This window comes from Telopea speciosissima, chromosome 6 (genome assembly GCF_018873765.1).
Source record: "Telopea speciosissima isolate NSW1024214 ecotype Mountain lineage chromosome 6, Tspe_v1, whole genome shotgun sequence".
Classification (NCBI taxonomy): Eukaryota; Viridiplantae; Streptophyta; class Magnoliopsida; order Proteales; family Proteaceae; genus Telopea; species Telopea speciosissima.
The window spans coordinates 13,431,165-13,575,343 of NC_057921.1; the positions used below are offsets into that span (position 1 = coordinate 13,431,165).

Here is a 144,179-nt window from a genome sequence, read left to right on the forward strand (position 1 = left end):
AATCTAGGCCTTGGAGGTAGGGCTTCTCTCTTCCTCCTCCTTCTCTTTTCTTCTTCTTCTCTTTCTCTTTTCTTTCTTCTCCTTTCTTCTCCTTCCCTCCTCGGTTTCAACAGTGCTAAGGGCTCTAAATGAACCCAAGGCACCCCTATTTATAGCCCAGCCATTGACTAGGGCCTGTTTGGCTGCTAAGGCCTGTTTTGAGAATGCATTTTTTACTGCATTCACAGCCATTCTGGGCACTTAGGTGGGGTCCACAGTGATCCAAGGGTATGAGGTGGTCCCTCAGACTCCCCTCAACCTATGGAGGGTACCCATGTCCAATATGGGTGGTCCCCCCAAATCAAAACCTTAAAATAATCAATTTTTCCACTCTGGGCGATGCGTTTGGGTGATGTCTGCATCGCCCAGTGCATCGCCCAGAGATTTCAGCAAGGCTGATTCTCCGAGGGCTTGCACAGGGGTTTGACCCTGGGTCAAGGCCTTGTACCCACATGTCACTCAGGGTCTTTTGCACTCATTTCCAGGGGTGGGACCCACATTTATGGAGAGGAGAGAGAATACCTGGAGTCCAAGCAGTACATTATGCTGTGGGCCATGCAACTGCAAGGATCTGCAATCCATCTTCTAACAGGTATGTAGGAAGACATCCTCAGGGTTTCTTCATCAAATTCAATCACTGGAGTGATACTCCACAGTGGGCTTAGATGCCATGTCAGGGGTTCCTGTCTTTCAGTCAAGATTCCAGTCAGTCAGGAGCAGGGTTTGACATGTAATGTACCCAATTTTCCGTTTGCTCCTTTGTGAAAGCCTCACAAAGTGTGACCAGTCCAAATAATTAGTGCCATCAAGTTTCACAAAGGAGATCTATGTAGGTACACTGTCATAAACAACTAGAGGAGCTGTGGGGAGAGGCTGTGAGGTAGCTGAACCAAGCTCAGATGCAGCTGTATCAACCATAGTGTATGGGAGAACACTTGACCATAAACAGATAACAAACAGCAAGGAGAAGTGCACACTCAACCCAAATAAAGGATCCTAACAAAACAGAGATTCCAGCAAGACAAAGCTTCACTCTCACACTCTTCAAGGAGTAAAAACAGCTTACACAAGCTCCAAGATTTCTAATACAAGTATTCATAATCACCTCTCTACCAAACAAGAAGCCCAATGTACCCTAAATGCAAGAACAAGGGAAAGACAGCATTATCGGGTTTACCTAGGCAGAAAAAAAAGTCACCACGAAACTGAGTAATGCTCAAAGAAGGGTCTCATCCATCAATGGAGAACACAAAAGGCAGAAGTAGGACCCTTGTACGATCCTAGTTGGCTGCTCCAACAACCAAACCCATGCTGAAATGGAACTAAGCCATGGACTCAACCTGCAACTGGCGAAAATCTAGGTAGAAGAACAGACCCAACGAAAATGAGCTATGCTCAAACAGTACCTTCATTCATCAAGGAGGTACATTTGGAGCATAAATAGAACCCTTGTATGATTCTATTGAGCTATTCCAAGCTCTAAAAACATGCCGAGAAATAGAGAGACATGGCCTGCAATCTTGAGCTGGTGAAAACCTTAGCTGCAGCTTGGTTTGCTTCAAAACAAGTTCAATGGAGCTTCAAAGTGGCTCAAAGACCATCTTCAAACACCTAAATAGGTTGTAGAGAACCTATTTCATGTCTCTTCAGCAAAAGGTTTACATAGGAACCTCTTCCTTGAAATCCTTTGAGTTCTAGGATTTCAAAGAGAGGGAAAGAATGGGGAAAGGAGTGATGATACCACTCTCAAATCTAAAGCTCTGATACCAAGTTGGATTTTAGGTTAAGGATGTAGGTAAGAAAAGAGGAAGAAGATGGAGGAGAGGAAGAGAGGAAGAGAGGAAGGAGAGAACAAGAGAATGGAAGAGTGATATTTCGGTCGTAATGCTTGTGTGTTGGAGAGACTTCTCCACACTCTATATTACTTGAATAGAAGTAATAGACGTATTATATCCATCTCCCTAGGGAGATAAAAGGTTAAAAGAGACAAACAAGATAAAATACATGCAACTAGTCCACAGTCTAGTTCCCAAACTACCTTTGTTACATATTTACTAACAACTCTAACACCTAATCCAAAAAAAATGGTTGCACATGCATCACTTCAATGCATGGCTTTCATATGTTCCATTGTACTTCCGCCTACCATTGACTCTTCCTATTATTCAGGTCACACGGTAGCGGAAAGACTATCCCTTCATTGAAATATTCCACAGCCCAGAACAAGTAGGTTTTGCATTTCTTCAACTAAATTTTCATTTTTTGGTACTCTGAGGGTTATTGCTTTAGTTATTTCTCTTTCCATTATTTAATCCTTCAGTTTATTAACAATAAATTTAGGGTGGCGGTGGTGTTGCTGCTAATGCAGTGCTCCAGTCTCACAGTTACAAAAGAAGGCATACTTTCACTATAAATGGCCCTCCCTTTTTGTATAAACTTGTATTGTGAACCCCAAGGGGTTAGCTCAGTTGGCAAGAACCACGTCTCACAACTACAGAGCCTACCTATCAAAAAACAACAACAAAAAGGAACACGTGAAAATTAATTTGGTGCTGCAGAATGACACAAGTTGGTTTCCTTATCCAGAAATCCAGTACTTATCATTGTAGGTTGGGAAGGGGGGGGGATAGCCAGGAGTTGTATTCACCGGCTGCTGGCTCCCTGGCTAGTGGTCCCTGTGGTGTCAAGACACGGCAGATGGCAGTTTACTCCCTGACGAATATGAATAGTTGAAGGGTAGTGCTGATTGCTTGAAACTGGCCTTAGGCCTCAGGCCTCTACTTTCAAATGTTGATCACTTCCCCAAGAATTTTTCTCAGAATCATTTTGAACTTTCTTATGGAAAATGGATGCAGAGTTCAAGGTCTTTAGCTTTGTTCTAGCTGTAGATTCCTTAGTTATTAAAAGACCTTTGTTCTAGCTGTAGATTCCTTAGTTATAGCAGCAACATTCTGGTTGCCAAGATTTTGTCTTATTGACATTTAGTCTTATAAATCATTGCTTCTGATTCTTTATCAAAACTAACCTCTTTCATAACAAATATCTTTGTTATAGGCTGTGAACCAAGGAAGGGTTGTGGATCCTAATATAACAAGGTACTCGGTCAAGGTCTTGCCTGTAAGTTCTAAAATTCATTTGCAATTCTATCTATTAAATCTCATCAGGTGCCTTGGTTTGGCGATGGACCAAATTTTTAGATAGCCCTTTTGTATATTTCTAATATAATGAGCTCTGCAACCCCAACCCACCCCCCTCCCCCCCCCCCCCCCCACAAAAAAAATCTTCAGAGCAATTTAAATTTGTTGATTGTTCTGAATCTAATTATGTACATATTTTTGGGCTTATGTCATATATAACTTTATAGTGATTATGTAACACGTCGAATGCAGGTCATGAATATTTTATTATTATATTAGGTATCCTAGAATATTCTAATGATTTTATGAATATTTTAATAGTATTTGAATAATTGAGAGTATTTTATTGCTTGATATTCTGTTTTAGTATTATATTAGTAGATTGTATAATGTTTTATATTATTATAATGTGAAGAGAATTATTTCATTAATTTTAGTATAAGTTATAAAAATTATGTGAGTTTTATATTATGTAATACACTAGGGGTGTCAATACCCAACCCGAAACGGTGAAACCAGCCCGAACCAGCCCGAACCAGCCCGGACCACACCGGACCGAACTCTTAATGGTTTGGTTCGGTTTGTGGATCCATAAAGGCAAACAGTTTGGTTTGGTTTGGGCTAGCCCGACGGTGCACCGGTAGCCCGAACCGTTAGGCCCGAACCGACCTAACCCGATAAATGAGTAAATCACTAAATGCCTAATGCCCCATTGCCCCCTAAATGTGTTGTGATAGTTTCTCACTTTATCTCATAGCCTTTGTTAGTGATTACCCAACCAATTATATCCATAGGCCATAGGACATAGGATACAAAGATGCATTGTATTTGAAATATTTTACGTATTTAAAAGAGAAATAGAAGAAAAATTAGCACTAACCGGACCATACTAGTTATATAAAACCGGTACCAAACTGAATCCAAACCGATATCAACCCGTTATCATAAATCGAAACCGACACGAAACCAAACCGCACCGAAACCGAATATTTCTTAATGGTTTGGTTTCGGTTTCTATAAAAGTCACATCGAAACCGAAAAGCCCGAACCGAAACCGGCCCGAACCGGCCCGTTGACACCCCTATAATACACTATGGTGTATGTATGGTTCATATAACATATAATTTGTAATTGTATAATACACTAAGTGAATAGTGAAGTAGATGTGAATAGTCAAGTAGGAGGTGGTCTGGTCTGGTCTGGTTTGGTTTGGTTTGGCTTGGCTTGGCTTGGCTTGGCTCAGATGAACCATTGGTCCAACCATGGGTTCGAATGAACCCAAGGGATGAGGATGGATTGAGTTGGGCTTGGATTGCTGCCAAGTAACAAGGAGGAGGTGTATTAGACTATTAGTAGAAGTAGGAGGTGGCTGTCTGGCTGATAAAGTTGCCTAAGTTAAGCTGCTGGTGGCTAGGAACTTTGACTATGAGGATGTCTAAGTGAAGTTGGTGGTGAAAAAGTTACAAGCTGGAGGTGGTTGATTGATTGACTAAGGAAAGAATAGGGAATAGGGAATAGGGAGTTCTACGTTAGAGCTGGGAGAGTTATTTTGGTTGCCTATGTTGTTGTGGAGCTAAGGAAAAGAAGAAAAAGGAATCGGTTAGCACACTGCAAAGTTTCAGACTTGGAAGAAAAAGAAGAGGAAAAATAAGAAGAAAGGAAGATGATGAGAAGCTGAAGTTCAGAGGTGTTGCTAGAGTTGTTGGAACTAAGAAAGAAGAAAAGGAAGAAGAAGGAAGTAGAGGAAGCTCGAGTTCAGATTTTAAAGGGGTTTGTTGTTGGAACCTAAATTGAAAGGAGGACTGGGCTTTATGTTGCTAGAGTTTTGATTTGAAAGAAGGGATTGAAAGAAAAGAAGAAGGGAAGCTGGGTTATTATTTATTACTATGGTTTTGGTTAAATTGATGTTAATATATAAATAGATGAGTAAGGATTAAGGCTTAAGAAGGTCTTGGCATACACAATCGAAACTGAGAAGACAAAGAAGAAGAAAAGAAAAGGATGAGAAGTTGACGTACAGAGGTTTTGCCGGAGGTTCTAAGAATTCTGGACTTAAAAAGAAGAAGAAGGTGGAAGAAGAGAATCAAATGGGAAATGTAAATTGAAAGAGGAATGGAGTGGTTGTGTGCAATTGGTGCTGGAATTGTTAATCTTAAAGTAAAACCAAGTACAAAAATGATAGGAATTGAAAAAGAAATTGCAAAAGAAGGAAGAATAGAAGAAGTATAGCTGGTTCATCAAGAATTGAAAAAGGAAATCAGATTGGGTTTGAAGCTAATCTACAAAGGATATTAAAATTAAAGGTGAGTTAGAGCGTTAAAGATGCTGGAGATAAAAGATGTTGGAGATACTTTAGTGAAGTTGGATTCATAAAGAGAATAAAAGAAGAAGCAGCAACAAGGTCTAGGTTCTTCAATAATATATGAAATGTTTAACATGACTGTTGCGTGTGGAAACCTCCGATGCCCGGTTCGCCCACGGATGAGCCTGCAAAAAACCGAGTGAGCGCAAGAGAGCCGGTGATGCTCCGGCCTAGGAATCTCCAACGCTCAAGTCAGGTCTCCAATGTGACAGCGTAACAGCTAGTAAAAGTGAGATGAGCAATAGAGCTTCATACCTGAGTATTTATAGAGCGAGGATGAGGTGAGGCGGTTGGGAGAGTCCTAGTATGGTAGGAGTCCTTTTGGAAGGTTCTATTGCGCAGAGCGGTGTGGAGAGTCATTTTTGGGGTCGGACTATTGTTAAGGTAAGAGTCCATACTTGGCGTGATTCGGTATCTCGTTGGGATTGTGGCTCGATGCTTATCCCGTGATTCTCGGGACGTGCTGACATGGCTCCGCGATTCTCGGCTGACCGTTATGAGGACTTTGGTGGAGGGTTCGGCCTAGGAGGTCGGCCAGTGAGGTCGGCATGGGAGGTCGACCTTGGCAGTCACCTCGGCTTAGGCCGCCCTGTGTATGCTCGGCCAGAGTTTTAAGGTTGACTTGGGTAATGTGTCGCGGGCTCGGCCCAGCCATGCGACCTGACGGAGATTGGGTCGGCCCAATTTCTGATTTAGCTCGATTCGGTTCTTGGGGTGACCTCGGCTCAGCCACGTGGCAGCTTCTGATTGGTGAGGTGATTTTATGCTTTATCGCCCTCCCACTCATCAGGGGTCGGCTCGGCACTGATGAGTGCAGTTTCTTGGTCTGTTTGCGGCCGAACCGAGCTCCCTTTGTCAGTGATTTGATATTGTACGGTCTGACAGTTGGGGCGTCAGTGCCTTGTCAGCTGGAGTCATTATGGCAGGCTCGGGAATTTGAATCGTCCTTTGATCTGGACCATTGATTCTCGCTGGACTCTCCTCGGCCGTTGGATCAGTTCAGCCCAAGAGTTATAAATAGGCGACTCCTCCCTGTTCATTCTTCACTGCTTCAAGTTATTGACCGCTCAGCTAGCTTGGATTTCTCAGCTCTCCAGTGCTCGACGCTTTCTAGTTCGTGCTCAGCTCGTCTTCAGCTCTTCTTCAACCAGTAAGTCTTTTCCGACCAGTATGTCAATTGGTAGTAGTCATGTGGGCGAGGTGTTCACCTGGGCGGCAGAGGGCGCGAGTCCGAGCCGAGAGCTCCCAGTTTGTTCTCCCACGATAGACCTGTTGGGCTCGACCTCAGACGAGCCCTCTGTAGCGGAGCCACGTCAAGCCGACGTCGCCGAGCTTCCCCTACCCATGGAGTCCAGCCTTGAGGCCCAGCCGATTCCTGAAGACTGAGCTGAGGGCTCGGGATCGTCTTCTACAGATGAGGAGGAGTCAGACGAGGGAGGTTCTTCCTGAGGTGGGGTCGGTTCAGTCAGCTCATCTGCTGGCGCTCCTGAGCCTGAAGAGGGAAGTGTTGGAACCATCCCGAGTACAATTACTGACGCCGACCTCCACCGCCTCAGGGCAACCTATGCCATCTCCGAGGACATCAAACTCTGAGCTCCTTGTCTTGGGGAGATGGCCTGCTTCATCCGGCTCGACGAGTTGGTTTTGTACGAGATCCCATTCAAATACGCCTTCAGGCTTCCCGTGCTCTGCCTGGTGGATCAAATCTTGGACCACTTCCACCTCTCCCCAGGTCAGCTGGTGCCGAACTCATGGCTAGTCTTATACGGCTTCCACGTCCTCTTCTGCGAGATGGGCCGAGCTGTGAGCGTGGCCCTCTTCTCTCGGCTCTACTTTCTGCAGAGGTCGTCGGAGAAGGGGTGGTACTATTTCACCCGCCGAACTGGGAAGAGTGCAGCCCTGAGCGGCCATAAGTTTCTGGTCGGGACATCAAGCTATAACAAACACTGGAAGCCTCAGTTTTTCTTCGCTTCCATCCCAAACTGCCCTTTCCAAACCGAGTGGAAGGACATCCACCTGAACTACGTCAATAGGACTCTGCCTCTGAATAAGAACGAGCTGACATCGCTCGATCTGGTTCGTCAGCACCCGCCTTTCAATGTCCTCCAGCTTCAAGAAGAAGGGTTTCTCCAAAGGTGGAACCTGACTCTGGGTAGGGTATCCGAGCTGAGCCGGTTTCTGTCCCCTGAGCTAACCCATTTACTTGGTCTTTTTTCTTTTTGGTATGCTTCTAACGTTCTGTCTTTCTTGCAGTGGTCGGCCACATTCCCCCAATGGATTCAGCTCGGCTTAGGGCTGAGACCATTATGGACAGAAGGAGGAAGAACGCCGAGAAAAAATCTTGGGGCGAGTCTTCCAAGGCGAAGGGCAAGGGGACGCTGTCGAGCCCAGCTGACATGGTGGTCGGCCTCGAGGCCAAGAAGGATAGAGCCCCGCTGAGCCCCTCCCAAAGAGGGAAGGGTTGAAAGGGCAAGCTGAGCCCGCCGAGGGACATCAAACGCCAGAAGCTCTCAGCTCGGCACTGTCGTCGGCCGCTCATGCCAAGGAGTGGCTTGATACAAGTCGGCTCCCCAAGGACAAGGAAATGCTAGAGAAGTTGTCCGATCCCGAGCTCCTCTCCTCCCTGTTCCAGGACTTCAACATGGTAAGCTTTCTGCTCGGTTCTTATGAATGGATCCGACCTATGGAGTCTGATCTGACATTTGGTCGGATCTTTTCTGGTAGGGCTTCGCCAAGGCGGTGGAGACCATGCTTCATTTTGAGCAGCTTCTAACCGCGAATGATTCTCTCGAGGTCCAGGTCGAGCAAGCCAATAATGTGGCTCGCGAGGCTGTCGTGGCACGCCGCGAGACTGTCTTGAAGCTTGCCGAGGCAGTGGAGAATGTCGAGGGTCTAAAGGAGAAGGCGGCGGAGCAGAAGGAGGAGGTCCAGACCTTGAGGGCTCAGCTCGGCCAAGCCAAGAAGAAGGCCAAGGACGACCTGGCCCGGGCTGGAGCAAAAGCCGTTAGCGACTACCTCATGTCAGCGGAATACACCAAGGTGTGTCATGAGATAAGGAAGCCACCGTACGGAGAGGGCTATGACGCGGGCCGAGCCGACCTCCTGAAGGAGATAAAGGCTTCTTACCCCACCCTCAACCTTTCTCGATTTGATGACGACGGGACCACTGTGGTCGAGGAGTTGGGAGATGAGGTTGGGGTGGAGGTTGACCAGGCCGGCCTGGCCGAGACCGCTCCCAGAGACGAGGTCGCCCCTTTCGCCGAGGATGTCGCTAACAAGGAGGTTGCCGCCGAGGACCCTGCCGCCAAGGACCCCCTCCATATCGCCGAGCTCTAGGCCCCCTTTTTTCTCTTTGATGTATATGTCCCCCTGCGGGGGGTTTTGAACAAATTTTTCTCTTTTTCTCTCTTTTTTTTTTTTTTTTAATGTACAGGGCCGAGCTGCCCACTTTTTGTAACCTTGCTGAGGTGTCGGCCTTCAATGAATAGAACGTTCTTTTCCAAATTTGCCTAAGTGTTTGAGCTCGGCAGTTGTTTGCTTTCCTTTCTTTGTGAATTTGTTTTGAATGTTGAGGTTGAACTGCCGACCCGGCCTCGTAGCCGAGCTCGGGTCGGATACCCTTTGAGTGGCTACGCTACCGAGCCGACGCTATGGCCGAGCCTAATGCCTTGAAAATTTTGCTTAAACTTTGGTATTTATTCAGCTCGGCCAAGTCTATGAGGACTGGTCTTATGACTTGGTTGCCAACCTATGAGGGTCGGTCTTGGAGGTCGGCCAGGTCTATGAGGACCGGTCTTATGACTTGGTTGCCGACCTATGAGGGTCGGTCTTGGAGGTCGGCCAGGTCTATGAGGACCGATCTTACGACTTAGTTGCTGAGCTATGAGGGTCGGTCTTCGAGGTCGGCCGAGGTCGGTAAGGTCTATGAGGACCGGTCTTATAACTTGGTTACCGACCTATGAGGGTCGGTCTTTGACGTCGACCAGGTCTATGGGGTCCGATCTTATGACTTGGTTGCTGACCTATGAGGGTCGGTCTTGGAGGTCGGCCAGGTCTATGAGGACTGGTCTTACGACTCAGTTGCCGAGCTATGAGGGTCGGTCGAGGTTAGCCAGGTCTATGAGGACCGGTCTTACGATTTGATTTTGGAGCTTGAAAATACTCGCCAAGTGGTGGAGAAAGTCTTTGTTTTATTGAATTAAAAGTCGGGGCTAAAGCCAAATACAAATATGCTCATCATAAACCGTGCCGAACAGAATACTTAAGGAAATTACTGAAAAAATTTCTTCAAATTTTCCGAGTTCCAAGGTCTCGGTACCTTCCTGCCCTCCGGAGTCTGCAAGGGATACGTCCCTGGGCGAATCTGCTTGGAGACTATGTACGGGCCTTCCCAATTTGGTGCTAACTTTCCTTGCTATCTTGGCTGGGCCGCACTGAGCTTTCTGAGGACGAGGTCCCCTTGGCAGAAGTGTCGCTCCTTCACCCTTGAGTCATAGTACTTTGCCGACCTCTGTTGGTATATTGTGTTCCGGAGTAGGGCATTTTCTCGAACTTCATCGAGGAAGTCAAGGTTGGCTCTCAGCCCATCTTCATAAGTCTTCTCATTAAAATTGAGCACTCGGTATGACGATGCCATGATCTCGACCAGGGTGAGGGTCTCGGTCCCGTATGCTAGCCGAAAAGGGCTCTCCCCGGTTGGTGTTCTTACAGTCGTCCTATATGCCCATAAGACACTTGGGAGCTCTTCCACCCATCTTCCTTTAGCCTCATCCAACCTTCTCTTGATGCCAGCGAGTAGTGTTTGGTTGGACACTTCTACTTGTCCATTTGCTTGTGGATGAGCTACTAAGACTGGTCGGAAGTCAATATAGAAGTGCTTGCAGAAGTCTTGAAAGGCCAGGTTATTGAATTGTGTGCCATTATCTGTGATGAGCACTTTTGGTAGTCCGAACCTGTAGATGATCTTATCTCGGAAGAATTTCTCCATGCTCTTCTCGGTGATGGTGGCCAAGGGCTCAGCCTCAACCCACTTAGTGAAGTAGTCGATGGCGACGACCACGTATTTTCAATTTTCGGAAGCCAGGGTGAAGTCTCCAAGTATATCCATCCCCCACATGGCGAAAGGAATTGGACTCAGCATAGAGGTCAGCTTGGTTACAGGTCGGCTGGGCACTGGTGTGAAGAGCTGACACTTCTCGCACGTCTTCACATACTTCATGGCCTCTTCTTGCATTTTCGTCCAGTAGAAACATTTTCGTAATATCTTGTATACTAGGGCTCGACCACCCATGTGGCTCTCGCATATTCCTTCGTGCACCTCGGCCAGGGTGTACTCAACGCCCTTCGGCCCGAGGGCGCTGAGATGGCTTTTTTATAGAGCACCCCATCGATCATTGTGTACTTGGCAGCTCAGATTTTGACTTTCCTCGCTTCTTCCCGATTCTCCCGGAGCTGGTCATTCTCCAAATAGTTTACAATGGGATCCATCCAAGTCGGCCCGTCCTCCTCAATGTGTTTGACGGTTTCATCTTGCAAGGATGGCTTCTCTAGAATCTTGATGTACACTGATTGGCTCAGATTTGGGAGGTCGGCCTCGGCCAACCTAGACAGGGTATCGGCCACGACGTTCTCTTTCCTCGGTACTTGGGTCATCTCAAAGTGCTCGAGCTCGAAATCAACTCCCGTACTCGGCTCAAGTAGGCTATCATTCTTTCGTCTTTCGCCTCATAGTCTCCGTTAACCTGGTTGACCACAAGTTGCGAATCTCCTCGTACCCTCAATTGCTTGACGCCTATGGCTTTCCTGACTCGGAGTCCGGCCAGGAGGTCCTCATACTCGGCCTCATTGTTTGAGGCTGGGAACTTGAACCTTAGGGCATATTGGACGCAAAACCCTTCGGAGCTTACCAAGATCAGCCCAGCTCCGCTTCCTCTGGGGTTGATCGAGCCGTCAACGTTCATGGTCCAGGTCGGGTCTGCCTCAACTTCTGTATTGGCTTCTTCTGCTTTCTTCTCTTCCTCGACCTGTGCACTCGGCGATGAAGTCGGCAAGGGCTTGTCCTTTTATCACGATCCTCGGGCGATAGCTTATATCGTACTCACTCAGCTCGATCGCCCAAGTGATCAGCCGACCTGATACGTCGAGCTTGTGTAATATCTTCTTGAGAGGCTGGTCGGTCAGCACCGCAATCTGATGAGCTTGAAAGTATGGCCTTAGTTTTCTCACGGCGGTGACAAGAGAGAATGCTACCTTCTCGAACCTAGAGTATCTCGTCTCGGTGTCGACAAGAACATGGCTGATGTAGTATATAGGCTTCTGAGTTCGGTCTTCTTCCCTAACCAACACCATGCTGACCGCCACCGGGGTAGCAGCTAAGTAAACTTGAAGCTCTTCTTTTGGCTCGGGTCGGCTGAGCAGAGGCAGGTTCTTCAAGTATTTCTTCAGCCCCTCAAAAGATTGTTGGCACTCGTCCGACCAGACGAAGTCCTTCGGGTTTCGAATGTTCTTGAGGGCCTTGAAGAACGGTAGGCACTTGTCGCCCGACCTCGACATGAATCGTGCCAACGTCGCCACTCGCCCGTTTATCCTTTGTACTTCTCGAACCGTCCTTGGAGGGCTCATCTCTTGGATGGCCTTGATTTTTGCCGGATTGGCTTCGATGCCTCTGACAGAGACCATGAAGCCGAGGAACTTTCCCGAGGTCACGCCAAATGCACACTTGGCGGGGTTCAGTTTCATTTGGTTCTTCCTTAATACGCCAAAGGCCTCTTCCAGGTCGACCAAGTGGTGCTCGGCCTTCAAGCTCTTTACTAACATGTCGTCCACGTAGACTTCCATGTTTCTTCCGATCTGCTAGCGAAATATATAGTTCACGAGCCGCTGGTATGTTGCTCCAGCGTTCTTTAATCTGAATGGCATGACCTTGTAGCAAAAATTTTCTTGGTTAGTTCGGAATGCCGTGTACGACTCATCCTCTTCATGCATCATGATTTGGCTGTAGCCGGAGTATGCGACCATGAAGCTCAACATTTCGTGTCCCGCCGTGGTGTCAATCAAGAGATCAATCTGAGGTAACGGGTACTCATCCTTTGGGCAAGCCTTGTTAAAGTCGGTGTAGTCGACACACATCCTCCATTTCCCATTCGGCTTGGGAACCATAACGACGTTCACCAACCAAGTCGGGAATTTTTCTTCTCGGATGAAACCTGATCGATGTAGCTTCTCTACTTCTTCCTTAATGGTGGCTTGGCGATCAAGGGCATAGTTCCTTCTCTTCTGTTGAACCGGCTTTCGACTCGGATCTATGTGTAGTTGATGCTCGGCTATATGCCGAGGTATACCAGGCATGTCGGAGGCCGACCAAGCGAATACGTCGGCATTTTCCTTCAAGAAGTTTTCGAACTGATTCCTTTGTTCCTCGCTCAACAATGACCCGAGTTGTACCATCTTCGTCGGATCTTCATCGCTGAGGGAGAATGGGGTGAGATCTTCTACAGGTCTTCCACTCCTTTCTGTGAGCTCATCCCGCTAGTCTTCTGGGAGGTGTTTGACGCACATCGCCATTCCGTGGACGTTGCCTTTATTTTTCTTGACGAATGTGGCGTAACACTCCCGAGCTTTCTTTTGATCACCTCAGATTTCTCCAATGCCGTTCTCTGTTAGGAACTTCATCTTCAAGTGTGTCGGCGAGATGATGGCTTGGAGAGCGGTCAATGATGGGTGGCCGAGTATGGCATTGAAGGCCACCACCGACCGCACTACCATGAATTTGACTTGGATCGTCGCTTGACATGGAGCTTGTTCGAATGTGACCAGTAGGTCGATTGAGCCCTTGATGGTGGAGACGGCTCCCGAGAACCCATGAAGTGAGGTACCCTGTGGCTTGAGCGCTTCATCGTCGAAGCCAAATTTTCGGTACGCGTCTAGCGACATAAGGTCCACGGATGCGCCCGTGTCGACCAATATGCGATGAATGGGTCTCTTTGCAATTTCCACCTGCACCACCAAAGCATCATCGTGAGGTAGGCTTAAACCTTCTAGGTCGGCCTCGGTGAAGGAGATCGTCGCCTCAGACTTCGGCCTTTTGCCTAGTATCTCGGCGACTCCAACGAACCGCGCATTTGCCTTGGCCTTCCGAGGGGACTTTTGTCCGGGCCCTCTAAGGATAGTGTATATGGGAGCTCCTTTGTCACTGCTCGGCCCGGATCTGTCATCTTTCTTCTCGGCTCGGGCTTTATCTTCGTCACGCTCAGCCCGGATCTTTTCGGACCTCGGCTCGGCTTTCTTTTGATTGTGATCTTTAGGTCACCGACCCCCACGTTCTTCTCGGCCTCCCTTGACATATCGCTTTAGGTGCCCCGCTTTTATCAGCTCTTCAATTTCTCTTTTTAGCTGATAACAATCCTCGGTGTCGTGACCTATGTCCTTGTGGAATTGACAATACTTGTTGGGATTCTGAGATGACCCAGCTTACATCGGTCGGGGTCGGCGGATGTACCCGCCGTCCTGTATTTGCATCAAAATCTCTTTGCGCGAGGTATTCAGTGGGGTGTAATCGGGACTCTGAGCTTAGTCTAATCTCTCAGCTCGGCGATCCGTCTTGGGCCGCTTTTCCTCCTTACGGTCATCAATTGTCAGCCTTTTCTTCTCGGGTCGGCCTTCATTTCCCTTCCGAGCTTGGAGCACCTCGGCCATATTTACAAACTCATTGCACCTCTCCAAGAGCTCGAACAGGTTTCTAGTAAGCTTCCGGGCCAAGTCCTTTATGAGGTCCATGTCAGCGAGCCCATTGCTGATCGTACTATGGGCCGTAGCCTCATCCAAATCCTTGATGTTTAAGGATTCTTTATTGAAACGTGAGACAAAAGCTCGGATCGACTCATCAAATCGTTGCTTCACGCTGAGGAGGTTGACCGTCATCTTCTTGTGTTTCATACTACTCTGGAAGCGCTTGACGAAGGCTCGACAGATCTGAGAGAAGCCTGTTATGGAGTTCGATGGCAACCAGGAGAACCATGAGGTCGCCGCGCCCTTGAGGGATGCAAGGAAAGCCCAACAAGAGAATCTCGATTCCCTCGTACATGGTCATCATCGCATTGAAGTAGTTGATATAATCCGTCGGGTCGGTCGTCCCGTCATACCGGCGGAAGGGAGGAGGCTTGAACCTGGCCGGTAGTGGCACGATCATGATCTCGGGAGGATAAGGGTGTCGTTCGACCAGTGAATAGGCATCCGGGGTCACCTGTTTCTTCAATCCCTCAACCTGCTCAGCCAAGTCTCGTAGCCGCTTTTCCAGCTCGGTTTCATGTGCTCGATCGTTCGACTCTTCCACCCGGTGCAAATCGTCCCATTCATTCGACCGAGGTCGGCCATTTTATCCTTCAACTCGGGATCGGTTCACTTGGTCGTCCTGTTGAGGTCGGCCAAAATGGTCTGCTCGGTCAGCATCACCCCTCCTTATTCTTCTTTCTACCTGGAAATTGGACCCACAGGGGCTCCTCGGCTGTTCTTCTCGGAGAGGCGGTGGGCTTCGGCTTCGAGGGCTGCCTCCTGCTATTCTCAGAGTGCCCTGCTGTCCGTCCTCTTCGAGCCGGCCCAAAAATACAGATCTCCTCGCTACCAAAGCTGCTGGTTCTATCTCTTGCCCAGTCTTTGGGCTCCGGCGATGCTTCTACTCACCCCATCGAGCGCTCCTATTGGGATGCGGAGGAGGAGTTTTTTGACTAGGAGGATGTGACGATGCGGCTCGACTAGGCTCGGCCAAATGCTGGCCACCATTCTGAGGCAAGTTTCCCTCTACGCGAACCACCGGGGCTGGAGGGGGCACGATCAGTGGTTGACCCATTAGCCCACCCCGGGCCATCTGGGTCATGAAAGTACGCAGCATCTCGTTGGTGTGCAGCATCTGCACCTGCAAATCCATAACTTGTCAATTTTTTGCCGGGGCTTCCGTATCCAAATCATTCGGTAAGGGTGGCGCCAGTGGTAGGCTCAGCCTGTTCAAGTTTGGTTCGACCTGTGTCCGATCAGCTGCTGCTGTTTCCAACACACTTCCACCATTCCCACCCTCTGGCGGGGGAGTCGGATGGGCCGCGGCGCCCATGTTGGGCTGCACACCCCCTGCCCGAGGGGGTCTTCCGGTCGCACCTTACCGTGATGCCTCAGGGGGCGGAGAACGTCTCGCTTGCCTATCAGGTTGTGGCTCATCCCTGCGGGAGGCAGAGCCGTGCTGTCCTAATCTTGTTTGCACCATTGTTCCTGCTCTTGAAGTTGGTAGAAACGACGATGGCTTGCTGACGTCGTTCCCACAGACGGTGCCAAATCTGTTGCGTGTGGAAACCTCCGGTGCCCGGTTCGCCCACGGATGAGCCTGCAAAAAACCAAGTGAGTGCAAGAGAGCCGGTGTGGCTCCGACCTAGGAATCTCCGACGGTCAAGTCAGGTCTCCAATACGACAGCGTAATAGCTAGTAAAAGCGAGATGAGCAATAGAGCTCCATACCTGAGTATTTATAGAGCGAGGAAGAGGTGAGGTGGTTGGGAGAGTCCTAGTATGGTAGGAGTCCTTCTTTTGGAAGGTTCTATTGCGCAGAGCGGTGTGGAGAGTCATTTTTGGGGTCGGACTCTTGTTAAGGTAAGAGTCAATACTTGGCGTGATTCCGTATCGCGTTGGGATTGTGGCTCGATCCTTATCCTGTGATTCTCAGGACATGCTGACATGGCTCTGCGATTCTCAACGGGCCGTTATGAGGACTTTGGTGGAGGGCTCGGCCTAGGAGGTCGGCCAGTGAGGTCGGCATGGGAGGTCGACCTTGACAGTCACCTCGGTTTAGGCCGCCCTGTGTATGCTCGGCCGGAGTTTTAAGGCTGACTTGGGTGATGTGTTACGGGCTCGGCCGAGTGCTCGGCCCTGCCATGCGACCTGACCGAGATCGGGTTGGCCCGGTTTTCGATTCAGCTCGATTTGGTTCTTGAGGTGACCTCGGCTCGGCCACGTGGCAGCTTTTGATTGGTGAGGTGATTTTATGCTTTATCAATGACAGTACATGTATATTGATTAATGTACATTATGAAATGTTCATATGAAATGATAAGATGCCATAATAAAGTTCTAATTTGTACTATGTATTGATCTATGTATGAGGATGATTTAATATATATGCCATGTGAAAGTAATGAATGAATATGGAATGAAAGAGAGGAAGAGGAAGAAAGAAAAGAAGAACGTGAATGAAAAAGAAGTATGAATGCAAGGTTATGGTAATATGCAAAATATCCCTGTGGCTACCACCCCTTTCCAGTAGGGGGGTTATCTACTGAATGAGGGTTTTGTAAAGGAATGAAAATGGCGAGGGGTCCTCCCCCAGGGCTACAGTGCCTGAATACATGGGAGTAGAGCGCATCTATTATGATGTTTGATTAGACGAAGGGTCCCCCCCCCAGGGCTACGGTGCCTGGACACATGGGAGTAGAGCGCATCTAATATGATGTTTTTATAGATGAGGAGTCCTCCCCCAGGGCTACGGTGCCTGGATACATGGGAGTAGAGCTCATCTATAATGTTGGGCTAAAGTGCCTGGGAATGTTTGTAGTCAACTACACCCTCAACTGTTTGTGTCACTAAGTGGCCAAGACCTGACCTAATTAAATAAAAAGTGAAGTTTTATGAGGTGCTATGTATGTTTCCATTCTATTTATTGTTCTTTTGAATGCTTGTGTGTATAAGATCACCTCACTGGGCATAAGCTCATCCCTATAAGATGTTGATGTTTTTCAGATGACGAGTCAAATTTGGAGTCTTATTCAGCTCCGGAGTATTTAAACTTTGGATAATGTTAGAAGATCAGAGAGAAATATTTTATGAACAAAGTTATTTCAGAATATTGAATGTTGATGGAATGAATGAACAAGATTTTAGTTGTACGACATTATAGATAACTGCCACCAATGTATACATTTGACTTGAACTTTTATTCAATATATAATGCTTCCACTAAGTTGTAAACGAGACTGGAATTTATTTATTACTATTAATGTAAGATTGTAATCTAATGGGTCGACACTTGCAAGAGCAGTGCCTAGAATCCTGTCTGAGTTTGGGACGTTACAGATTAAACTTTGTGTCTTCTAATTTGTATTAGTTGATTTGTCTCCAGTTCAATTTTGATGTTTATGCATATGGGTTCAGGGAGTTCTTCAAGCGACATGGGATACACTCGTCAACTCCAAACAACTAAGGAATGAGTTCCCTCACAACTGTTTGGTCGAAGAATTCTTTTCAAAGGCTGGCTTTGTTTCAAGGAGAATATTGAAATATATACAATTTGGAATGTCCAGACATTGACTTCTTTAAGCCTACAAATAGTGATTTGCTGTCAACAAAGCTTGGTTGTGCTCCTGAAGTTTAGCTTTGTTCACCTCATGGGACTGTACCTTTGAAAAGTAAATGCCTTATTGTATGATAAATTAAACTGAACAGGTATTTAATTAATTTGAGCCCCTTTGTGGTTTTTTTTTTTTTTGCTAATGATCAGAAACATATGTATTGATGGAAGAGATAAAATAATAGTACAGTATTACATAGTATTATCTGAAGACCCTAGCCCAGCCTTAAGCTTCAACTCAAAAGAAAGCAAACTATCCTGACCGTGAGGTCCTAAGAGAACCTGTAATGTGGTCTACCCAATGCTTCCCAATTAACCATGTGAACAATAAAGCTTGGAGAGTAATTCCATGTTTGGGAGGATTGTGATCTCGCAGCATGATTGGCTAAAGCGTCCGCCGGTGTGTTTCCTTCTCTGAAACAATGAGTGATGCACCATTGTATGGAGGCAAGGAAAATAGAGGCAGCCCACCATTCCTGTAGTTGGTACCATGGAAAATTAGCTGAAAGTATTGACTTAACCACTGAAGCCGAATCACATTCCACCCATAGCTTGCTCACCCTTAAGTTCTGGGCTTCCTTGATGCCAATAAAAAAAGCTGCCATTTCATCTTTATAGTTTGTTCCAACTCCTTGAAAGGAAGCAAAACATCTGGCCACAACACCAAGATGGTAGCGAAAAATTCCTCCAACTCCTGAAGACCCTGGGTTTCCAATTGAAGACCCATCTGTATTGAGCTTCCACCACCCCGACGGCGGCTGTCGCCACGTGACCTCCACAACCTTTTTACTTAGGGACCTGGAGATGATTATTCTAAGTGACCTCGCCAATACCAGCTCCTTGACCGAATGCACATGAACCTTCAATATATGTGAGCAGTATGTGATTTCTCTAAGGCTTCTCATTACTACTTGCCTAGGATCACTTATTTTATTTTCGTATCTCCGACTGTTACGCTCCCACCAAATCTGCTAACAGGTGATTACAAGAAGAGCCCTCCAGATGTTTGGGAGCAAAACTCCATTGGACTTTCTCCTCCACCATGAGAAAAACAGCTCCATTGAAGGGAACCCACTCCAATTCTCCTCAAATAGTAAGAGGATATCCTTCCAAACCATAACTGAAAAATTACAATTTAGGAAAATATGCGTCCCTGATTCCATTTCAGCATGACATAATTCACATCGCGAGACCAGGGGAATCGTGTGGCCTCTCACTTTGTCGTCTGTGGGTAGAGCATTGTGCGCCATCCGCCATCCAAATAAAGAGCTGTGTGGGTGTAAACCTTGCTGCCATACTGCCCAGGCCCACACGGGTGGAGGGGCCTTTTTCCTAATCTCTTCACATGCCGATGTAACCATGAACTCTCCATTCTTGGAGTGAGCCCACATCCGGGAATCGTTTCTGTTTGTGGCTGTCATACCCGAACTCAAAATCTCATTTATGACCACCTGAAACTCATGAGACATCACAAAAGGGGAAGCTCCACCCATTCCCATCTGGGAAATTCAAAACCGTGGCTGATAGATTTCTTGGAATCTGATTAGGCAGCAGGAGATCCTCGATGGATTGATTCCCAATCCATTTATCATGCCAAAACCGAACCATGGTTCCATCTCCCACCACCCATCTCTCCAATGCAAGAATAAAATCCCACACTTTTCTAACTCCAGGTCGAACCGAGGAAGGGCTCACAGTTTTTTTTAGCAGGCCATCTTTACTTACAAATCTTCCTTTCAGAAATTCAGCGAGTGGTGATTTTGCTGATTTAATAGACCAAGCAAATTTTGCAATCAAATCCAGATTAACATCTCTCATGCGGCGGATACCTAAACCTCCTTCTCGTTTGGGCTTGCAAAGACTATCCCATCTCACCATGATGGCTTTGGATTTATCAGATTCTCCCGACCAAATAAAGTTGCGGATCCAGCGCTCCATAATTTCTATGGCTGAGGCGGGCCATAAATAAATAGAAAAGTTATGGATAGGGATACTACTCATAACTGATCGCACTAGCTCAACCCTCCCTGCCATGGAAAGGAGAAGGCCTTTCTAGGCCGCAAGTCTTTTCTTGAAGTGGTCGATTAATGGTAAAATCGAATCCTTTTTAAACCTTCCTTTTAAGAGATTTATCCCCAGATATCTTGTGGGAAAGGTACAAACTGGAATTTGCAGAGCAGAAACCAGCCGCTGTCGACGTGTTGCAGTGATTCTCTCCAAGAAGGCCTTGCTCTTTGTAAGATTAATTTTTTGACCAGAATACTCTCCATAATCTTCTAGGAATTTTTTCACCCTCCTAACACCACACAACTCTGCCTTCATGAAAATCAAGAGATCATTAGCATAAAGAAGATGAGAAGGAGTGTTTACCTGTCTAGGCCCAGGTAGAGTTTTCAAGCTACCCGCCATCCGAAGAGCTGAAAGACCCCGACATAACACCTCTTCAGCGATAATGAAAAGTAAGGGAGATAGAGGATCTCCTTGCTTCAGACCTCTTTCCATGCCGAAGAAACCCATTGGACCTCCATTGATCACCACCGAAATCCTAGTTGACAACATGATCTGATGTATCCAGGAAATCCACAAATCAGAGAACCCAAGTTTTTTTAGAACATAAAACAAGAAACCCCATTCTAGGGTGTCAAAAGCCTTCTGGATGTCCAGCTTCAAACCCAAACCTCCTCCCCTGCACTTTCTGTACATTAAGTTGGTTAGCTCAGAAGCTACACCAATGTTATCAAAGATGATCTTTCCCTGCTGAAATGCACCTTGCTCTGGTAAGATTAATAAATGTAAGATGGATGAAAGCCGAGTCGCCATAATTTTTGGGATCAATTTGAAGAAAAAATTACCCACGCAGATCGGGCGATACTGTCCCACACTGATCGCAGATTCCACCTTGGGCACAAGGCTTAAAAAATTACAGTTCACCCCCTTCGTGACCACCCCTTCCTTGAAAAAATTTTGCACCCCCCTACACACATCACTACCAACAATATCCCAACATACTCTGAAAAAGGTGCTTGGATACCCGTCTGGGCCTCGCGCACTGAAGGGATCCAGATCAAACACCGCCTTTGGATCTCATCCTGCGATGGAATCCTAGCCAACATTTCATTATCACCTACTGAAATCAAGGTGGGGATCACCTCAAGTAACTCGGACTTCCTGGTTGAATCTCCTCTTTTGAAAAAACCCTCAAAATGCGAGACAAAGTGAGTCCCAATAGAAACTGCATCTGTAAGAGCTGTGCCCTCCTCCTTAATTATTTTACAAATGGTGTTTTTTGATCTTCTCAGTTTGGTTGAGAGATGAAAGTACTTAGTGCATCTATCTCCCAACCTAAACCATTTATCCCTTGACTTTTCTCTCCACAATTAATCTTGAAGCATAATAGCCTTATCAAATTCCTTCTTGGCCTGAGTCTCCATATCAAACAACTCCTCTGAGAAGCCATCCACTTCCACCCGATCCAGAATAGAAGCCAGGTTAGCATGAGTTCGACTTCAAGGTCAACATGTGGGAACCTCACCTTTGCCCATTCCTTCAAGGGACCTTTTAATCTTCTAAGTTTTTGAGATACCACAAATAAGGGCGACCCCCTAACCGGTTCTGTCCAGGATGATTTCACAAATGCTTTGAAGTGCTCATGTTCAGTCCAAAACCTTTGAAAGCGGAAGGGAATATTAACAGACCGGGGTATCTCCTCACATAGAACCAGAATTGGAGAATGATCAGAAGAACTTCTTACCAAGACTTTTTGAATACTGTTAGCATAGCGCTGCCACCACACATCATTACATAAAATGTGGTCCAAAACAGCATGGACGTTCCCCACCCGATGGTTATTTGACCATGTGAATCTATTGCCTAAAGAAGGAAGAAGAGAAAGAGATGCCGAGTCAATCATAGCTGCAAACTCCTATGCAGACCCCATGTTGAAGCGACCAGGCCCTCGCTTGTCCGATGCGTACAGATAAGCATTGAAATCCCCAAGTACTAGCCATGGACATGAGGATCCAGCAAGTGACACAAGGTCACTCCATAGATGCCGACGTAAAGCTCAAAAACAGCATGCATGGACCACTGTAATAATACTTTTACCACCCTAAATATCCACTTGTAGAGTAATATGTTGATCCGAGTCCATAATGATCCTAGGCCGAGATAATCCCCTCCTCCATAAAAACCAAATATTTGGGTGACCCTCCTCCCTACTATTAGAGATGCTGTCCGAACTCATTCCCATTGCAGTAAAAAAACCCAATGGGCATTTATCAGTTCCAATCTTTGGTTCCACTAAACAAAGATAATCTAGAGAGTTTTCTTTCATAATACCCCGCACGCCGGTTTCCAACTCCTCTAATATTCCAGAATAGGCACTTCAATGGGGACTTGTGAGATAGCTGGTGTGACGCTCATCATTTGCGTCCTCGTTGGGTTCCCCCACGCAACATCCAATCCACCACATTGATCTCCAGTGTGCCGCAGCGTCTCGAACCTCCAGGCAAGATATTAGATTGCAGGATGTGTTTCTCCCTTACATTCTTTCTCTTACCCACTTTGATGAAGGGTGCAGCACTGCCCTCATTCTCCTCTTGTATAGGAGCAGATTCATCATGCAACACTACCGCCAATTGGCCATTGTTACGACATGTAACAGAAACCGGCGAGGTCCTCTCCCTCTGGATATCTTCTCGCTCCAACATACCTACGAGGCCAGGTCCTTGAATATCTCTCCCCAAGGAAATGTGATGCAAGTGAGACTCCAAAGAGTTTGTTTCAAAAACCACCTCTCTGAGAGAGGAATCCTCCCTATCCACGTTGTGAGCATTAGTGCCAGCTGGGTAATTGGAAAGAGAGTCACCAATACGAGAAACCGAAACCAAGGGGGACTCAACCATTGAAACGTGGCCAAGCACCCCCAGAGTCTCAGCCTGGGGATTAGGGCTTGTAACGACATCCACGTGTAGCCCAGAAGTTTGCTCAACCACGGCACCCCTTGCTTGCATCTCCTCTGTCACCGGAGTAACCTTTCTTCTCCATTGCCGCTGCCGACGTCGACCGGTTCTCCCAACAGCCACCTCATAGTCTGCTCCTGGGATGTGATCATTGTTTTCCACCTTCTCATGTAGTCTATTAGGGCATGCGTCCAGATGATGCCCAAATCCATGGCAGCCTGAACATCATGTAGGAGGTTCCTCAAAAATTACCTCTTGTTTGAATACAAACATCTCTGGTGACCCTTCCTGTTCACGCTCGACATATATCTCCTCCACCCGGGGGATGGACTCATCATAATCAACACATACTAGAGCATACTGACCGTAGTGGGAGTCTCTGGTGCGTCTATCGATCGCAATAGGTCGCCCTACTGCCTTCGCCATAGACAACAGAATGTCTTCATGCCAGTACTCTTGAGGTAAGTGTGGGAAACGGATCCAGGTCAGTCTATGCGTCAAAGCTTGGTCATGGACCCTGAATTCTTTCTTCCACCGTTGTAGGCGAAGGAGTTGGTTATCCAATCGAATCGGGCTTCTTCTCCAGATATTAGTCATGTCCTCGGCATTGGAAAAAGTAAAAACCACATAACCTTTGCCAATGGATCTCAGGGTAACACCTCCCCAAAGAGACCATTGTTGCGATGTTTCTCGAAGCCTATCCATCGTGGTGAAACGGAAATTAACTCTCCCCAGAAGAGAGTGTTGCAGTTTGTCCAGTTGAGCCACGTAAGCCGCTTGCGGGATCTTGATCCTCGTCAAATTCCCATCTCTAACAGGCGATGGCAAACTGTCAATCTCTGGAAGACGGGGCTTCATCACAGTCGCAAAGGATAACTGCTTTGCCACCGTCTGAGATGCCGTCCGTATCTCCGGGAAGCCCAAAAAGCCCCCCAAGTCTTGCATGGTCAATCCAAGAAAGGTGGTAAGTTCGAGCCCCTTTGTGATTAATAATTGGTTGTTGAAGTCTTTTTTTTTTTTCTTTTTGCTAAAAGATCATTTGTATTAAAAAAGAATAAAAAGAAGTACAAATCAGTAGGATACTACCAAAAAAAAAAAAAAACTAGAAATCCTTAACCCAGACCTTCGGTATTGCCATCAGCAAGTAAGAGGCTAATCCACAAAAAACGAAAATTACAAAATTCGAAACCGATATTTTCTTGGTCTACATTCTACGAAAAGATCTGCTTGCAATGAAGAGTACATGCCTCAAAACTTTTCTGAATTAGGTTTGTCAGACTTGTGAGTCTCACCTTCCCCTGCCTTCTTTTTACCACATCTTTCCTTTTTCCAGAGCTGCAATGTTGACAACGGCTACAGAGGAAAGAACCACCACCAAACAGCCCCTCTGTAAAGAAGATGAAGGAAGAGAATCCACTACTGTAGCCTACCCCTCAAGAGGCTGATTCTTTTTTCTACAAGGTCTAAGAGAAGCAATCACATCTGCATTAGCCTTTCTGCCTCCACGAGAATTATTTCCTCTACCGCCACCACCACCCTGAAGACTGCCATGCCATGCACAATAATTTGTTTGTATCGTCAATTACTTGCTACTAAAATTTCTACCAATTATTCTGTGATGTGAAATGGTAGTCTTCAAGTCAAAACTATGCAATCCAAAAAAGGTAGAACAGACAATATCTGAAAGGCTAACTAAGTCCATGCCCTCAGCCTTCCTTTTTCCATATGGGAGAGATTCATTGAAACCAACTCGGGTACGTTCAGCAATTGAGGAAAAAGACTTAAAAGGCCAACTACTGTCTCCCAACAAGCAATGACAGAATGTTTGCAACAACATTGTATTCTATCCCTACAAAGAAACCAAAAAGTCAGCCCTCTTGCTTGTTATCAACATTTGTGTGCACTAGTAACAAATTGGAATGTGGCCTAAATCACTGCCAAATGACTGGATAGTTTAAAAGAAAATTTAAGTGACCACATGATAAAGCCTATTAAGCAGTTTGGAGTGTAATATAACAGAAGAATAGTAGGGGCACTTGGGAACTGAGAGGACATTGCAACTGGGCGGGCTGAAATCAATGATATTTTAAATTGGTCATATTTTGGTTGAGTGCAAATCTTTATGACTCTCTACTCTATTTGGGATCATCGTAATGAGGTGGCCTTTATAATTCCAAAGCCAAATCCTTTTGTTATTTTATTTAAAGAATGTTTCCAAATGGATTGTTGTTGATCTTCATCTTTATGATCTGCTCAATCCCCTGTGTGGTGTTGTTAATTTCTCTACTCATAGTTGGGTTGATCCATCTCTGATCTCTTCTTCTCTAGGCTCTACCCTGACCAAGGATCATGTTTTGTTAATGATTCATTTAATCAGAGTGTTGGTGAGGTTGAGTGGACCTTCTTATTGTGTCTCATAATTGGTTTTCTTTTATGCGTGTAGATAGCAGGTTGGGGGCAGAGACTAGGTGACTTCGTCAAGAAGGCCTTAAGGAGCAAGGTTATTGGGGGTATGAATCAAAACTATCATAGAGGAGAGAGAACAGACTCAAATGAATTTTATTTTATTTTATTTTTATTTTTATTTTTATTTTTATTTTTGATAATGGAGGGTGTCCCCCCACATCCTTTGGAGTGGGTATAATCCCTTCGGGTCCCCCACATGCCATTTCTACTCAAAAGAGGATGAGTGGCCCCAAGGTTGGTACCAAGGGGATTCGAACCCAGGTAAGACGCTTCATGAGACACTTTTTTCTCAAAGGAGCAACCAAGCAAATGGTCGTGGGGGGATTTTTTATATTTTGTTTAGGGCAAAATAATGCTAACCGGTCGTGTAACACCTAGACTAGTGTAGAGGGGGGGGGGTTGGTTGGGGGCAATGGGACTGCACACAGAGGCATTGATTTAGATGGGATTTTCAATATTACTGGAGAATGAACGGTCTTTTTGCAAGCTCCTGTGTCTAGGCACTGGAACCATGCGACCGGTTATCGTTCTTTTTTCACAAATGATTGTATATATGTTTTGTGGCCTTGTCCATTACGTGTATGACAATTTGGCCCAATTGCATTATTCTATGGCTAAGGGAATCATGTATTTCGGCCGCAATGAGCACTTCACGCTTGAATGAATAAATTTCTGTCTAAAAAACAAATAATGTATGTTTTGTGGCTATTAAGGTATACCATCGTAAGTTTGTTCTAGTGTGATTTTCTTTTTCTTCCATTATATTATACAAACAAAAAACCAAAAGCCGAAAAATAATTTTATGGTAGAAGATCGCTGCCAAGATGCATGGGCCCTGCATGAGCACGGGGCCAATGAAAACACGCCCAGGGGCATCAACAGGAGTGAGAATTTTTCATTAAGGGGGCAGGGTGATCATTTTGCATGATCCTGTGTCTAGTTACAGACTCCACAACCTGGCAGGGATCTTTTTCCCCATAATTTTTCTCTTAGATTAGGAAGATCCTCGGGCCCCTTTAGGCAATGATAGCAGTACCAGGGAAGAGTGGGGGCACTCCAAATTCTCCTGCTTCTAATAGTAAAGGTGATTGATCAGTCGATGTTATTCACACGAGAAAAGAGAAACAGAATATTGATCAAGACTATAATAAATCTTCGCTAGAATACATTACACTTCCCAGAGCCATGAACCCTAACAAACCCAGCATATAAGACTTGCAATATCTTCCAAGGAACTTGAATACAAATTGAATTACAGGTCGGTTTGAGTGTATAATCTAGGTAATTCTTTTGCTCTCTCAAGAGTAAGTACAACCAGATGTCTGGTCCAAAACCATTTTCACAGATAAGAAAATCAAATATGACGACAAATCAATCTGTATCATCAGCAGTAAAGTCAGGCTCTGGAGGCTTTGATAGTTTTAGTAATTCCCTAGCACTTTTGGAATTCCGAAGACGATGGACTCCCCGAAGAGCATTAGCTGCAAAACGGGATGCAAGAATGGTTGCACCAAGACTGGATGAACCACCACCACCATTGCCACCAGCCCCACTGAAATTTGCTCCTCCTTTTTGTTCTACTTCTTCATCTTCTCGACGTCGAACCTCTGCTATTTTCCTCTTGGAATACCGGCGCCAAGCAGCTTGGATAAAGCATGCAGCCCATGTTCTCCACTGATGCGAGTAGAAACGGAATGTGTGCTGAACTTGTCTACTATGGAGGCGCCTAAACTGACTAGCAACAAACTTCAACTCCTCTGCTATCAGGGCAAAGGCCTCCACCTCTGTTAAGGCCTTCACTGTTCGGGTAGAAGATGGAAGGTTAGAACCAGATTTGGGATCCAATGCCCAGGTAAGGAGTTCCTCTCCACAAAAATCCCCTTCCTTCAGTACACTCCGGTTGAAAAATCCACTTCTGCCACCATCGGTGGTCACACTCTCCAGGCGACCCCGTATGATGAAAAGCATCTCATCCACTGGATCTCCTTCCCGGACAATGTAAGTTCTCTCTGTGTACAAGCTAGGTTTTAGACGCTCACAAATGGCATCCAACAACCGCTCATCCATATTCTCAAACAGAGGAACCTAAACAAGGAGGCAAATGAAGATTAAAGAGAGGAAATGTAAAAAGTAAACACTATGAATCTGTTTCTTTGCAGATATATTTGAACTCATCAAAAGTTCACTTTAGAGGTGAGAGGTAATTATAAAGGCCAACTGGTGCCTTTTTTTTGGGGGGGTATCATCTTTCTGTGGGGAAGTAGCAAGGAAGAAACAGCACTCTGTAGCCACTACCAACCAACCAGAGTTAGAGAAGCATTATCCACAAATATATATATATATATATATTAAAAATAGTCAGAAAAGTACAAGAAGAACTGAACCATCAAAAGGGCTTTCCTGGGAGCAGACTGCTCGACCAGTTTTGCCCCTACAAGCCTAAACTGATAGAAGAATGGGTAGTTAAACTGACTGAATTTGACCAGTTCAAATGCATCAGTTTATTGAACTGAATCACAAAAGTGCCCAATTTGACCAAAGCCTGGATCTTCAGTCTCTGCAACCTATCATTGACAGTACCATCACTGTGACTCTTACTATAACTAGAATGATTATCCAAACAAACATGAATAAATTAAAAAATTAACTGGATAACCCAAAACAGTAAAACAGCTATTGCATTCCACGTGGCTCAAAATGAGGCGCACATTGAGTCCGGGTTGGCTAACCGCTCCATGTGTACCTTTCTCCAAAAAAGAAAGGACAGGATGTCATTAACCATCCATTCTGCAGCATTGTTTCATATGACGAATAAGAATCATGAAAAAGGTCAGCAAAATATTTTTACAGATTTTATGGTGGACTCTTTTCCTTTATATATCTCTGGGAGTTTCTTGAAAGTAAAGGCGGACGGTCCAGGGCACTACAGACAATACGCCCAATATATGTGCAGAGAGATACAGCCTGTAATTACAACTATAAACTGGGAAAAAAGAAGACCTGGTTCTGGAAGTAGAACTATTTAGACAAGCGCCCAAACATGGGATTCTTTTCCCTCAAATGTCCTTGAAACTGCTTTATTGACTGGTTCAGCTAGGTTCACAAACACCCTAAGAGGAACAAAAAGGCTAGAAGACGACGAAAGAGAACACGATGAACAAGCACTTACCCTTCTCACCAAAGCCAAACAAAGATGCCGTTTTATATCCCTCCTGAGATCCTTTGGTAGGTTCTGAACCAAGCTCTCTTCATCCACTCCACGTGTTTCCAACCACTTGTACTGATCATACTGCCTGACTCGCTCCCTGAGATCTTGTGGAAGCATGCGGTGATGCATCCACTGCTCCGAATCACGCCTTTTGACCCTCATCTCCTCGAGTCGGATACCAAGAGACTGAAGATAGGTCTGTTGCAGATACAGCATGCAAATAACTCAGGATTATCACTGTCTTTAACATGTTTGCCCCATTTCCATCTTAAGTGTTAACAAGAACAAAATCCAATAGAAGATGACTAGCAAGTATAAATATGTATAACGCATGCTCAATTTATAGCAAGAAAATTAGCAATGAAGAAAGAAAGAAACCACTACACAACTTCTTATATGGAAAAAAATATAGAGGTGATTAATTTGGTCATTCTTTCTGCAGGAATTTAATTGTTGAATGGCTTAATTGCTAAGCTGAGTAACATCCTGATTGTGCAAAATTGGCCAAACCAAAAGACAGCTTTGGGACTCAAAAAGCATTAATAATTCTTCAAGGAGCATCTAGCCAATGACCCCATGATACAGCTAGAATAGGAACTTTGATAATTTTCATGGGGCTCCTGAGATACTGGACGCCATCAAAGAAAAAACCTCCATTTTCCCTACATTTCCAGAAATGGAAGCAACTTGAAGTTCTCTTTCTTTCCATCACATAACAGATCCCTACTCTTCCAATGTCTATAACGTGACTCCTAAATGACAATCCATCAGAATCCATTCTGACCAGAATAAGGCAGTAATTAGGGAGAAAGACAAACCATTGTCAGAAGAAGATAAGAGGAGAAATAAAGAGATGAAAGCTTTACCCTAATCCATGCGTCTGCCTTCTTTCCACTTTGAAGTTGGTAACAATGAAGAAAAAACTTCAAATTACATCATAACTGTCTGAATGTATTGATTTCTTATTTAGGGGGGGTACTTTTAATGGATATAATTACATCATAACTGTCGCAATGGCGGGAGCCTCGTGCACTCAGTATGCCCTTTTAGTGCTTGAGACACCAAACACTAGGGGATGTATATGATAGTTGTGAGAGTGCAGACCTGCTATCGTGATCAGTAGAGAAGAAGAGGGAAGAAGATGGAGAAGGAGAAGAGAAGAGAAAGATGGAGAAGAGAGATAGATAGAGAGAGCAAGGAAAACTCCCTCACGATTCTGAATAACTGAATCGTGAGGAGAGACATATTACTGATATTGACTTAAATCACTTTACAAGAGTAAATACCCAAAACACCCTCAGTATAGAAAATAAACTAGAAATATAAATAAGATAGAAACCAAACCAAACAGCCCCAAACTACAAATTCTAATTGACATCCTTAACACTCCCCCTCAAGCTGGAGTGAAGACATCACCAAGAACCAGCTTGGAACAACCATCCAAGAACTGAGGTCGAAACAGGGCCTTCGTAAACATATCTCCAAGCTGAAACTGTGAACGAACAAATGGAGTGACAATGAGCTTTTTCTGAACAGCATCTCGAACAAAATGACAATCAACTTCAATGTGTTTGGTCCGTTCATGAAAAACAGGGTTGTTGGCAATGTAAATAGCAGCTTGGTTATCACAGTACATCTCACTGGAATAACCAAGCTCAATAAGGAACGAATGTATCCACATCAACTCTGCAGCAGTATGAGCCATGGCTCTGTATTCAGCCTCAACACTGGAACGAGCTACAGTCGTCTGTTTCTTGCTCTTCCAAGTAACCAAATTTCCTCCAAAGAAGACATAATAACCTGTGGTCGATCTTCTATCGCCATCAGAACCAGCCCAATCCGCATCAGAGAACCCAACCACGTTGGTATGACCATGGCGACAATACACTAATCCCTTACCAGGAGCAATTTTGAGGTATCTTAGAATGCGACAGGGAGCATCCCAATGTACTTGCTTAGGGTTCTGCATGAACTGACTAACAACCCCTACAGCAAAGGAGATATCAAGACGAGTGACTGTGAGATAAATAAGTTTTACCAACCAATCGTCGATTCTGATGTATGTCACCAAACTCTTTGTCATCCGAAGCACCAAACTTGATGTGGGGATCCATAGGAGTATCAATAGGTTTACAACCTAACATCCCTGTCTCATCAAGTAAATCAAGGACATACTTTCTTTGGGACAGGCTAAGACCTCGAGAGCAACGAATAACCTCAATGCCAAGAAAGTACCTGAGGCTACCTAAGTCCTTGATCTGGAAATTGTCATGTAAATAAGTCTTCACTTGTGCAATTCCAGAAGCATCATTACCAGTAACAATGATGTCATCGACAGATACTGCAAGAATGACCACGTTAGACCCCTGGCGTCTAACAAAAATAGAGTGATCAGAATAGCACTGAGAAAACCCATAACCAGCCACAACACTGCTGAATTTATCAAACCATGCACGGGGAGACTGTTTCAGTCCATAAATTGCCTTACGAAGGCGACAAACTCGGACACTATCCTCCCCCTGAGCAACATACCCAGGAGGTTGCTCCATATATACCTCCTCCTGGAGATCACCATACAAGAAGGCGTTCTTCACATCCATCTGAAATAGAGACCAATCAAGATTGACAGCCAAGGAAAGTATGATACGAACAGAATTCAAACGCGCAACAGGAGAGAAGGTCTGAAATTAGTCGACCCCATAGGTCTGTGCAAACCCTTTCGTAACCAAACGGGCCTTGAGCCGTTCCACAATTCCATCTGGATTGTACTTAACTGTACACACCCAACGACACTTAACAAGATCCTTACCAGGTGGTAGATCCACTACTAACCAGGTCTTACGAGAGATCAAGGCATCCATCTCCATATCCATAGCATGTTTCCACCCCAGATGAGATAAGGCAAGGGTATAAGAAGTGGGAACAAAAGTAGAGTGTAATGTAGTAGCAAAAGCACGATAAGAAGTTGGGAGATGAGCAACAGAAACATAATTTGCCAACGGGTAAAGAGAACTATTTCGAGTGCAAGTACGAGTACCTTTGCGCAAAGCAATGGGACGGTCATCAGCATCTAAAGGAGGATCCGCAGGCAAGAACCCAGCTAGTGGTGGTAGAGGGGCAGTAGCAACATTTTGAGGCGGCACAGGCAGCGGCTGCTGTTGGGCACGGCGGTGATAGACCCGCAGAGAATTGGCAACTAACGGAAGAGGAGCAGTAGTAACAACCGGACCAACAACACCAGTATCAATAGTTAGATCAAATCACCGGGAGAACCAGCAAAATAAGGAGTATTTTCGAAGAAAGTCACATCAGCGGAAACAAAGTGTTGGTGAGAAACAGGATCAAAACACCGATACCCCTTCTGGGTACAAGAATAACCAAGAAACAGACACTTGATAGCCCTAGGAGACAATTTATCAAGGCCAGGGCAAAGAATATGAACAAAACATTGGCAACCAAAAACACGAGGAAGAGAGAAAACAGCCCACTCCGGAAAAACAACAGTAAAAGGAATTTGTTCATTTAGAACCGAGGAAGGCATGCAATTAATCAAGAAACAAGCAGTCAACACTGCATCAGCCCAATAGAGTTTAGGAACATTCATATGAAACATTAATGATCTAGTAATGTCTAACAAATGGCGATTTTTATGCTCCGCCACACCATTTTGTTGTGGTGTATAAGAACAACTAGTTTGATGAAGAATGCCATTGTCAGAACAAAAAGAAAAAATCTCATGTTGAACAATTTCTAGAGCATTATCAGTACGTAAAATTTTCAAATGAACACCAAATTGAATACGAATTTCATTATAAAATTGTTTGAAAACAGAAACAAACTCAGATCTATCCTTTAAGAGGTACAGCCATGTCATCTGAGAATGATCATCAATAAAACTGACAAAATAACGAAAACCTAATCGACTCTTGACCCTACATGAACCCCAAATATCAGAATGGACTAACTGAAATAAAGAAGTACTCCTAGACTCTGGACTCAAAGGAAAAACAGTTCAATGATGCTTGCCAAGCTCACAAGCTTCACATTGAATACGGGAGACAGATTTGCAGCTAGGAACCAGATGTCGCAGCTTGGATAAGGAAGGATGTCTTAGCCGATAGTGCCAATGTAATGGAGAAACACCAGAAGAAGTAGCAACAACCGCTGTTGGAGAAGTTGCCAAATCAAAATAATAGAGACCATCCTTCTCATGCCCGCCACCAATCGTCGTCCTCGTTGCGAGATCCTGGAAGACACAATGAGACGGATGAAAGGTTATAGAGCAGTTTAAAGATTTAGTTAACTGACTAACAGATAAAAGATTAAAAGGCAGCCTAGGTACATGAAGAACATTAGTCAAGGAAAGATTAGATGATAAGGGGATATCCCCATGACCAGTAACAGGAATAAAAGATCCATCGGCAATGGAAATCCGAGATGAAGTAGTAGACTGAGTAAAAGAGGAAAATAAATTAGGCTTACCAGTCATATGAGAAGATGCACCGGAGTCAATGACCCACAGAGAGGATGAAGAGGCGAAACATGCAGTAGTACCTAAGTGGGCAATAGTAGTTGTAGGAGTAGAAGATGATGCCTCCAGTTGTTGAACTCGTTGTAATAGTTGAGAAACCAGATCGCTAGAAGTACTACCACCATCAGTAGGAGACCCATGATTAGTGTGAGAAGCATGCACAGAATCAGCCGCTCCATCAGAGACTGCGGCATTGGCAAACTGCTCACGAGCCCATTGTGGTTTGCCATGTTTCAGCCAGCATTTTTCAACAGTGTGGTTAGGACGACCACAATGAGAACACCATCGAGAACCACCATCACTAGAAGAAGAACCAGCAGGGTTCGAACCAGCCCCTCGGCCACCAGAAACAGCCCCACGGCCACGACCACCTCGAGGGGAGGTACCACCACCACGACTACGCCCTCCAGTAGAAACAAAAAGGGCAGAATTATCCTTAGAGACAGGAGCTACATCAGATTTGACCGTGGAAGGAGAAACAACCCTTTGTATGCGAGAGTAAGCTTCATTCATAGATGGAATCTTCTCACCAGTCAACAATTGGCTTTTGACTGACTGAAGATCAGAATCTAACCTAGAGAGGAACTTAGCAACAAGAAATTCAGAACGTTGAGCCTTAATCATAGCAGCATCAATAGATATAGGCTGGTACACATTGAGTTCCTCCCACATGTCCTTCAAAGAGCTGTAGTATTTGCCAAGCGATTTTCCCTCTTGCTTGAAGGAGAAAAACCTTTCATACAAATCATAAATCCGTGAGAGATTAGTGTCCTGAGAATAGCTCTCCTTGAGTTCTTCCCAAACACCCTTGGCAGTTTTATGACACATCACGTTTGAGGCTATGGAAGGCTCCATGCTATTCCAAAGCCAGCAGAGAGGGTTGCATTCTCAGCCTTCCAATCTTCATAGTTATCATCAGTAGAGGCTGGAGGAGTCATAGTAAGGTAGGACATCTTCCGGCGAGCAGTAACATATACCTCAAAGGCTTGAGACCAAAGAAGATAGTTCGAAGCACCATTCAACTTGATGGTAGTAATCTGAACATTAAAGTGATCTGTAGGAGGTTTGGAATCAGCCATGATAACCAATAGATGATACCTCAAGGCTTGGACAGATGCAGCCAACAAATAGAACAGGCCAAACCAAATCGATTTAAGCCAAAAACCCAAAATAGGGCAAAAAAACAGAGGATCCGATAACCCTGAGAGCAGCAGCCAAAAAGAACACCAATTTATGTCCAATTAATCGCCAACTAGCAGAGAATAAAACCCCAGACCAGCAGCCAATGTAGAGAAAATAAAATCCCAGGAGAAACAAAATCGATTTCCACAGGGTTTATGGAAAATCGATTTTAGGTGGGGATAGAAAACACTTCAACCATCAAACTTGCAAGCAGCCAAACTGTAGCACAGCAGGGAACCCTAGTCCTTCATCATAATATGACTAGGGTTCAGGCAATATAAGGCAGCATATGGTTGCTGTGGACCACGATAAGAGAGAACACAGAAGGACCTTCAAAACTGCAGAAGAGGGGAAGATCGTGGATCAGAATTGTTGCTCTGATACCATGTGAGAGTGCAGACCTGCTATCGTGACCACTAGAGAAGAAGAGGGAAGAAGATGGAGAAGGAGAAGATAGATCGATAGAGAGAGCAAGGAAAACTCCCTCACGATTCTGAATAACTGAATCGTGAGGAGAGACATATTACTTATATTGACTTAAATCACTTTACAAGAGTAAATGCCCAAAACACCCCTAGTACAAAAAATAAACTAGAAATATAAATAAGATAGAAACCAAACCAAACAGCCCCAAACTACTAATTCTAATTGACATCCTTAACAATAGCAAATGATGACTTTTAAGGGATATAATTACGAAATGACATACATAGCTTTAGACAAATTATTCATACCCAAAATTAATCTGAGTATTCTAGACATGAATAACGATGCATCCCTACAGATATTGAACTAGTGAGAACTGAGACTAGTGGTTGTCACATAAATGTAATGATTTCAGGTATGTGTTCTATCTAGAGGTGCAAATGGATAGTTGAAAATCCATATTCCATTCAGATTCATATCTGTTTAATTGTATACTCATCTGAATTATTGGATATAGTTCCGATTTTATTTTTTTTATATCCATTAAGTTACCAGAAATGAATTAGGATACTATTATATCTGCTCCATTAATTAATATTACTCTGCTTACCTATTCAAGTATGAACAATGCTAGAAGGACAGAACGGGCAATTATGTACAGGACCACCAGCATGTGATTAGGTTGAACAGTTTGGTGAGTGGGAAGTTGAAATTTCATCTATATTCCCAATCAGGTGTTGGGATCCAGTAGATACTAGACCCCCTTTGGTCCTCTACATAACACACAAGGTCATGAAATTCATTCCAAGTCAGAATTCCCAAAACCATACAATTTCTTATCTCTCTCAACATATATATATACACACACACACACACACACACACACACACACACGGTAACCCACATATGTGTTAGAGTTGATAGTAGATATATAACAGGGGTAGTTTAGGAACTGGACTTTGGACTAGTTGCCTTTTATGTATTTTATCTTTTTATGTCTTTTTACCTTTTACCTCCCTAGGGAGGTGGATGTAATACTTTTAGTAGTTCTATTGAAGTAATATAGAAGTGTTGGAGAAGTCTCTCCAACACACAACATTCCACCGAAATACACTCTCCTTACCTCTCTTGTCTCCTCCTTCCTCCTCCTTTCTCCCTTGTTTCCTTAACCTAAATCTCAACTTGGTATCAGAGCAGTTGGTTTGAGAGTCGTATTTAGCCTCTTTCTTCTATTCTTTTTCTTCTCTTTGGAATCCTAGGGTTCAAAGGGTTTCAAGGAGAAGTCACCAATGTAAAAAATCTGGTATAGGACCATGAAATAGGTTGGAAATAACCTACTCAGATGTTTGAAGATGCTCTTTGAGCTTTGTTAAAGCTCTTGTGAAGTTTTGAAGCCATTCCAGCCACTCCAACAATTACCGCCAGCTTCAGCTTGAAGTTCCTGGTTCTCTCTCTCTCAGCCTGAGTTTCAGCCTTGGAATGGCTCAATAGGATCGCCTAAGGGTTCTCTTTTCATCCCATCTGGTTCCCTTTGCAGCTTGACAGCTCTGTTTGAGCAGTGTTCCTTTTTGTGGGGTCTCTTTTCCTGCCCAGGTAATATCGAGACTGCAGTTTGTTTATTCCTCTTGCATTTGGACTGCCCTATGTTGCTGTCTTGGTTGAGAAATGCTTAGAATCAGCTTGTGTAAGGTGCTTAAGCTTGTTTCAGTTGATGTTATCCCTTGGTGGATGCTAGGGTGAAACTCTTTCCTTTGTTTTACTTGCTGGATTTTTTCTACATTTGTTGAAATCCTTATTTGGGTAGAGTGTGTACTCCCCACTTGAATCGATATCCTAAGGTATTGTTAAAATGGCTGAATCTGAGACTTCTGGGCTTGGTGCGGCTGATTCACAGCCTATTCCTTCCCAACCTTCTCCCACAGCCCCTCAGTTGGTCTATGAAAGCACACCTTTACAGATTTCCTTTGTGAAACTTGATGGCACTAATTACTTGGACTGGTCACATTCGGTGAAGCTTTCCTTAGGAGCAAAGGGAAACTTGGGTACATTACAGGTGCTATCAAAGCCCCAGAGCATAGTGCGCCTACTTATGAGAAATGGGAGACTGAAAACTCTACAGTCATGACATGGTTGATCTTCTCCAATGAAGCCCGAGATTGGGAGAAGATTTATAAGAAAGGAGACTGCCAAGGCCATCTGGGACAGTGTCTCTCAGACCTTTGACAGAGTGGGTGACTCTGCCAAGGTCTATCTGCTTCACCAAAAGATTCACTCCATAAGGCAAGGGGACAGAACTATCTCTGAGTACTACAATGCCTTTCTTAGTCTTTTGGAAGAATATGACCACTACAAAGATCTCCATTTGACCAACCTAGAGGATGAAGCAAAGGTGTATCAGACCCTTGAAAAGGAGTGGGTTTTCTCTTTACTTGGTGGTCTGAACCCTGACTATGAGCCCATCAGACTCCAACTTTTAGGCCGATCTCCTCTTCCATCTCTTAGTGAGGTCTGCAGTTACTTACAGAGTGAGGAGACTCGGCGTGTTACTATAGACCCAACACCAGCATCATCTCATGAGAGGTCAGCCCTCAATTCCAGCTCTTTTCGAGATACCCGTGGAGGTGGTAGAGGCCAAGGGCCTAACCGTGAGGCAGCCAGTGTAGTGGAGACAGCTGGTGCTGGTGGAGTTGGGAGAGACAGGTTTAAATGTGATCACTGTGGGAGAACTGGGCACACCAAGGATAGGAGTTGGTCTCTTCATGGTCGTCCTCCTAGCACAAGTGGTCGTGGTAGTCGTAGAGGGGGAGCTCGGGTTCACTCCGTGATGACTGAGGCAAATGCTACACAGGATGATCCCGCTTTGGTGGATACAATTCGCCGGATTATATCCCAGTTGAGCACATCTCCTACACCTACCGTGGCCAGCTCATCTTCTTCCTCAGCCTTGCAGGTCTCTACCACAGCTTCTACTGCAGCCCAGTCTTGGGTCATTAACTCTGGTGCCACTGACCACATGACTTGTACGTCCTATAATTATGATTCCTATACCATTTGCTCTGGTAAGGATAAAGTTAAGATAGCTGATGGTTCCCTTTCCTCCATATCTGGTAAAGGTAGTATCCCTGTTACCTCATTTATTTCCCTTACTTCAGTTCTTCATGTTCCTAACCTTACCGTTAATCTTTTATCTGTGAGTCACTTGACTAAATCTCTAAATTGTTGTGTCACCTTTTTTCCTTCTCACTATCTTTTTCAGGATTTGATGACGAAGAGGATTATTGGTAGTAGACGTGAGGAGAAAGGCCTTTACTTTTTTGACCCTGTTTTACCCACAGTTCAGTCCTATGTGTGTGGACGTGATGATAGTAGTTCTGTGGAGTCTGTTATGTTATGGCATCGGCGTCTTGGCCATCCATCTTTTGTTGTAATGAGGAAACATTTGCCTCACTTATTTTCTTATGTTGCTTCTTCTCATGTCTTTCAATGTGAACCATGTATGTTTGCCAAACATTGTCGTTCCTCTTATCCATATCATGGTAATAAAACTGCTGCTCCTTTCCATATTATACATACCGATGTTTAGGGACCTTCCCCCACTACCTCTTTATTTGGTTTTCGTTACTTTGTGTCTTTTGTTGATGATTTTTCTCGTGCTACTTGGACTGTTCTTATGAAACATAAGAGTGATGTTTGTGAGGCATTTCAGAATTTTTATCAGATGATTCTTACTCAGTTTGATACTCGTATCAAAATTGTTCGGTCTGATAAAGGGGGAGAATATATGTTTAGTGGCCTCCAAGCCTTCTTTACTAATAATGGAATTCTCCATCAACTAGCGTGTGTTGACACACCCCAACAAAATGGGGTTGCTGAGAGGAAAAATCGCCATTTATTGGAGGTCACCCGTAGTCTCTTGTTTGGCATGCATGTTCCCAAGATCTTCTGGTTTGTTGCTCTTCTCACTGCTTCTTTTCTCATCAATCGCATGCCAACCAAACTTCTTGCTTTCAACTCTCCCATAGAAGTCTTATCTCTACAGGTTTCTGCTCTCTCTTCTTCCTAAAATCTTTGGCTGTGTTTGTTATGTGCATGTTAACAAATCACATCGAACTAAACTTGATCCCAAAGCCCTCAAGTGCCTTTTTCTTGGCTACTCTTCAACTACCAAAGGTTACAGGTGTTATCACCCATCTTCTCGCAGGTGCTTCATCTCCAAAGATGTCACCTTCCTTGAGTCTGTACCTTTCTTTGCCCCATCTCAGCATCCTCTTCAGGGGGAGAATTGTGGAAATGAACAGACTGCTGATTTTCTTCATTACCCTCTACCTATCTCTCCCTTTATGCTTGACATTGGAAAGTCTATTGATAGGACTGACAGTGGTCCTAGTAAAGAGAAGGATTACCACATTACATACAAAATAGGTGAAGGATTGCATAATGAAGGAAAGAAGACCTACCAAGAGTCCTCTTTGGATCCAGATCCACATCCTGAGATTCACCCTTCTCAATCAGGTGATATCCCTCCTTCTCCTCCATGTGATTTAGACCTTCCTATTGCTGTTCGAAAAGAGAAAAGAGCTTGTACTAATCCTATAGCCCAGTTTGTTTCCTATGATGCTCTTTCTCCTACAGGTCTTGCCTTTTTTGCTGCCCTCTCTACTGCTTCTATTCCCAAAAATGTTATTGATGCTATGTCTGATCCAAAGTGGAGACAAGCTATGTCTGAGGAAATGATGGCACTTGAGAAGAATGGTACTTGGCAACTGGTGGATCTTCCCAAGGGACGTGTCCCAGTTGGATGCAGATGGGTCTACACAATCAAGCATAAATCTGATGGCAGGGTTGAGAGATACAAAGCAAGGTTGGTGGCCAAGGGATATAGTCAAGTCTATGGAATTGACTATCAGGAGACATTTGCTCCTGTGGCCAAACACAACTCGATCAGAGTTCTTTTGTCATTGGTTGCCAATAAAGATTGGCCATTATATCAGTTGGATGTGAAGAATGTCTTTCTTCATGTCGACTTGGAAGAGGAAGTGTATATGCAAACCCCACCAGGCTTCAAAATGCCTTCAGCTGAAGGGAAAGTGAGCCTCCTCAAGAAGGCATTATATGGTCTCAAACAGTCACCAAAGGCATGGTTTGAGCGCTTTCGGCAGGCTATTCTGAAGAATGGATATTCCCAGAGCCAAACTGATCACACTCTCTTTACCAAGCGGGGCAATGGTACCATTATAGCCCTCATTGTCTATGTTGATGATATTGTAGTCACAGGAGATGATATAGCTGAGATAGGTAACCTGAAGAGCTACTTGGCACAACAATTTGAGATTAAAGATTTGGGCCCCTTGAAGTACTTCTTAGGAATTGAAGTATCAAGGACCAAGAAACGAATCAACATATGCCAATGGAAGTTTGTTCTTGATTTATTGACAGAGACAGGAATGTTGGGCTGCAAACCAGCCAATTCCCCTATTGAGCAAAATCATAAACTAGGAGAAGATTGTGGTCCTTCTCTTGTTGACGTGGGAAAGTACCAAAGGTTAGTGGGGAAGCTTATCTATCTTGCTATGACACGCCCAGATATCTCCTATGCAGTGGGAGTGGTGAGCCAATTCATGCATGCTCCCAAGAGTGGCCATGCTCCCAAGAGTGGCCACTTGGACGTCATGTATCGCATTCTCAGGTATTTGAAGTCTTCCCCAGGGAAAGGACTATTGTATGCCAGACACAACCACTTGAAAGTGGAAGGTTTCACTGATGCAGATTGGGCTGGCTCCATTACAGGCAGGAGATCTACTTCCGGCTATTGTACCTTTGTGGGGGGTAATTTGGTTACATGGAGGAGCAAAAAGTAGCATGTTGTAGCTAGATCCAGCGCAGAGGCAGAATTTAGAGCTATGGCTCATGGAGTATGTGAACTCATATGGTTGAAAAGACTTGTTCAAGAACTGGGATTTGACACTGAAGGCCCTATGAGACTCTATTGTGACAACAAGGCTGCCATCAGTATTGCCCACAATCCTATTCAACATGACCAAACTAAGCACATAGAGGTTGATAGATACATCATCAAGGAGAAGATAGACTCTGGCTGCATTTGTACTCCTTTTGTGAAGACTGGTGATCAACTGGCGGATATCCTCACCAAAGCCCTTGCCTCTCCTCAGTTTAGTATCCTTCTAAGCAAGCTGGGAATGCATGATATATATTCTCCAGCTTGAGGGGGAGTGTTAGAGTTGATAGTAGATATGTAATAGGGGTAGTTTAGGAACTAGACTTTGGACTAGTTGCCTTTTTATGTATTTTATCTTTTTATGTCTTTTTACCTTTTACCTCCCTAGGGAGGTGGATGTAATACTTTTAGTAGTTCTATTGAAGTAATATAGAAGTGTTGGAGAAGTCTCTCCAACACATAACACTCCACCGAAATACACTCTCCTTCCCTCTCTTGTCTCCTCCTTCTTCCTCCTCCTCCAACATCTTTCTCCTTTCTCCCTTGCTTCCTTAACCTAAATCTCAACTATATGATCTCTTTTCACTGGTGAGTTGTGACATACTGATACTCTGATAGCATCCCTCACCCACACAGTAATCTCTCTCCCTCTTCTTCTTTTCCATCTCTTGTGCCTTTTTTTAAGGGTTTGCTGCAGTCACTCAACTAGCATATTCATTTTGCATCTCACTTGATCAATGAATGAACTTTGAATTTACAGTGTCCTGAATCTTGGCCATAGTTGTCAAGGCATTGCCCAGACACCACCTAGGTATCCAGGCTGTTTCTTGGGTCCAAGGCAACAGCATGCCTTGCTGATACTTCACAAGTTTACGTTTGATTTATCTTTATTGCTTTGTTTTTTGATAAATATGCTTATATTATATCCCATGCTTTTGTTTATTGTAGATTAAATTTCTCATATTAGACCATTACTATCATAATTATATCATATTGTATTGTTATGGCTTCTATGTTGCAATAAACATAATTATATAAAATAAATATCACATATAATCATATACACCTAGAGCGCCTTGTCGCCTAGGCACCCCTCCAATGCCTTGGGTTGCCTAGTCGCCTTGACAACTATGATCTTAGCATTCCAATGTTTATTCAGGATCAAAATCACTGGGAGGATGGAATACTCAGCTCTGCACTCTCCCCCCACTTTTATTATTCAAGGGTTTGTAATTGCATTAGGACAACACTTGGTTCAAATTATTCTCTGAAGGATCATAGAGTTTAATCCTATTTTCTCTTGAAAGTTCATTTTTGAGTTATCTGATATCGGATACAAGTATCTTTCATCAGTACACTGGATTCGCATTCGATCATTAATTTCCATCATCAAATTGATATCGAATTGAAGGAGGATAGCAGTTATAATCATCGGATACATTCGATTCGCATTCGATCATTAATTTCCATCATCCAATTGATATCGAATTGAAGGAGGATAGCAGTTATACTCATCAGATTCATAACCATAAAAGCTTGTATTCACTCTTAATCTGCTCCTTTTACACTTCCTGTTCTATCATTTCCTGAAGCTACATCAAAGATCACCATAGTTGATAATGTTCCCCTTAACTTCCATAAACAAATCAATTCCACTACCATAGGAACCACAGCTCAGAATCAATACGATGTTCAAACCATAATTCTACAGGAACAAATTTTCATGGGAAACAAAAAAGACTGATAGCCAAAAACAAACAAGGTATAATAAGATAGCCCATTAGAGAAAATCAAAGCATAGATTAACAAATTTATTGAAGGAAAAAACTATTAAATTAATGGATGAAGATTACTATAAAGTCTATGAATCTAAGTAGTCTGATTTGAGCTACATGCAACTTTTCGATGAGTTCCTGATAAATAAAATCCAGATTAGACAATGTTATATGGTGAAATTTTACAAGTAAACTAGGGAAGGGGTTTGCTGCCGAGCTGCATGGCCCCTGTACTGGGAGCGAGTGCACGAGCATCCAAGGGGGAGGAACGGGTTGATCATTTCACTGCCCCATGTGAAAGGGCGCAGCGGGGCGCTGCCGGGCAGTGTTCTTTTTCCCAATAAAGTCTAATGAATTATCATAAACTTCAGCAATAGAAATGATTATTAATCCAAAGCAACATCATTGCACACCAAAAAACTTTTGTTTTGGGGGAGGGGGACAGAAAGAACTAAAACTTACCTGCATGTTTCCAATCAAGAGTGCAAAGAGGATGAGCCCAAAAATAACAAGAGTTATGGAAAATATACCCTCCCCAGGATAGGTGCTGGTTTGGAGCCCCTGGCCAAGAGTACTACAGAAAGCACCAAAAACATGAAAAATAAAAAGGTATGGTTAGAGTGTCAGGACTAATAACTTGAACATGCTAAGTAGATTATCAACTAAACTCTGACCGGATTTTCCTATGCGAAAAGGAAAATGTGGACAAAATGACAAGCAGAAAAATAAAAAGTCTACTTTCATGCATTGTCGTAACCATAAAGTTCGAAAATTGTATACTGTTCATATAAACATCACTAAAAATAACTAGTTGAATGAATGGTAATAATGGTACATTGAGAAGGAAAAACACCAAACACAGAATAGGTGAACCCACACATGAATGAAGAATGATAGTGAGATTTACGAAACCAGGGAGGATTAAACATTCATCCAATCAGGGGCAAAAGCAACACATGGAAGACAAGAAATTTGGGAACATGGCAAGCCTTATAGATTTCTCAAACCTTTATGAGAACTCAAGCTTCATCAAACTGGCAAAGCAAGTCCTCACATTTCCAAAACTCTACTGTCCTCATTTAATAAATTCATCCTTTCATGTCATATTCCTCGAGGAAGAGCACACAAATAAAGAACACCTAAATACAGAAACTAACTTGTAAACCATCTCTCGAAAGACAGAAATCACAAAAAATATTTGCCCATATATACATATTTTCCCTTTTCTCTCATCACCCTTAGAAAAATATACTGATTAATTTATCACATTTGGCCAAGAAATTGATTGGATAGGTTAAGTCCAGGGAAGGTAGATGTTTTGTATTATTTTTTTTTTTTTGGGGGCGGGGGGGGGGGCGGGGCGGGGGGGAAGGGGGGAGGATAAAAACATAATTATTAGAAAGGGATGAGATGGAGTACAACATAATACACAACAACAACAATCGCCCACAGGCCAACAATCCACAAGGGAACTACATCATAGGATATGGGCCTGTGTACAAAAATTTCCAATCCATTTGATACAGTAGTGTTTCCGTGGACCGGCCCAAATCCATTTGGAAGCTGAAACCGGGATGATCTGGGTCCACATTTAGTTCTGGTCCAGTAGGATATTTAGAGGTTCAATTATTTTTGAGATTATCTTGTAATCTTTATTTTACATTTAGTTTGAGATTGGTTTCTTCATTTGCGGTAGGTACCTAGTTTACTACAGTTTCTATTTCAGAATACACATGGATGGAGATTATTAGAGATTTAAAAAAATGAAATATTGAGTTTTGTTTGATAGTAGCCTGCGTAGCTTGTGGTTGGTGCTCTTCTCTCTTTCCCTCCTCCCCTGCATTCTGAAACTTCCTCTCTCGGGTATGTTTCCTCCTTCCCAAATTCAGTCCCTTCTTTTGTTTTTGTTCTTCTTCCCTTAATTTTTGAGTTCTTCACTCATACACAGTACCTGTTCTAGGCAGTAGTGCAGCCCAACAGAACTGAATCATTCTTTTTCATATCATCTTCTCCTGCATTCTGAAACTTCCTCTCTCAGGTATGTTTCGTCCTTCCCAGATTCAGTCCCTTCTTTTGTTTCTGTTCTTCTTCCCGTAATCTTTGAGTTCTTCACTCATACACAGTAGCTGTTCTAGGCAGTAGTACAGCCCAACAGAACCGAATCATTCTTTTTCGTATCATCTTCTTTCACTCTCCAACCTGGGGGGGGGGGGGGTTGAAACCAGTACCTTGGGATGACCCCATCCTATCAAATTTGGGTCTTAGAGCTTTCTGGACTCGAGAGCTGCAGAATAAATTTTGAAACTGATCCCTGTTTTACTTCCATAACAGAGTTGCAGAACTTTTCTTTGATGTTTTGATCTTTGTTTGGAGTGTCTCTCAATTGTAGTAGACCGATGACCATGACAAGGATGATTGACTGACAATGTTTAGCAAACAAACATGGTTCACATTGAAATAAATGGGAACTAGAAATAGAAGCAAACAAGTGGGGCAATTGTTTTTTCATAATATAAGAGGAGGTATGTCCCTAACGCCACTGCCAAAGCATCAACAGTATCAACAGTACTACTGTCACAACATCCACAAACAAATGATTGTGCTTCTTTCAAAAAAGATGGTCTAGGATAAAAAAAAAGGTAGAGTTTGTTTTTCTCACATCCAATGCCAATAATCATCTGTCTCAAATCCTGAAACAGACAATAAGAAGGGAAGAAGGTAACACAAAAATCCAAGGACTTGGTTAAATGACTCAGTGAGAGAAGATTGGTAGCAAAATTTGGGCCATGAAGAACAGAAACAAGGGATATGGGGGAAGTAACACAAATACTATCCTTATAGAGATCGAAGAAAGAGAACCATCAACATTTTTTACTTTATCTGTACTAGAGCAAATAAAATAGAAGTCATAATACTGAGACACACCGGTCATGTGGTCAATAGCACCGGAATCAATGGCCCAAGAAGAGGAAGTTGCGGAATTAGAAGCATGAAGGGCAGAGGCCGAAGTACTTGGCTGGCTGGCTGGCTGAGTGAGGGAAGACATAGTTGTGGGAGAAGAGCTGCTCAACTGCGTTATAACCCATTGGGAGGCTGATGCAGTTAAGATTGTCCAATTGGGTCAATTGTACCTCAGAAGACTTTATTTTGGCCCTGGTTAGGTTCTACAGGCCTTAGACTTCTATTTTTGGGTTTATTGATGTAATGGGCCTAATAAGCCCATAAAGTGGGGGTAATGTTAGTGCACAGGATTAGTAATTAAATTGAGTGTTTGAGTTAGATTAGGATATTTCATAGCTAGATAGAATTCTGTTTTGAGATTTTTTATTTTCTTGAGTGTATTAGAGTGATTAGGAGCCCTTTTATGAGTCAAATTAAGAATTTTAGAACGTCTATATATATGTAATACATTCCCCATCAATCAGAGATGATTTGAGTAAAGAGTATGAGTTTTTTCTAAGAGTTTTGGTGCTGTTGAGCAATGCATACAGGATTGACATACCAAACCAGATTTGTTCTCTTCTCTTCTCTTCTTCTCTCTTCTTCCTCCCAAGAAGATTGATCTCATCTCTCTTCCCTTACCTTCCATCAATCTGATTTCTTCCCCTAACAACGTAGTAGCAGCCCTATCTGACCATTACGAACCCTAGATTAATTCCTCTTCTTCTTTTCAACAACCCAGAAACCTAACCCTAACATACTGCCAATTCAATTCCAGCACACTTTCCACCATTAAAACTTAACGTAACCTTCACTGATAGACTCCCCTACCATCAAACCCTAGGCCCAACCCTAACCCTAATTTGACCTAAAAGCCCTATTTTGACCTAGCAGAACTTACCAGTTCATAGCAGATCCTAGTTATTGGCTTTTAGTTGGATCCCTTCCAATCTAGAACTACATTAGAGTGTAAGAGAATAGCCATGTGCTCAGTGGCAGCCATCAAAGTGTGAGCCCTAGCTCCCCCTCACCTACCACCTTGTATACCACCAAGTGTCGTCTCTCTAGGGGGATGCCCACCATAGTTGTCAAAGCACTAGGCGAATCAAGGCGTTGGAGGGCATTCCTAAGCACTTAGGCAATAAGGCGGCGCCTAGGCAATCTAAGTGTGCATGAAAGATTTTAAAACATGGATACAGTTTCGTTCCCAGTTCTCAAACCTAAAGGGACACAAACCATGTGGCAGGGTTTGTGGAGACAACTATCCACCCTAGAGTCCCCTCTTTGGTGTACTGTAAGTATGTAATGTAAGGACAAACAAGTTCACCCAGAATATAGTGAAGCGGAGGAGACGAGGAGTCACACGACAAAAGGAGACATTCTTGAGACTGCTGGTTGGAAAAGGACACGGCACAATTGGATAAATATCACCCACCAGCTGTACTCTATTTTCTCTTTCCTTCCTTATCCCTTTGTTTATAATTTTTAGAGTAAATTACTCAAATCTCCACTATATACTAAGCCTTAATTACATCTCCCACCCCTGTGGTTCGGACAATTACACCCGTACCCCCTGATGCTAACGGGGTTTAGAAAAAAAACACAAGAGTTGACGATTTTAATTTTGCCCTTTCATTTAAAGTACTAAAACATGACTAAGGTTCTAATAATGGTTTCAAACTGAAGTCAAAGGACGAGCGAATGGAGAGAGGGTAGAGGCCCGAACTCTGACGACCTGCAACTCGGCTATCGGCTATCGGCTATCGGCGACCGGCACTCCTCCTTGAAGAGGTCTTTGTCGGTAATGCCCGTTTATAAGACACCCTCAAAATTCTCAAACCCTAAAATCCTAGACAACCCAGATTGCATTTTGATCAAAAATTCGGTCTTTTGGGTCTAGTTTTGCGTTTTTGGGGAGGAAACGAAAAGAGATGTTCTCTAGATCATGCACGAATTTGTTGAATTTGGTCTCTTCCAGGGAGATTACCCCAACATCGGTAGAAAAATGATCCGTCTTCCAAGGGTTATGACAATTCCTGGGATAATCTCTGATTTTGACGATGAGGGTCGCAGTGATTGCGGGGGTTCAGATGAAGTCTTCTCTGTTTCGCAGGAACGGAGGATTTTTGTTGCAAAGCAGATCCCCTTGAAAGTTCAATGTGACTCGGAGAGCAAAAAAATGGTCTTTTGAATGGGACAAGGATGCGCTTGTGTTGCAGCTCAAAGATGGGTTCTCGCCTGATGTCGAAGTTGTTTATGTTGGTTGCTTGAAGGCTGAGATCGATGTTTGGAGCAAAACAAGGTAGCCCAGTTGCTTTTCGACAAGTTTCAGTGCGTCCCTACCTTTCTGCCTCCCGATATTCATAATAAGTTCTATCATGGCTTCTATAAGCAGCACTTGTGGCCTCTATTCCATTACATGTTGCCTGTATCACCTCTTCACCATCACCGTGTATTAACATATTAGAATTAGTGTAATGCTTGGATCATCAATGACTGATCCCAAGATTCGTATTTATAATAATCAATCAAAGTTACATAGACAGATTTGCCCCTAACATAGCCGACTCTAATATAGAGTTGACTGTACATAATAAAAGGCATAATAAAAGACTAAAAGTCCATAATACCCCCACGGTATTCTGTCCCATACAATCCAACACTCGTACTCAAGTTGGTGCATATATGTCACACATGCCTAACTTGATTAAAATAGGATGAAACATTTTGCCACTCAACCCCTCAGTGAACACATCGGCTAACTAATCAGCAGACTTCACAAAGGGAACACAGATGAGTCCTGCTTCAAGCTTCTCCTTGATGAAATGTCTGTCAACCTCCACATGCTTAGTACAATCATGCTGGACAGGGTTATGAGCAATGCTAATAGCAGCCTTATTATCACAATACAACATCATGGGAAGATGGACAGCAACACCAATATCTTGCAACAATCCTCTAAGCCATAACAGTTCACAGATTCTTTGGGCCATGGCACGAAACTCTGCTTCAACACTGGATCTTACCACAACATTATGCTTCTTGCTACGCCAGGTGACAACATTCCCACCCACAAAAGAGCAATATCCTGAGATGGATTTTCTTTCGGTAGAGCCAGCCCAATCAGCATCAGTGTATACTTCAACCTTTAGATGACCATTGGGAGATAAAAGTATTCCTTTTCCTGGAGCAGACTTCAAATATCACAGGATGCGAAGAACTGCCTCCATAAGAGAGGAATAAGGATCATGCATAAACTGGCTTACCAAACTCACAGCAATAGCCATGTCTAGCCGTGTATGAGAGAGGTAGATTAGTTTGCCTACCAATCGCTGATAGCAACCTTTTTCTACTAGTTCACCTTCTTTCTCCTTGAGCCTAGTAGTAGCTTCCATGGGAGTGTCTGAAGTATGACACCCTAACGACCCAGTCTCAGACAATAGGTCTAGGATATATTTTCTTTGAGAAAGGAAGATACCCTTTGAAGATCGAGCAACCTCTATCCCTAAACAATATTTTAGAGTTCCCAGATCCTTTATTTCGAACTCAAGGCCAAGGAAGTGCTTCAATTTGTTGATCTCATCACCATCATTTCCGGTTACCACAATATCATCAACATAGACTATAAGAATGGTTACCTTATCACCAACTCGATTGATGAACAAGGTACGAATCTAGTTCGAGAACTCGCGAGATCTCGCTGAGATCTCAGCGAGTTCCTCGGTTTTTTGAGAAACCGAGACAAGTTGGCATACAAGTTGCAAAAGTGCAACAACTCGACCGAGATCTCGAGATCTCGACCTAAACTCCTTTATATGAGTGCTAGATCTCGAGATCTTGGTGGAAAATCTTGGTATACAGACACCTATCTATGCAGACCTTGGTATACAGACACTTATTTAGGGCAGGAACTAAGACAGACACTTATTTATGCCCAATATCATTTATGTAAAGCATTTACTTAAGATATTATTCATAAATAAGCAAATACCCCCCTATTTGAATCCAATAAAAATAGTTAAAAAATAAAATTCCAAAAGGAAAAAAAGTCAACCCCCCACTTCAAGAACAAAAACTGGATTTTCGGCGGTAGGTGCAATTTTCAACTTTCTAATGCTGGGGTTTTTCTCAAATCTAAAAAATCGATAAATCTTAATATGGTAAAACATTACTAAAAACCAAAAGTGCGGTAAAATATTCATTTGTTTTGATGTCCAAGAAAATATTTTCATTCAGAGCAATTTTGACAGCATTCGTGCACACCAAATTAAGTTTGACCGGTACATAACTCCTATTTGGACTTTGTTTTTCCAAAATCTGATAGTGTCACTGTTTTTAAATGGCCTAAAATAGGCTAAATACCAAGTTTCAGACCCAAACTAGGTCTAAAACCCACCAAGTTGAGGCTTCGAGTCAGAAAAAAAAAAAATGCACCAACTCACCGAGATCTCGACTCGACTCGGTTTTTCAAGGGACCGAGTTGGTACCGAATTCCGAGTTTTAGTACCTTGGGTATGATCAGCATTGCTTTGCTTGTATCCCACAAAAACCATAGCCTTGTGAAACCTACTGAACCAAGCTCTAGGTGACTATTTCAACCCATAGAGAGCACTCTTCAATTTACAGACCTTGCCCCTAATGGTGTCAATTTGGGACTAGAACCGGGAACTGTCCCGCTTAAACCCGGTACCGGACCGTCCTATTAATAAACGGGACAGTAATGGAATCTAACTTTGGTACCGAATAATAAATGGGATGGGACGGTTTTGGGATGGGATCCTCAATGGTACCAGTACTGAAATACCGGTTAGGTACCAGAACTATGAGTACCCTTTCAAAGGGTATATTCCATGTTCTTGTGTTGAAGTTTTATGGTTTTATTTTAAAATATTTTAGTGGAATTTTTTCTTATAGACGATTCAGCTAATGGACCTTTAATTCTATTTCTATAAACTTGTTTTGTGATGGCACTAAAACCATATATGATCTTGTTTATTTTATTCCCATTAATTCTTAAACATTGCTATGAGAAGCTTACATGTGATCTTAGGGAGGAGTTTGAAGAAGTAAATCCATGAAATTTATATTGGTTTTGTATTCCAATTTGTTTTCTAATAGTGGAACCATCTCAAAACCATTAAAGTTCGTCTTCCTTTTTATCAGGCTTAGAACCGTTTAGATACCGGCACTGTCCTGTCCCGTTAATAATCGGGACTGGGACAAAGTTTGGTCCCATATAATAAATGGGACGGTACTGGGATTGACACCTTTGGTACTAGTACCGGTACAGACCCGTCCCAAATACCGGGAACCGTCCCAATTAACACCCTTACTCGCCCCTGGTCTTGTCATCAAAAAAGCCTAGTGGAATGTCCATATATACCTCTTCCTCTAGCTCTCCATGGAGGAAGGCATTCTTCACATCCAGCTGTTGAAGATCCCATCCAAGATTTACAGCATAAGATAATAATACTCTTACAGTATTGAGTTTCGCCACTAGTGCGAAGGTCTCCTGATAGTCAATTCCATATGTCTGAGTAAAGCCCTTTGCAAGCAGACGTGCTTATATCGATCTGCTGTCTCATCTACCTTCTGTTTGACCACAAATACCCATTTACATCCCCCTGATTTTTTCCCTGGAGGAAGAGCCACAAGATCCCATGTATTATTTTTTTTCAAAGCTCTCATTTCTTCCAACATTGTTGCCTTCCACTTTCCATCTGTAGATGCTTCCTACCAATTTTTAGGAATGGAAACAGAAGAAAGAGAGGATACAAATGCACGAAAGGATGGGGAAAGAGAACTATAAGAAACAACATGAGATATGGGATGCTGAGTACAAGTCCTAGTACCTTTGCGATGAGCAATAGGTAGGTCGGAAGAAGTCTTACCAGGAGAAGTAGGGTCTGGATCCAGAGTCGGCAACTGGATAGGTATTGGTTCTATAGTAGATTGAAGCTGCCCTTTTCTGGAACATCTACTTTGATAGGTTATGATGTTGGAGTTGTCAATTCTCTTCTGAAATTCACCAATGGTTCTCTAGATTGGAGTCAACTCCCCTAAGTAGGAACTTCACCATCACTATTTTCTATGATCTCCCCCTGTATAGGATTCCCTTCAGCTAATGAAAGGGCAACAGCTAGAGGAGCAGGATTTATGTTATGTGAGGAACAGGGGAAGGGGAAGCGGATTCGGTCAAAGAAGGGGAAACCTCAAGAGGAGGAAACATAAGAGGAGGAACCATAAGAGTCAACACATCTTCACTAGAACTCTCCCCCTGAAGGTGGTAAAGAACAATAGGAAAGGCTTTCATGAAAAATGACATCCATACAGACCAGAGTACGACGAGCAGGGGGATAGTAACACTTGTAACCTTTCTGGGTTGGGAGAATAACCCAAAAAATACACCGTAAACTAAGGGGTTCAAGTTTGCCAGGGGACTTGGTATCCCTAGCATAACACACACAGCCAAACACTTTGGGTGAGACCACAAAGGAGGAATTCCCAAGTAAAACCTCAGCCGGACTACGGGATTCAAGGACCCGAGTAGGTAACCGATTAATGAGATACGTTGCAGTGAGAACAGCATCCCCCCAATATTTAGTACTAGGACCCCAAACATCAAAATGAACCATATAAAAAAAAAAAAAGAACTTTTATTTGCAATAGAATAAGTTGAATAAGTCTGTTTGGCCAGAACACAAGCCTCACAAAAAAAATTCATCTTTATTACAACTTTTTACTGAAGTAGGAAATAAATGAGATAAAGTTCCTAATGGGGGTGACCTAATCCAGAGTACCATTGGTAAAGTTCCGAAAAGACCAAAGAGTTTTGGTGGAGTAGAAAAGGTAATGTTGGTGGAGAAGGACGACCATCATCAAACAAGTCCAATCCACCTTGCACTTTACCACTTCTAATCGTCTTCCCTGTCACCATATCCTAAAAAACACAGTGGGAAGGAAAAATGGTTACGTTGCAATTAAGATCACGAGTAAGACTACTAATGGAGAGAAGGTTAGTAATAAAATTAGGAATGTGTAAAACAGAAGAAAAAGTAAGGGAAGAAGTGCAGTTGATGGATCCTTCTCCAAAGATGGAAGAAAGGAAACCATCAGCCACCCTGACTTTGTCTTTCCCAAAAGTGGAAGAATAGCGATGAAAAAGGCTAGAGGAACCAGTCATGTGGTCTGTGGCACCAGAGTCTATGATCTAAGGATGGGAGGCTACTGAAGCATAGTGGCCACTAAATGGGATACCTGACCGGGAAAATTTTGAACCTGAAGGAGCAGAGGAATTGGCAGTAACTGATGTAGTAGAAGCGGAAGCAACAGAAGACTTCAGCATACGTAGGAATGTCTGTAGATCATCCTAGAATAGACCAATGTCAGAAGCAGGGGCCGTGGGAACAGTCTCAGTGTGATGAGCCTTGGTTTTTTATTTTTTCTTGGCAGAATGTTTTGCTTCAAAGTCAGCTGGTTTCCATGAAGCTTCCAACATTTCTCTTTGGTGTGGTAGGGCTTGTTACAGTGCTCACATGTAACAATGCCCTTAGTAGAATCACCAGAAGAAAGATTCCCAACAACTTTAGGAGCAGCCGTAGCAGTAGTCTGGAGGGCTGATCTGTCAGTAGTAGTAGGATGCAGCATAGCAGCGCTACGGTTTTCTTCAGAGGAGACCAAGGCATATGATTGTTCAAGTGTGAGAAAAGGAGAGTGGCCCAACACTTGGACACGAATCTGGTCATACTCCACATTTAATCTAGCCAAAAAGTCATAAACCTGTATCTTGTCCACATGCTTCTTATAAGCAACAATATCAACAGCTGTAGTGGGGTACAAATCGAAAAATGATCCAATTGTTGCCAGAGGCTGCGCAGAGTAGCATAATATTTGGAGACAGATAATTCCCCCTGAGTAGTGTGGGTGACCTTTTTCCGGAGTTCATAAACTTGGGCATCATTACCAAGATGTCTATATGTTTCCTTGCAGGCAGACCATATCTGAGAAGCTGTATCAAGGCGCAGAAACCCACTTGCAAGGTCTGGTTGCATTGAACCAATTAAATAGGACATGAGTACACCATTATTGGAGATCCACCTATCTAGAAGAGGACCAGGAGTAGTCAGGATAACAGTGGTGCCAATAATATGGCCAGTAAGCCCACGGCCAGCAATGGCAAAGAATGCAGATCAAAACCATATCAGGTAATTGGAGCCATCCAGTTTAATAGGATTAGGAGGAAAAGTATGTTATTCAGTCCAACCATGTCCATCGGTAACCGAAGTGCCAGTAGAAATTTTTGAGTCGTCCATAAGTGTAGCGGAGACAAACCCAAATCGCAGAGAAGGGCTGTTGTGATGAGAAACCCAAACTACCCAATAAATACTCCACGAGAAGGTCCAAAAAGTGAAGGAGAGGCTCTTTTAAAGATGATAATATATTTCTCCAAAAATCAACAACAGACACGCCAATCCCCTAGATCGATCAGGGTTTTGAGAAAACTCTGATTTGGGTGAGATCGATGTAGGGGAGAATGCTTCCAAAAAAATCGATGGATGAGGCTAAAAATTGGCTCCAGTATGCTTTTACGAGTGCTTGATCACCCTCCAAAAATCAGCACCAACAGAAATCAACAACTCCAAGATCGATATTTTTCAGGTTTTTGGGAAAAACCTGAGAGGGAGGGAAAAAATTGATCTATGAGGAGGTCTTCAGTACGGCTGGAGATAGAGGCTTGTCCAATAAATCTTCTGCAGTTCTTGACCTTCAATAAGGTGAATTGATTTCTTGTAATTTAGATTGAATCAAAGTCTTCAAATATCGCAGACAGGGTGCTAGCTTCTATCGATCAGAATTCTTGTATCATTGAATGAGGTGATGGAGGGCAGCAGCTGGATCTATGGATCACCTCATCAGTGCTACCCTAATGTGAGAATAAAGAACAAAAGGGAAAAAAGAGAGAAAAGGGAGATCGAGAAAGAGAGAAGGGGAAGAAGAAACCAAGAATGGAAGAGTGGGGAACCCTAATTCAAAATCTGCTCTGATACCATGTTAATAGATTAGAATTAGAGTGTAATGCTTGGATCTTCAATGACTGATCCCAAGCTTTGTATTTATAATAATCAATCAAATTTACATGGACAGATTTGCCCCTAACATAGCTGACTCTAATATAGAGTCGACTGTACATAATAAAAGGCATAATAAAAGAATAAAAAGTCCAGAATACCCCCACGGTATTCTGTCCCATACAATCCAACACCGTGTCGGCTCACGAAGAGGACTTTGTCACCCGATTTGAAGAGAACCTCGCTGGTTAAGTCACGAAGAAGCACAGGAAACAATGATTCACCATGGATGCTCAATTTCCAGGATTTGAGTCTGTCGCTCAGAACCCTAACCTGAACACAGATTTCGAGCCACCGTTGATGGATAACCTTGAGCAGGCATCGGATGGTGGAATTTTCCCAGAGATTGGGAGCTTTTCGAGTTTGATGGCAGCTTCGAATCCAATGTGTCTGCGGTTTACTTTCTCTGATATATCGCCTTTCAATTCCATCCCCAACAGCAGCAACAACTCCCTAAACCTCTGCAGTTCCATTTTTTCCGACCAAACTGCTCCAGATTGAATAAGTGTTTTTTTAAGCATCCAGGGTGTGTTTCTTCCTTTTTAATGGGTCATCATCGGAGATTACCACCCCTAAGGCTGCAATAGGAGAAAGAGGAAGAAAGAAACTATGGGAGGCAGAGGATTGCAAGCTTTTTCTTCTTCTCGACTGTTTTTGTTTGGAAATGGGAATGGAGAGACTGAGGGTGGGATTTATTGATTGCGCCGAAGGAATTCAGTTGGATTGAAAAGGGAAAGGTGAGCCGTTTAGAGTTGGGCGTCTGGGACTCCGGGTGAGCCGCTTAGAGTTGGGTGTCTAGGACTTAGGGTTGGGTCTTGAGGATGAGTGAAGGAGCGACAATGCTTTATAAGGGCATTAGTTGATGTGCAGGGATGAGTTGCAGGTCATTGAGCCGGGTAAGGGTAAACATAAGGGTAAATCGGTAACTTGACACCTCTCAAGAGTAAAATTGTCATTTAGAAATTAATTCCCACAAGATGTCATCAACTACCCGTACATCACTAACAGTGAAGGGTTGACTGTAACAAGGTTTGGACTTTGGAAAGTAGGGGTACTTAGTGTAATTGTCAGAAAGACGGGTAGGTGGTGTAATTAACGTTTAGTACAGGGGAGGTCTGTGTAATTTACTCAAATTTTTAAAGCCAAATAATTTAGGTCAAACAGCCAACTGACGAAGGAACCAAGTAGCAAAGAAGGGTTCCGACTTTGGTTCCTTCATCCCATGATGAAATCTTATTCTCGATTTCTTTCTTTCTTTCTTTCTTTCTTTCTTTCTTTTTTAATACAAAGGCATAATCCCATTGCATAACATTGTACATAAACATTCTACACAAACCCAATCAAAACATTAGAAATGGCATTTAATCTTATATAATAATAAAAAATACCAAGGCATTGAATACAATAAGGCAGTGGAATGCCTGGGTCCCAAAAAATAAAAGCCTCATCGCCTAGGAGATGCTTTGACAACTATGACGCCCACGAAGATCCCAACAAGTCTCTTTAGTGTGCCAAGATTTACCACCATGTTCACACTTGAATCTATCATTGTCATCCCCACGCCAATTTCGTTGTGATTTAGCGGCTGGGGCAGATATCTCAAGGGATGGTATTGGTTTCATAGCCACCCGTTGATGCAGATTCGTCACCGAAATGGGCTTATTTCTTTAGAAATAAGTCTAGGGTTGGGTTATATGTATGTTGGGCCTTTGATCCCATGGGTTTTCTATGTAATAGGCCACTTTTCTGGGCCTAAAAGAGGGATACATAGGTTGCATACGGGATTAGCCCAATATTTAGTCTATTTTTATGTTTTAATTGAACCGGTTTAAATTGGTTGCATCCAATTGGTTCAATTGGTCTAATTTAAGTGAAGTGCTCTTATTGGCTAAGAGGTTCTTATATCCTATTGGCTAGTAGGGAATCTTCTTTATTTTAAGTAGTTTAAGTTGTTTTTAAGTCATTAGGACTCTATGTTGGGTCTATTTTAGTTTCCTAGACAGTTTAAGTTATCTAATAGGTTAGGGATTGGGTTAGGCCTTTCCTTTTTAGAGTAGAAGTCTATTTTTGAGTCTTTTATATAAGGTTGTAAGGGGGTAAAGCCTTGAACACGAATTTGATTAATGAAAAAAGCTTTTGCTTGTTGGCTGCCATTGTTGCTGCTCCTGTGCTCCTTGTGAGTGTGCATCCTTGTGGTTCTATCAAGGTGGAAAGGGACTGGTGGAATCCGGTTGACTCCTTACGCCGTGACGGCTGGGAGGATCTTCTTCAATTCGAAGGTGGTTCTATCCTTCACATCTGTTCAAGCTGCTATTAGTGGAATCTCCAGTAAGTTTGACACCCAATTTCTTCTTCTAACCCTCTAATCCTTTCCCCCAATTGATCCCCTTTATTTTTTGTTTGAATCTCATAAACCCTAACTCCATTAAAGCCCAAAACCTGCAACTCAATTCTGTCCAGAGTTGCAGAATTTCAAAACTCATCCAAACCCTAACCTTTTTATACCATATTGACCCCCTAGACCTGCCCATTAATACCCTATAAACCCCATTCCCAGATTCCCATCCTAAACCCTAATTTTGCCCTAAAACAGCCCCTAATCAGCCCCAAACAGCAGGCTTGTCCAGACCTTGCTTTTATCTGGCTCCTAGTAGGATTATCTCCTATTCTAGGACTACATTACCCGTCTTGTTTCTTCACTTTGTAAATAACCACACACTTCATCCAGAGATGGAAGAGGGGCTTTACCCAAAATTTTGCACCCAGATTGGTTCATATTCTGTTTAGCCCACTAAGGAGGATCAAGACACACTCCTTCTCAAAGGTTCTATAAACCTTGGCCTCATCTTCAAGGTTGGACCTAGTGTCTCTGTCCCAACCTCAGCCCATCTTCCAAAAGGGGACAAAAAATCAACTGCCATCTCATTAGGTGAAAGATGGTATCCATCTTCAAAGACGTTCCAAAGAAACTCTCATGATCTTGTTTGTGAAGGGCTTCCTCAATCTTAACCGGCATACACACAAGAGAGAGAGAGAGAGAGAGAGAGAGAGAGAGAGGTATACTCTGTAAAATGACCCTTACGATTAAAGCGCTAGCAATCTCCCTTTCCCAAAAATTAGAAGCCTCTTGACGGACGTCGCGAGACATTACAGCGCCTACCTATATTGATGGGCTTCCTCTCCCATTACTGGTAGCCGGAGGCTTACTCTAGGCCCAAGGAAATTGGGGGAGGGGTCATTTCATTTTTTGATCCGGGAAATACCGAATAGGTTCAAGAGATGAGAGAATTAAGGATACCAACCAGAAAGACTAATCCAATCCATAATGATGTACCGGAAAATACAACATTTTTTATGGAGATCTCTGTAGTGGTCATACTCTTCCCATAGACCAATAACAGTATTATAGTATTCAGGAGTCAACACAATCAAATGTCTTAGCTACGTTGTCCCAAATATCTTTGGAGGTATCCTTCCGCATAAATCTCCTACCAATTTCAGGTTTCATGTAGAATATCAACCAAGTCATAACCATTGAATTTTCCGTCTCCCATCTCTGATATACCGACTCACTAGAGAGTGGAGCACAGATGGCACCAGTGATGTAACCCAACTTCCCATGGCTACATAGGGATAACTTAAAAAAGTGAGACCAGTCCATGTAGTTTGTATTATCCAACTTGACAATGGATACGTGGGCATTGGTGTTCTTCATAATGACTAGGAGTAACACCAATTGTTCAATCAGTTAAGGCTTCCATTGGTCCACTAGCTTCTGACATGATGTAAAGACGCACATAGGGAACTGGTCGGATACCCACACTAGATTGGGAGTACAATCTACCCAAAAAAGCTTCTTCCCAACACAAAAACAGAGGTTCCAGCCAACAAAAAAAAAATATCACAAAACTTGAAAGAAACAAAGACAAGTGAGTGTATTCACGGTGAGAATCCATTCTAAACAACCCACAATCTTTCAATAACACAGCTCAACAATAGGTGACCATCAAATAGGCCTAATGCACCACATATATCAAAAGCACAGCCAGCATTACCGCTACTGGTGTTATCACAGGACATCACGGTTTGGAGTTGTGAACACACAAGGCAACATCCTTGCTAAAGAGGTCTATAATACCTGAAAGAGGACCCCATGGCGATTCAAGAGAGAGCTTAGACCCACCTCCAACGGATCCCAAATGAGAGAGATAAAGTGATGTAGATAAGTCACTTGGGGCTTATTTTAGTGGAAAAATAAGCTTTGGGTTGGATCATATATGTATTGGGACTTAGATCTGTTGAAATTAGGGGTAGTGTTGTCATTGTTAGTTTGGGTTTTGGGGGTTCTATGTTCTTTTCTTTTCTTTAAGTCCTTATTTGTTAAGATGTAATAGGTAAGGGCTTAGGGGTAATTTCTTATAAATCCCTAACCAGCTTACCTAATGTTATGTGTCTCTTTATTAATTGAATCCAGAACCTGCGATAGAACATATTTTGTATCGCAGGCTGCTGCTTCTTCCTCTCGGCAGTGTGCTTCCCTTCTTCTTTCTCTCTTCTTCTTCTTCTCTCTTCTGCTAGTTAGTTAGTTCGGATTTCTAATATGGTATCAGAGCAATATTAATTAGCTGAAGGGTCTTCGCTCATCTCCTTCTGCTGATTCCTCTCACGGTTTAAGTTTTCTAGGGTGCAGCCACCTATTGCTGCTCCTTTTTTTTGTTGATGGATTGAAGACTCCATATACACATGAATGGAGTGTTTAATTGTGATAGTAATCGGTGCTTTGGAGATCATTCCTTGAAGGTTCAATTGGAGGATGGATAGTTTCTATTTTCTGGAATCGATGGAGTTATGTTTCTATTTTCAGAAAATAGAAACAAGGGAGTTTCTTCAAGATGATTGTTTCTTCTAGTTCTGATTTTTTGAGGGCTGATTGTACCAGCCTAGAGGGAGATTCAACCTGATTGTTAGTCTGCTCTGGTGAATTGATCAAGTGCTTCTGGGTTTCTTCTTAGCCCCTGCGGATGCTCTGTTTTCTGAGCAATTTCGAGCCCTACAGTTGGATTCCCTGTTTCTGTTCCTCTTGTTTGCTCAGGCTGTTCTTTTGGGATTTTATTCCCTCATCCAGGTACTAGATTCGATCCTTGTTCAGGCCCTTTCCACCCTGCTGGTTGTAAGCTCTGCAAAATCTTCCTTACTACTGCCAGAAGTATCCTGTTTTTGGGTTCCTTGTATTAGTTGGTTCTGTTGGTTCCAGGTTTCCACTCTGCTTGAGTTTGGGTTCACTTCTTTATTTTTTCTGCTGCCTATTACTCTGGAATTCTGCAATAGTCGGTGAATTGTTTTTTTTTACTGGTGTGTGTTTGCTGCCCCTTTCATTGGCTGGCCGTTTCCTTGTGGTACTCTTATTTGACTGGTTTTATTTTTCCCTATTGGTGCTATGGGAGAAAAAAAAAAAAATTCAGTGGTTACATCTCAAACTGACACTGTGAATGTCACTATTACCTCTATCAAGCTGAAAGGGAGTTCGAATTATTTGTTATGGGCTCAAGCTATGAAGGTTTACATTATGGCCAAGAAAAAACTCAAGTATCTTACCTCCGAACCACCTGCCTCTGATTCAAAAGAATCTGAGGATTGGATGCAAGACAATGCCATTATTTTGATTTGGTTATGGAACAGCATGGAACCAGAGATTGCTGCAAACGTTATGTTTCACACCACTGCTAAAGGTGTGTGGGATGATTTGAAGGATACCTATTCACAAGAGAAAAACATGAATCGAGTCTGACTTATATGAGAAAAAATTTCAGCTCCGGCAGTCCAACAAGCCTCTCCAAGACTACCACAACACCTTTAAAGGCCTTGTTGAGGAATTGAATGCCTTTCAGCCACTCACCACTGATATTGACAAGTTAAAAGTACAGCGGAATGAATTTTTTGTGTCTAAATCCCTGGCTGGGCTAGATTCTGATTTGAAGTCTGTCAAGGGACATATTCTTGCTGGAGACACAGTCCCTACTCTTGCTTACACATTCTCCCGCCTACAGCGTATCTCTTCTCCTGGAAAAACTGACACTACTCCCAAGGAGAATTCTGCCTTTGTGGCTGGTCGTGGACATGGACGTAACTCAGGGGGAGGACGTGGTGGTGGTGGTGATGGTTGTCGTGGCACTGGTGTTCAGTCCAGTGTTAAGCCTTTTCGGAAGTGTACTCATTGTGGCAAAACTAGTCACACTGTTGATTTTTGTTGGGACAAGCATGGCAAACCCGATTGGGCAACTCAATCTGCCAATCATGCAACGTCTGAAGGGGGTAGTGATGGTGCTGACTATAGTGCTTCTCCACAGATTTCCCTACCTGGGAGTGGTTCTACTACAACTCCTCACCGTGATGATCTCTCCCAGTTATTGCGGCGTTTACAACACTTGGAGGCATCCAGTCTTACATCCACTAGGCACTCCGCTTCTTCTGCAACTCTAGCCCATGCAGGTACACCTGCTCTTCTTACCACTCACTACTCCATCCTAGACTATTGACTCCGGGGCTTCTGCTCAAATTACTGGTGAGTCATCATTATTTACCACTTATTCACATACACATTCATCTTCACCTGTTATTCTTGTAAATGGTTCTTCTACTCCAGTTTTTGGGCATGGTACCATCTCACCCACTTCCTCCATGAGTCTCTCATCTGTGTTGCATGTTCCTCAGTTACCATTGAATCTTCTTTCAGTCAGTCAAATAACTAAAGCTTTACATTGTTGTGTGACATTCTTTCCTTCTTACTATGTTTTTCAAGATCATCACACGAGGAAGAAGATTGGTGGAGGGTGTGAAAAAGATGGACTCTACTACCTTGACCATGGTACTCCTGCCTCTTCTGTTGATGGGGTGTCTCCATTCCAGTGGCACTATCGTTTAGGTCATTTGTCTTTAGTTAGGTTAAAGTTGTCATTTCCTTCTTTGAAGTCTGTCTCGATGAGAGTGTGAAGCCTGTGAGTTGGGAAAACATCATCGTGCCTCTTTCCCTTCTCGTACTATGGCTCGTAGTGCGTCTTTAGTTTCTTTAGTCCATTCGGATATTTGGGGTCCTTGTCGTGTTAAGAATCGGAGTGGTTTCATGTATTTTGTCACATTTGTGGACGACCATTCTCGTCTCACATGGTTATACCTCTTGAAGGATCGTTCTGAATTTATCTCTGTATTACAAAAATTTTATAATGAAATAAAAACTCAATTTGGTTTATCTATTAAAATTTTTTGGTCTAATAATGCTTTGGAGTATGTTCAGCGTGATATTTCTGACTTTTGTGTTTCTTATGGAATGATTCACCAAACCAGCTGTTCCTACACTCCACAACAAAATGGGGTGGCAAAACGTAAGAATAGACATTTGCTTGAGGTTGCTTGCACTATAATGTTCCATATGCATGTTCCCAAGCAATTTTGGTGTGAAGGGGTACTTACTGCATGTTATTTGATTAATCGAATGCCTTATTCTGTTCTTCCCGACAAGTCTCCTTTTTCCATTGTTTTTCTTGGTCAACAGAGTTTTCATTTACATCCTCGTGTTTTTGGGTGTATTTGTTTTGTTCACAATCTGCATACTCATTCTGATAAACTCTCTCCTATGTCCACTAAGTGTGTTTTTCTTGGATATTCTTGTACCCAGAAAGGGTACAAGTGTTATGACCCTGTCACCCATAGGTATTTTGTGAGTGTTGATGTTACCTTCTTTGAGGAACGTTCTTATTTTTCTTCATCCTCCTCCATTTCTGATGATGAGTGGCATGTTGATGTTCCTCCTGTTCCTGTCCCTGTCCCTTTCTCTACACCACCATTACAGGTTTATCGGCGATGCGATAGGTCAGTACCACAACAAGAGGTTCCACCAGCTCCACCTGTTTTACCACCCTTGCCAACTTCTTCGTCTAGTGAAGCTCCACCTTCGCCTTCCACTAATGACTTACCCAGTGCTTTTTGTAAAGGTACTCGCTCTTGCACTCAAAAGTCCAATGCTTTATATTCTATTGATAAGTATGTGTTCCTTGCTCACTTACCCTCTTCTGTACATAACTTTGCCTTGTCCTTGTCTTCCAACCCTACACCCAAAACTCATATTGAGGCTCTTCGTCTTCCTGGTTGGAAGAAGGCCATAGTTGTGGAAATGGATGCTCTCTTATCTCATCACACTTGGAGTTTAGTAGATCTGCCTCCTGGAAAGGAACTTGTTAAGTGTTGTTGGGTTTACACAATTATATACCTTCTGGATGGTTCTATTGAGCGGCTTAAAGTTCGTCTAGTTGCCAAGGGGTATACATAGACTTATGGTGTGGACTACTTTGAGACCTTCTCCCCTGTTGCTTGGCTGAATTCTGTTCGCCTTCTTATTTCTATGGCAGTTACTTTTGATTGGCCCTTATTTCAGTTGGATATTAAAAATGCCTTCTTGTATGGTGATATTCATGAAGAGGTGTATATGGAGCAACCTCCTAGGTATGTTGCTCAGGGGGAGAGTAATACTCAGGTGTGCAAATTGCAGAAAGCAATATATGGCCTCAAACAATCACCCAGAGCATGGTTTGAGAAGTTTATTGACACAATTGTATCGTGCGGTTTTTCACAGTGTTACTCTGATCATTCTGTGTTTGTTCGTCGTCGTGGTGGATAGTTGGTGGTTTTGGTTGTGTAAGACGATGATATTATTGCCTCTGGTGATGATGTGTCTAGCATTGCTGAAGTAAAGGTTTCCTTACAACAGAATTTTCAAACCAAGGACTTAGGGTGATCTTCACTATTTTCTTGGTATTGAGGTTGTGAGAAGCAAAAAGGGTATCAGTCTTTCCTAGAGGAAGTATGTTTTAGATCTTTTGTCTGATACTGGCATGCTTGCATCTAAGCCTAGTGGATATTCCCATTGATCCTCATCAGAAATTTGGTATAGATGATTGTGATCCCCTCACTGATGTGCACCAGTATAGGAGTTTAGTTGGGAAGTTGATTTACCATACTGTCACAAGACCAGACATTTCTTTTGTTGTTGGCGACTTGGCGTTCTGAGCCAGTTTATGCAAACTCCTCTGAAAGCTCACCGGGATGCTGCTATTCGCATACTTGGTTATCTGAAGGTTGCTCCTGGTAAAGGATTGGTTTATCGTCTGAATCGGCATATGGACCTGGTTGTTTATTCTGATGCAGATTGAGCTGGGTCGGCAAGTAATCGCCGTTCCACTACAGGTTATTATACGTTTGTTGGGGGTAATCTTGTCTCACGGCGTAATAAGAAGCAAACTATTGTTGCGCCATTCCCTTCCCCCATCCCCTTCCATCGGTTATTGAATCCAAACACAAACTTTGTTCAAATCAAGTTCAAGAGTGCTACAAGCTGCTGGGATTTCTTTCAATTGATTGTCCCATCGATTTCTTCAAGATAATTACATCAAGATCATTGTTGCTTCAGCAGGTAACAAATTTGTGGTTTTTTTTTATTTGTTACTTCAACCAAGGAAATTGTTCCCTCATTTGAGTTTTCATTGTTCTCTTGTTTCCCTTATTTTTAGTTACCATTGTTCTCTTATTTCCCTTATGATGCAGATTCATCACCGAAATGGGCTTTGTTTATTAGGAATAAGTCTAGGGTCGGGTTATATACATGTTGGGCCTTTGATCCCATGGGTTTTTTAATGTAATAGGCCACTTTTATGGGCCTAAAATATGGGTAATTAGGTTGCATACGGGATTAGATGTTTTAGTCCTATACTTAAATTTATTTTCATGTTTTTAATGTTTTAAATTGAACCGGTCCAAAGCTGGTTTGAACCAGTGGTTCAATTTAACTGATTTTAGTAGTTTGTCTTTTAATTGCTTAGTTGCGCTAGATTAGGACTCTATTTTGAGTCTATTTCAGTTTCCTATTCAATTTAAGTTACCTAATAGATTAAGGATTGGGTTACGCCTTTCCTTTTTACTGTAGGAGTCTAATTTTGAGTCTTTTATATAAGGTTGTAAGGGGGCAAAGTATTGAACACGAATTTGATTAAAAAAAACTCTTGCTTGCTGCCATTGCTGCTGCTGCCCTGCTTTGTTGAGTGTTGCCTTGTGAGTCTTATCAAGGTGAAGGGACTGGTGAATCTCCAGTTTACTTCTTGCATCTTGTAGATCGGGAGGACCATTACTTGTCTTCAAGCTGCTGCCATTGAAGACCTGCAACTCCAAGTAAGTAGTTGATATTATTAGCCATCACCCTTCTTCTAATCCTCTAAACTTAGCCCCATCGATTCCCCTTGTCATCCACCATTAAAACCCATCGATCCATTAAACCCTAGACCTTCTACATTCTGTCCAGCACAATTCCACCATCTAATTTCATTCAAATTTTAACTACAAAACCCTCACATCATCCCCTCCACTCGATCTTAACCCCAAGCCCATCCCATCATCTAAACACTAATCCCCCTCAATTCCCATTAGAACCCTAAAACCTACAAGTATTCTTCTTCCCTTCTAGAAGGTCACATGCAAGGTGATTTTCGCGAGAATTCTACCCAGCCAAATCTAACCGTTAGAACCTACTAAAATTTTGATCAAATCTTCCTCAAACCCTAAGGGAAACTCAATCCAAATTTCAGCACCATCCACCCAGCTGATTGTCTGAAATTACACTTTTACCCCTCTCTCCTATCTCTACTAGGAAACCTCCATAGCTCCAGATTTAACCATCTGATTTAGCTGTAACTTTCAGCATGTATTCTCCTCCACCCTACCCACACTCGACCTAACTATTAATCCCATTCAACCACCTGATTCTTATTATAAACCCTAAATTCCATCATATTCCACCTTTCAAAACCCTAACCCTAGTTGCTGCCCAAATCCATCTACCCAGCCGATTGTCTGAAATTACACTTTTACCCCTCTCTCCTATCTCTACTAGGAAACCTCCATAACTCCAGATTTAACCATCTGATTTAGCTGTAATTTTCAACATATAATCCCTTCCACCCTACCCACACTCGACCTAACTATTAATCCTATTCAACCATCTGATTTCCTATTATAAACCCTAAATTCCATCATATTCCACCTTTCAAAACCCTAACCCTAGTTGTTGCCCAAATCCATCTAACCTATTTCTACCCATCCAAAACCCATAAAACCTAGTTCATTAGACTCCCCTACACCTGGCTAACTTTACCACATAAGACATACCTCCATTACCCTAACCATAACCCTGACCTAAAACCTCAATTCTTCCCCCCACCGAACCAGCAGCTCAACAGATCCTGGTTGTCTAGCTCCTAGTAGGTCTCCTACCTATCTAGGACTACATTACCTTCTTTTTAGTTCCCATTGTTCTCTTGTTTCCCTTATTTTTAGTTCCCATTGTTCTCTTGGTTCCCTCATATGATTAGTTCTCATTGCTCTCTTTCTCGTTCTTTGGAGATTTTCTTTTAGATTCTGCCTGGGATTAAACCTATTCAGGTTCTAGTCTTACATTATTTGGTATCAGAGCTATGGATACACCAAGTACTACTCCTACAGGTGACCAAACTACTCTTCAACAACTGGTTGATATGTCAAAGGTTTAACTGATGAGATGAAGTCAATGAAGCAACAAATAAATACAATATCTCAGCAGGTTAATGCAAAAAGATTCACTCCACAGTTAGATGATGGTCACTATGCAAAATTCTACCCGCAAAGAGGGAAGGCAGACTCAGTGATCACAGCCATTGAATCCACTCTAGAGCTGATGGTGTGTGAACCACAGGTTGGAGGTGAATGGGCTTTTAATGCTGCCCTTGAAGGAGAAGAGTGTGAAGACACCCTTGATGATAACAATGACATCTATGAGATTATTGTTGATGTTCCAACAATTTCTGTCGTCATGGAAGAGCAAGTCCTTAATGTTTCAAAAGTCAAGGCGTATATTGACGAGTTTGAAACAGATAAGGTTGCAGACCCTAACTGTAGAAGACCCCATGAACATGCTTGCTGATTTTGAAGTTGAGCACATAGAGTTCGGATTGCCACCAGAGTTCTTTGAAGAGAATTTCATTCCTTGAAGATTAGATTCCTCACATCCCGAGCTGTCTGAGTACTGTTATGGGATGAAGACAGATGTTTATCACACAAAGTTGATTCCTCCTTTTTGCAAAATTCGTCCTTTTTTCAAGCAGGGGAGAATTGATGTAGACAAGTCACTTAGGGCTTATTTTAGTGGAAATAAGCTTTGGTTGGATCATATATGTATTGGGACTTCGATCCCGTGGGATTATTTTGTAATTGGCCTATTTAATGAGCCTAAAATAGGGGTAGACAGAAGGAAAACGGGATTTGCTTTATTAGTTTAGTTAGAGTCCTATTTTGAGTCTGTTTTCTTTATTATTTCACTTTCCTAGTCAATTTAGGTTACCTTATTAGTTAATGATAGGATTAAGCCTTTCCTTTTTAGTGTCTACGTCTATTTTTGAGTCTTCTATATAAGTTTGTAAGGGAGGCCAGCAATGTAGACGAATTTGATTAATGAAATATTGGCTTTAGCCTCTGTGGAAATCCTGAGATAGGTTGGATGAGATGCCCAAGCTGAGATAGCCATTCCCTTCCCCCATTCCCTTCCCCCATCCCCTTCCATCAGTTATTGAATCCAAACCCTAACTTTGTTCAAATCGGGTTCAAGAGTGCTACAAGCTGCTAGGATTTCTTTCAACTGATTGTCACATCGATTTCTTGAAGATTATTACATCAAGATCATTGCTGCTTCAACAGGTTACAAATTTTTGGTTTTTTTATTTGTTACTTCAACCAAGGAAATTGTTCCCTCATTTGAGTTTCCATTGTTCTCTTGTTTCCCTTATTTTTAGTTCCCATTTTAGCTCCCATTGTTCTCTTGTTTCCCTTATTTTTAGTGCCCATTGTTCTCTTGGTTCCCTCATATGATTTTTGTTCTCATTGCTCTCTTTCTTGTTCTTTGGAGATTTTCTTTTTTATCCTGCCTGGGATTTAGACCTATTCAGGTTCTAGTCTTACATTATACAGGCACTCAAATCAACACTTAGCGGTAAAGTGTGTACTGCTCCCTTGCTTGTCTAATTGGATTCAAAGCTCTACCATCAAATCTCTTGGTTGATGGGTGAAACACTAATCAATTCTTCTCACATGATATAGCCTCTTCTGGAACCCTCACATGTTCTAGGATTCCAATTCTAGAGGCAAAAGAAGAGAGAGTGATTGCTGGTCGACTCTCAAGCCCGCTGTGATACCCAGTCCGCACTTGTAATATGCTACAGAAACAATAGAAAAGAGAAAGAAGGAGAAAGAGGAAGGAGAAGAAGAGGTTGCGCAAAAAGAGTTGGGGAGCTTAGGTTGATGAAAAAAAGGGTGTACCCAGTGCACGAGGCTCTGGCCATTGTGGGGTCTGGGGACGACAGTCATATTGTATGCAGCCTTACCCCCGCTTTGCGGAGAGGCTAATGCCTTTCCCCTATATTCACTAACATGAGATAAAATAAAAGAGATTACATAAATGCCCTTTACTAACGTGGAATACACATACTTATTTCCCATTCTACCCTCACAACATGTACTCTTAGTTATTCACCCAAAAAAAAAAAACATGTACTCTTAGCATAAAACATGTTTTACAAGTACTGCTTTTATAGATCAACCATCTACTACAACACGAGTGTGATGCATTCTGTAAGATTCCTAATTAATAAACATGCCATAGTGGCATAGTGCACACTAACATACCTCCTGTTTACATCAATCAACGTGAAACATGATAGAAGCTGCTAGCTATAAATACTATGGAAAAAAATTAACAAGTTACCTTAAGTTTTGTAGGCCCCACCACAAACAGAAACAGTATTTAGACAGGAATTGCCTGGATGCAACAACACCAGATGACAAAACCAATGTAAAGATTCCAAAATTGAATCCGCCTCCACTTGGAGAACACATTGTGGAAAGGACACCGTTACTGATGCTGAGCCAGGCATCATAACCTTCCATATGCCCGTCGCCACAATACAAGTAATTTTTCTTGCATTGGCTGTTAGCTTCACAAGCTGTCTGCCAGCAAGTGTCATTGCGTTCCACGGCACATAAATACCAGAAAGCACCAACTATCTGCAAAGGATCCCTCAAGTAGTGGTCAAATATGTGCCATAAGATGCTCAAAAACATGCGTGCAACTTATAGTGGAAACCATGATAGAAGAAGAAGAGGTACCCAGAGAATTGTTTTACAAAAGGACTACTTAACAAAAAAAAAAGTGCAGGCATCTTTTAAGTGAAGTCATGGACAGGAAACAACTGCATGCAGACAGACATTATAAAATGAAAGAAGCATGAACCACCACCTGATGTACAGTGCCTAGACCTTTAAGTAAGCTTCAACCCAGTCAGATGATCACAGCAATAAAAACGATCACAATCATTTTGACTGCCAGTAAGAATCTGGCATGTGGTCAAATGAGGAAATATGCAGATTGTATAAATAATAGTCCAATCATCTTTCCAGCACAGTCGATTCTGCATGGACCCATTAAACAGAAACCATGCATGTCCAAATTTGCAACAATGTAGCATCAGTAGCCTATCTTTGCAAATTCCACCAATAATAGACTACAGATGATAACAAAAAACAGTAACAAACCAACAAATTAACTAAATTAGCAGATGGTGCCATAGAATGCCATTGGATGCGTATTATAGTTGGAACCCCAAAGTTATAATAAATAGATGAGAAAACTGGTGCACAGAATATAGGGATATATAAAGGAAAATTCAAATGAAAATGAGCCAAAGCTATGATTTCTTGAACTCAAACCTGAACTGGCATTTTTTTAAAATAAACTTAACTTAAATTTTCAGGATGAAAGATTGCACATAAAAAGTTCATGAGGGTAGCTATGGTCCATATAAAAAGTAAGGATTAAGAAATTTTCAAGATCAAGATACGTATATTTATCTTCGAAATGATAAAAGATTATGATGGAGAAAATTCTTAAAAAACAATACGGCCTGACTATAATGGAGCCAGAATCCTTTAAAGCATAGTTTTAAAACTTGGTTTGGCAGGCCATTTTGGTCAAACGGAAATTTGCAAAATTTCACCAAAACAGTGCATTTTTTGCCAGAACCTTTTTTTTTTTTTTTTTTTTTTTTTGGGGGGGTGGGGGGGAGGGCAAACATCCGAAATGATGAAAATTTCGTTGAAATAGAGCATTTTTTGACCGAAATGAGCGAAATAAGTAAGAGTAAACTTTACATGTAGATAGCCTTGATGAGAACAGCAGAAAGAGAATGTAAAGTCAAAGTTCCCAGGTAAACTCTTCGTACACAAGTTTGAAGAAAAAATCTTAGAAGTGATACATTTTGGTGATCATTTTTTTATTTTCTCCCAACTCAACTCAACTAAACCTTATCCCTACAACTTGGCATTGGGCCATTGGCTATGCAACCACTGACCTTCCCTTCACTATATTTAAAGTCATAGTAGCATGTTAACTCAGATACACCCATGTCCCTTTCAGCACTTCAAACTAAGTCAATCCAGCCTTCCCTTGTTGCTTTTTTTTTTTGGGGGGGTGGCAGGGGAGTCCATCCTTCGTCCTGTCATCTCCAATTTGCACAATATCACCCCCTTCCTATTTTTCAACAAAAAGAATTTATTTTTGCATGCAACTAAATTGTCAAAAGATGATGCCAATACTCTAAGCTTTCCTAATATCTAAACACGACACATATTACATAATTTACAAGCAAAATTTGCGTTCATTTTGTTTTCAATTTTATTCTGCCTGATCTTTATAGCACAACCAAAGTTCACATCCTTGCAAAAGGAGAGACACTATGGGGACAGCCCAAAACTCTTGATACTTCCAACTTGTGCTTCCCCCCTCACCGTCCCAATTTAGGGCACTCAAAAACAACTCAATGAATAGCCCTGTGTCATGCAATTGGCAGATCATTTGACAGAACACAATTCTTATTTCAGTTTGATAGCCATTATCAAATAAATAAAATTAAACAATCATTGAAATGATACCATCTTCCATACAAATTTCATGCATGAATAATAGCACAGATGGGCAAATTTAACAGGCATAAAAAGAAAAGGTGTGATTTCACGCAACATACAAACTTGCCCAGCAGTGAGATCAAAAAAGCATTTCAGTGGCCAAACACAAATTTGTTGGTACTTACATGACTTGCAAGCATGTACCACACCAAATAGTAGGCAGCACCAGCCCAAGCAGTTTCAGCAAAGACACCAGCAGTCCTTTTCAGTTCTGACGTCAGAGGTAAGATTCGGAATAACCTTGGAACATATTGAATCAAGACAACGAAAAGTAATGCCTGTTTTGTAGCAAGCACGTCTGAGGCTTTTGAGGTCTGAAGGAATCTCCAAATTACAATCTGAACATATCAAAAAGTAATCAGTACAACTCTTCCAGCAACTCAACTCCAGGAACCAAGAGGTTTCTGACATTCTTCTAATCCAACCACATATCTTACTATCTTATAGCAACAAAATAATATATCGACTTCCTATACACACATGAACCATGCAACAAAACATGTTTGTTTAGAAGAAATTTGGCCTATATAGAAAGCAGGAATTATCTACCTAGTACATATTAAGAAAATACAATAACAAGACTACTAAGGAGGCAGTAGTCATAAGCTAATTCATTCCACAGTTTCCACTCAAGGAATAACCAGCACGTAACTGTAAGGACAACCATCATGATATTATGCAAATATTTTTCAGTACGACCTGGGGTCCATCAAATAACAACCTCCACAGCATCAATAATGAACCCAATCATAAGGATCACACAGCTACACACATAGTGAAGTCAAATGCAAAAATGCACACTTGATCATGCTGTATCATATAAAGTTTTGGTAGACAAAATTGTTTGGACCCATCCGATCACAAAGACATATTAAAGATAATAACCACCAAGATTGGAAGTGTATAAAGTTAAGTATGTAATTGGAAGCAATTTCTTAAAGGGGAGGGTATTTCTGGAACGAGAAAGGAAGAGGAAGGGATGGAATAAAGTAAGAATTAGGGATATTTATGAAAAGTTAGAATCATGGGCTTTTTATTTAATAACACAAGAAGGTTGCCTTCAACCTCTCAATCCTGAACAGGGGCAGAAACCCAGCATGATATCAACAGCGATAACTTCTTCAATACAAGCCCTATCAAAGAGAAAATTCAGGCAAGGGTTCACAACTGGTAACCCTCTTGAATGCTTCTAAGATTCACTTGCAACAACAGGTGAAGAGGGAGAGTTTAGTGTCTAAGTTATATTGAAGGAGGTATGTTCCAGTCAAACCTTATTTGGAGTGTGCGAATGCTATCAAAATTGCTCTGAATGAAAATATTTATTTTTCGATATCAAAATAAATTAATATTTTATCATTCCTTTGGTTTTTAATAACGTTTTACCATATTAAGATTTATGAAATTTTTAGATTTGAGAAAAACCCAAGCATTAGAAAGTTGAAAATTTCACCTACTGTAGAAAATCCAATTTTTGTTCTTGAACTATAGGGGATTGATTTTTTATCCTTTTGGAATTTAATTTTTTAACTATTTTTATTGGATTCAAACAAGAGATATTTGCTTATTTATGAATAATATCTTAAGTAAATGACATAACAATCATTTACTTAAATGACATTTGGCATAAATAAGGGTCAACCCCGATGCCTTGACAACTATGTATATAATACTAAAAAACAGACTTACACACTAAAAAGGAAAGGCCTAACCCAATTCTTGACTAACTAGGTAACATAAACTGATTAGGAAACTGAAATAATAAAGAAAACTGACTCAAAATAGGATTGGACCTATAGAAACCTAATCCAGCCAAACTAAAACACTTAGACCTGATTTGATATGATTTCTATTTCAATTTTGGATTGATTTCTTGAAATAGTCAACAAATAGATTTTTGGTCAAAAAATTGAAATTGTTTTGGTTGTATCAATATGAAATATTTCAAGAATAAAAAAATTCATTCGATAATTCAAATTCTAAGAATAGATTCTCTATATTTCTTTGAGAAGGATGGTGGTGGTGGCGGCGGGGTAGTAGCGGTGGTTGTGGTGGTGGTGGTGGTGGTGACGGTGGTGGCAGGGTAGTGGTGACGTGGAAGTAGTGGCGGTGGTTGTGGCGGTGGTGGTGGTGGTGGTGGTGGTGGTGGTGGTTGTGGAAGTAGTGGCGTGGTTGTGGCGGTTGTGGAAGTAGTGGCGGTGGTGGTGGCAATGCAATGGTGGTGGTAGTGGCGGTGGAGGTGGTGGTGGTGGCAGTAGCAGTGGCAGCGGCAGTGGTGGTGGTGGTGGTAGCGGAGTAGTAGTGGTGGTGGTGGTGGTGGTGGTGGTAGCGGGGTAGTAGTGGTGATAGTGGTGGTGGTAACAGGGTAGTAGTGGTGGTGGTGGCGGTGACAATGGTGGGAGTGGGGTGGTGGTGGTGCGACCATTAGGAGAAGAAGGGTGTGGTTTTATTTTTAACATGAAATTACTACTTTGCCCATGAAATTAACCATGTGTTCATTCAAGAGCAAGAGTGCTAAATCAAATGAAATAGAAATTCTGAAACAGCTCCTCAGCTATTTCAGAATTTCTATTCAACTTGATTTCTATTTCACTGAAATAAGGTGCAAAAATCAAACCAAACAATTTCAGAAATAGAAATCACCCCCTGAAATTGAAATAGAAATCATACCAAATCAGGCCTTAATAACATAGCAATAAAAATAAGGGCTTTTTACAAACGCCCCCTGAAAATGCCCATTTGTCCAAATGCCCCCCTTACAACTTTTCTAATTGTAAACTCCCCCCTATTTTCAACAAATTGTAGCATTTTGGTCCTGTCCGTTAATTTGGGACGTTAGACGTTAGTTTTAGGGTATGTAATCACCAAAATGCCCTTGTGACAAAAACCAACAAAAATTAAAATGTAAAGTGACCAAATTGCCCTCATCTTCCCCAAATGGTTTAGGGTTTGAAACTGAAAATCAAAGCCTAAACCATTTGGAGAAGATGAATCCTAAAATCAAACCTTCAAGACAATAGGGAACCTGATCAAAACAATAATAAATGAGGCTGAATCGCTTCCTGCTTCAAATGTTCTTTCGAATTTCTTGTTGGGAACCTGAAACCATTTGATCCTTGAAAAGGAACTTTACAAAATACGCAGAAAAGATTTCCTGTCCTTCTCCTATTCACCCTTTTTTTTTGTTTTTGCATGTTTTGTTAAGACATGAAACAAGTGGGGGACCAAGTAAGATTAAAAAATATAAGTTTCAGAACTCTTTGTATAGAGAAAGGTAAACGAGAATTCCATAAATCTGATCCTCTTTTTCTTTTTTAATTAATACCCTTTTTTTTTTGTTGTAACAGCGGAAGACCACTGTGCCTGAAACTGAAGCCCAATCCAGCCCTACTTGCAGAACCAGAGTGTGGAGACACTCTTACATCTGCAATGTGAGATTTACTCTTACTAAATCTTCATTGAATTTAGTAATTGTATCCATGAATGGGAAAAATTCGCAATCTCGACTCTTGAATGTGTTTTTACTCTCCAGATGGACTGTAATTCTTCTTCGATGCTTCTCACTTTCTTTATCCTCCACTCCTTATCTCACTTACTTCAAATTAACAAGGAATGAAAAGGATTGGGAGTCGAACTGGAATTGCACAAATGAAAACCCAGAGCTAAGATTGTAACCTTACTGGCTTGAGACGATAAAGAACAAGAAAACACAAAATGCTACAGCAGATTTTTGTCATGCCCTGTTATGAGTTTTTCAAAGGGAACAAGTAGGATTTGCTTCGGAAACAAGAAAAGGAAATTTCAATTTTGGAGATTTGATTTTAGGGTTAATCTTCCCCAAATGGTTTAGGGTTTGATTTTCAGTTTCAAACCCTAAACCATTTGGGGAAGATGAGGGCAATTTGATCACTTTACATTTTAATTTTTGTTGGTTTTTGTCACAAGGGCATTTTGGTCATTACAAACCCTAAAACTAACGTTTAACATCCCAAATTAACGGACAGGACCAAAATGCTACAATTTGTTGAAAATAGGGGGGGAGTTTACAATTAGAAAAATTGTAAGGGGGCATTTGGACAAATGGGCATTTTCAGGGGGGCATTTGTAAAAAACCCTAAAAATAAAGACACTTATTTAACTAATCCCGTATCCCTAGCCTCTATCCATATTATAGGCCCATTAAAGTGGCCCATTGCAATAAAAACATGTGGGATCAAAGGTCAAATACATACATTTTCCAACCCAAAGCTTATTTCTAATAAAATAAACATATTTAGGTGATTCAACTGCATCAGATATAGTTCAACAATCCAAACATAAGTATGGCAATTGTAGTGCATATGCACGGGAGGGAGGGAGGGAGGGAGGGAGGGAGAGAGAGAAAGAGAGAAATGAAAAGGTGTCACTATAACAAGATACTGCTATAGGTCTTAGCAGCTACATGGAAATCATACCAAAAGATAGAAACACAAATAATTAAGTCATGTAGGCTCTGTAATATACATAGACTTCATAATCAAACAGCAAAGATCGCAAAATTGAAATGGCATGCATGCTTATAAAGCAAAAAGGAAGCGAAAGTTTGACAAGTATTTCAAACCTGAGGTAAGGGTAACACAGCAATAAAATCCACGATAAATAAACGTCGCAAATAACGCTTTGCTATCTGTGCAGGATCTATCACAAGTTCACCTCGTCCAAAAACCCGAGATGATGGAGCAATATAAGCCGTGCGGAATTGGATAACCATGTGAATAACATAAAAACAATCAATGATGGACCGCAGCGTCGTAGTTATGATAGCTAACTTTTTATCAATACCCAGACAATTTGTTTGATCATTGATAACTGGAAGATAAAAAAATAAAGGATCCACAGATACTGCTAGAATACAAGATATGACAAAAAATCTATTCCATATTTGAATAAATTTTTCTTGAGGATCAAATATCTTCATCTCTGTCACTTTAAGATCTTCAGGGAATACTGCTCGAGTAACACCAAGCTTAAGCGATCGGCCAATTGACTTGAGTCCTTCAGACCCTCTTCTCACTCCTCTCCTGAAAGATTTTGACGGGTTGTTTGTTGCATGACCAGCATGTGTCAACCCTTCCATATTGAATCCACAGCTTTTCATTCCCCCTGGATCAGAAGACATTGATAACGTAGAATCCAAGTCGTCCAACCTGACACACAAGCAATGCCAAGATACACCAAGCTAGATAACTCTTCCACTAAGAAAACATACAAACTGAAAAGCCAATTCAGCAACTAATAGTCCCATCAATTGGAAGCAAGAAGCAGAAAAATAGTCATTATATGCCATATATATTATTTCAAGGTCTAAACGATAAAGCTTTCACATACAGTGTTGTAGAGCAAGATATGGAAATTTGCTCAGTCTACGCATGGTAGATGTTATATAACATAGTGCTTGTTATGCATGGATATGAACCAGACTAATAGTCCTAGCCCATTATCCCCTACAGCCACAGCATGTTTCTTACAAAGCTGCAATGTAGAGTTGTAACCTGAACAGTTTTGAAGGATCTATTCACATTTTAATTAATCTGATCAGATTTGGAGAAATCTCCAGTCTATTAACACTTAAAGCAGCTAAACTGAAATTCTAATTCTTGACCTCTTGCATTAAATGTAACAAAAACACACAGCACTTAATTCATGCATACCAGTAAAGTGGATTTTTTTTTTTTTGGATGAATAAAAATATATTACGAAGAAAAAAGAAGGAATAGACAAGCCCAAGGGCAAAAAAGCCGAAACTAGGGACTAGTTAGGGTGCAAAATGGAAGTAGGGAGACCCCAGGAGACAGCAATGAGCCTGTTCCTTGGGGAATCCTTAACATCCTCGAGGGGGAGGGATCTAACTTTAGATGAAACATCAAAAAAGATGGCCTTCCAAATCATGTCTAAGGAGCGGGAGTTGGATGTCCATCTTCTGAGGTTTCGTTCCATCCAAATGTGGGAGATAGTGGCACAAAAGGCAATCTTGCCAGCCGAGTCGCAAATCGACTTCCCTCCGTATGTCATGTCGATCCAAATCCATTCCCTACTGAGAGGAAGAGGAGTGCGCTGACCAGGCCAGCAATGGCGAAGAACTCGGGTCCATATGGAGGAGGCAAAGGGGCAAGTGAAAAATAGGTGATCGACGTCTTCAGTCCCATTCCAACAGAGACAGCAGCTGGAGGGGACCTGAATATGCCGATAAAGAAGAAAGGCTTGGGTAGGAAGACAGCTTGCAAGGGCGCGCCAAGCAGTGAGGCTATGTCGAGGAATGTGGCCACGAAACCAAACAACTCTGTACCAAGGACAAGGGGTCCCTCTATGTCTAACCAAATCCCAAGCGGAGTGAGAGCTGAATCTGCCCGATGGGGAAGGAAGCCATAAGATGGTGTCGCCTCTGCCTCTATGCCCAGGGAGGATAGGGGGAAAGGAGCTCCAGAGGTCGGCAAGGGGAGGGGACCACGAGCCACTGGAGATGATAACGGCAACAGGGGCAGATCTGTCCAATCCAGAGGAGTAAATATCTTTAGGGCTGACAATGGAAGAGAGAACACCAGAAGGGTGCCACTTGTCAAGCCAAAGCAAGGTAGTCGAACCATCACCAATCCTGCTCGAAATGGCATCTCTGGCTAGCTGCCTCACCTGAAGAATTCTGCGCCAAACCCAAGAAGAATCAGCCCGTGGGCTAATGGACCAAATAGAGTCACTGCGCAGGGGACCAGTATACACCCAAGAAGTCCAGATGGAGGATTTGTTGGTGAGGATCTTCCATATGAGCTTGATGGAACCAGCAATGTTGACATCTTTTATCCTCCTAAGCCCGAGGCCTCTTTCAGATTTAGGGACACAAAGGGAAGCCCAGCTCATAGGGTGGAGGAACCTGGCAGAGTCAACACCTTTCCAAAGGAAGGCACACATAATAGATTCCACCGCCTTGATAGTAGCCTTTGGAAGACCAAAAATACTACTCCAATAAATATAGCAAGACTGAAGCACCGATCTGATCAGCTCGAGTCGACCAGCGTAGGATAAGAGTTTGGCTTTCTAAAGCTGCAACCTCTTGCGAAGAAGGTCTAAGATGGGGGAGCAGTGGTGGGCAGACAGCCTGGCAGGGATAAGGGGTAGGCCAAGGTAGCGGACTAGGAGGGTGCCGATTATAAAACCTGTGAGGGAGGAAAGGGCAGCTTTGGTGGTGTCAGGAACTCCGTCTTAGATAACTCGACCGGCTCAATCGCGGTTGTGGCAGTGGAACAATCAACAATGGCCTCCATGGCGCCTGAGGCAGACGACCCCAAAACCCCCCCCCCCCCTCGCGGCCCGAAAAAACAAAGGAATCGTCGTCGGAGAAGTCACCAGGAACCTGCAGAGATTTCCTCTCATGGCGAGCTCCCCGAGGCCCACCTACCACGTTGCTCTCCTGACGCAGCCCACAACCGATTCGCTGCCCTCATGAGTCTTGATCCTGAAGACAATTGTGTTGTCGCTGTCTCTTCGCCTTCCCAGGAATCTAGGCTGATTCTCAACGAAGGTCTGCAACATCTCTCTGCGAACCCCCCTGCATCTAACCTTTTGGCCCTGCCTCGCTCCCCTTCCCCTTCTACTACCTTAAACATCAGCCCCCCCCCCCCACTGCTATACTACAAGACCCCACTTTTTTTAGCTTTCACCAACCACCACTGAGGTCCCCTGTTCCCCATATAACCCCGTTGACCACTCCACGTGGTCCCCCCCCTTGTCCCTTCTCACTTAAACCTGGCCCCTGTCGACCCGACCCGCATACCCACCCCCTATCCACTTAACTACCCTTTCCACACTTGTACCAAACCGACTGAACCCAGCCGAACCTGTCCCAGCTCCCCCCCTCCAGTTCAATTGGACCCACCTCGCCCTTGTGTCATCCCCCCTCCTCCCCTTCTCTGGTTTGTTTTCCCCCTTTGAAAGACTACCGTCTCCGGCCCCGCAGTGTCCCACCGGGGTCCAGTGTTAATTCCTCCACTGGTTGGCTGCCCCCTCCCCCCCCCTTTCTCATGATCCCTTGGATTATTTGGAACGTCCGTGGGCTCAATGCTCCGGCCAAACAAGCTGAAATCCGTGCCCATCTCAAGTCCACCAAATCCTCCCCCTGCTGCCTCCTTGAAACCAAAGTGCTCGAGCAAAATTCTTCCCGCATCGCCCACTCTCTTGCCTCCTCTTGGTCCTTCCTTTCCAACTATAACCACTCCCCCAATGGCCGAATTTGGGTTCTCTGGGATCCGACCAAATTCCAAATCTCGGTCTCTTCCTCCTCATCCCAACTTCTCCATCTTAGCATTTCAGATCACCACCACAACCACCTTTTTTTCTTCACCATGGTTTATGCCCTCAACCATCACCCTGATAAGATCCCCCTCTGGGATGACATTTGATCCATCTCTTCTTCTATCGGTTCCTCTCCCTGGGGCATTGGAGGTGACTTCAATGTCGTCTGTTTTAGCCACGAAAAATTGGGTGGTTCCCCTTTAGACCACCAAGCAGTTGCAGCCTTCAACTCCTGTCTGGAGGACTCTGAGCTTAGCAACCTCAGATGGTCAGGTGCTGATCTCTCCTAGCACAAGCAGCGCTCTGGCCCTGACAGAGTTGCCTGCAAGCTCAACAGAGTCCTTGTCAATGATGCTTGGCTTTACTCTCTTCCTTCCTCCTATGCCTTCTTTGACCTTCCTGGTCTCTCTGACCACTCCCCCATTTCTCTCTTTGTCCTTCCCTCTCTTTCTTTTGGCCCTAAACCCTTTAAGTTCTTTGACATGTGGTCCTCTCACCCTGGCTTCCTTCCCATTGTCCAAGCAGCTTGGAACATCCCAGTCCAATCCTTCTCCTCTCCCCTCCTCGCCTTTTCCAAAAAGCTCAAAAATGTCAAGGTGGCTCTCAAAGCCTGGAATTCCTCCACCTTCGGCATTATTTCTTCTCGTGCTTCCTCTTGTCGAGACACCCTCTCCTCCATCCAGCTCCGCCTCCAGTCTGACCCCCTCAACCCCTCCCTTGCTGAAGAAGAAACCATTGCTGCTTCCGAGCTTGCCTCCTCTCTCTCCCAAGAAGAAAGCTTCCTTAAACAGAAATTCAGGATCAAATGGCTTGAGCTCGGCGACTCAAACACCGCCTTCTTCCACCGCTCCCTCAAAGCCCACTCCAACTCCAACTCCATCCTCTCTCTTACCTCCTCTGATGGATCACTCCTCTCCTCTGTTGATGCCATCAAAGCTGAGGCCGTGAACCATTTCACCGGTATCTTTTGCCCTCCCTCCCACACCCACTCCCCCCTTCCCGATGATCTTATCAACAAATTCCTCCCCCCCCCCCATCTCCTCAACTCCCTCAGCTCCATCCCCTCTGACTCCGAAATCACCTCCGCTGTTCGCTCCCACAAGGCTAGCAAAGCTCCAGGCCCTGATGGGTTCAGCATGGGATTCTTTTCCACTTGCTGGGACATCATTGGCGTTGAGTTTATCAGTGCCATTAAGAGCTTCTTCTTCAACCCTCACCAGATCCATTACATCAACCACACCTTCCTCTGTCTCATCCCCAAATTCCCTAGAGCTTCGACCATGTCTGACTTCAAAGTGGATTAATCAGTGTCTAGTTTATCAAATCTGTCCTAATCAGAATCAATGACTTTTAAGATGAGGTTATCAAAATAATGGGTTGTCCTGATCAGAATCAATTGAATCCTTTAGGCTATGTTTTGTTACTTTCTCAAAGCAAAGAAAAAGAGAAAGGGAAAGGGAAAAGAATGGGTTTCTTGAGTTGCCTGTTCAGTTGTTTTGGGATAATTGTAGAGAGATTGTAGAGAAAACAGTTTTACTGTTTTATTGTAGTCCAAGCCATGTGAGAGAAGTAAACAGAGATTATTCCATGGCGCTCATGCACAAATTTGCAGATTACATATTTAAATTACAATAGGAATCATTTTTTATCAAAAAAGGGGAAAAAAAGGATAGGAATCACTTCACTCAAATGGCTTCTAAACCAACTGTTTTTGGAGGAAGAGAGCATAATGTATGTATGTATGTATGTATGTATCTGGATCTAGACCACTCATTTGAATAAAGTGTTACAACTAAATAGGCTTAATAGGTGTCACCCTCATTGTTGACAGGCAAAACCCATAATGGAAAATAAACTAGGGGTACCAAATAGCTAAGTGGTACCTAAGCACAGGACAAACAGAATCATCTGCACCAGGACAAATTACATTGGCAGACTCTTCTCTTCTTGGCATTTACATCAGGGAATGACACCCAAAGAAGAATAAAAAGAGAAGAGAAAAACATTTTGCATCAAGAACAACACAGGACTGAACTAATGTAAACAATTCCCCAACCTGAGGGGAAATCCATGGTGAGATTCAATTACAACCTCTCTAACTTGAACCGTATTAGCAGAGGAGGGAGAGAGATGAACCCCATGGGTAAATGCCACAGAGGGGCTTAGATCATCCAGCTAAATTGAAAGTTACAGATGAAACTCATGATGGAGATCAGGTCTTGCAACAAGAGAGAGAGAGAGAGAGAGAGGAAGGAAGGAAGGAAGGAATGAGGGAGATTCTTGAACGGAGGAGATTGTCCATCTCCAATTGGTGAGAAAGTATCCATTGCCATTAGCTACTCACAGAAGACTATTGAACACAGGTGGTAGCCACTGTTGTAAACTTTGGTGTACTACCCCCAAACCAGAGCTCTTTTCATTCAAGTGAGAGGGCTTATTGGTCGATTTTGTTTTCCATCCTTTTTCCGCATGATACAGTATCAAGTTTCCCAAGAGTGTTCTTTTTTCATCTCGTGTTTCATGAGGCTTTGCAACCAAACAGACCAAGTTCTGAGTTTCTCTCAGTTTTCTTTTCCTTGAGTGCTTGCGAAAGCAACCAAGCTGATGCAGATCGTGGATTCGTGGGTGGAATTCAACTTCCTAAAATCCAGCATGGTGGGGCCCAATATGAAGGAGAATTGGTTTTGCGATATGGAAGGAATTGGAGATATTCTCTTCCTTGAAATCAGCACATGGTGGGACCCAGTTGTGGATATTAGGAAGGTTATGGTTGCTATATCTTTTAGATTCCTAAAAACTAGGAATCTTATCAAATCGTGGGGATATTGTTTTTAAATTTATTTTCTAAGGTTGTTGCTGTAAAAAGGAAACCTATTTTACTACCTTGGTGGTACGATCCTATTAGTTAGTATTTTTTGTTCCTAATTTTTAGTTTTCTTAATGGTCACAGGTTGCTCCATTGTGACCAAGGGGTCACGGATTCGAGTCTGGAAACAGCCTCTCTGCGAAAGCAGAGGTAAGGCTGCGTACATCATGACCCTCCCCAGACCCCGCAGTGGCAGGAGACTTGTGCACTGGGTACGCCCTTTTTAATTTTTAGTTTCCTTATTGTACAAAAGGCAGCCCTACGACATGAGTAGGATTGTTCTTAGACACTTTCCATTTTGCTGTTCTCCTTTTCTAGAGGCACTATTACCCTCTATACATTGTAAGGGCCTTAGAGCCCAACCTCATAATTTTGATAGTTTGAAATTGGCTTTTGCACCCATTTCTGTGAGAGACAGTGAGTATGGTGAAAATCCTTGCAAAGCATGGTGAGTTGCCATAGGGTTAGTGAGAGACTGACCTAGGCCATAGGTGAGGGGCCTTGGTCATACCCCCCCCCCTTCTTCCCTTGTTTCTATATTGGTTTTGCTGCAACTTTGGGCTCTATTGAAGCTGTCCAGTACCTATCATTGGGAGCTTAGATCACTCTCCTGTGTCCTGTTGGTGGAGTACTCTTAGAATAAGGAGGAGATCAATTGCCATCCTTCACATGTTTGTCTACACCCTGCGGATACCAGTTCTGAGTTCCTACTTGCTGAAACCTTATCTCCTCCATACACTTCAATCTGTCCAGTATATCTGTGTGTTGTTTGGAGTTTCAGTTAACCATTAGAGGCCTTCCATCGACCAAGGTTTGAGCTCCATCTACAAGTCAGATCTGTAGGTAGAGTATGTTACTAATTTTGGTAACTACTTTCTAATTTCAGCCCTGACTTAATACCTCTTGATCTAACCATCAACTTGTTGATATATTTGGAGGACAATCTCCATTGATCAGGCCCTACAATCAATCCAACTTTGGAATTGATCTGATCAGTAGTTTGTTAGTTACTGATTGTTATTAAATCTGTCCCTTTACTTTCTATTTCTGTTCTTCCTATTGTAACAATCAATCTAACCTTTGGATACCTATCAAACTTGGAAAGTACTGATCATCTACCTATTCTTCACAGTCGACCAGAACTTTGGGAAGCCTTGGTTCCTTAGCCATTAGTTCCGTTTTGTAGCTGGAAATTATACCTGCAGTCCTACTTGTGAATTGGGTTTAGTTCCTTGTTGTTTAGTGAGCCTAGGCCTATCACTATAGTACAAGATCTCGGCGAGATCATGAACATATCTCAGTTTCGTGAAGTCTCGAGACAAGATGGTAGGCAATACAAGATTTATGCAAGATCTCAATATCTCGCCGAGATCTCGTGGTATATCTCGATCTCGGTTCGACTCGGGACAAAACCAATCTATAAAAAGGCACCCCCTCGGCGAGATTTCGAACTCAACTCGAAATCTCGCCTCTATCTCGCCCATCTCGCTCTGCTGTAAAGGAAACACACTTGGAGGTGAGGGTTTGGGTGCTTTTTTTTTGGCAAATCTCACCTCAACTGAAGATTAAAACTTGGAGATTCAAGATTGAAGCTTCAACATCAAAAGAGGGAGCTGCATTGCATCTCAAGAACAGTTTTAGGTACAAAGAAGAGCAATGCTTGATTCGAAAACAACAACAACAACAACAGCATGGTCATTTTGATGATCCGGCCCAACACTTGTTTCAATACTAACTACTCTCAAATGGTAGGACTTGTTACACATTTACACTTGTATTTGTTTAATCTCTGTCTCTTTCCAAGTTTCTAACAATTATTAACAAACCATCAAACCATCACCATGTATGATTATGAATATGATGCCTAATGCTTAAATGGTTTATGGTTTATGGTTTAATGTTTTTTTAATTCCTAATGCTTAATTAAGTTGTTTTACACCTCTACTTTAATTATATGTGTTCTAAATATTGTGTGGAAGCTCACCTATTCCTTTGAATACCAACCTAGGGTCCGAAGACAAAGTACCATTTTGGGTTTGAGTTTGTAAAAACTAATGTTTCCACTATGTTTAGAAGGCCTACAATATGGTGGTAGATGTCAAGTTTAGGACCTATCTTGGCCATATGGCCACCAAAACCCACCACCAAGTCAAGACGGGAAAAAATACACCAACTCCATCTCGACGAGATCGCGACAAAACTCGGTTTTGTGGCCTGGCAAAACCGAGACCTAAAACCTTGTCCATCACAAACATACTTTTTAGATGATGCCAATCTTCAGAAGAAGGCATGCGCCCAAGGATTTAAGTCTCGGTCCGTATCGTATCGTCTCGGCCGATACGTCTCGGTATCGGTCATGGTCGATACGATACAGGCCGAGACGTATCTTTTTTTTTTTAAATGCAAATGTCTCGACTGTATCGAGACGTATCGACCGAGACGTACCGATACGATACGTATCGATACAGTCAAGAGTTTTTAAAAAAGATTATTTTATTATATTTAAAAAACGATATGTATCGAGACGTATCGAGTCGTCTCGATATGTATCGATATGTATCGACCGATACATACCGATACATATTGAGACGACTCGATACGTTTCGATACGTATCGTTAACTTAAAAAACACATGGCCATTTCATTCTTTTCACCTATAACTCGATTTCTAGCAGTCCTGACGGAAAAAAGCTCTTCCCAGCTTTGAGAAACCCTTCCAAAAACACATTTAAACTTGCTTTTTGGGTAAGATTTCTTGAGGGCTTTCAATTCTTTGCCAAAAAGGAGCTTAGAGGAGCTGAAATCACATCATTTGGTGGATCTAACAGCCCACATTCGAATTCAAAAGCTGTTCTTGAAGGGTTAGGTAAGTTTTTTGAAAAAAACTTGAATCTTTTGCTTTAATCTTTGATTATTGGTATGTTTTTTGGTATGAATCAAAGAGAATATGTTAAACAAACATAGAAATTGCATTCTTTGTATGCATTTACAAAGATTTGGTTTCAAATCCATGTTTCTTTGATCATTTTTACCCAAAACCGAAAATTCCTTTTTTAAAATGAAATTTTTTTTTTTTTTCTTCTTAACTTTAAAACAAATGGTAATGTTTATAAGATATGGAGTACATTATGTATAGATGTATGACATCCCAAGAAGATTATACATTTACCCTAAAATCTGTATTTTTTTTTTTGGGGGGGTATTTTCTGAATTTATAAAATACTTAAAAAAATGTAAAAAAATCTGATTTTTTCATCTATACTCTTTCATTATAGTTTGATAAAATGTATAATTGACTGAAATAGAATCAAAGACTTAGATTCATATATGTAGTATATTATGTCATTTTTTTTCATTATTTAAAAAATTAAATAATGTGTAACTAGTTGTAGAAAATATAAAAATATTTAAATATTGTTTAGGGCAACTTTGCTAGGTAGTAAATAAAAGAAGATGCAATGCATGACATGCATCATAATGTCTGTCTATACTTGTATAAATAATAAATTATTGATGTGTGGATTTGAATATTGTTTAATATATATCTTATATAGTTATCTACTTTTGTTTGGTATTTAGGACGATGCCGCGACAACAAGACATTGGGTGGTCTTATTGTACCAAAATAAACAATAATAGATTGCATACACAGTGCAACTTCTGTGACACCCAACATCTTGGAGGTGGGGTAACTCGGCAAAAAGAGCACATGGCAGGAGGATATGGAAATGTTTCCAAGTGTACACAGTGCCCTGTAGAGTTAAGCAGGGCAATGCAAGAACACCTTAGAGATTCCAAAAAAAAATCCAAGCAAGCACATGATGATGTTGATGCATTGGTGAAAAATTTGATGGAAGATTTTGAAGATTATGAAGGATCGGATATGCAAGCAGAGGAGGACCCAGAGTTGGCATTGGCGATGAAACAATCAAGACATGAAGCAAAAGAGCAACAATGGAGAGCTGAGCAATTGATTAGAAGTCAATCAGCTCGACCCAGCCAGGGCCCTGTAGATATTGGTGTTGGCTCCTCTTGTCGTCCATCTCTAAGTAAAGGTAAGCAGCCTGTTGGCCTTAGTAGAGCAACCAGTGTGAAGGGGATGTTTGACCGGTTTACAAAGAGTGGTAAGGGTAAGAGAAAGAAGAGCCCAGATATCAGAGACATGAATCCTAATGTCTATAGAGCAAGGGATGCTAGCCAACAGAGGATTGAAGAAAGCACAGATATCAGAGACAGTCTGGTGCTTATGTTCAGACAGTACACAACATCATCCTAGTCGCTCCTATTGTTAAAGACCCTTACAGACATGACTTTGATCCACCCCGACATTCTTCATGGCAATAGAGTGACTCTACATGTAAGGAATTTCATCTTTTAATCTTTTATAACAATTTCAAAGTGCCGCACTTGTCTGGTTATTGATTATTCACAATTTTTAGTATATATGCATGATATATGACACAAATTGCTTGTTTATATTGTTTTTGGTGTCCAAAAGTGTATTTTCATGTGTATTTTGACCATTTTCATGCGTTTCTGCACCGATCGATACGTATCTCCGATACGATACGATACGTCTCTTAAAATCGCCTGACCGATACGATACCCGATACCGATACTTAAATCCTTGCATGCGCCCAAGAATATGCATTTGGGATAGTTTGTCATTGTCATGAGGATGCGGCTTTGTTCTTCCTTTCTTGTTTTTCCTTGTTTTGGTTGTGGGGGGAGAAACGGCCTTTTCCTGATGTAGATCGAAATATAAAGAAAAAGAGGCCAAAACATTATTCACGTTACTGCTCACGTGAACAATGTCACAGCCCCTTATTTTGCCTTGGTGTGAATGCTACTTGAAGATCTTGTGGGACCTAAGACCAGATCATGTGAAGACTTTATTAGAAGACTCAATTTTGTCTATGTGTAGGGGAATTAGGATTTTAGTTTAGTTTCCATTTTTAATTATTCTTTTAGATATTTTGTGGTTGTCTATTAAGCAACCTTAGCACTTTAGTTTCTAATTCCAAATTTAGAAAGTAGGCTTAGCTTTTATTTAGAAGTTTCTATTTTCCTTAAGTTTCTATTTTTCCTTTTCTTGCAAGTTTCTGATTTTCTCTTACTTGTAACGTAAGCATAGCTGCCCATAAATGTGTAATACCCATAGTTGTCATGGCGACGCCATGGCGTCCTGGCGCTGGAGAGGGCTGCATGGCGACCTACGCCATGGCGACCCTCTTTGATTTCTTCCTCCTGACTCTCTTTCCCTCTTCGATTTCTTCTTCCTGTCTTCGATTTCTTCTTCCCTCTTCGATTTCTTCTTTCCCTCTTCAATTTCTTTCGATTTCTTCTTCGATTTCTTCTTCCTGTCTTCTTTCCCTCTTCGATTCCTTCTTCCTATCTTCTTTCCCTCTTCGATTTCTTTCGATTTCTTCTTTCCCTCTTCGATTTCTTCTTCGATTTCTGAATTTTCTTCTTAAAACTTGAGAAACAATAGAGAAAAAATAAAACATGGCTTGAGTATACATCTATTAACACATTAAAAATAGAGAAAATAAAAAATAAAACATGGTCGACATGCTCGCCATGGCGGGCGACATGTCGATATATCGACGTGACACCCCTCCACCGACTTGGATCGCCATGACGCCGTGACAACTATGGTAATACCCTTAGAGGCCCCCCACCAACGATTTAATGAAGTTGTTTATTATTGCTTTGAGCAAGTTTTCTCTTGTCCATGTGTGTGACATGAAGGGCAGGGAGGCCTGGCTGAGAGAGCCAAATCTCCTTATCCCCATTTTCTATTTCTCCTACCTTCTATTTTCCTATTCTCTTCTTTTCACTATCTTCTACACCAACCGAGCTTCATCCTTGCTGTTTTTTGTGACGACAACTTGATGCAGCTCCAAGAAGGAAGAAGAAGAAGAAGAAGCCCTGAAATTAAGGTTTGAATAGGGAGCCATAGATTAGGAGTATTATTTTCCATACTTAGTTCATTTTTCTGTTTTTAGATTGAACCGGTTTAGAATTGGTTGCATCCAATTGGTTCAATTGGTCTAATTTAAGTGAAGTGTTCCTATTGGTCAATGGGTCCTTATATCCTATTGGCTAGTATGGAATCTTTTCTTAAATTAGTTGTTTTAAGTTAGATTCTTTTAATTTAAGTTAATAGGAGTAGTTAGGACATTTTACTGTTTTAATTATTAGTTTTTAAATTAGATCCTTTTCCTTCCACGATTTGGCAAGGGAGAAGTTAGATTGTATTAGGAATTGGCCTTTGGCCTTCTTTTATAAATAAAGCAAATCGTGGGAGGCTCCCCCACAGATTTTTGAATTTAAAAACAGATTTCGATGGCTGCCATTGCTGCTGTTCCTTGCTCCCTTGTGAGTGTGTGCATCCTTGTGGATTTCAAGGTGGAAGGGTGGGTGGATTCCTGCGACTCCTTACGCCGTGACGGCTGGGAGGATCTCTCTCTGAAGGTGGCTTCATCCTTCTTCATCCAAGCTGCTGCTGGTGGAATCCTGTGGTAAGTTTGAACTTTAAATTCTGTTTTTATCTTTCCTTCTCCTTCCCATTCAATCCTTTTATTTTCTGATTTAATTCCTAAACCCTAGTTCAGTTACAGCCTCAACCAATCATCAAAATTCATTCATAATTCAGTCACAGCTCTTTTACTTCATCTCCTCCACTCGATATTCATCTCAGCCCTATCCAGCCATCTAAACCCTAGAATCCCCTCATTCCCCATAAACCTAAAAAAACCCTAAATTCCTGTTTAGGCATATTCAGCCATCAGAAAACCCCCCTGCTGCAACCGAACCTTCCCCCTAGCCCCTCTAATACTCGACCTCAGCCCCAGCCCACAAATCCTAATCAAAATGATCAGCAGGTTTTGGTGATTTCCCTAATTTTTAAAAACCCGAAACCCTAACCCTAATTCTGCAGGAATTTTAAACTGAACCAAATCCTATTTTTTTATATCAAAATAGTCCCCTAGACCTGCTGATCATCACCATATATTACTTTCATCCCTAACCCTAGCCTAAACCCTAACTTTGCCCTAAATAGCCCCAAATCTGCCCCAAACAGCAGACTTGACCAAAACCTGATTTCACCTGGCTCCTAGTAGGATTATCTCCTATTCTAGGACTACATTAACTTGGTATCAGAGCCATGAATGAACATGGCCATCCGGTGCTGCCACAACCACCCGACCCAATGGCAGCAATGTTAGAGATGTTTCAGAAATTTACTGTTGACCAGAAGACTTTGGTTGAAGACTTTAGAGCTGAGCAGAGAGCTATTGCTGAAAGGCTGCAAGTAATTGAGCATAGACAACTTGCACTTAATGGGGACAGCAATGTACCCATAGAAGAAGACAGTACCAACTCCATTCAGGGTACGAGACTCGCCTAACAGAGATGGGAGCCCCAGAGATGACTACAGGGGTTATAGAGATGGACACAGAGGTCACAGGGACAGATTCAGGACTGACCGAGATGACAGGGATGATAGAGATTATTATAGAGATCGTCGAGACAGACCAGATATGCCCGTGAACCTTCTCGGGAACATAAAGATCACCACCGAGGCTACAAAGACAAAGATAGAGAAGACCAGGACAGAGACAGAGGTCGGCAACCTACTTTTGAGGAGTATATGAGGTCCTACTTCACTGGAGACCATGGTACTAATCGGTGCTATACAGGCAACCAAAAAGTGAAGCTTGAGCTGAAAGAATTCGATGGTAACTCTGACCCCCAGGTATTTTATGATTGGCTTGCTGCAATAGAAGATTATTTCAACTGGTATGATCTATCTGAAGAAGGGCAAATGAAGTTAGTCCGTGCTAAACTTGTCGGACCTGCACGTGAGTGGTGGAGAACTGCTGAAAGAGAGATGGACTTTAATGGTACTACACCCCGCACTTGGGAAGACATGAAATATGACTGAGCAAGCAATACTTACCAAGGCACTTCAGGTCTCGATTGCGGGATAAATTCAACTCCCTCCGCCAAGGAACCCATTATCGAGTACATGAGGCAATTTGATGCTCTTTCTTCTCGCACTGGCATTAGGAAGGAGGGCATCCAAATGCTTTCCGGTTCAGTTGGGTCGCTAGTGAGATCAACAGGACAATTGGGGTAGTTGATGTTGTGGACGTTCGAGATTGTTTTGAGAAGGCCTTGAAAGCAGAGGAGTTATTAGCTTCATGTAAACAGCCGGGTTCTACTCCCAAGCCGGCCTACATCAACACTAGCACTTCAAAACAAGGTTCTTCTATAGGCAGCACCTCTCGCCCTGCTGTTCCCCCACGTGTGGATGACAAGGGCAAGGCTCCTATGGGCCCAAATTACCCCTTCACTTGCTACTACTGTCAAGACAAAGGACACATTGCTAGGGACTGCCCACACAAGAAGAAGCCTATCAATGTGGCTGAAAAAGAAGAAGTTCAAGGTGAAGATGAAGAACCAGGCGCAATTCATATTCATGCACTCCCTCCTGATGATGGATATGATGTGACTAACTATTTGGATGATGATGATTTACAAGGTGTTTATGTAATACGTCAACAGGCTGTTGTCCAGCCAGAATTGCAGCCTTCTTCATCCACCAAAGAGTTGTTGTCCGCATACAAGCTTGAACCATCCGCTGAAGATGAACTCAAGAAACTCGATCCTGATTTGGAAGACCATTCTGTGATCTCCAACCATTCATCGGGGACGAATGCTTTCAAGACGGGGAGAGTTGATACAGCTCCAAGAAGGAAGAAGAAGAAGAAGAAGCCCTGAAATTAAGGTTTGAATAGGGAGCCATAGATTAGGAGTATTATTTTCCATACTTAGTTCATTTTTCTGTTTTTAGATTGAACCGGTTTAGAATTGGTTGCATCCAATTGGTTCAATTGGTCTAATTTAAGTGAAGTGTTCCTATTGGTCAATGGGTCCTTATATCCTATTGGCTAGTATGGAATCTTCTCTTAAATTAGTTGTTTTAAGTTAGATTCTTTTAATTTAAGTTAATAGGAGTAGTTAGGACATTTCTTGTTTTAATTATTAGTTTTTAAATTAGATCCTTTTCCTTCCACGATTTGGCAAGGGAGAAGTTAGATTGTATTAGGAATTGGCCTTTGGCCTTCTTTTATAAATAAAGCAAATCGTGGGAGGCTCCCCCACAGATTTTTGAATTTAAAAACAGATTTCGATGGCTGCCATTGCTGCTGTTCCTTGCTCCCTTGTGAGTGTGTGCATCCTTGTGGATTTCAAGGTGGAAGGGTGGGTGGATTCCTGCGACTCCTTACGCCGTGACGGCTGGGAGGATCTCTCTCGAAGGTGGCTTCATCCTTCTTCATCCAAGCTGCTGCTGGTGGAATCCTGTGGTAAGTTTGAACTTTAAATTCTGTTTTTATCTTTCCTTCTCCTTCCCATTCAATCCTTTTATTTTCTGATTTAATTCCTAAACCCTAGTTCAGTTACAGCCTCAACCAATCATCAAAATTCATTCATAATTCAGTCACAGCTCTTTTACTTCATCTCCTCCACTCGATATTCATCTCAGCCCTATCCAGCCATCTAAACCCTAGAATCCCCTCATTCCCCATAAACCTAAAAAAACCCTAAATTCCTGTTTAGGCATATTCAGCCATCAGAAAACCCCCCTGCTGCAACCGAACCTTCCCCCTAGCCCCTCTAATACTCGACCTCAGCCCCAGCCCACAAATCCTAATCAAAATGATCAGCAGGTTTTGGTGATTTCCCTAATTTTTAAAAACCCGAAACCCTAACCCTAATTCTGCAGGAATTTTAAACTGAACCAAATCCTATTTTTTTTATATCAAAATAGTCCCCTAGACCTGCTGATCATCACCATATATTACTTTCATCCCTAACCCTAGCCTAAACCCTAACTTTGCCCTAAATAGCCCCAAATCTGCCCCAAACAGCAGACTTGACCAAAACCTGATTTCACCTGGCTCCTAGTAGGATTATCTCCTATTCTAGGACTACATTAACTTGGTATCAGAGCCATGAATGAACATGGCCATCCGGTGCTGCCACAACCACCCGACCCAATGGCAGCAATGTTAGAGATGTTTCAGAAATTTACTGTTGACCAGAAGACTTTGGTTGAAGACTTTAGAGCTGAGCAGAGAGCTATTGCTGAAAGGCTGCAAGTAATTGAGCATAGACAACTTGCACTTAATGGGGACAGCAATGTACCCATAGAAGAAGACAGGTACCAACTCCATTCAGTGGTACAGAGACTGCCTAACAGAGATGGGAGCCCCAGAGATGACTACAGGGGTTATAGAGATGGACACAGAGGTCACAGGGACAGATTCAGGACTGACCGAGATGACAGGGATGATAGAGATTATTATAGAGATCGTCGAGACAGACCAGATATGCCCGTGAACCTTCTCGGGAACATAAAGATCACCACCGAGGCTACAAAGACAAAGATAGAAAAGACCAGGACAGAGACAGAGGTCGGCAACCTACTTTTGAGGAGTATATGAGGTCCTACTTCACTGGAGACCATGGTACTAATCGGTGCTATACAGGCAACCAAAAAGTGAAGCTTGAGCTGAAAGAATTCGATGGTAACTCTGACCCCCAGGTATTTTATGATTGGCTTGCTGCAATAGAAGATTATTTCAACTGGTATGATCTATCTGAAGAAGGGCAAATGAAGTTAGTCCGTGCTAAACTTGTCGGACCTGCACGTGAGTGGTGGAGAACTGCTGAAAGAGAGATGGACTTTAATGGTACTACACCCCGCACTTGGGAAGACATGAAATATGACCTGAGCAAGCAATACTTACCAAGGCACTTCAGGTCTCAGTTGCAGGATAAATTCAACTCCCTCCGCCAAGGAACCATGACTGTAACTGAGTACATGAGGCAATTTGATGCTCTTTCTTCTCGCACTGGCATTAGGAAGGAGGGCATCCAAATGCTTTCCCGGTTCAGGTTGGGTCTGTCAAGTGAGATCAACAGGACAATTGGGGTAGTTGATGTTGTGGACGTTCGAGATTGTTTTGAGAAGGCCTTGAAAGCAGAGGAGTTATTAGCTTCATGTAAACAGCCGGGTTCTACTCCCAAGCCGGCCTACATCAACACTAGCACTTCAAAACAAGGTTCTTCTATAGGCAGCACCTCTCGCCCTGCTGTTCCCCCACGTGTGGATGACAAGGGCAAGGCTCCTATGGGCCCAAATTACCCCTTCACTTGCTACTACTGTCAAGACAAAGGACACATTGCTAGGGACTGCCCACACAAGAAGAAGCCTATCAATGTGGCTGAAAAAGAAGAAGTTCAAGGTGAAGATGAAGAACCAGGCGCAATTCATATTCATGCACTCCCTCCTGATGATGGATATGATGTGACTAACTATTTGGATGATGATGATTTACAAGGTGTTTATGTAATACGTCAACAGGCTGTTGTCCAGCCAGAATTGCAGCCTTCTTCATCCACCAAAGAGTTGTTGTCCGCATACAAGCTTGAACCATCCGCTGAAGATGAACTCAAGAAACTCGATCCTGATTTGGAAGACCATTCTGTGATCTCCAACCATTCATCGGGGACGAATGCTTTCAAGACGGGGAGAGTTGATACAGCTCCAAGAAGGAAGAAGAAGAAGAAGAAGCCCTGAAATTAAGGTTTGAATAGGGAGCCATAGATTAGGAGTATTATTTTCCATACTTAGTTCATTTTTCTGTTTTTAGATTGAACCGGTTTAGAATTGGTTGCATCCAATTGGTTCAATTGGTCTAATTTAAGTGAAGTGTTCCTATTGGTCAATGGGTCCTTATATCCTATTGGCTAGTATGGAATCTTCTCTTAAATTAGTTGTTTTAAGTTAGATTCTTTTAATTTAAGTTAATAGGAGTAGTTAGGACATTTTACTGTTTTAATTATTAGTTTTTAAATTAGATCCTTTTCCTTCCACGATTTGGCAAGGGAGAAGTTAGATTGTATTAGGAATTGGCCTTTGGCCTTCTTTTATAAATAAAGCAAATCGTGGGAGGCTCCCCCACAGATTTTTGAATTTAAAAACAGATTTCGATGGCTGCCATTGCTGCTGTTCCTTGCTCCCTTGTGAGTGTGTGCATCCTTGTGGATTTCAAGGTGGAAGGGTGGGTGGATTCCTGCGACTCCTTACGCCGTGACGGCTGGGAGGATCTCTCTCTGAAGGTGGCTTCATCCTTCTTCATCCAAGCTGCTGCTGGTGGAATCCTGTGGTAAGTTTGAACTTTAAATTCTGTTTTTATCTTTCCTTCTCCTTCCCATTCAATCCTTTTATTTTCGATTTAATTCCTAAACCCTAGTTCGATTACAGCCTCAACCAATCATCAAAATTCATTCATAATTCAGTCACAGCTCTTTTACTTCATCTCCTCCACTCGATATTCATCTCAGCCCTATCCAGCCATCTAAACCCTAGAATCCCCTCATTCCCCATAAACCTAAAAAAACCCTAAATTCCTGTTTAGGCATATTCAGCCATCAGAAAACCCCCCTGCTGCAACCGAACCTTCCCCCTAGCCCCTCTAATACTCGACCTCAGCCCCAGCCCACAAATCCTAATCAAAATGATCAGCAGGTTTTGGTGATTTCCCTAATTTTTAAAAACCCGAAACCCTAACCCTAATTCTGCAGGAATTTTAAACTGAACCAAATCCTATTTTTTTTATATCAAAATAGTCCCCTAGACTGCTGATCATCACCATATATTACTTTCATCCCTAACCCTAGCCTAAACCCTAACTTTGCCCTAAATAGCCCCAAATCTGCCCCAAACAGCAGACTTGACCAAAACCTGATTTCACCTGGCTCCTAGTAGGATTATCTCCTATTCTAGGACTACATTAACTTGGTATCAGAGCCATGAATGAACATGGCCATCCGGTGCTGCCACAACCACCCGACCCAATGGCAGCAATGTTAGAGATGTTTCAGAAATTTACTGTTGACCAGAAGACTTTGGTTGAAGACTTTAGAGCTGAGCAGAGAGCTATTGCTGAAAGGCTGCAAGTAATTGAGCATAGACAACTTGCACTTAATGGGGACAGCAATGTACCCATAGAAGAAGACAGGTACCAACTCCATTCAGTGGTACAGAGACTGCCTAACAGAGATGGGAGCCCCAGAGATGACTACAGGGGTTATAGAGATGGACACAGAGGTCACAGGGACAGATTCAGGACTGACCGAGATGACAGGGATGATAGAGATTATTATAGAGATCGTCGAGACAGACCAGATATGCCCGTGAACCTTCTCGGGAACATAAAGATCACCACCGAGGCTACAAAGACAAAGATAGAAAAGACCAGGACAGAGACAGAGGTCGGCAACCTACTTTTGAGGAGTATATGAGGTCCTACTTCACTGGAGACCATGGTACTAATCGGTGCTATACAGGCAACCAAAAAGTGAAGCTTGAGCTGAAAGAATTCGATGGTAACTCTGACCCCCAGGTATTTTATGATTGGCTTGCTGCAATAGAAGATTATTTCAACTGGTATGATCTATCTGAAGAAGGGCAAATGAAGTTAGTCCGTGCTAAACTTGTCGGACCTGCACGTGAGTGGTGGAGAACTGCTGAAAGAGAGATGGACTTTAATGGTACTACACCCCGCACTTGGGAAGACATGAAATATGACCGAGCAAGCAATACTTACCAAGGCACTTCAGGTCTCATTGCAGGATAAATTCAACTCCCTCCGCCAAGGAACCATGATCAGAATCGAGTACATGAGGCAATTTGATGCTCTTTCTTCTCATGACTGGCATTAGGAAGGAGGGCATCCAAATGCTTTCCGGTTCAGGTTGGGTCTGTCAAGTGAGATCAACAGGACAATTGGGGTAGTTGATGTTGTGGACGTTCGAGATTGTTTTGAGAAGGCCTTGAAAGCAGAGGAGTTATTAGCTTCATGTAAACAGCCGGGTTCTACTCCCAAGCCGGCCTACATCAACACTAGCACTTCAAAACAAGGTTCTTCTATAGGCGCACCTCTCGCCTGCTTGTTCCCCACGTGTGGATGACAAGGGCAAGGCTCCTATGGGCCCAAATTACCCCTTCACTTGCTACTACTGTCAAGACAAAGGACACATTGCTAGGGACTGCCCACACAAGAAGAAGCCTATCAATGTGGCTGAAAAAGAAGAAGTTCAAGGTGAAGATGAAGAACGGCGCAATTCATATTCATGCACTCCCTCCCGATGATGGATATGATGTGACTAACTATTTGGATGATGATGATTTACAAGGTGTTTATGTAATACGTCAACAAAGCTGTTGTCGGCCAGATTGCAGCCTTCTTCATCCACCAAAGAGTTGTTGTCCGCATACAAGCTTGAACCATCCGCTGAAGATGAACTCAAGAAACTCGATCCTGATTTGGAAGACCATTCTGTGATCTCCAACCATTCATCGGGGACGAATGCTTTCAAGACGGGGAGAGTTGATACAGCTCCAAGAAGGAAGAAGAAGAAGAAGAAGCCCTGAAATTAAGGTTTGAATAGGGAGCCATAGATTAGGAGTATTATTTTCCATACTTAGTTCATTTTTCTGTTTTTAGATTGAACCGGTTTAGAATTGGTTGCATCCAATTGGTTCAATTGGTCTAATTTAAGTGAAGTGTTCCTATTGGTCAATGGGTCCTTATATCCTATTGGCTAGTATGGAATCTTCTCTTAAATTAGTTGTTTTAAGTTAGATTCTTTTAATTTAAGTTAATAGGGGTAGTTAGGACATTTTACTGTTTTAATTATTAGTTTTTAAATTAGATCCTTTTCCTTCCACGATTTGGCAAGGGAGAAGTTAGATTGTATTAGGAATTGGCCTTTGGCCTTCTTTTATAAATAAAGCAAATTGTGGGAGGCTCCCCCACAGATTTTTGAATTTAAAACAGATTTCGTTGGCTGCCATTGTTGCTGTTCCTTGCTCCTTTGTGAGTATGTGCATCCTTGTGGATTTCAAGGTGGAAGGGTGGGTGGATTCCTGCGACTCCTTACGCCGTGACGGCTGGGAGGATATCTCTCTGAAGGTGGGTTCATCCTTCATCATCCAAGCTGCTGCTGGTGGAATCCTATGGTAAGTTTGAACTTTAAATTCTGTTTTTATCTTTCCTTCTCCTTCCCATTCAATCCTTTTATTTTCTGATTTAATTCCTAAACCCTAGTTCAATTACAGCCTCAACCAATCATCAAAATTCATTCATAATTCAGTCACAGCTCTTTTACTTCATCTCCTCCACTCGATATTCATCTCAGCCCTATCCAGCCATCTAAACCCTAGACTCCCCTCATTCCCCATAAACCTAAAAAAACCCTAAATTCCTGTTTAGGCATATTCAGCCATCAGAAAACCCCCCTGCTGCAACCGAACCTTCCCCCTAGCCCCTCTAATACTTGACCTCAGCCCCAGCCCACAAATCCTACTCAAAACCCTAGTTTTGGTGATTTCCCTAATTTCTAAAAACCCGAAACCCTAACCCTAATTCTGCAGGAATTTTAAACTGAACCAAATCCTATTTTTTTTATATCAAAATAGTCCCCTAGACCTGCTGATCATTACCATATATTACTTTCATCCCTAACCCTAGCCTAAACCCTAACTTTGCCCTAAATAGCCCCAAATCTGCCCCAAACAGTAGACTTGACCAGAACCTGATTTCACCTGGCTCCTAGTAGGATTATCTCCTATTCTAGGACTACATTACAACTACTGCAATCGATTACTGTTGAAGCCTAGAATTATTATTCAATCAAGTCTTGACTACTGCTATTGATCATCTTCGGAAGAAGGATCGAACCACCCTGTGGCACCCCTGTTTCTGCTCTGCTGCCTACAATAGTCGAATCAGCCTTTCTCTGAAGTTGCTCCATTCCAGCAAGGCTTTGGAGGGTTGAATCAGATACACAAGAGGGTGATCTTCGGAAGAAGGATCGAACCACCCTGTGGCAGACCTGTTTCTACTCTGCTGCTTACAATATTCGAATCAGCCTTTAATGAAGTTTAAGCTCTGTTCCAGCAGGGCTTTGGAGGGTTGAATCAGATACACAAGAGGGCAAATCGATCCTAATTCCAGCCCAGTCTGCTGGCTGGTTTGGCCTATAGGTCTCAACCATCTAATTTGGTGTTGCTTCCGTATTTTCCAATTCAACCATCAGAATCAAGTGAGACTTTCAGCAGTGCTTCTACTCCATACAAGCACCAATTGACCCAAGTTTGGTTGAATTCCATTGGCTGGTTTGGCTTGATTTCCTAAAACTTCTAATTCTGCCTTTTGTTTCTAATTTGTAATGCAGACCCGGGTTGGAAATAACCCTTATTGGGTTGCTTACGGGCCTGTTGCGTGTGGAAATCTCCGATGCTTGGTTCGACCACGGATGAGCCTGCAAAGACCAAGTGATGAGCACAAGAGAGCCGGTGTGGCTCCGGCCTAGGACTCTCCGATGCTAAAGTTAGATCACCAGTGCAACATCGTAACTGCTAGTAAAAGTGAGATGAGGAATGGTGCTCCATACCTGGGTATTTATAGAGTGAGGATGAGATGAGGCAGTTGGGAGAGTCCTAGTATGGTAGGAGTCCTTTCGGAAGGTTCTCTCGCGTAGAGCGGAGTGGAGAGCTATTTTCGGGGTCGGGCTCTTATTAAGGTAAGAGTCCATGTAGAGTGCGATTCCGTGTTGCGCTGGGATCGTGGCTCGATCCTTATCCCGTGATTCTCGGGATGCGCTGACGTGGCCCGGAGATCCCCGGTGGGGCGCTATGGCAGCCTCAGTGGAGGAGGGCTCGGCCTCGGAGGTCGGCTTAGGAGGGCGGCCTGATAGGTCGGCCTTGGCCGTCACCTCAGCCTGGGAGGTCGGCCTTGGCCGTCACCTCGGCCTGGGAGGTCGGCCCGAGAGGTCTGTCTCGGCAGTAAGCTCGGCCGGGAGTATATGGCTGACCTGTATGAGCTCGGCTCAGAGCTCGGCCTCAGCCACCGGCTAGCTTGTGCGAGTCTGGCCCTGTCAGGTGACTTATCAGAGATGGGGTCGGCCCGGTTTCCTGCTCAGCCCAATTTGGTTCTCGGACTGAGGTCAGGTCGGCAATGTGGCAGCCTCTGATAGGTGGGGTGTTTTATGCCTCATCAGGGCCCACCCAAGCAAAGAAACACTCACATTCAAAGTATGATGGCAAAACTGTAAATTAACTGAAGTTTATAAAGGTAATGGCAGAATTGTAAAAAACAAGAGTTTATAATAGGATGGCAGTATCGTAATTTGAACATAATCTAAAAGGCTATTGGGTATTGGGTAGAAACAAGGGAGGACACAGATGGAATTTGATTTATAGATTTAGGACTAATTTGGAAGAAAAAACAAATTAAAGGATAGAAGGGGTTATGACATTATGGAAGGGTAAAATTGGAAGATAGGGTAATAAAAGTAAAAGAAAGAAGAATCGTGGAAGAGGGACTTTGTCTTCAACCTTGAAAAAGATGCAGATGATAGAGCCAGCAGGAGAGAAGATGGGTTCAAGCAACAATACTCCCTAATACAAGATCAATTTGAACTCAAACTTCAGGGGAGGATTCCTTACCCGCTAACCTGTTAAACCCACCCAACAGTTACCTGAATCTGCCACCAGGAACTAGTTAATGAATTTCTGAAGCATGACCTGACGGTAGTCTTTGAACTGGGTTTAGTTGCAGACTTGCAGGTCTGAGACTTGAATGCACTCTCAAAATAAAAGAGGGTTTCAGATCAGGGTCTTGGATATTGAATCGCATATGGAAGGGTGATCTAAACCCCAAATCTCAATGTGAACTATGGAAAATCCAAAGAGATCGATACCCAACTATGGGTCTGCCAGTACCGTCAGTAACAGAACAGAGAAATAAATTAGGTTATAGATGGTGAGGCGAGAGAAAATCCAGAGATGAGAAAGAGAGGTCACACAACCTGATTCTATCGTACCATCCTAGTAACACTAAGAAACCAAAATTTCATTCAATCAAATCTGAAAAATAAACCTGATTACAAGAATATTTAAAGATAAAATAAGAGACTCCTAACCCAAATAATCCTAAGCCTTAATTAAAACTCAAACGGGACTCTATCTTGGACTCTTAACTGAATTAAACTTGGACTCAAACTCTTTTAATACTTGGCAGACTAAGACTAAAACTAAAACAAAGATTACAAGAAAAAATCTCAATTAATAAAAACCCTAATAAATAAATAAATTAAATCCTGCTGAACCCAAAGACCCAGTTGGACCCGTTTATCTTCACATGAATACCCAAATAGGTTTGGGTCGGCCCAAGGCAATGCACTTGCATCTACTCTCCCGTTGTTGAGAAAAACTCGACCACGAGTTTTATAATGTCGAAGGATCAACATCGGATGATTTGTATCGTCGAAAAAGCCACAATCATCTTGTACAAAATCTACGATCCGAAGCTCTTTGTCAAAGTAACCGTCTGGAAGCATAAAATCAATCGGCTCATGGAAGAGATCCATCGTCATGATCTCGGATCTCCTAATGATCTTCGACAAACGGTGTCCCTTGAAAAGTATCGTTAGTTTCAGCACACTTATCCACCACCACATGGGATACGATGTTTTCCTCTATTTATCATCGATATATAGCATAGCCACGCTTCCGTTAGGTAGTTGACCACGAATACGAAAGAGGTTAGATGGCATTTTGCCAAAGGTAGGATATTCGGCTCTGATACCACTTAATGCAAACACGGGTTAAAAAACCCTTATTGGGTTGCTTACGGCCCCACCCAAGCAAAGGAAACACTCACATTCAAAGTTTGAAGGCAAAACTATAAATAAACTGAAGTTTATAAAGGGAATGGCAGAATTGTAAAAAACAGGAGTTTATAATAGGATGGCAGTATCGTAATTTAAACATAATCTAAAAGGCTATTGGGTATTGGGTAGAGACAAGGAAGGACACAGATGGAATTTGATTTATAGATTTAGGACTAATTTAGAAGAAAAAAACAAATTAAAGGATAGATGGGGCTATGACATTATGGAAGGGTAAAATTGGAAGATAGGGTAATAAAAGTAAAAGAAAGAAGAATCGTGGATGAGGGGCTTTGTCTTCAACCTTGAAAAAGATGCAGACGGTAGAACCAGCAGGGGAGAAGATGGGTTCGAGCAACAACACTCCCTCATGCAAGATCAATTTGAACTCAAACTTCAGGGGAGGATTCCTTACCCGCTAACCTATTAAACCCACCCAACAGTTACCTGAATCTGCCACCAGAAACCAGTTAATGAATTTCTGAAGCATGGCCTGACGGTAAGCAGATCCTACTGGTTTTATAAAACCAGTAGGATCTGATTCAATTGATCCTACTGGGTTTCTCATCCCCTAGAGCTGTAGGTAAGCATGAAGGGATTAAGAAGGAAAGGAGTCTATCACCTATCAACAGTAGCATCAGGAAATGACAAAAAAAATGGTGCACGAGACTCCTGGGAGGGGTCTGGGGAGGGTCATAATGTACACAGTCTTACCCCTGCATTCGCAGAGAGGCTGTTTCCAGACTCAAACCCGTGACCATGTACAATGGAGCAACCTTACTGTTGCACCAAGGCCCACCCTCTAGCATCAGGAAATGAAAAAAACAATTATTCCCTAAATAGCTTATCCAAAAAAAAATAGAGAAATTCACCCAATATGTAACAGTGGAGAATATTCTTTCTATTCTCAGGAACGTAAAATCATTTAGAGTCTATAGAAAATGAAGAGATAAATGAATGAGAACTGGAATTAGGAACAGTTGCTCTGGAGTTGAAGCAGATGCCATGCACTGGTTCATTATTGGATTTGTTTGTCACTATATGTAAACTTCAAAGGGTGTCTTTTTTCTTTATTCTTTTTAGAATTAATTAAGCATTCTGATCATGTGGTGAGATTAGGGATTAGTTAGTAAATCATCTTTAGTCAATGGAATCAGATCCTACTGGTTTTATAAAAGATATTTTTACCTGCTAGTTCTTTAGTTAAGGATCTAAATAAAAGAGCATCATAAAGAATATTATTACATGCCATGCCATCACTTATAAGTGAGATTGGTATAGAGTCCATACATTCAGATCTAGGGAAACAGCATTGCTCATTTGAATGAAGAGATTTCCTTCATTTTCTTTTGTTTTTAATATCATAGATAATTGATTTTTGAATAAAGGACAGCAGGAATTTTCGTTCCTGTAAAATTCCTGATGCAGATCCTAGCCTCCTCGAATTGAAGAAGCCACCCTAAGCCTAGGGTTTTAGTAAGAGCCTTAGTTTAGTTTATTTCAGCTCTATACTTAGTTTTAATTTTGTGTTTTTTTTTTTTTTTTTTTTTTTTGTCAATAACAGAAAATTTTTAAGAGAAATCGGCAACAGAGAAACTCTGGCCGACAGAAAAATGTACAAGGATGGGGGGTGGCAAGGACCACCAGAACCGAGACAAACTAAACCTGGAAGCTCCTTTAGCAAGAAAATGAGCTCCTCTAACACGGTCTCGAGAAACATGCAAGAAAGAAATAAAAGAAAAACTACTACACAGAGACTGAATATCATCAACCACAATCTTCGCTACCCAGTCCAGAGTAGACGGCAACCCTTGAAGAGCAAGGACAACCAAGAGGCAATCCGAAAGAATCTACAACCTAGGCAAGTGGAGCCTGCTAGCGAGGAGGACAGCATCACGGACAGCCTCAACTTCAAGGGACGCGGCAGAACTACCAATCAAAGCTTTGCAGCGGGCCACTAAAAACGATCCAGAATCATCCAGCAATATAACGCCACGCCCACCTTTGTAGGAGCTAGCAGACCAGGCTCCATTAGTAATAGCGCAACAACAGGGCAACTGAGGTCGTAACGGGGGCGCCACCCTTGTTGAGGGTATAGAGCTTGGTGCAGGGGATGTTTGTAGGCCAATTGTACTTTCATCCAAAAACAGATAAAACGAAAACATTAGTGTATGAAGATCAGGTTGAATAAACTTGAAAATGAATCTATTTCTAGTCTTCCAGATCTCCCAACAAAGGGAAGTCCAATGCAAAGTAAAATCGCCTATGTTTTGGCAGTTTTGCCCTATTACGCCTAAAAACGAAACCCAGTCCCTAAAACTTGAGCCGTTAAAAAGTTGGGTTTCAACTCTAAGAGGCGAAAAACACCACACGGTCTAAATTGGTTGCACCCAATTGGTTCAATTGATCTACTTTAAGTGAAGTGATCCTATTGGCTAAGAGGTTCTTATATCATATTGGCTGGTAGGGAATCTTCTTTTATTTCAAGTAATTTAAGTTGTTTTTAAGTCATTAGGGTCAATTGAGTTTTTTTATGCTTTTTGAATTATTTTAAATCACTTAATTGTACCTCTCCACGATTTTGAATGGAGATTAAGTTGTAATAGTTTTAGGAATTAGGCCTTTAGCCTCTTATTTAATAAGAGCTCATGGGAGAGGCTCCCCCACCTATTATGTTTTAAAAAATCGTTTCTTTATGCTGATGCCATGAATGCTGCTGCTTGCTCTTTGAGAGTGTTCCTTGTGGGTAATATCAAGGAGCCCTTGTGAGTCATATCAAGGGTGAGGGCTGGTGGATTCCGACGACTCCTTGCATCTTGTAGATCGGGAGATCCTTTTTTTGCTATCAAGCTACTGTTGCCTTTGAAGGAGATCAAACCAGTGAGTTATTTTTAATTCCCTGCAAGTTTCCTTCTTCTTCTTCTCCATTCAACCTAACCCTAATCGATTCCCCTTAAACCTATTGTTTTAAACCCTAGTTACCCTGTCCAGCCCCTTCCCTCCATCAGATCTGTTCCAATTTTACACCATAGTTCTAGTAGGCCATCTCCTTCACTCGATCCCCATTATGCCCCCATTCCAACAGCTAGACCCTAATCCCCCTCTTCCCCATTAAAAACCAAAAACCCTAAAACTTACTGATGCAGATTCATCACCAAATAGGGCTTGTTTCATTGGGAATAAGTCTAGGGTTGGATTACATACATGTTGGGCCATTGATCTCATGGGTTTCTATTGTAATAGCCCACTTTTATGGGCCTAAAATATGGGTATATAGGTTGCATACGGGATTAGCCCAATACTTAGTTTATTTTTATGTTTTTTAATTGAACCGGTTCAAATTGGTTGCATCCAATTGGTTCAATTTAAGTGATCATGTGACTTGGTTAAGTGGTCATGTGACAACTTAATTGGTCATGTGATGTAAGTTGGGCTGGATTAGGACTCTATAAGTCCAGCCATGTTTTGAGTCTATTTCCTTTAGTATTCTAGTTTTCTAGTCAGTTTAAGTTACCTAATAGGTTAGGGATAGGGTTAGGCCATTCCTTTTTAGTGTCTAAGTCTATTTTTGAGTCTTCTATATAAGTTTGTAAGGGAGGCCAACATTAGATACGAATTGTGAGTGTATATCCTTGTGGATCTCAAGGTGGTGAAAGGTAGGTGGACTCCTGCGACTCCTTGCATTGTGAAGATCGGGAGGTTTCTTCAAGTTATCAAGCTGCTGCCATTGTTCTCTGCAATCCAGTAAGTTTGAACCTGCTATTTGTTTTTAAACCTTCTTCTACCAGCCTTTATCTTCCCTTAGACCTAATCCACATTCCCCTCCATCCTTCAAGCCCTAATCTCTATTAAACCTACAACTCCTACCTCAACTAGGACTCCCTCATAACTCCAGATTTAGCCATCAATTTCGAACCTTTCTTCCAGCCTATATCCCCCACACCTCTCCCTACATTCGACCTTAAACTTAGCCCTTAGTCTCCACCACAACCCCTCCATTCCCCCACTCCTTTAAAACCCAAAACCTGCAACTCAATTCTGTCCAGAATTGCAGAATTTTAAAACCTTCCCAATTCCAATTATTTGTATCCCATAATAACCCCCTAGACCTGCATATTAAAGTCATATAAGACCCATTCCCAAATTCCCATCCTAAACCCTAGAATTAACCTAAAACCTAGTGCTGTCCATTCGAACCAGCAACCCCTTTTGTTATTGATCCTGTTATCTAACTCCTAGTAGGTCTCCTACCTATCTAGGACTACATTACTTACCTAGACCTATCCAACCATCCAAATCCTTCAATATTACAACCGAACCACCCCTACACTGCCCTTAACACTCGACCTTAAGCTCCAGCCCAAATTCCAGCTCTAAACCCTAAATCTCATCTCCCCCTTCATTCCCAAAACCTGAAACCCTAAACCTAAAATTTCTGAAATTTAAAACTTATTCAAATCTAACCAAACCTAGTTCATTAAGACCTTTAAAACCTGCCTAGTTTAATCCTATAAACTATTTTCCCGTTACCTTACCCTAACCTTAGAATTTTGACCTAAAACTACACTGCTGTCTTATCGTAACTGCTGAACCAGCAGCCCCCTTAGTTCCTTTTGCTACTGATCCTATTACCCTGGTTCCTAGTGGGATTACTCCTACCTAGGACTACATTAATTCCTTATTTCAATCTGTCTGACAAACATAATTGCTAAACGTTGGTTTTTGTTTTAATCTTTCAATTTCTGGTTTGTTATTTATCATTCTTCCTTAGTTTGCAATGTTGAATAAGCTTTGCATGCCAGTCCTTGAAATTTAAACAACCGTCCGACTGCCATTTAATCAATTTTATTCCAGTTGTGAATCTGTTCACAAGTCCAGAATCTTTCTTGACTTGGGGTTGAGATTATTAAATGAAAATGAAATATCAACCAGAATCTTATAATTCTTTAAGAACCAACAAATTTTTGGTCCTGCTTGCATAATCCCTTCAATGCTGATCAAGTTCTTTTTATTTTGGATGCAAAGCGCTGAATTTCTTTTCTTTTTTTGGTGTCAATTGATTGATTAGGATTGATTACTCTAAATATTCAAGAACTGACTTCTCTTTCAAAAAATACTCCCTCCCAATCACCATTTTTTCTTCAAGAAACATTGGCACTCTCAACCCATCCTTATTGCTCCCTTTTTTATTATTCTTACCAATTGTATATTTAACTTTCTGTTTCTTATAATCTATAACTATCCTTCTTAATCTTTTGTCTAAAACACTCTTATTTTTACTCTATTACTAACACAGCAACACTACATTTCACAATGCTTCATTCTTGATCCCTTAAAGGCTTAAACCATTGAAAACTCAGAACATCAAAGAAAGATATTGATAGCATTGTAATGTCACTGTCCGGTTCTTTTATACACCAACCTACTATTAAGTTTCAAAAGTATCCTCCAAGTGTTTGATGAGGTCAACCTGAATCATGCTCCGGGAGAAATGAATGAGGCATCTGACCTTTTTCCCCCAACTAAAATTCTTGTGTACAGTACTAGAGAAAAGGGAACAGTGGAATATGTAGGACATCAATTATTTCATTTTTGTAGTTCAAGGTCTCAGCAGGGTCTGCCTAACCTCGAGCTCCAAACCAATCCTCTCCAAGATGAGAGTGGAAGAGAAAAGAAAAGGGGGGGAAAAAAGTTCCTAAGCAATTAATTCTAAGAATGTGAGTGGAAAAGTATGACAATCAGGCAGACAAGTAAGAATATTCATAGAAGGATAAAGTTGTAGCAACAGCAATCCATTACTGTAAAAAAATCACTTCTGTAAGAAATCCCTCGGAAAATATGAGGGAAATGGAACAATAAAGAATGATATAGAATAACTAAAATTAAGAAACTAAGCCTATGAAACAATTAACATTCCACTGTAAGTTCAAGCATGTAACCTCTTACATGACAAAGAAATTTAAAAAACAAGATGATAAAACTTTGTTATGATATGAAAATAGATAATACCAATAAACAATATACCTTACAAACTTGTCTCTGTGGCCACCCAGAAACTGCGGTCTGTAAACACAATCGAACATTTTGTACAATCTATCACATAAATACTAGGCCGTAGAACATCAATCCATAGAAGAGTTGCTTTAAGAACAATTCAAACTGCAAGTTGAACCATTTAATAGCATCGAGAAAATAATCCTGCACTGCGAAGTAAAACTAGTCAGATTAATATCTTTAGAACCATCAAGCACCTGTGGTCCTTAAATGCTGCAATTCAATGACATATCCCTATCAGTTAACCTTATGCATTCAGTGAGTTCATATTATTGACAAATAAAGTGGAAACATGCAAAAAACTCCACAAACTCAATCTAAATGGGAAAAAATATTGCCTGGTTAACAGTCCTGAATTTTGATTGCTCTCAAACACCAAGAAACACGACCAAAGTCAAATTCAAGATACAGATCAAGAGCCCAATAATCCAAAACCACCAATACTATAAACAGTGAGTCAGGTTGAGAAATTTAGAACACGGATATAATCAACATAGCCAAAACCAAAAAAAGATGAATTGTATAAGAAGAAAACATCCCGGCAAAAAAAAAAAAACTGATTTTGCGAGAAACCAGATACGTTAACCCCATTAAGTCAAAGGTTACAAATCCAAATCAGAACAGATGATACAAAAATGAGAATTGATAGAAGGAATATAGGGTTGCAATTAAATCTTTACCACTAGAAATTGCTAGGGTTTATGTTCTTCTTGGAAGGTGAAAGAGACGGAAAAAGGATCGATGATCAGACACAGAGACCGCCAGTTGAAAATAAAGGAAGAATTAAACTAAAATTAATTACTGTTTAGATGATATATTTGAGAAGTGGGGCAGATGGAGTGGTGGGGCAGTGGGGCAGTGGGGAATGACTTACTAATAAAGAAAGAAGAGTGAGGGAAAGAAAGATATTGAGAGAACGTAAATGGAATATACCCAAGGTTCAATTTTAAACGCTTGGATCCCGCTCAGAATCCGCTCGCTCGGAATCTTGCCTCTTGTATTTGTAAAGGATTCTTATCGAAGGATCAAAAGAAAGAGGTGTACCATCTCGGTCGATGCTCTGTTTTGACTCTTGAGAGCGGCGTGATTACATGATGGAGCGATTGAGTGGTGGCCTACCACCCAGTGGATTCGGCTCCTCTTCTTGGAGGGCATCACCTAGTGAGGCAACCATTGGCTGGGTTGTGTTGCACGTATCTCGATATATGTTCAATCAATCATTGGGATGCGTGCAACATAGTCCAACCATTGGATTCCTCATTAGGCACTCATTGGGCGATGCCCTCCAAGGAGAGGAGTCCAATCCCCCCACCAAGTTACAATAATGTGAAAATAAATATGAGCATTATTATAATTTTTATTAAATGAGAATTAATAAACATGATTATATTAAGGAAAAATATCATCCTCCTCTCCTCTAAGTATCCATAATATCAAACCCCACCTCTAAGTTTTGAATAATGATAATGCCCTCTCCTATTTTCTCAAGATTCTATCAATCCTATCCTAATGGTTAAAAAACACCATTAAATGATGACATGGCATGTACAAAATTTCTAAAACCCCAAAACACCCTTAATATTATTCTATTCCAATTTTGCCCTCCCCTACTTTCACTTTTGTGTCTTCTTCTCCCATTTCCTCTTCTTCCTCTTCCTCTGTTTGTTTCTTTTTCTTCCGTCAGCACCACCATCATCACCACCAGTGCCGCCATCGATCCTCTTCCACCGCCAGCACCACCGCTAGTAAGGTTAAAAACGATAAATTCAGAATGGAAAAAGAAGAATATACAAATACGGGCTATAAACCACTAAACCAAACCAAGAAAACGTTCGCTGTCACCCAAACAGAAAGGCTAAAACAAATGAAACAATATTAACAAACAGGAACAGCACAACTGGAGTGTGAAACATGTTCTTCATTCTAATAAAGAAGGCATGTCTAGTTCGAACAAAGTGCAACCCAACTTTCCAGAGCAGTCTGGGTTAAAAATACCCAAGTCTCTGATATACGAACTTACCACGGAACAAGAACTAAACTTAGGAGGGTTAGCAATAGCTCGAAATTCGAAGAGAATTATATCAATTTTAATCTTTTAAAAGGTTATGCCGCCAGTGCCTCTGATGGGAGCAGGCCATGATCTTCCTTCGATGCACTTGATGTCGTAAAAGTGAAGCCCAAGGTTGATGCATTGTCAGGCAAGGGTTTCTGTATTTGCCATGCGTTCCACCCCTCATGTTCTCTCTGGAGAAGCAAATCTTCTTTTTGTTTTTTTCCTTCAACGTTTATTGCAGATTTACAGCTAAAGTTTGGGGGAAAGTGTAAGGGAAAGAATGGCAACTGGCTAATGGGCGGGCCAAGAGAATAGAGAAAATACTTAACTGATCAAGAGACAAAAACCCTTGAGACAAAGAATAGCGATAGATTGAAATTTAAGGGAAGTTTCAGTCCAGCTCGATCCTGATTCCTGATCATCTTCCTTTTCCTTCTATGATTGACGAATTCAGAGGACTCGGAAATTAGGAACAGAGCAGATAACCCTTTTGAGGTATTTGAGTCTTTGACGGCTTTACCCCTGCAAGAAGTTAGAACTTACTACTTTCTTCACGGATTCCTGATCTTTTCAAACTTTCTAACAGTGGTGCTGGCGATGGAAGAGGAATCGGAGGCGGCAGTGGTGGCGATGATGGTGGTGCTGGCGGAAGAAGAAGAAACGAACAGAGGAAGGAGAGGCAATAGGAGAAGAAGACGCAAAAGGGAAAATAGGGGAGGGCAAATAAAATAATATTAAAGGTATTTTGGGGTTTTAGTAATTTTGTACATGCCACGTATCACTTAATGGCATTTTGATTTGTTATTATGGATACTTAGAAGGAGGGGATGATCTTTCCCCTTATATTAATACAAATATTAAAGAGCACGCAAGTGTGTAAGAATGCTCTCATTTGAGATGAATGGGTCCCATCGGCTGCCACTCCCATTTGAATCTTTTTTGTTTTTTTTTGGGTAAGAGGAGGTTCATTATTTGAGTGCTGACCGGGCAAAAGTCCATGGGTTCACATTGGACAAATATTTTTCAATTTTATAGCTTTTTCAATGAAAATTTAGGAAGGAAATAAAAAACCAAAAAGAAATAACATCCATTACGTACAAGGCTGTCAACCTCAACTTCTCTCCCTTAGCCCTTCTAGAAAGACCATTGGGTCGGGCTAATCAAATAACACCCCTCGACTGTTTCTTAATTACAAGTGATAGGGAAGCAGTTTTCTGTCCGGGAGTGTGGCCTACGCCAGCACTTCCATGTGTCTATCTCTCTCCTCCTTAAAACAAGGGGGCAGAGGTGTCTTTTCATTTGAAGAAGAAAGAGATAGACTCATGGGAGTGCTGGCGTAGGCCACACTCCCGGACAGAGATCTTTTTCCCTATTAAATAATATATAAAAGCATTCCTACGGCTGCATAACCTCATCAAACTTCGGGAGCATTTGGGCTAACAGTGCCGAGTTGGTCCAAGTTTCAATGGATTCGCCACTCAATAGCAGTGCTCCTTTAATCCCTTGGCTTGCTTCTGCCTCAAACGCTTTCAATCATACATTGTCCACTCCAGCAAACATAAACTAAGTTTGATAAATAATAAAAGATGCTCATCTTGCTTCTAAAGAAAAATGGTTAAATACTTAAATCTACCATCTAATATGATAATGAGATGATCTATGGAGGTAACCGTGAGGCCAGCAAATGGAGTTTTGAATTAGTTGTTGCTTGTGAGTTATGGAAGGAGATCAAATTTGATTCCCACATGACTATTTTGGCCCTATTATTCTTAAGTACCCCGACTTTTTTTAAATTAACCAAAACTTCTAGGATAAGTGTGTTTTGTCATATTAAGCATGAATCTAGACTTTGGTGTAAAGATGATGTTGTTTGGCCATTATTACTATGCAAATTATTATTTTATGAGTTCCCCATTTAAGTACAGTTTTGATTGTGTTCCTAAACGAATTTACGTTTGATCTCCACATCATTGGATACTAATTAGAAAGACCTGTCAACAATATATGGTTCGTCAAAAATCAAACCATTGGATCAAAAAATATCTGCATCCAAAGTTTGAGATCCAAAGATTCCATTCTGACTAATCTAGGAGTACCATGTGACATTGTTCCTGTGGCACAAAAAGGACCATCTCTATGGTCCTGCGGTATCACAAAGGCTGTGGGAAGGTCTATAAAAAAAAAACTCCCCCTCCCCTTATTATTTCTCTGCTTCTGGTTGCTCTTGTTAAAACAATCAATGGGTTTTGTCAAACCCAAATCCATCATCATACAAAGATCTAGAACACGATTGAATCAAAAGAACAGGGAAAATAAGGCGTACCTGGCACCCATGTATGTTGGTGAAAAACAAATAAGAACACATCCAATAGCAACAACGATTCGTCAGATAATGAATGCAAGTCCTCGAATGATCTTGGACAACCGCGATGGGGATCTTCTACAGTCTCCTAGACTCTCCCACAGAGTTCCCTTTCTTGTGGAGAAAAGAGAATAGTGACTGCAGAGACCCCTCATCATTAGTATTTATAATACTCCCCAAACCCTAACCCACTTCCACAATGGGCCAGGCAGGTCCGGTCCATCTCAATAAAATAGTAACAAGCCACATCAGCCTTTGTATTTCTTGATCCCCATCAAAGATCGATCGGATAATTAATTAAGCCCACACGTCACATTTGAAAAATTCCTAACAATCTCCCACTTGGACTAGATTAATTATAAAGTCACCATTATCAGATGTGGCCATGGAATCTCAATACAACAATAATGCTACTAAACCTTGATCCAGTTAGCAAATATATTGATGTCGAGTAACAGCAGAAAATACATCTCAACATATGGCATATCACTTTCTGTCAACCACAAACAAAGATTTACTTACTAACATGAACCGCCTTGAGATAATTTTGTACAAGAAATGTCGAACACGTCTGTGATCACATAAATATCGTCATCATTCCTTGTGGGTTTTCGAACGTATCATGAGCATCGTACGACTCATAGATTACCTTGGAACATCGTCTTATTCGTTGGTAATCGATCGACTTGGTTTATCACCAATCGAACATCCATGGCAAAAAAAGCCGAACAACTTGGCTAATCACCAATCAAACATTCTTAGACCAAAATGGCCTTCAACATATCAAACGACATATGCATGCATGCAAGTGTTATTCATCACATCAAGCGGAAGCATCATAATCAAAACGAAACATATATCTTTAAGTTCTCCCACTCAACAGGCATATCAATCAAAATGAGAAGAACTCCCAATCCACAAACAGATCAATTATGTAAAGAAGTACTCCCACTGATCAAGATAATCGAACAAACCGAATCAACCAGGTTTGAAAGTAAAGATTCAAACCATAAACTCCGCATAAAGCAAACAAACCTATCAAACTACTCAAACTGATTACTTCTTTTGTTCTCAATCAAACCATTATTCTCAATATTATTCCTTTCTTTCTTTTGCATAATTAGATATCAATTCCTTCAAGGGTATAATCATAGTTTGTTAAGTGCATCAATTTCTTCAATATGTTCTTTGTGATTTTATTCGCTTATCCATTCCTTTTATTATTTCTTATTTTATTTCAGTGTTTGGCTTTATCATTCCATACTATTAATATACTTTCAATCTATACTACCGAAGTAGCTTCCGTCAAAGGGCTCAAGGCTTGTTATATCACATAGGCTTACAAATTGATTTTAACACAATCTTTCATCATATCAATTCTTATTGATGGATTATTTCGTTCATGGTTCATTATGCACGTTGGTTAACCGTCAGTTACCATAATCGTTCACTTATTATTTCATCTACCATAATAAGTTATCATTTGTTAATAACATAATTTTTCCATCAACATATAGAAACACAATATCATATTATCAAAGGTTTTTATATCGTACAACATAATTAACATGTTCTTTCACCATCGCGTATTCATTCATCATTCAAACATGTATCAACATATCATCATAAAATCAGTGGTTCTATATTTTTATCATCAACACACCAAATACATGTATGCATACAATCTAGATGATAAATATCAATCAACAATACTTCTTCACAATATTGTATTCTTGCCTTTTTGGGTCAAATGCATACGTCTTTATCGTACCACAAGTACCACGAGATAGCAATAACTTTCAAAAATCTCCCCCCACCTTTGGGTGATAGAGAACCCCTTAGGTTATGCACATCAATTTCATAATAATTTATCGCACTGCAAATACCACGAGATGTCGATGACTTTCAGAAATTTTTCTCCACCTTTGGGCGGTAAGAAAACCCCTAGGCCACTCATCCCAAATTCTTTGAGTATACTATCTTTGGATGGACACACTGCCTTTCCGTGAAAAGATCAATAATTTTCAGAAATCCTAGCACCTTTGGGCAACTGAAACCCTTAGACCACTATCCCTTCCAATCTATGTGCACATCACCTCGCCAATCTTTGGCAACATTGCCTTTGGGCCAATGTCACCTATTCCGCTGCCTTGACAGAACCATAAAAGGATTCAATTGGCCACTTTGGTGGATCACCATTTTAGCCTCTCATAATTCCTCAACCTGATATATAGCAATATATGTAGAAGTAAACACATTGATCATCCATAATGTGTCGTGATATGCACATTCATCGTCCAAGTGACAGTGATCAACCCAAAATAGTTCAAATATGCTCAAAGTAGCATAATCATCCAAAATAGGTCCCTAGAAGTTTTAAACATCCCAAAACCAGGTACCAGTAGGTAGGTCTTAAAATTACGAATGAAACAAGACCAACCAGAGCCCAATTCGATGCTCCATTCGCCAATTTTGCCACTCGAAGGTGACATAATCGTCATTAACAAATCCCATAAATTCATCAAAATTATTCATACAGGATACCCAAAAACATCAGCCTTAAAAAATACAAGCAAAATGGGGCATCCCACGACAGAATCCAATCAAAACGGCATTCCAGGGCAAATCTGAACTAAAATAGCATTCCAAAAAAGGAAAAACAGCTTCTGGAACAATAAAAACGTTCTAGAACAGTTCCGAAATACAAACAGTTGATTCTGTTCCCAAGATAAATGGAAAACGCAAAAATTGCCAAAACCATTATCTCTATTTATCCAAGATATGTCAAATTGCATATCAAAACGAAGAGCACGAAAAAAAAAAGACACACCAGAAACAACCGTGCCTCAAAATTCAACCAAACGAACCCACACAGTCCATTTGAAGTTTTCTGGTCATTTTCCCCTTTGTTGTTGTTTTTTTTTTTGTTTTAAAGTCGAAAAGAACCGGTTTAAACCAATCCGAACCAGAATGAGCGAACCAAAATGGTCCGAATCTGGTTCACATGAACCAGACCGCCGGTCCACCCAATCGGGCCACCTGGGTCATAAATTTGGGTAAAAAAAATGGGTCATCGGTTAAACCTCGGGTCAGGGTCACCTTTGACCCGGGTAGGGTCAGCTTTGACCGGGTTAAACGTGACCCGCAAGCATCAGCTGACGTCATTGTGACATCAGCCCTATGACGACAAACGATGTCATAATCACTACGAATAATTTTATTTTTTTTTATAATCATCGTCGGCGCGTGGATCTTACTCGCACCTTTGGCTGGCGCGTCTGGCCTTCGACGGTGATGATCCACACATCGTCGCAATTACCTCAACGAGCACTACGCACCCATATAAAATTTTTTAATTTTCACTAGTGGAAAAATTTGGTAGCGGCCAAAACGTACGGTTTCGCCTAAAATCCGTTCTTCGCCGTCACAAACTGGATTCATGTTCATAAACTGGCAATCAATCAATTCTAGGTCTGTATGGATGGCTCTGATACCATTTGTTAAAACAATCAATGGGTTTTGTCGAACCCGAATCCATCCCCATACAGAGATATAGAACACGATTGAATCAAAAGAACAGGGAAAATAAGGCGTACCTGGCACCCACGTATGTTGGTGAAGAACGTATAAAAACACATCCAATAACAACAACAATCCTTCAAATAATGAATGTAAGTCCTCGAATGACCTTGGACAACCGCGATGGGGATCTTCTACAGTCTCCTAGACTCTCCCACACAGTTCCCTTTTTTGTGGAGAAAAGAGAATAGTAACTGCAGGGACCCCTCATCATTAGTATTTATAATACTCCCCAAACCCTAACCCACTTCCACAATGGGCTAGGCCGGTTCGGTCCATCTCAATAAAATAGTAACAAGCCATGTCAGCCCTTGTATTTCTTGATCCCCATCAATGATCGACCCGATAATTAATTAAGCCAATACGTCGCATTTGGCAAATTTCTAACAGCTCTACCTGGACTCAACCTTTTTTGGGACTTGTACTTCAACACTTTCTCTCTCTCCCCTACTAAATAAGAGTGGAACCCCTTCTGAAATGCACAGAGAGGTGCTAGTGGGATCGAGAATTTCCCTAAATTGGGCCCTGCACCTTTGAGTCAAGAATTTCCCCAAGTACGCTGAAAGCTAGAGAGTAGGTACTCTTGGCTTTCTTTTCATTTTATTCCTTCCATAATGTAAACATATTATGTAAATTCTATGTAATATAATTCTAGAGAAAGGGGTATGTGTCTATAAAAGTATGTACTCTACATTTTTTGTCCAATTTTTCAAATTGACAGATATACCCTTCTACTCTCTCATCTCACTCTTGAAAATAGACACAAATACCCCTTTCTTTCTCTCTCTCTCATACCCTTCCTCCCGTGCGGAAGACACCTCCCAATCTCAATCTTCTTTTTGTAAATAGACACAATTACCCCTTTTCTAATCCATACAATTATCGTTACATCCCCATCCATTTAAGACACGTCTGTTACAAAGAGTTACGTCTGTCCCCATAATTTCTCTCTCTCTCTCTCTCTCTCTCTCTCTCTCTCTCTCTCTTCCCCTTCCTCTTCCCCCACCCGAACTCTCTTTCTCCTCCATGTAAACCGTCACAAAGATGGAGGTCTACATCACCGATGCAAGCAAAACGGTCTTCGTTGGGGCCATTAGAAGACGTTAATCAATATGTCCTTATACTTCCAACATATGTCTGCACTCCTCTTTCTTCACAAAAGTCTTTTCCACACTCCAAAGGACCACTCCCATGGGCCGTATTAGAGCCGCCTAAATCTCCTTTGACAAGGCCCAAGGACACCATCGACGATACATACAAGGTCCCCACGCTTGACTCGAGAGACGTGGTCTCTTACATTCTCAAAGCACTACTCGATCTGGAATGCCACAAGTAGGAGAGACAAGGATTTTGTTTTGTGTCACCCACGTTAACGTAATCAAAACTGTACGCATGGTTGACTTTGTTGAGAGACAGCAAGAGTAGAACAAGTTGGAAACCCTAAGCGCTTCTGGATCGACCATGCTTCCTCTCCCCTATCAATCTTCTCTTCAAAGTGGAATGAACTTTGTAGAGAGGCAGTAAGAGTGAGAACGAGATGGAAACCCTAAGAGCTTCTGCAACGATCCTGCTTTCTTCCTCTCCCTTTATCAATCTTCTCTGCTGAGCATAATGTATCCACAAGACCTCTTTATTTTGAAGTCCCTACAAAGGTACAGTCTTTATTCTTGTTTGAATTCCATTGTTACTTATTATCTCACATCTGTGTATTTTCTTAACAATTTACAACTCTGGAATCAGATGCGATAACTAGAGAATGATGGCGACATCCTATCCAATTCAAACAATGTGAACATTGTTTCTGTTCTCAACAATCACATCTCCTTTACACACTTTCTAAAGTATATGATATAAAATTTATTTTTTCCCCTTTTCTTTTTGACATTTTTCTGGTTTATGAGCAGTTCAAAATTTTTATGATAAGATTCAGGTTGGAATGAACTTTGCAGTGATTTAGTGTTGCATTTAGTGAGTTTGATTGTATGTCTTTCACAAAGTTTGCCTTTCTTTTCCTCTTTTAATTCCAAAGTTTGTTGAAAATAATTGCAGAGTGCTTAAAATGGTGGACGGTTTGAATTTCAAGGACTTGTTGCCTTCCTTTTGGCTTTCAGTTCTAAAGCAAGCATTAGACTGAAAATTGAACGTAGGTTGCTTCTCCATGATGTAAAAAATTATACAATTTTATAGCATGAATCATGATTTTAAGAAAATGTAACTTCTATGAAATTCTATAATCACTTCTTCCATTCCTTGAGTTTCAGCTTATATGTAGAAGATTATTTTCTTCCCAAACTTGAAACCATTGATTTATGTTAACATGCTTGCTATCTATGTGCCTTAGTCATCTTCAAAATAAATGGTCTAGATGGCAATGGGAAGGTGACTTTCAATGATGTGTTAAAGGTGTTCCAGGATTTGATTGTGTAATAAAATATGGGCTTTGGGCCCAACTTGATCGCCCACATGTGGGGGCTGATCGCAAGCCCAAGATGAGAGAGGGAGGAACGATCACTTAAGTGATCGATTCCTTCCCCCCTTCTTATCCCCCTTGTTTTAGATCCCCAGAGGGAATCCGATTAGTGGGGGAGCCCTAGGGGTTTAGCCTATAAATAAGTTATTTGGCTCAAACCCTAAGACATGAACACAATTAGAAACTCTCTTCCTCTCTTTCAAGTTCTGTGTTTTTCCTAGGGTTTCCATCGTTGCCTAGGGTTTTGTGGTGTGGAGTTCTTCTTCGTTGAGAAACCTTTTGAGAAGCCTGTCGCGATCGTGACCTGCTCGAAACTGCAAGCCACATTCGATCATCCCTTCTGCTATGATTCCATTCAGTTCAGGTAATCCCTAAACCTCTGTGATTAATGGAATGCTGCTATGCTAACAGTGGCATTAGAGCCGGTTAGGGCTTGTTGTTCGCAGTTTTTTTCTTCTTCCCCTTCGTCTATCGACTGACCCTCCTTGGCAGCGACCTTGGTGCAAGGCGCGCCGCACCCGGCTACAGTTTTTTTTATTAAAAAAAAAAAAAAAAAAAGGAATGTTGAGTGGGCAGTGGCCATGCTCGGTAGTGGCCAAGCACAACCACTGCAATCGTTCCGTGGTTGTTTTTTTGTTGGTAGAAGGTGGGTTTTAAAAAAAAAAAAAAAATAATGAGAGGGGGAAGCAGCCATGCTCGGCAGTGGCCAAGCACGGCTGCTGCAACTGTAAGAAAACTAAAGAGGAAGAGGAAGAAAGATAGAAAAAAGAGTTTTGTTTTATTGAAATCATGATATCAATCATGACATTTAAGAGTTTTGTTTTATTGAAATCATGATGTTTATTTTAATAATAAAAAAAAAAACATGGCTGAAACTGCATGATTGAAAGTTTTTTTCTTCTCTTTTTTTTTGCTTGCCGTGATGTGCCTATGCGCATAGCAGCGGTAGCAGCAGGCCGTGGCCTGCGGTTGGGTGCCACAAGGCAATTGGCTTGGTGGCTGGACCCACGGATATAAAAAAAAAAAAAACAAGAGGGCTGAATCGAATTCTTTTTTTTTAAGGATTTGTTTTTTTTAGGGTTTTTTGGGGAAGGAGATGGGTGAAGTGAGAATCCCTTCACCCACCCCTTACTTTTTTTTTCCCTAATGGGCTTATGTTTTTGGCTAGTTACAACTATATGCATATGCTTTATTTTTTGTTATGCATGCATTGGGGTTTGTCCATGATATGTTATTCATGTGGTTTCTTTATTGAAGCATGTCTTGTATTTGTGATTTGTTCTTGTGGTCTCTAACAAATTTTGGGGATCTCCCTTGTAGGGTTTTTGGTTTTTGGGGGTATTTTATTTATGTCATGTGCACCCCCCATTAGTGAGAAATCATTTTGTGAGATCCATAGGAGAAAAATGGGAGATAGGGTGTTGCCACAGATCGTCCCATATTTTTCCATGTGTATTGGAGATCACCCAAGGCCATTTTGTTAATAAAGAAACATGTGATTCCCCCCATTGCAGTACAACCCTGTTTGACGCTGCCATTAGGGTATCGCTGTCAAACACCCCATCCCATGCAACCATGTGTTTTATTATTTATTTCTCATGGGATGGATTTGGTACTTGTCAAGTGATGTGTTTATTTGGATAGATGTACGTTAGAGTTAGTGCCTGGAAGTGATACAAAGTGTAGTGCTTGCCGGTAGTTTGTAGTAGGATCTTAAATGTAAAGAGCCGGTTGTAATTTTAATATTTTTTGAGAAGCCATGTAATGGGAGCTACTGCACTGCGTATCACAACCCCGTACTGACTCGGCATATCACTTCAAGTACCAAATTTGGGTCTCTTGTGTGAGTCCCTTGCACACTCGTGTGTATAGCGCATTAAACTGTGGTGAGGAGATTCTTGTTTTTTCTCCTACATTTGTTCGAAATCAGTTACAGTTATACGTCCCCAGACTCACACATTGTGAGATTTGATTACTAGCTTAGCGAAGTTTTTTATCTCATCGTGTGGGGAAGGGTACCATTAATTTTAATTAGGGTTTCTTGAACAAATTTGTGGATTTATGGAAGTATACTAAATGTCCTCCCTTGCACATTGTAGTGATGACCTCAAAAAGTGTTGTTGCTGACCTTAACCACGACAACAAGTTGGATGGCACCAACTATGACATGTGGCACTGAAAGGCCAAGTTCTTGCTTAATGGGCAAGATTACCTAGACTTCCTGACCACTGAGATGGCCCCACCCGAAGTGGGTACTACTGCCCATCACCGTCAAGAAAAAGAGGCTTACGACAATTGGTTTAAGAGAAATCGTAGTGCGTGCTTTCTTATGTTATGCACGATGCACGATGATCTTATCGGCCAGTATGAGAAGTGTGAGACTACCAAGTCCATGTGGGACCAGGAAAGGCTCGACTGTGGCAGTACATCCACGAACAGACTTAGGTTCATGACTTTGAAGTTTGAGATATACTGTAAGGACCCCAAACACACTATGGTTGAACACCTCAGGGTCGTGAAAGACATGATCCAAAAATTGGATGATGCTGGGGTACACCTTATCGATGAGCAGCAAGTACAGGCCGTCATCAGAATGTTACCTAATTCCTGGGGGCAGATGAAGATAGTTTTGACACATAACAACACTGTCAAGACATTTAATGACATTGCCGCTCATGTGGAACTAGAGGTAAAGGCGACCCAATCACATGCCCTTGTCGCCCAAGCGGGGCATCGCAAGAATGGGTCTAAGCACAAGTGAAAAAGGACCACTGAGAATCAGGATCAAGCTCAGAAAGCTATGCCCACTGGGCGTAAGACCACCAAGCGCCGACGTGGCAAGCGAGGTGGAAAGAAAGATATCACCAAGGTCAAGTGCTACAACTGCCAAAAGATGGGGCACTTCGGTCGTGACTGCACTGAAGCAAAGTAGGTACCATTTCTACCTCTCTCTCCTTGTACTTTTGTATGTACACACGTTTTGGTTGCCCAAACCCAATCTGATTGGATTGTGGATACAGTGCAACAAGACACATAGCGCGAGATTGAGGAGGGTTCGTAGATTATAGAAAGATCCCGGATGGCGCCCAAAGTATATACATGGGGAATGGCACTAGTGAAGCAGTTCAAGGAGTTGGTATCTACCATCTCACCTTGCGCACTGGGCGCATCTTGCTACTTCATGATGTGCTATACGCACAAAAAATCCAGCATAATCTACTTTCAGTTACTGCATTATTGACTTTAGGATATTCATTTATTTTTTATGGTGACTCTTTTGAGATACGATTGGATGGTAGTAGTTTTGGACATTGTAGGCTTGAGAATGGTTTTATTAAATTAGATTTGATAATTCCTATTGTTTCTCCTTCATATTTTGTAGTTGATTCTAATACTAGTCATGATTCAATTACTTGACTTGCTAGACTAGGACACATAGGTCGAGATAGGATGGGACGGCTAGCTCGAGATGGCCTTCTTGGCTCACTCGCTAAAGTCAACCTACCCCGTAGGAGGATTAAGTAGGTGACCCAAATTGCGTAACAGCAATCCGCCAAATCCCACGGATCTAGAAGCAGTTAATACATTCACGGACACACACATCCATACATTACCACAAGTAAGATCAGGGTGCTGAAGATAATCTATAATTATAAAGGAAAAGAGAAAGCGTAGCGATACGGGAAATGATTGTGATATATATATATATACATAAGTAAAGTTGTTCCATTTCCCCGATATAACCCACAAACTGAACAGTAAGATCTGACATATACATAAGTAGAACAAAGGTAAATATGTACAGGGTGAGATAACTCAACCCCAAAACAAAAAAGAAGAACTAAAACAGGAAACAAGAACCGGGATAAACTCCTGACAACTCAAAAAGGAGTCCCCAAGATAAAAAACATCAGGAGCACCCTTCATGGGTCTTCATCAATAACCACTGAGAACGCTCGCACCATCGGCACGACCTCCGTCGGGGTCCATACCAATATCATCATAACTATAATGGCTCTCCTCCTCGTAATGAGCCTCCATGCCACAACGGCATCCACCTGTAGAATCATCTATAGAAAAACATATACAATAGAGTGTGAGCCCCACTGAGCCCGTGAGTAAAACATATCATCATGCATGCATATGCAACCACAATCCACATGATCCTACATGATATACAAGTCCAGATTATTTATTAGCCACCTATCAATACAGCTAAGGCAAGTTAGTGCTACTACAATCCCCAATACATGTATCCCTGGTGCAGGCTTGGTTACCCCTTCCCGCGATACACCCATTGAGTTGTCGGAGAGGACCAGTCAGCTCCAGCGCACTAATCCATGGTCAGCCCGACCAACCCTCTATGATTAACCTGTGAGGTAACTGACTCAATATCAAATTCACCCTTTCGGTGCTTCCCGGCATGTAGCACGAGGATCTACTTTGTTTGGCTTATAGCCATAAATCACCAATCGGTGCTTCCTAAGCATGTAGCTCGAGGCTTCCCGGCGTATTTGCCCGAGGTTTTACGGTAGTCCTCACAGGCATCCAACACCTTAACCCCTGTTGGCAAGGGTGCATAGCACAGGTGATGAATCTCTAGCCCCATGTCTATATGACATCGTATGAGTCAGGCAGTGTCAACCATATCCCATTCTACGGGCTACGACAAGCCTCATTTCGAAGCCGACTACAACATCTAGTCTATCAGTCACAATCATCATGATATATTCAAACAGAGTTGATCAATAGTCATACGATGTGTAATATTTATGACTTTGAATTTGAATAAGTAACACAACAGTATAAATATAGAATTTATTGCCAGCATAGTATTAATAATGTTACACGTACATACACGATAACATTTCACTCACCTGGGTCTGGTTCTACAAGATCAGCTGTTGTTTCAGCTCCGGTTGCGGTCTTGCAGTACACCTCGAGTGCGGGATCAAACCCTAAATATAAATCAGAGATATGTTACTTAATATTCCAAACTATTTTTGGATGTCCTAGGGTTGATCTAGGCTCACTGGTTTGACTCGGTGTACAGTCGGTCATCACTTGGAATTCTCTGGGCCTTGCACTGGGCCTTAGGTCTAAGTCCCGGTGCATCATCCGGAGAATAGGGTCTAGGGGCAGAATGGTCAATTATCCCCCATAGTATATGGTTCCAGGTCATAACATCCTTACAGTGCTGTACCCAATTCAGCAGTGCTACAGGACTAACATAGACAGGGTTTCCAAGCCCTGTGGGGCCCACTTGGGTACCCAAGGTTTACATAATTGTGATCAAATGTGAGGAGGGGTATTTTGGTCATTTACCACCTCGTTACACTGTTTATAGTCCATATGTGGAGGTCCCCAAAGCAGATCAGTAAAAATGCCCATTTTAATTCTCTGGGTGATGTCTCTGGGTGATATCTGCATCGCCCAGAGCCTGCTTAACACGTGAATAGGCTCCAATTCCTATGTTTTGCACCATGGGCAGTGCCTTAACCAATCCCCCATGCATGTTACGTCATCATGGACCCCCTAGGGTGTAGTTTACACTGGTCATCATGGATTTTTACCTGGGCCCGCCTCTTGGCTGCCAAGAGCTGCCCAGACAGCCCAGTGAATAGTAACTCAGTAGGGATACAGCTGCAGACCATGGATTTGGCTGCATGCAAGGGCTGTCCCACGTATGTTAGGGTAATCCAGGGCTGGTGCAACACATGGCTAGGCTGGATACAGCCAATGTGCACAGATCTGAGCCCAGACTGCTTGTTCTTGGTGCAACAGTGCAGTGCAGTCTGGCACAAACATGGATTTTGGTCTCAGGTATGCAACATCAACCAAAACAACATTAAAAAGCTCAGATCCTCCATGCATCATGTTTGCATGTTGGATCTAAGGTGGTTCATGGCAGCCCCCAGCTGTTCTGGGATGCTAATGGCCAGATATACATAAACAACACAGAGAGCTAAGGAGAAAAATAGTAACAGCAGTAAGGTAGCAGGCATAGGTATAACTTTATACCTGAGGACAGCTGAGAATGGTTGCTGGAGCTGATCTGATGCACAGGTAAGTTCTATCCTTCTTCTCCTTCCTTCCTTCTTCTCTCTTTCCTTCTCTTCCTCTCTTTTCTCTCCACGGTTTCAGCAATGTTTTAAAGTTCTAAATGAGCTAAGGGTCCCCCTATATATAGGCCAGCCCCCACTGAGGCCTGTTTGGCTGCTTAGGTCTCTTTTGAAAATGCATTCTTAGACTAATTTTCAGTCATTCTGGGCGCTCAGGTGGGGTCCACAGGGGTTCAAGGGTATGAGGTGGTCCCCCAGACTCCCTTCTACTTGTGGAGGGTGACCATGTCCAATATGGTTGGTCCCCACACATCTACCGATTAAAATAATGCATTTTTCCACTCTGGTCGATGTCTCTGGGTGATGTGTGCATCGCCCAGAGAATACAGCAAGGCTGTTGTTTCATCTTGGGCTTGCACAAGGGTTTGACCCAGGGTTGGGGCCTTGCACCTACATGTCACTCAAGGCCCTTTGCACCTATTTTCAAGTGTGGGACCCACATTCATGGAGAGGAGAGAGAATACTTGGAGTCCAAGCAGTACATTATGCTGTGGGCAGTGCAAGTACAGGGATCAGCAATCCATCTTCTAACAGGTATATAGGACGACTTCCTTGGGGCTTCTCCAATAAACTCAATCACTGGAGTGATACTCCACAGTGTGCTTGGATGCCATGTCAGGGGTTCTTGTCCTTCAAATCAAAATTCCAGCCAGTCAGGGGCAGGTTTGACAGTTTCAGTGTTGGGGTTATTTTCAACTTTTCAGTTTTCAGTCTGTGTATGGAATCGTGATTTCAGCTGTAATTTTGTAATCTTGTTTTGGTTTCGGGATTGATATGCTTACCTCCAAGGGAGGTTTTTATGTATGGCTCAGCTGAACTAATATGGAATGGATATGTATATATGGTCTTTCTTCTCAATGTAGTCTCCTATTATTGCTACAGTTATCGGATTTCATACCTAGCTAGTCTTCTCCCTATGTTCACACACACATCAATTATTGTCTTGAAAGCGTTTAAATTACCGTAGTCGTGTGGAGTAAATCAAGAGTCCCTGCTAAACTGTGGTTCGTGCAGAGCATCATGCTCTAATACCATGCTGTCATGCCCCCATTCCAAAAAGGAATATAATAATATATAAAGGGGTGACTGAGACGATACACGTCATCCCAAACACTACCAGGATCACAAATACAATGTCCCAATCCACATTCCTAAGCTAACATCAATATCACATCAATATCAGAGTATAGAAAGGAATTAAATATTACATTCCAAATCTTCAAATGTATAAGAGGAAGAGTTTAAACGTTAGTAGTTACAGTATGTTCAATCGGCTAATGATACATAGTAGAGTTCGGTTGTCGTCACCGACTGACCATGACATAACTACACAAAATATAGTATAATATGAATGTTTATTCAAGGCCCAAGGCCCAAAAATTAACAAAAGGGGACCACGTCCCAAGAATCACCACGGCCCGTAGGCACAATCATCACATCGGCATCCGTCGCCGTGTTCCTCGATCACAGTCTCTGAATCCCCATTTTCGGTATCATCATATCCCGAGGGTTCAACCTTGAGACTAGCGAGATAGCCAGTACCTGTATCATCATCTAAAAAGATTGTGTACACGGGGGTTAGCTCCACTGAGCCAGTCAGGGGATGGGGATGCACATACGCACAATATCACAAATAGTCCATAGTGCATGTCATTATTAATCAAATTTTCACCTAACACAAAATACTAAGTCAATAGGTATATGCTACTATGGTAATTTGGGAATACATATTGTTTCCTTCCTTTTGATGCCACAATGCATCCACAATTACCACATTGGAGCCCGCGCCGGCCGTAGTGATCACCACCCAGAGGCAGACCCCGATAACCATTACTACCCCTGATCTGGCCTCTCTAACTCTCCACAGGTATCAGGTGCTCTGGTTACCCAACACTTAAACCCCTGTTGGTAAGGGTCGTAGCATAGGGAATGGAGTCCTAACCACATACATGCTTCCTATCGTGTCGAGAGGTATTCTGGGTGTATCAACATCCCATTCCATCGAACACCTGGGAACTAGCACAACACAGCGCATACAGGCCATCATGACATGCAAAATAGTAGTTCTCAATCCTGAGTCCCAGTGTCGGTTTGACCCGACACCGAAACCCGCATACCAGTATAATTAGAATCACATCATATGCATTTCATAATCCAAATCGTCAGTGACCAAAAGAGATAAATGCAATAATGCAAGCATGATCATAATGTATGCAAGCAATATTACGAAATGCATACATGCATATAGGCAAACCCAAATAAAGCCCAAACCCACTCACTTATCGTCCATGTATTGTTTGGTGCATTTGATTCAAATTGCCCAGATACATGCTCCCTCTTATTAATTTAGATCACCTAGGGATGCGTGAACATAGTTAGAAAGTATAGGAGGGGCCTCAAGGGAAGTCCCCTAAAATATTTATTGGTTTCACTAAGTACAACACGAACGGATTTAGGGGCGGAGGCAACAGGGTGAGTCCATCCCTAGATCTGCCCAGGCATTTGGGTCAAAAAGGTGAAACGGAACATCGGATGGAAGCACTCTTGTGGTTCCATTCGTCCGTCCGCCCATGACCGAGACCAAACTGAGAGGAACGGAACATCGAACGGAGGCACTCCTATGGTTCCATCCTTTGTTCCACCCAGGACTGAGGTCCAGCTGGGAGGAACAAAACCATGGATGGAATCACTCCTTGGATGCGTTCGTTGTTTCGCCCAAGCATGTTACCCATTTATATGGAATGGAACCACAGATGGAAGCACGATAACTTGTTCCGTTTGTTGTTCTGTTTGAGGTAACACATACATTTTGTAGGCTTTCTTCTCCCAGCCTTTTTCCTTGGGATTCATTAGCCCCAAGGGCTAGGAGGGGTGTCCTAAGCCTTCCTAGGGTCACCATGATCCTAAGCTTCCATTGATTCTAGGGCTCACAAACATTTGGCTCCCATTTGACCATTTCTAGGGTTTTAGAGTTGGGGAAAGCCATTGGTTAGCAATTTGGTTGAAATTAGGGTTCTAAAGGATTGTAGTTCGGTGTAGATCCCGTTAGTGGAGTCCCATACCTCACCAAGTCCATAACCTTGGGTTCCAAGTGGAACCCTAGGTGAAACCCACTCCCTAGAAGATCTTCAAACCCAAAAATAGAGTTAGAGAGAAAGAGTGAGGGATGGGATGAGGGCCTACCTCAATCAATGTGGCAGTTGAGGGCACCCACCACCTATCGATCAGCCTTGGCCTTGCCTTTTCCCTTCTCTACCTACCTTCTTCTGCTCCAAACCCAAGCTTCCATGTTTTTGGTTGGTGTGGAAATGAATGAGCCATTAAGGCTATCTTTATTACTTAGTCAAATGGCCCTAAGTCCCTGTTTGGTTTATCTTAAGTCATGACACTCATTTTCATTTAAGTTAGGCCTCGTGGGCCCACCTATGTGGCCCAACAAAGCAAGTGAAGGCCAAGGGTGGGGCCTACTACACTTGGGGACAAAGACATTATGTCCGTAGGGCGGGGTTGTGGGTCCCACACACCAAAATTACCAAAACACCATTGATAGCTCAAACGGACGATCGAATGGACTCACCAGCAGTGGTTCCGTTCCTGCTGTCAAGGCTGAATAAGCCAAGAAATGTCATGGGCTTTGACCCGCACTTCAGGGGCTTTGAGGAGGGTCCAACCATGTGAGTGTTGGGGTAAGGACTATGCCCATGGTATTGCTCACCTTTCATCCAAGCTTAGTTCTTGGACCCTGAACAAGAGTCTCATTTTGATGCACACAGCACAGAGGCACCACTTGTTGATGCACGCGACCACTGAGTTCTCCTTACAATCCTCTTCACTTTTGGGACATGTGCTAGGAGGGCAATCTAGGAAATCGCCATCCATGAACCTTCCCCAGTCTCGGTTAAGGAACTTCTCTTCAACCGGGAGTCCAGTGCTTCGATCGATGATCTGATGAGTCAGCTTGACGACTATCGCAAATAATTGCTCGGCGTACACGGCTGCTGCCTCGCCTACATGGTACAATAATAAAATTTATATTAGGGTTTTGGGTGCTATTGTAACATATATATATATATATGTGTGAGTGTGTGTGTGTCACACCCCAAACCACCCCCTAGGAGGATTGGGTAGGTGACCCGAATTACGTAACGATAATCCGCCAAATCCCACGAATCTAGAAGCAGTGCTTACGATCATGAAACCATATCCACATCTTAACCATAAGTAAGATCAGAGTAATGCAGGACGTCTACAATTTTAAAAGTAAATGGAAGCATAGCAATATGGGAAATGATGATAATATATACATATAAAGTTTTGTTTGATACATCCCCCGGGCACACATAACCCAAAACAAAGAAAAAAATGTTGATAAGCACATACAAAAATATATACAGGACGAGCATTCTCAGCCCCAAAAAGAAAAACAAAGGTAAAAGCTACACAACCAAGTCAGAACGGGGATAACTCTAGAAAACCCAAAAGGAGTCCCCAGTCAAAACATCACATGCACGCTTCAATGGTCTTCATCTGCAATGACCATCGAGAATGTATGCAGAATTGGTATGACCTCCGTCGGGGTCCACACCCCGTCATAACAACCAAAACTCTCCTCCTCGAGATAGCCTGCCATGCCATAGCGGCATCCACCTGCAGGATCATCTTAGAAGAGCATTGCATAACAGAGTGTGACCCCCACTGAGCTCGTGAGAAAATAACATCAATCATGCATGCATATGCAATCACAATTCACAAGTTATATGATTCTACATGATATGCAAGTCCAGATTTTTATTGTTAGCCACCTATCATTACAACTAAGTCGGGTCTGTGCCACTACAATCCCCAATACATGTATCCCTGGTGCAGGCTTCTAACCCCTTCCCATGATACACCCATTGAGTTGTCAAAGAAGATAGGTCAGCCCCCGCATTCGTTCACCAAGGTCGGCCCGACCAGCCCTCTGTGATTAACCTGAGGAGCCAACCGTTCTTCCCTCATTTTCTTTTCTGGCTTATAGCCCATATGCACCATTCTGGTGTTCTTTTATTCATTTTTTTTTCACTCCCTGATAATTGCCCCACAGGTATCCAACACCTTAACCCCTGTTGGCAAGGGTTTATGGCTCGAGTGATGAAACTCTAGCCCCATGTCTACATGGCATCGTATAAGTCAAGCGGTGTCAACCGTATCCCATAATACGGGCTACCACATGCCCCATTTCCAAGCCGAGTATGGCATCTAATCTAACAATCTTAATCATCATATAAAATTTACAGTGTTGATCAACAACAGATACTATGAAGTGATTTGAGTAACTTGAATTATAAGTAAATAACACAACAACCATGATTCAATTATTAATAGCCGGCATCAGATCATGATTACATTTGCACATACGATAGTATCATTCACTCACCAGTACTTGGCTCTAGGTACTCAGTCACAAATTCAGTTCCAGCAGTTGTCTGGTTGTTGTCCCTGAGCACAGGATCAAGTCCTAGATGTAAATCAAAAGTTACCATGTTAAGTTATCAGTCTATCATTAGAAGTCCTAGGGTTACCCTAATCTTACTGGGTTGACCCGGGGTTCAATTGGTTCACTCTTGGAATCACTAAGCCATACACTGGGCCTTAGGTCATGTCCTGGTGCATCAACCAATGTCAGTGGATCAAAGGGCAAAATGGTCATTTCCAGGGTTGTACCTGACCCTAGGTTAGGATATGCTTACAGTGCTATCCACAGCTTGTCTGTGCTACAGGACTAAGCACAGCAGGGTTACCTTTACCTGCGGGGCCCACTAAGGCTTCAAAATATTTCCTAATTAAGGACAGATGTGGGGAAAGGGTATTTTTGTCATTTCCCACATCCTACATTGTCCAGGGGGTCATTGGATGAGATCCCCCAGCTCTGTCCAACAAAATAGTAGGTTTTCCATCACTAGGCGTTGGCTCTGGGCGTTGCTGCATCGCTCAGTGCATCGCCCAGTGCCTGCAATAGACAGCTGGGCTGAGTTTCCAAGGTGGGGCCTGCAAGGCTGGGCTTATACCTGATCCTCTATATGTTTAGGGGATTAGGTAGCCCCAGTGATGGTCTACATCATGGTCCTATTGGTTTCTCCAGTAGGGTTCTAGTCAGGCTAACTGTGGTTGCCCAAGTAACCCAGATGAATAGTGTTTAGGGTTTTGGCTAGGTTTGGATTTCAGTTCCAACCTTGTATATGGCTGAAAATACATGAATCAAGAGGGCTCAAGGCTGCCTCCATCTAGGGTTAGGGCTGTGCAGCCTTGACCAGCCTCCAGAGCTCCAAACCACTGATCAAATAGGGCCATCTGGCAGTGCAGGTGGGCACAGCCAGATTTCGGCCAAACAAACAGCATATCTAAATACTAAAATTACAAAAAGAACTCAGATCTTCCATGCACAAGGTCTGCATGGCTGATCTGGACCAAGACTGGGCAAACCTTAGCTAGTCTGGGCTACCTAGGGAGAAAAAATGTAAGAACCATGGAGGAAGAATGGAAACAGCAGGCATGCATGGGGGTTTTTATACCTGAAGGGGCTGAAAGAGAGCTCGGATGGAGCAGGGATGGGTGGCAACAGCTCCCTCCTCTTCTTCTTCCTTCCTCCTTCTCCTTCTCCTTCTCTTTCTCTTTTCTTTCCTTTTCTTTCTCTCCTTCGGATTCAACTGAGAACAAGAGCTCTAAATGAGCTCAGGTCATGCCTATTTATAGGCCCAAGACCACTAAGGTTTGTTTGGCCAAAAGTCCCTTTTTTTAAATATCAATTTTTAACTTGATTCTGACTGATTCTGGGCTCACTGGTGGGGTCCACACTGAACTGAGGTCATGAGGTGGTCCCTCAGACTCCCCTCTATCAGTGGAGGGTTCCCATGTCCATGTTGGGTGTTCCCCACAATTAAAATAATCAAAAAAATTCAAATCATCCACTGGGCGATGTCACTGGGCCTTGCTGCATCACCCAGAGAATTCTAGCAAGCTGAAATTCAATGGGGCTTGCACAGGGGTTTGACCCTTGGTCAGGGTATTGTCCCCACATGCCACCTAAGGACTTTTACATGATTTTTCAGAGGTGAGTCCCACCATTATAAGGAGGAGAGAGATCACCTAGGATCCAAACCATATATCAAGCTATGAGCTGCACAGTTGCAGGGGTCTGCTATCCATCTTCTAACAGGTATATAGGAAAACCTGTTCAAAGTATTCTCATTGATTTCATTGAGTGGAGTGATGCTCCACAGTGATCCTGGTTGCCAGGATAGGGGTTCCTGCCCTTCAAACCAAAAATCCAACCAGTCAGGAGCAGCGTTTGACATTTCTCCCCACCTTACAAAAATTTCATCCTCAAAATTTGCTTACCTAGTAATCCAAAGAGTTGAGGATATTTTTGCTTCATTTCTTCCTCACATTCCCATGAAGCTTCTTCCACTGGGTTGTCTCCCCATCAAACTTTCACAAAAGCGATGGTGCGGTTGTGGAGGTTACGCTCCTTTCTGTCCAATATCTCTATGGGGTGCTCTTCATAAGTCATATCCATGTCCAACTGTTCAGGTTCAGCTGATAATACATGCGTCGGATTGTTTAAGTACTTTCGTAGCATTGACACATGGAAAACATCGTGGATGCCTGACAAAGATGATGGTAACGCCAGTCGGTATGCTACGGGTCCCACCTTATTAAGAATTTCATATGGACCAATGAATCTTGGGCTCAACTTGCCTTTCTTGTTGAAATGTAGCAATCCTTTGGTTGGAGATACTCGAAGGAATACTTTTTCTCCGACTTCAAATTCAATATCCCTCCTTCGATTGTCCGCATAACTCTTCTGTCTCGACTGGGCTGCTTGGATCTTCTCTCTTATGACATCCACCTTGTCGCATGTCTCTTGAATCATTTCGGGTCCTAGATATTTCCGCTCACCAACTTCATCCCAATAGAGTGGAGTTTGGCACTTCCTGCCATAGAGTGCTTCGAACAGTGCCATGCCAATGGTGGAGTGGTAGCTATTATTGTATGCAAATTCCACCAAAGGTATGTGGGCATCCTAACTGTCATTCATTTCCAAAACACAGGCTCGGAGCATATCTTCTAAGGTTTGAATAGTACTTTCTGATTGGCCATCCGTCTACGGATGGAAAGCTGTACTAGGATTCAATTGAGATCCCAATGCCTTTTGTAAACTTCTCCAAAACCTTGAAGTAAATCGAGGATCTCTGTCAGACACAATACTGACAGGCACACCATGTAAATGAACTATGTTCTCAATGTATATCTGGGCAAGCTTCTCCATCAGATAACTTATCTTAATCGGTATGAAGTGAGCTGCCTTTGTCAGTCCGTCTACGATCACCCAAATTGCATTCATGCCCTTCTTGGTGTTGGGCAGATTTGTCATGAAATCCATAGTGATTCTTTCCCATTTCCACTCAGGTATGGGAAGTGGTTGCAAAAGTCCATACAGTCAGTGTCTTTCCCCCTTTATTTGTTGACAGGTAAGGCACTTAGACAAGTAGAATGCTATGGTCTGCTTCATCCCAATCCACTAGTAATATTTCTTCAAGTCCTTGTACATCTTTGTATTTTCGGGGTGGATAGTATAGGGTGAGCTGTGCGCCTCTTTGAGAATTCGGTCTTGGACATCATAGTCGTTTGGTACGCATAATCTATCCCAAAACTTCAATGCACCATCTTAGGCTAAGGAAAAACCTGGGTCCTTTTGGACACCTTGTTGAATCTCCCAAACTATTTTGGCCAGTTCGGGATCCAATGGTTGTTTTACAATTATTTCTTCTCGTATCGATGGCTGCAGTTCCATTACTGCTAATTGCATAGCCGCTTCTTCGATCACGAGCTCCAAATCAAATTTCTGAGCTTCTTCTATTAATTGCTCACTTACGACCAAAGATGCGAGGGACGCAGTCTGAGATTTTTTGCTTAATGCATCTGCCACAACATTGGCTTTACCAGGGTGGTACTGGATTTCACAGTCATAATCCTTTACCAATTCCAGCCACTGCCTCTGTCTCATGTTCAGCTCCTTTTGGGTGAAGAAATACTTCAGGCTTTTGTGATCACTGAAGATTTCACTCTTTTCACCGTATAGGTAATGTCGCCAAATTTTCAACGTGAATACTACCGCCGCCAACTCCAAATCATGAGTGGGGTAATTCTTCTCATGTTCCTTCAGCTGCTTGGAGGCGTATGCGACTACTTTATCTCTCTGCATCAGGACCCCACCTAAGCTTGTTCTAGATGCGTCCGTATATACCACCATTCTTCCGGTTCCTTCCAGAATGGTCAAAACTGGAGCTGTTACTAATCGGTTCTTTAATTCTTGAAAACTCTCCTCGCATGTCTCATGCAATTCAAACTTAGCACCCTTCCTCATGAGTTTTTTCATGGGCGCCGAGATACGCGAGAAATTCTCAATGAATCGGCGGTAATAACCAGCCAATCCTAAGAAACTTTGGATTTCGGTGGCATTTTTTGGAGTCTCCCACTCGAGAACCGCTTTCACCTTGCTGGGGTCTACTTTGATGCCATCTTTGGTGACGATATGCCCCAGGAATCCAATTTGGTGAAGCCAAAATTCACATTTACTGAACTTCGCAAAGAGCTGGTGTTCCCGCAACCGCTGTAACATGAAGGTAAGGTGTCGCGCGTGCTCTTCTTCATTCTTAGAGTACACCAAGATGTCATCAATAAATACTATGACGAATTTATCCAGTATGTCATGGAATACTCTATTCATCATATCCATGAATACTGCTAGGGCGTTGGTTAATCCGAACGACAACACAAAAAATTCATAATGTCTGTATCGAGTTCGGAACGCCGTTTTATGAATGTCACCACTTTTGATCTTCAGTTGATGGTATCCTGACCTAAGATCAATCTTAGAGAAAACTTTTGCTCCTAGTAGCTGATCAAATAGGTCATCAATACGCGGCAACGGATATCAATTCTTGATTGTCAGTTTATTCATCTCACGGTAGTCGATACACAGCCGCATGCTTCCATCTTTCTTCTTTACGAACAGCACAGGTGCTCCCCAGGGTGATACACTGGGTCGTATAAATCCCTTCTTCAACAGATCTTGGAGTTGAACCTATAACTCTTTCAGCTCTATTGGCGCCATTTGGTATGGTGCCTTAGATATCGGTGCTACACCAGGAATCAGATCAATAGCGAACTCTATATCGCGGTCCGGCGGTAGTTGAGTCAGATCTTCTGAAAATACATCAGGAAAGTCTCTGACAACATGGAGTTCCTCCAAGGGTTTTATCTTCGCCTTCGTGTCTATCATAGTGGCCAAAAACCCTTGGCATCCATCATCAAGCAACTTCTGCACCTGAAGTGCGGATAATGTTATCCTTCTGGACTTCCTTCTTGGTTCACTTTGATAGGTGAAGTCTGACCCATCTTTCAATTTAAATTTTATCTTTTTCTGCGCACATAAGACGTTCGCACCATAGGCAGATAGCCAATCCATGCCTAGTATTATGTCGAAATCATTTATATCCATCTTTATCAGTCGTGCGGTTAGAGTCTTCCCATAAATTTTGATCTGACAAGGGTCGTACACCTCCTTTAATCTCACGAAACTCCCTGTCGGTGTACTGACTACTAACTCGTGCCTAATGTCCCTTGGTTGATCTTCCATCTTGCTCGCAAAGGTTGAGGAGACAAAAGAGTGGGTTGCGCCCGAGTCAAATAGTACTCGTGTGGGTATGGTTGAGACATTCAGGGTACCTAGGGTTTGTAGGTAATTTAGGTTACATGATGTAAGCCAATTATTCCCTATAGTCAAGTAGTGTTTAGCAACATACCTGTCAATACGTCGGGGTTCGCCTCAGCTTCTTCATTTGTCAAAGCATACACCTTTCCTTGCATCCGATTGTCCGTGACTGAAAAGGCCTAGCGTAGGGCTGGTTCTATAGATTGTTGCCATATCTACACGATCTACAATCTCTGGCCATATGGCCTTCCTTGTTGCACAAATAGCATTTAAAGGGTGGGACTCCAGGTGTTGAGGCTTTGCTTGCTTGACTTGTTGCTGGTTGGGCTGGCGAAACTGCTGTCGTCGCTTGACTCGTAGCAAGTTGAGTAGGTCGACTGAATGTGGGGCGAAAAGGGGTCTGTCCCGCGATCGGCCTATGGTATAGAGTCGAAGTAGGGCTTGAACATGTTCCTAGGTAAACTTTATTCGGCCACCCAAAAGTTTGAAAATTATTTGGCCTTTTGTTCAAACCAGGCGACATCACAGTCTTTTCCTTCTCCTTTTCCTTAAACCTATCCTCCATTGTCTTCGCCTTATCAACCATTTAGGCATAATCCCGAATGTCCATAATTGACAAAACTGATCCGATCTCGGTTATGAGTCCCTTCTCAAATTTCTTGGCCTTACTAACTTCCCCTTTCAGGTGCTCCGGAGCAAAATGGAATAGATCTTCAAATCGTTGTTGATAGTCTAGTACCGACTTAGTTCCTTGCACCAGTGCAATAAATTCTGCTTCTTTTCTGTCCTTAAAGCTCTCAGGGAAGTAGTTCTTGAAGAAAATCTCTTTGAATTGTGCCCATGTGGGATTTGGGTGAGCAGCTTCCAAGTTAGGCCTGGTCGCCTTCCACCAAGCTTTAGCTTCATTCTACAACTGATAACCCGCACAAATAATCTTTTGTGCGTCCGTGCACTTAAGTACTTCAAATGCCTTTTCTAGGGCATTGATCCACCGTTCCGGCTACATTGCCTCAGAGGTTATTTTTGAAAATGCAGGCGGTTGGAGTTTCTTGAATCGCTCCATCACCTTGGCAGTGGAATTTTCCGCTAAGTGCTGAGGTACCGGTGGTGGAAATAGCACTGGTCGATTGAGTGGTGGTGCAGTGCGTTCATGCATCATAGTTGCAAACTGTGTAGACATCTGACCAAGCAACTTTTGTTGTTGTTGCATGGTTCGCATCATCATGGTCATGAACGCAGTCACATCTCCGACTGCCACACTTGGCTGAGGTGCTGCTACAGTAGTTTGTGTAGTCGCTGGTGCCTCTGATGAAGCAGTCGATGCCTCAGAGTTTTGAGCCTCAGTCCCATTGGGCAGCTCCACCTCTGGCACAACAGTTGTTTACCTTTCCGACCCCCACGAGAACTTCTAGTATTGACCATTGTTGCTTCTTTGAAAAGAGGAGCGAGTTCAATATTCCAATTCATCTATATGGATCAATAGTTGTTTCCTAGCTAGCAGATACTAACCCAGTCCACAGTTCCAATGAGTATCATCAGTCATACCAGCAAGGTGGATTGTTAGATTCATTGTCTTGGTTTGTTAGATAATGTATTTCATTGATTGCTTGTGTTTTTCTGTCTTATGCATTTTATGTGTCAATATGCTATGCATGGCATTAATGAGAGATTTCAGATTTTTTTTTTTATAACAACTTTTAAATAATTACCTGGCCTAGCAGGCAAACATCTCCAGCTTCTTCCCGGTCTCGAACTCTAGTGCCAGTAGAAATTCTATGTCAGCTATTACCTATCCAGCTAGACTCAAAAAATGCTCTCGATCCTCGGGTCCACTAATGGCTGCGATAGCCAAGTAAAAGTCCAGTCAATTCTCGGCCTGGGGTAACACTAACCGTATCCGTCTCAGTCTCTCTCATAAATGTCTAAGATAGATCATGATGCTGGGGACTCCAGCCTCAGGTAAGGTAATATCTGTCACAATAAATGGTTCTAGGCATGAGGGCTTACTTAATTAAAAGAATTAAGTACACGACTACTAAGACTTAAATAATCAAAGATCAATGATATAATTCTTGGGTTGGCTCGAGGTACCTTAGCGTCTAGGGGTTTCGATTGACTAGGAGCCCTATTAGGTCCTATTCTCAGCTATCCTAGGCCTAGGTTTGGATGAGATCTACGCTTCCCATGCGTACTACATACGCATTACTGCATACCTATGTAAGTCCGGTTTGCACAGCAACAGTCCAGTCAGTTCGTACATTACAATAGGCAAGCATATAATAATTTAGTAGTACACACCATAAGTTGTACTTATACACACAAGTATACTCACAAATATGAAGTACACTATTTATTTATTTTAACCTAGCTGTATAGATTTTTTTTCTTCTAATCCCAATGTATTGCATTTGTAAAATTTTCACTCTCTTGAACTCATGAAATCTAAGTTCTTAGGTCATTAATTATTTATTATTATATTTTATTAATGTAATATTATTATTATTTAGTAATAATAATAAAACAATTTTTTTTCCAGTCCTTGGTTTTACGTCCTATGGGGTTATTATGCCCAAAACTAGGGTCCTCATGTGCAAATACTGCAATTCTACAAATTTACCATCACTGGGCGATGTCTCTGGGCGTTGCCACATCGCCCAGAGAATCGGGCGTAGGGGTTTTAAATCCGAGAATGGCCCACTTTGATTCCATTCTCTTCTAACCTCTTCTAAACACTTAGGGAATAGTCTTGGAGGGTAGCAGGGCCTATTTCGCTCAAATTCTTCGTAAACCCCCGCAATTTGTGCGAGCTTACACATGTCTCGGTAAGTTTCTTCTTCACATTTACCTCTTTGATTACTTACTTTATTAAATCAGCTCCTAGATTAGGTTTTCTCTTTTCCTTGTCCTAACCTAACCACTTTTGTTATATATATATATATTTTTACTTCTTGTAGAAAATGTCTACAAGCCGCCGCACTACTCGGAAATCGGTAGCTCAAAAGAGGCTACAGGTCGAATCTAAGGAGTCTTCTTATTCTTCGATTCCACCATCATCTCCTAGGGAGGATTCATCTTTCGAGGAGCCAGATTTTGATCACCATCTTTTCTCCAAGTATGAGTATGCCAAGGAATGGAGAAATTTTGCTTCTGTAAAGATAGTAAATGGTCGGGTGGTACGAGTAGAGGACTTCCACCAATATGGCCTTTTTGCCAAGTTCAATGCCCTAGGCTGGGCATCGATGTTATCCCCTACCGAGCCTTGTTATCCCAACCTAGTTCGGTATTTTTATTATAACTTGATGCCATCCGGGGCACAAGATTTCACACTTCAGAGTAGGGTAAAGGGAGTGGATATCAGATTGACTACTACCCTATTGGCAGAGATTTTGGGTTTGCCTGACACCGGTGAGAGGGTTTACTATCAGCCCCGTATGGACATTTTTGATATGTTCTCTTTGGAGACTAGGAGGACTGTATTTAGGGCTTTGACAGGTTCAGGGGACACTCCCAAATCAGAGACTGTCTACAAGCCTAGTGCTAGAGTGATCAGTAGGTGTGTAACCTACAATATTTACCCTAAGGGTGGAAACAAGGGCAGCATTTCTATGATGCGGGCGTATATCACTTACTGCCTCTTGGGAGCTGGTCAGGGGGGTCCAGTCATCAACCTCCGTTATTTATTGCTTCAGGTGATGCTTTATCATGCCCGGAACCTAGCTGATGGAAACCTTCCTTATGGGAAGTTCCTTACCTTGGTCTTCCGATATTTTGGGGTTCCATTGGAGGACGAGTTCATTGACAGGGTCCGATCCAGACCTATCGATAAGACTTCTATCTTGAAGATGAAGGTGCCTGGGGAAGATCCAGTAGTGGATGAGGAGCAGGTGATGGCTGAGGATATGCAGCAGGGCGAGGGGCAGGGTGGTGATGCACAGGGTGAGGGTCAAATTGGAGAGGAGCTGGGAGACATTGGAGTAAACACTCAGGGCATGTACACAGAGGAGCAGGGGTTAGGTCCAGATGATCTCGCGGGCTTTGACACTCAGTTTACAGATTTACCCGCTTACGAGACAACTGGCGCCACTAGCTCATAGATTCCCGGACCTTCAGAGTGGTCTCAGATGATGGCACATTTCCAGAGCCTCGGCACTCAGCTCTCCAGCTTAGCGACTGGGGTGGATCAGAGCTTCACTTCCTTAGAGACGAGGGTGGGGTCTGTAGAGCAGCGTCTAGATTTCTAGGACAAATTCTACAGAGTTGACTCTCGCCAGACTCAGCCTCCGCCGAGCGACTTGCCTCCTACAAAGTAGTTCCTACAGTACCGGACTTTCGTGCTACATGGTTTTGACTACTGTTATTTTCTTTATGCTTATGTACTTTTCTTTCTTTATCTTCAGTTTATGTACTTGTTGAATTGCAGTCATGCAATCAAACTGTTGTAACTATTTATGAGTTCATAAAATTCTTGCATTTTACTTAATTACATCTACCTCCCCTGTGGTTTTTAATTCTTGCCTGTTTTATTGTTTAAAGCTTATTAGTCCTAGTCTGCAACCCATAATCGTAAGAAGAGCCTCACGCTCTGATACCAAGTTCTATCACACCCCAAACCACCCCCTAAGAGGATTGGGTAGGTGACCCGAATTGCATAACGGCAATCTGCCAAATCCCACGGATCTAGAAGCAGTGCTTACGATCATGGAACCATATCTACATCTTAACCATAAGTAAGATCAGAGTAATGCAGGACGTCTACAATTTTAAAAGTAAATGGAAGCATAGCGTTACGGGAAATGATGATAATATATACATATAAAGTTTTGTTTGATACATCCCCCGGGCACACACAACCCACAACAAAGAAACAAAAGCTGATAAGCACATACAAAAATATATACAGGACAAGCATTCTCAGCCCCAAAAAGAAAAACAAAGGTAAAAGCTACACAACCAAGTCAGAACGAGGATAACTCCAGAAAACCCAAAAAGAGTCCCTAGTCAAAACATCACATGCACGCTTCAATGGTCCTCATCCGCAATGAACACCGAGAATGTACGTAGAATTGGTATGACCTCCGTCGGGGTCCATACCAACATCGTCATAACAACCAAAACTCTCCTGCTCGAGATAGCCCACCATGCACCATCAGGTCACCCAGTGGCAGACCCCGATAGCCATCACTACCCCTGACCTGACCTCTCCCACCTCCACAGGCAACAGGTGCTCAGACTATCCAACACATAAACCCCTGTTGGCAAGGGTCGTAGCATAAGAGAGCAGGCATCCTAGCTATAGATATACTACATACAAGTCCTATCATCCCGAGAGGTATTCTGGGTGCATCAACGTCCCATTCCATCTGGTACCCGGGTACCAGTATGGTACGGCACATACAGATCAGGATGACATATAAAAGTTTTCATAATTAATTAAATTGGGGTTTCGGTACCGGCACACCTGGCCCTGTCACCCGATACAATGGTGAGAATAATATCACAGTCATAGCAAATTCACATTTGAGGTAAATAATGCAATGCACACAATGCTTATATTTATATAATAGCATGATCAAGTTTGCTTAATATATATATTCAAACCCAACAAAGTCACCCAAAACTCACTCACCGAACTTAGGTGTTACCCGACATGGTTGACATGAATCTCACCGGTGTACCAGCTATCCATAAATTTGGGTAGCCTGAAAATACAAAAGCAATCATCAAAAGATGTATAGAGGGATCCCATGTTATGCCCCCAAAGTTAAAATTAAGTTTCAGCCAAGACAACACGGACGGACTCATGGATGGAAGGAACAGGGTGATTCCATCCCTGACTCCGTTCAAGCCAAAAGGTCAAAACATGAGGAACGGATCCACGGACGAAACTTCAACTTGGATCCATTCCTACATCCGTTCGATTTCTGAGACACACCCGAGAGCGAGTGGATCCACGGACAGAAGCGCCTTCTTAATCCATCCCTGCATCCATTCGATGCCTAAGACATTCCCGAGAGGAAACGGACCCGCAGGCGGAGGCAACAAAGTCATTCTGTTCCTTCATCCGTTCAGGTCCAGTCACTGGGATTATACTAGACGGTCTGACGGACGAAACCACAACGATGAATCCGTTCGTGCTTCCGTCGAAATTCTTTTTTGAGATTTCTTAAGGTTTTTCCTCGAGCTTGGAACCTAGAGTTCACATGGCACTCAGGGTCATGGAGGGGGTGTCTTAGGTCTCCCTAGGGTCACTAGAATCTAGGCTTACCTCATGGATCCAACATCTCATAAGGGTTTGGCTCCATTTGGTCCAAGGGTAGAGTTTAATAGTTTAAAATCAAGGATTCAACAGCAATAGCTGCAAGGTAGCTTATAGAAGCCTTAACTAGGGTTTGGTCATCACCATTAGAGCTCCATTTAAGGGTTGAGCTGCTCCTTGAGTCCCAAATGGAACCCTAGGTTAGCTCAAGCTCAAGGGATCTACTTCAATCAAGAATGGGAATGGAAAAGCGGGATGTACCAAGAGTTAGAGCTTACCTTGGTGAGGGGCCTTGGGTCTTGTTTGTCTAGGTGCCCCTAAAACACAAAATAGCCTTTTAGGTTTTAAATGGGCTTTAAGGCCTATTTGGCCCAGGTCATAACCTATTAAGTCTATTTAGTTAGGACATGTTTGGGTCTACCCTAAGTCCTTTAAGACACATTAGTCTTTAGGGTTTGTTTGGTTCAAGCTAGAATAGAAGCACTCATTATTTACTTAGGTTAAGTCTTGTGGGCCACTTTCATGGCCCAAATTGCCATAAGAAGGTAAGGGTGGGAGTCCATCTCGTCCGGGGACATAATTATGGTGTCCGGGACACGGGAATGTGGGTCCCATAGAAAAATAAATTAAAAGGGCAAGTAATAGCACGAGCGGATCCACGAGCGGAACCAGTCGAGTGAGTCCATTCGTGACTCCATTGCTGCTGTCAGGGCCCAAACCTCAAGGAAAGTTACGGGGCTTTGACCCATATTTCTAGGACTTCGAGGGGATACTTATAATAATAAATTACGTTCAAGGTCATAGGTGTTGACCATTGCCACTGTGGCATTATCCTTTGGTAATGGCCAATTTGCCCCGAGGTATTAGGGTATATTTTGGGAGCAGGTGTAACATCTGCACCCAAAAGCATAAGTTGAGAACTCAAATCACTAAGACTACCCATTTGACTGAATAGGTTAGTTTGGTAATTTTCAACCACCTACCCCCTAAGCTTAAGGACCCAGGTGCGCCTCTTATTTCTTGCATCATTGGAGATTTCTCCATTAGTAGGGCACTACTTGATTTAGGGGCTAGTGTGAATATCTTGCCTGGTTCAGTCTATGACAGATTTGGTTTAGGAGATTTGAAACCTACTGAAGTTATCCTTCAGTTGGTTGATCGTTCAATCAAAACCCCTCGTGGGTTGTTAGAAGATATTTTAGTGAAGGTGGAAGAATTGTACTTTCCTGTGGACTTCCTTGTCCTGGATATGGATATAGCCACCATAGCCAAGCTTTCCCCTATCATTTTAGGGCGCCCCTTCTTAGCTACTACGAATGCTTGCATAAATTGTAGATCGGGTGCCATGGACATCTTTTCTGGGAATAAGAAGCTTAGGCTCAACATCTTCAATGCATCCTTAGGTTCCTTTAGAGAAGAAGAGTGCTTTGCATTGGATTTATTAGACGATGTTGTGGCTGATCACACTTCTCACATGCTTATTGATGACCCTTTGCAGCACTATGTGATGCTTGGAGATGAGTCTGAGGCATACATTAAAGAGGTGCATACTTTGCTAGATTCCTCATCCTCTTTAGAACGGCCACCTTGGACAGTTAGGTTTGAGCCGTTCCCCCCCTTCGGCTACATCTCCCCAACCTTCTTCTAAATCGGTTCCTTGGTATGATTTGATCCTTGACCCTCCGTGAGTCATTCTGAGTCTGGCTGAAGACTCTAAACTTAGCGCTCTATGGGAGGCAATCCACTATTTTTTTCTTTAGTACTTTTGTTTCTTTTTGTGTTTGTTTGCTTTTGTTTTTTTTTAGGTTGCTGCTACTGATTGCTGGATGCACTGTTCTGCCATATATTGCTAATTTTTGGTACACTCCTTCCCTTATCCCTGTTTTTATTCTTCTGCATGCATTGAGGACACTGCATACTTTAAGTGTGGGGGGGTGTGTGAGACCGATTGGCACATTTTTATTTTTTGGCTTTTGATAAGTTTTACATCTCTCTGTTACTTTGATGCAAAATGCGGGAGAAAGAGACTTAGGAACCCTAATCTGAAGTAATGAAAACCCTGTTGAGAGGATAGTAGCTAGTATGTGTCCTAAGGTGGGTTTTGCCTCAAACAATAAGAGCCCCATCTTGTATGAAGGGACAGATCACTGGCTGTCTTGTGTTTCTTTGAGCTTTTGGTTAGGAGCTGAGACCAAGTTTAGTTTTGGCATGACAAAAAATAAATTAATAAATAAAAGTAAGAGTTGAATTCCTTGGAGCTAGACAGGGCACTCCAACTCAGAAAGCGAGGTGACTTGATCGGCACTCCTTGGGGTGAAAATTTCGAAAAAGAACTCTAGCATCACTATCCTTGTGGATACATGTAAGAAGCAAAGCTACCAAGTAGCTCAGGTGTCTTGTGTAGTGACCCTGCATGGAATTTGAGGAATAGGAGTGGAGTAACAAATGTAGGGGTGTAAATGAATAGCCAAAATCCGTTTTCGTATCCGTTTAGCACTATCCGAATCCGTCTGAAAGCTAAACGGATGCGGATACATATAGGCTATAGCTATCCAAAAAGCTATATTTACATGTAAACGGATAAAATATCCGATCCGTATCCGTGTCCATATCCGTTTAGCACTATCCGAATCCGTCTGATAGCTAATCGGATGCGGATGCGGATATAGCACTATCCGAGCCAAATCCGATCCGTTTACAACCCTAAACAAATGGAGTTCATTGTGAAAAAAAAAATTAAAAAAAAAGAAGAAAGAAGTGTCATTGCCTAGGTGTAATTGTATGGTAAAAAATGCTCCGAAACCTAAAGTCCTTGGTGCCCTTGACATCATGAGTGGTCTTACCTTGAGTGAGGTGGTGTTTGGAAGACATGGGGAGATTCCCTAATTAGGATGTGTACCTGTTGCTTGAATCAATATTGAGTATTAAGAGCTTAAGTGTGGGGGTACCTTTGTCTTCTTGATCTTAAGTAGAACATCTTAGTTTCGGGTTTGGTGTGTGCTTCTTAGCCGTTGTCATAATTTAAACTTGCAATCATGAATTTTGTGTGTATATTCACTGCAAACACTCACGAGACAAAACTCGTCCACTAGGGGTAATCTAGGAGTTTAAAGGCTTGTTGCACATGCTAAGTACAACCGTGATTCCTACGAAAGTCCTCGAGCAAAAAGAAAATAAAGAAAATATAAACCTTAAGTGTGGGGATATTTGATGAGCACATTTATGTGTGAAATTATTCCATTTAATTCTGCATTTTTATCTTCTTAGAATGGAACTACCTTGGGTGTTTTCTGTTATTTTCAGGTTTAGGTCATTTTATGCGATTTCATACTATTCTGGACTATCGGGCATCGTATCTTCAGATTTAAATGTAACGTGGTCCAGTTTCTTTTCATGGTTACGAAGAGGGCTAAATTTTGAGCAAGATGGACCTGTTGCATTAAAAGTACGCATCAGTTTTGAAGCCCATACGTGTGATTATTCTTTTTGGGCTAGAAAAGAATAATGGGCCAGAAAATGAGTTGAAATGCAAGCCCGAGCCCAGAACCAAGGAAGGATTTGATGCAATCTAGGCACCAGTCTACCCATGGATCGACTCACATGTGATCAAGGGCGAGATGGGAAGAAGTTTCACTGAAGATCCAAGGGCATAATCATAATTTCAAAAAATTGGGAAATTTTCAGAAGATATCCGATATTTGGCTCATATTGTCCGGAATATTAATTGGAGCAACTTTAATTCTCGGATTGAAAAATTTTGATCAAATATATAATTTATATTAAATTCTCTCTTCTCTCTCTCTCTCTCTCTCATCCCACTACGGTTCTATCTCTCCTATTTCAATTCTATCTTCTCTCTCTCTCTCTCTCTCTCTCTCATCCCATTGCGGTTCTATCTCTCCTATTTCAATTCTCTCTCTCTCTCTCTCTCTCTCTCTCTCTCTCTCC

The 144,179-nt window shown here is 42.3% G+C and overlaps 1 protein-coding gene and 1 long non-coding RNA gene across 3 annotated transcripts; one reads left to right on the forward strand and one right to left on the reverse strand.

The window, feature by feature from the left end:
• The first annotated feature begins 2,211 nt into the window (after positions 1-2,211).
• Positions 2,212-17,818, forward strand: LOC122664339. Its single transcript, XR_006333328.1, has 3 exons — positions 2,212-2,265; positions 3,094-3,156; positions 17,692-17,818. It is a non-coding gene; the product is annotated as an uncharacterized LOC122664339 (long non-coding RNA).
• Positions 17,819-26,494: 8,676 nt separating this feature from the next.
• Positions 26,495-107,346, reverse strand: LOC122664338 (probable cyclic nucleotide-gated ion channel 5). 2 transcript variants are annotated; one of them, XM_043860115.1, is made up of 9 exons: positions 107,314-107,346; positions 106,604-106,782; positions 75,176-75,761; positions 70,704-70,916; positions 68,324-68,622; positions 42,887-42,998; positions 28,516-28,752; positions 26,717-27,431; positions 26,495-26,636 (listed from the first exon to the last, which is right to left on the reverse strand). In XM_043860115.1, exons 2-8 carry the CDS (start codon positions 106,660-106,662, stop codon positions 26,718-26,720), a joined length of 2,220 nt encoding a protein of 739 aa, XP_043716050.1. In that variant the 5' UTR covers positions 106,663-106,782; positions 107,314-107,346; the 3' UTR covers positions 26,495-26,636; position 26,717. The 2 variants fall into 2 exon arrangements, with proteins under 2 accessions (XP_043716050.1, XP_043716051.1); XM_043860116.1 differs by lacking the exon at positions 107,314-107,346 and adding an exon at positions 106,972-106,992 and having other exon boundaries at positions 106,604-106,777.
• Between the last annotated feature and the right edge of the window lie 36,833 nt (positions 107,347-144,179).

Coding starts and splice junctions, on each gene's coding strand:
- LOC122664338 (XM_043860115.1), bottom strand. CDS start 106,662: ATGTTCGATTGTGTTTACAGACCGCAGTTTCTGGGTGGCCACAGAGAC. Junction 75,762..106,603: donor CACAGAGACAAGTTTGTAAG/GTATATTGTTTA, acceptor CTTGTGTGTCAG/GTTGGACGACTTGGATTCTA. Junction 28,753..42,886: donor TCTTGATTGGAAACATGCAG/GTAAGTTTTAGT, acceptor TATCTGCAACAG/ACCTATCTTCAGTCTCTTGG.